Raw genomic sequence first — 111596 nt, forward strand, 5'->3', positions numbered from 1 at the left:
AAAGCACAAGAATTATAACCTTGCATCACTCTTCGAGAGAAATAAAAAACACGGGCAATACAAGATTGACCGTGAAGGTTGTATCTCGTTGATCAATAAAGAAGTGTTGCAGTATCAAAACCCTAAACTTGACAACATCTGAATACCAAGCATATCAGATGAACTGCAGAACATGTATGAGTGTCTTCTGACACATGCCAGAGGGGGACCTGACACCGTAAAAATCACTCAGTTATACACTATTACGTTACCCAACTAGTCTTTTTGAAATTGTAGTGTATGTACGTAACCCCATCGCTGTTATAGTTCGAAATCGTAGGGCTATAAGCATCACGTCACTCTTCGGTAGCTTTCAGGAGCTTGACCTAACTAGCAAAGCCGGCTCACGTAGATATAGCCCCGGAATCGTCAAGAAGACCACAAGAAACTATGCAAACCCCTTAAAGGTCAGTAATCCTACTAGACACACTGCCCGCAAGTCAGTCGATGCTTGCGCTGAGGGAAAGACTGCATCGTGTCGACCCAACCAGCTATTGCACTGGACTGCAAATGAACATACATTCAACAGTATGTGCAGGCGCAACCATCAGGACACCACAAAAGTATTCGGCGCCGAATACAGCACTCACAAGAAGATGAGTACTGTGAAGGAGGAGCAGGACTTTATACAAGTGACTGGGATTTAGGGTTTCCAGATGGGTTCTAGTTCGTGAGATGGATTCTGTTCGTTACACAGCGCCGAGGAAGACTTCGTTCTCCTCGGCTCCATTTAGATTCTGACCTGTGGTCTTTTGTGGTGGTGACCTAAGGGTTTACTACATGGGCACGACTGAAGTGAACCTCTAGGTTGGAGTGTGCACATTTGGATATGAGAAGTACATATTCAGCTGATTCTTCATCCTACTGAAAATGGTATGAATTTTCATGTTACGGTAAGTTTTGTTTCGTAGCTGACATCCACTTGTGGCGTATCTGTTGTTGTCTTGCTGATGATTTCGTAATCGCATAGTCAATGTTCACCTACATTAGGTCATCAGATGTGCAAAAGGGCGTAACGGAGTGATTGCTCGAAAAGCGAACTCTATTTGCAGATTAAAAATGGACGATATAAATTCTACCCAAAACCGAAAGTTGAGTAGGAATGCCTGACACACGACAAACAGTTTGAAAACCTTCAAAAAAACAGTACCTCCTCAATCGGGTCTTAATTCTAATCACATGAAGTGATGCTCTGCAAGTACCTCATTGACCTAAGCCCTTCCCCTTCAAACCTATGAGAAATGAAGATGGCTTAGAAAGCACATCCTAGTGCCATGGTCGACACAACATAGATTATGACTGCGATTGGAGCTAAACTAACACGCAGAGCAAAAGCTGAGGATGGGTCCAAATCCTGGTTTATAAAGTTTCCTTCGCTCGCGTTGGTCGCAAGCACCATTACAAACCATGCGTTGTCCACTGACCCGGCCCCTGCAGAAACATATTTTGTATCATTCAATTCTGCATATTGAGACTTGGTGATGTTGATTGCGGCAACCTTAGGAGCATCAGCTGCACTGATTCCAGCCGGCACGCAAGATGGACCTATAAACCCGTCTTTAACATTCACAAGCTGCAAGTTGCACTTCTTCAGTAATGCGTCGTCAAATTGTGGCTCTTGACCATCGACCGTGTCAGTGCCCGTAGAGTTGGTGCACGAAGTGCCTCGGAATTTCTCCGCCACTTGTCGTGCAACACAAGATGCACCTGCATTTGTGCCGAAGGCTGGTAAACCCTGGGACAAACGGTATTCGTTGATGTTGCTCAAAAACGCAGCATTCGCTGCTCACATACGCAATGCCAAGGTTTAGATCAGTACCGGGAGTCGTAAATGCAGATCACCCAACTAGATCTTGGTTTCACATTAGAGTTGAGATTCCCCTAATCGGGTTATACGACTTCAAGTATTAGAAGGTTGGAATCTAGTCCACATTGAACTACGTTTTCTAAAGAACGAAAGCAAAGAGTCTCCTATCAAGAGCTCGCATCCAGGTTTCCAAGACGACCAAATCATATTGAAAAAATCGCACGAACCGTAATGAATAATCGTCACAGTAAATGAAGCAGCTAATAAGCAGTGATCTTAGAGCACAAGCGCCATCTCCAGGACAAACTCGAAATTAGTGAAACGTTTCATTTCTACAGATTAATATCGACTGTTTCATTTTCTTGTTAAATTGCAGGCAACGGGCTTCAAACCAGAAGACACCTCATTGAAAATCCAACAACAGAAAACAATACAACCGCGGAGGTAGAGGCAATTCTATTGGCTTCTCATAAGCGTCTTACGAACAGGGTCTATCATTATCGTATACTTCGATTCCATCACTCCCAGCTGTTTCCTTAAGTGCAGCAACTATTTCAAAACTAAGGAAACTACACTAACACAGAGTGACCTCAAATACTGACCCAAGAACGATACATGCACAACTTAACACAAAGAAAGAAACGCTTCGATAGGCAAGATCGCAGCTCAAAACTAGCAGAGAAATACTGAGCAGATCAAAGAACTTACCATCGGCGCCAAGACCAGACTGGATGAGAAGCGCACAGCAGCAGCAGCACAAGAGCATCCGTGCCATTGCTGCCCCACCCCAAGACGCCATCGACGCTTCCCTTCAAAGAGGCTGCGCTGAGACAGACCAAGCACTAACCCAAAAGACAGGAACTCAACTCTTCATGCGAGAAATCAGCTATGGGAAGCCCCTCTTCAAAACCCACAAGACTGCAATCACAAAATAAGGCATACACTTTCGAAACTCACAAACAGCCTGCAAGGAAACGAACCAAACTCAAGCTCATCCAATGCACACGGCCAACCTTTTGCCTCGATGCAAGAAGGGCTTCACAACCATGACAGCAGCGAGAGAAGCAACAAGAGCAAAGGGAGCACTTCGGATGGGAGAGGATGGCGATGGTATACCTGCATTATGGCAGCTCTCACATTATTGCGCCTGTCAGGCAACAACAGTTGCTGTCGTAAAGGCCACAAAAGCTGTGGTTTGTCATCGATCAATGGCTAGTTTGGTGCCTGTATTATTCTCCGCAATATCGACATGCGATGATCTCTATGCTTCTGCGTCTATAGATCCCCAAATCAATACCCCACACGACGAATTCTCGCTCGTCACTCGCTGCAATTCTGCGCTTCTGGGACTTTGCTTTTGCGTCTGCCGTGACGGAGGTCGCTGAAGTGTGGTGACTACAGTGTGAATGCAGCTATTTACTAGCTAGGTTTGTCTCGGTTTTAAGCGCGCGTACCCATCCCCGTATGTGGTCCTATTCCCGCACCCCTGACGAAGTTTCTCATTAAGCTGTTAGATGAGTTTTTTATTATTTTTTATTTATTTTTATTACAGTGTAAAATGCATATACTCTTTTTGTGCTTCATCAAGCATAGATAATCAGAGTCTGTAAATTACTTGTTGATTGTTTCGTTGCAGATGATGAAATAATTTACATACCTGTAAGATGTGTTTTCCGTATGAACAATTCAGAATACTCACAAGTTTAAGGGGATGAGTACTCTTAAACATTTATTTTATATTTTGATGTACATTGAGTCTACTACTTTTTAACTTATTTTAATCATTTCATAAGTAATATAGGTTTTGATTAACATTACATGTGACATTCTGTAATGGATCATAAACCTACCGTAAATATAATTCATCAAAATGTTTTCTTATGCAGTCATGGAACTATATATAAATACATATAATAAAAATAAAATATTTTTGTCAACTCATGCTTATATATTGATTTGAGTACAAGACAAAACAAATTTTCATTTGTAAACAGACAAATAATGCTTAAGAATATTTGTGTGTATGACAATGTCTATGTGCTACTTTGTAAACCAAACATTAATCTACAGTCCTATATATGGTGTGTGTGTGTGTGTGTGTTTAATTGATGTTTATTTTTCATTTTTATATTTTTTTATTACTTTTTATGGTTTCTATAGGACTGTATATTATTTTTAAAATGACTCATTATACATACATACATACACACATAGATGAATTCATTAGTTCAAACTACATCCACACAACTCCACATCCAAGGACACAAACTCGATTCCAAGAAAATCAATCCCACTTAAATAAATAAATAAGTAAATAAATAAAAACAACAACAACAACATTTACAAACAAAAATCAAAAACAAGGAAACCCACAGGCAGATGCAACAAAACGAATGGGAACAGTAATCAAACCAGGCGATGCGTAACTAACTAAATAAGGGAAGTGAAGTGAACTAACTATCTAATCAGGGAGCTAAGCACACAAGCAAGTTAGTAGCATAGCGAAGGGGGAGCGTGGGATAAGGGGGAAGGGCATGCAAGCCCGTCCCCAAACTTGCATATATAACCCCATGATCGGGGTCGGGCCTCTGTCTCCTGTAGGGAACAGCGACGACGATGCCACAGCACAGCGCATGCGGAGCATCACATTCCGACGCTGCATCATCTCACGAGCGAGCGAGAGAGCGAGCATTGCAGCAGTAGTAAAAGTGTAATAATATACCAGCAACACAATACAATACAAGCAAGGAAGGAAGGAAGGAAGAAAGTACGGCAGGAAGAAAGTACGGCAGGAAGAGAGGGAGTGAGGGCGAGAAGAGGAGCTTGAGGGCAGAAGAAGAAGAAGGGATTCTCTTGTGAGAGAGTGAGTGAGAGAGGCAGGCACTGTAGCATGCGGCAGGGGCTGACAGGCCATGACAATAATCTAAGTAGTAGACGACGACGACGACGAGGAAGAGGAGGAGGTGGCCGAGGGGCAGAGGTTGGTTTTGGGTGGGGAATGAATTAGAGTAGCGATTTGCTCCTCTTCTTCTGCAGCGTGATCTCTCATTCCTTGATCGTCTCGTGGGTTTTGGGGTTCTGGCACTGCTGCCGTCATGAAACGTTTGTCGTTTCGGCCGCGGCCCTTGGATATCAACAAGAAGTTGTCGATTGTGACGTCGCGGCAGGAGCTTGATGGGGATGAGTTCGTGCGAGGGGCGAATTCTAGCAGTTCCCCCGCGGTCAAGGATGCCGAGGCTGCCGAAGCGGTGGGGTTTTTGGGGTTTGTGCTGTGTGTCTTGACTGTTTGTGTGGAAGTTTTGGTCGTGTTTGCTGTGGGGTTGTTGAGGTTTGATAGTTGGATTGCTGTCGCGGGGGATTGGAATCCTGGCGTTGAGTTGCTGGTCATTCTTCCCAACTCTTGTCCCTGTGGTTGGGTTTCTGACCGGTCCTTATCCCTTTCATTCGTGTTGGATGGAAGAATCAGGTCTTGACGTCTCCTGCGAAGAAAGCCGCTGTGGGTTCCGAAATTCCGACTCCGCGGTTTATGGTAGTGAATAGCTACGAAAAGGACTACACACGGACTTTCGTACAGCCTCAGTCATACATACGAGCAAGGCCTGGTAAGTGCAGCTCAAATCACCGACTTGTTCCGGTGTTTTGAATGGATGACATCCAATTGGAGTCATTTTAGGGTTTCGAGAAGTTTCAGCTCTTGCATTTTGTTTTACAACCAGTTAATTACTTGTTACATCAGAAGCTTGGATCCGGATGCTCAAGGTGCCTGGTCATTTGCTTCAGGTGCAAAACCATCTAGAACCTGTTGTTATTTGATCTGCACTTCTTGCAAACTAGCTAGATTAACTAAACACGACAATTTGCATAGCGGATCGCACAATTCGGAGACAGGCTTTAATGGTCTTAGAAACATTTATTACTGAATGATTCGTGACACTTTGCTATTTGGATGAACAATGTTCGTCTCCGCAGCCAGAAATGAGAATGCGCAATATTGTGAATATGACTTGGATGATGATGATGAGCACTGGCTTGACAATTTCAACGCGGAATGCAACGTCATATCTGATGAAAAGTAATCCCCTCATATCCTCGCTTTAATGTTGTCCTTCCCTTCGTTTTCGGGCATTTTAGCTCTTCTTAATGATCGCTTGAAGGATGAGTTCATGTTCATACCGATGAGAATAGGAAAATTACAAATAAAACCATTGGATTTGAGCGGCAATCGTGCTCCTGTATATTGCTTACCTGTAAAGTTAGCACGTGACCAAAGGAGTACGAGTGTATAAGTTCTACCTGCAGGTTATTAATCTCATATTTCTGACTTTGTTGCGCTTCTGGAACAGACACACATTAGTCGATTTTAATGTTATTATTTATTTTATTTTATTTTGTACATAATTTTACAATCTTTTCCCTAACGATTATTTGGTGGCTGTTCTCATGTAGGTTAGAAACGATGCTGTACAAGTTGGAGATCGCTGATCACCACAGAAGGCCGCAGAGGGATAAGGACAGACCAGGGTCTGTAGGACCTGTGCATGGAGTACCCGTACCTGTTGTACTCAGCAAGGAGGATGCAAATGAGGTCTTCTCACTTGCCAACTACATTTTCTATAAATTTTGTGATAATCTCTTTGAATCAAGGGCTGCTTAATTTGTTACAATCCTGTCATGATTGGACACTGACTTGTTGTAGGTGATGGCTTATGTTAACTCTTCTGGAATTAACAAACCTACATTGAGCGGGTTCAATTTCAAACTATGTGGAGTAATAGTGGTGCAGCTCGAATGCAGGTGTTAGAAGGACTATCAAACTGGCACTCTGTGATTGGAGCTGTGTTCGAACATTGGAAGAGAAAGGTTAAGATCTTTCACCTCGTACTTGACTCATTGAATTTTCTCGATGTGATTTACATCAAACCGAACCGGTGTGCAGATGCTTCATATTCATCTTGCAAAGGGACATTATTGTTTATCGTTCTCGTGGGTGTTTGATTTGTACTTAACGTTACCAATAGAAGGCTAAGTAACTTTTAGGGCTTGAATGATTTTTTCTGGATCAAATGAAAGCACACTGTCAGTACTTTGGTATGTGCAATACTTGTTTGTTTTCTACACCTATATGTTAAATGATGTTATCCAGGAAGCATGATTAGGATATCATATTTTAGCATATTTGTCACTGATATCTGACACGGTTTGTTGCTCGCTGTCTCAGCGAGAATGCTTGCAGAAGCCCATTCTTCGGCGTCTACAGGTGCACTTTCCTCCTTGTTCCGACCACATCTGCAATTCTGTAATTTCATTTTCTTTACTGGATATTCTCGCATTATGAGAGCTACTACCTAGAGAAAGTTTAACTTCTGAAAGACGGAAGGTATTAGTTATAAGTAAGATGTGTTACTATTTGGGACTTGTGATTTTTGTTTAGAGTTGTTTTTAAAGTGACTTATTCGGGCATGATAACAATCATCATTTTAATTGTTTCTTCACATGAATTTACAGGTTTCAACCTTTGAAAATTTGATTTGAATGATGATTTGATAAATATGTGGCCTGCATGCTATGTTTAGGAGTGTCAAAAACTTTTGCGCCTTACTTTCAAGATATTCAAATCAATTCTCTTTTAGGCAGATTTCACTGTAGAGAATTTTTTGGGATCCGGCTACTTCTAAGGCTGATGTGTTGTTATTAAACGTTTCGTTGGGAAGTTTTTAGTTTTGTCATTTTGAATATGGTTCCTAACTTCATTACCACATATCTTTCGTGGTTCATTTTCGGTGCACCCTTCAATCTTGGATTAATCAGTATGTACTATTGCGCATGTACTACATGACTTACCAGCTAGTTTTAACATGCCTAACTTACAATAATTAATAGTGTGTTCCATGTTTTACAGCCTGCTCCTGCAGTGAACGACCCAAGTCCATTCAACGTGTTCAGGCCCAGGGAGAAGATTCACCGGCCGCATACTCGGCGTGTAAGGACTTCATCTGGCTGTACTTGTCCCGTTGAACAACATATTTGTTTTGGATTTGCATAGTTTCCCACTCTCGAGATGTTCTGTGGTGGTCTCATTTTTAGTTCTTTTGTTGTGGTTTCTGCTAAAGCCGTGTTTTTAATCGTAGTGAGCAGTGTCAAAGTTCTGAGACTCACCACGGAATGAAAAATCAAGTTTTACAGTCCTTACTTATGATTAAATTGAGTATAGGTCAACGCAACATATGGCAGAATGATTTTGACTGTATCAAGTTACATGCCACGCAGATGCAAAGACGTGAGAATGATAAACAGTCATATGAAAAGCTCCGCCAGGTTTGTATCGCGTTCCATTCTCTGGTATTTTTTATTGAATAATTTTCACTGTAGGTTGTAGGGCAGAGGCAGGAAAATAATGGTTCAGTATGTTCGGAATGCGAATTTTTATGCAGCAGATGCGGTGCTAGTACCTGCATTCGAAAAGTGATGAAGTATCTGTGGCCTTTTAGATGTCGTGTTCTACACCTCATACTTTAGCCAACGGACAGATATGTGGTAGATTTCTGCTTGATGTCGATGGGTTGCCTGTTCTTTTTGATTTTAGTACTACTTATTATAGTGATGAGATTACTCCCAAGGTAACTTGATACAGGAACTTCTTCTAGAAGACTCACGTCTTGGTGGTATGGATATGATTGGCTGGGCCAGGTTCGTCATCATTTAGAGCAGACCAGAGAAATTTTGCGTCTGATACAGGAGGTATAGCTTCAAAAGTGATCGCATGTCTGTTGCTGAACTTGTGCTAGATTGACATCAATATTCTATGATTATGGCTACCAAGTGCTAATTTTCTCTAGGAACCTGCAATGCATTTCCCATGATATGTTGCCATAAACACCTGATGGCGTTTTTGAGCACTTCTTTGATATACCCGTGTTAGTCCCTCGTTAAATCCTAGCTAATTGTGATTCACCAATCGAATTCTCACGGGTTATTCATAGTAGACCCCGTGTTGAACTTGTAAATGTTGAGATTGTGCTAAATGTTATCAATTGAGCATTGTTTTGTAAACACGTCGATGTTTGATGTGCTTTAGTGCTGATGATCTTAACGCTACTATTCAGAGGGAGAAGAAAAAGCGAGAGCTTGTGCAGGTCGAAGCCAACATTCAAAGAATAGCGCTGCAGTTGAAGGTTGCACCGGTAGGTCATGCTTCCTCTATTTCCTGACTCAAGCTCTGAACTTGAGCACTTCCTTATGATGTCTCCTTTCGTATTGAGTATTCCATTTTCTGAGAAATCGGACGGACCATATGTGTCTACTTGAAGTATGGCTTAACGAAATGCCCCAGATTATGTAAATTCTGTGAATACAAACTTTTCAATGTTAGGTTGTTGGATTATCAATTTTGATATCTGTAACATGTTTGGGTAAATTACTGCGTGCATCACAGTTTGTACAACATGATGCGGGGAGGATGGAAGAGGACGGAAGTCCTCTGTCCAACAGGATTGGTGGTGTCGAGGATGCGCATCGCGTTTTGTTTAGAGCAGATTATCTCATTGGAAGAGGTCGGGCAATCCCGAATCATCATGGCACCGCTATCGGCGAAGAACGAGAAGTTCGCATTCCAAGACGAAGGCCAAGATTCCCCCCTGCACGTAGTCGTTGGAAAGGCGGGGTAAGTTCACATTCTCCCTGTAAGAATATCATCAACTGTGATTATCTTAATGAAGCAACATTGCAGGTTGCATTTACGAGATTCATTCAGGAAACGCGTTCAAGCAATACGTGTTCATCTCTGAACTGCTGCTCTGATTTCTGGAGTGTGCACCTCCTCCACAACATGTGTAGAGAATCACTATTTATTCTACTTCCCTTGCTTTGCAGGTAAAGGCGTTGGAACATCTGGAACCTACGCTCTTATTCACAAAGCCTTTAAGTTTCGGGAAATTAGAAAGTGCAGGGATAATGTTCACAGATGAAAACTCTAGACCAGTACCATTTCCCTTTCCCGGTAGAATTGGTCGTGGAGGCCGACTTGTGTTTGATCGGTGGAATCCTTTCAATCAACTACCAGCAGGTATTCACAACCATCACCCCATGTCGAAGCCAGTTACGACAACAATGGATAAATTTCGGCCTGTGTGGCCCTCGAGGCAGGTGTAATTTACAAGACTGAACAGAATCTTACGTTCTGCTGCAGAACATCACTTCAAAGTAGAAATGCTACGAAATGTGATTCAGCAGGCATGTTACTCTCCTGTACCTATTGCACGGCCCATTACAGGACTATTTGAAATCCTTATTTTATTCCCATCCCCATCTTTACATGCCATTTGCACAAGAGCGATACTAATTATGAAATCACAAATTACAAGGATCAATGCAGGTGCTAGTAGGGATTACATGTATAAGTTGGAGGCAAAAGTACATTTGTTATAGAATGACTCTACATTGGTAGAATTAAATGAACTGCTACTAGGTACTAAACTGAAGGTAAACGACCTTGTGAGGACCATATGCTGAAGAGCACCGCAATCGGGAAGGTTTCAACTCATAACCTTCTCACAATTGACCGATCCTCACTTCAAGATGTCATCCTATATGAGAACAAGCAATAAAATGGATGGATGGCTATGTGCTGGCGCCCAACTCTCACATTGTCCATTATATGGCCAGATTCATCTCAGAATTATGACCAGAATAGTGGTAAGAGGTTGCAGGAGAAAACTGAGGCGTTGACGATCCACTGACAATAGTTTTACAATGTGGAAGGGGTTGTCATGGAACCTCGGAAGCAGCACCGGAGGGCGGACAGAGGGCTTGGAGAATACCTGCCCGTTTTGCGCATCAGCTCCGCCCTCTCTGCTGCTTTGGAAGCCCGATCGTTATGGGCTACTTTGGCAGCGGCTCTCATTTCAGCGGCCTTTTTGGCTGCAAACGCCAGTCTGGCTTTCATCTTCTCGGTGGCATGGGCGAGTATCTTCTCAACCTTTACCTGTAAGGTTAGATTCATGTTAGAATTTCAATGTGTGTCCGAGGAGTTCAATGCAGCAGTTAGCTTATGAAGTAGGCTGTACCTCTGTACTCTTCATCTCGGCTTCAGCTTGGGCTCTTTGGAGCTCTTCCCAAACCTTAATCTTAGCCTCCTTGTACCTGCCAATTTGAGGCGATTTAGTCAACAATTCATAAGAGTTGGCTGCTTTATCAATAGACTAAGGGGCTTGAAGCATAACCGGAAGGAATGGAGAGTAACCTGGCTAAGCATTTTTCTTGTTCAGCGTCTTCCCATGTGGCAGCTTTGGCAGTCAACTGGTCTCTCTCAAGGACTTCTGGGTCTTCACGCAAACTTGCAGCGGTCTCGAGTTCTTCCTCCTCGCGAGTAGTCCAGGCATGTCCTCTGTCTAGAGTAGGTTGATCGTCACCAGTTAGTTTTCTTAGCTCCAGTTTCGCTATGTGGCCGGTCTGAAGCTCAAGCACATCAATTAACCCGGGAATGGTTCCGAGCGAAGATGCTCGCCTTCCTGCAGGGGTATTGTGCCGAGTGGGGGAGATTGTAAACCCGCTTACGGATGATGAAGAGATTGGATTCTTGTGGCCTTCGCCGGGAATTATCTGGGTGGAAATGCCCTTGCAGCTTGCTGGGTTACGATTTATGATAGACTCTGCTGCCACGGACGCTGCGCTGGGCTCTCTCATTGAAGCTGAATGTGAATGCGTCGTAGATTTGCCGTCTAGTGATACCTTTGATGCCGAATGTGAAATTTCCAGTTTAACAATAGAAGGCTCTTCGCTTGACACCGGTTTATGTGCTGAAGAAGGCATCTCCAAGTTCAACTCCGTAAGCTTGTCATTTACAGGGGCTTTGATTTGAGTGTCTCTCGAAGACGACTCTCCTCCCTGACCACCAGATTCTCTCCTCACATGTTCTTGTTTACGGTCGAGTGCGCGAGTATTTTTCGGAGATGGATCAAACCTTCTTGTAAAGTCACCGAACAGCGCTTTAGATTGCTTCTTTTGAGAAGAGGTGTGCTTCGTACCACCTTCGACTTCGCCAGCATTTGGAAATGCATTCTTAAATTGCGGATATGCGCTATCCCTTGTAGGGCCTGCAGAGTCGGGACTACCCGTTCCATGCTTTGAGCGTAAACTCTGCCCGATTGTAATTGAATGTCTTCTGCCTGCTACAATCAAAATACGACTGTCAACAACATAACATAAATCTTCACATGCGAAGGCACAAAGGAGGTACATTTCTTGATTTCATTTTCTATTTGCATTTCATTCATTATCATATCTTACTGTTAGATATGCTTGTGAAGCATGTCACCAGACCATCCTCTAAGAGACTATGCTTACTTGTCAAAAGGCTTTGCAACGACCGGTAGTGAGGCTTCGCCGGGTTCTCGCTGCGACCAGGGCTTACGATCCATTTCTCAGCGTCGTCCCATTTGGATGGAGGAGGCTTTGGAATCATACTCCCCACGATCGGACCAGACAAGAATGGGCGCTGAGTGCGGAGCCGCACTGGTACATCTGCATGTCGCCATATAGCCGCACTTAAGATCTCAAAGTTACACAACAAATAAACAAGTGTTCTTAACACTGAAAGATTTCGCAATAGTCGGTGTGCAATCCTATACCTGTGGAGGTTGCAGGGCTGACAGATTCCTCCCTTTTCTTAACTGTCGGACTTATGGAGGACCCATTATGGGTATGGTTTCTGGAACCTGCCCTCGGTTTCTCTTGGCAGCCTGGAGAGGAAGTTGCAGGACGGTTGACAGCTACACCTTGACCTACAGACCTCCTCTTAGTAGAATCTACTCTTTCTAGCATTTTCCCATTCCAAGTAAGCTCCCCGGAAAATGTGGGCCGGATTTTAAGATTTCTAGGTTGAGGTTCGGTTTCGGATTTTGTTTTGTTAGGTCTGATGGAAGACCTCGATGAATCTGACGATTCACTGAGTTGATAGGCGCGATCCTCAACTTCAGCAGCAGACTTTGATGCTACAGTGGGCGTTCGATAGGATCTTCTGCCATTTGCGTTTACATCTCGAGTTGGTCTTGTCCAGATTGCACGATCTGTTGCCCTGGAGTTTAGATCATCCCGTAGCCCAGCTGAAGAACGTGGGCTAGGGCTCTGAACAGTTCTGGGACCACTGCCGGCGCGTTCGGCTAAGACGATTAGGGCTGTTGGCAATGACGACGCCACAGTCGCTTTCACAGTCGTAGCAGAAGGGACTCTGGTTTTCGACTTGTCACCCCCTCGCTTGTTTGCAATAAGAACAGCTGAATTGGGAGTTTCCAGTGCCGACACATGTGATGTATCTTTTACCATTGACACTAGTGGTAAGGAATTCCCAGGCTGTTGCACAAACATGTGAATTTCTCAGAAAAATGAGCTGGTACATAGATGTCCGCAAATTTACTGCCACATTTATCGCAAGGCTTCGTTCTATTACTTACCTTACCAAGCTCTTGAGAAATGGGATCAGGGTCGGCTTCGTCGGAGAGGCGGAGACTTCGCCCACGCCCAGGTTGGCTCTTGATGGAGTTTGGCAGATCTGAGATAGTACGACGCTCGGCGCTACTTGAAGACGACGATCCTGGACTAATAAAGCGCATGTCGGAAATTACAGATTTTGGACTACGATCTCTGAGCTCTTGCTTGATACTAGCAGGCAGTGGTATCAGGGAGTGTCGAAACGTCGAGAACCGCGGGATGGACAATGCTATCAGCTCCGGTGGTGTGGGGACAGCCATTCTGTTCAGTCCCTTTCTGAGCTAGAACCAGATTTCAAATGTCTAACAGCTTGCGACGATGGATTCCATTGCGATAACGACCGCGCGCTTACAACTCTGGTTACGTGGGCCACTGAGAGTATCACACTCTACGCTGAACCCAAAGCCTCCGCAAGTCCAGATGTGGAAGTCACCAAGCAGCTACCACAAAACCTAAAACCGCAAGCACCTTCGCAATCTCCGTGACAGTCGCTTCCTCAAGCCTCTGAACACAATCAACTCACCATCCCTCAAGCTTGTTCTTGTCCTCTAGACACCCTCGTCTACAGTAATTACAACTATCTCCTCTGCTTCTAGGAGTAGTTGGATCGGACACGGATACTGCAGGGACATATGGGCACTGGCATTGCTAGCACGTCGCTTCACTCCAGTTCATCAAACGATCTCCACCGGGAACTCGATAATCGAAAACTCATTTAAGCACAACGAAACGCTCACATTCCGACAACCATCAGACCAGAATCCAGAAGCCGGTCCTACTTCGACACTCTCCACTGCACAGTCCACCAGTCTAAAGACTTTGAACGAGGGACTGCGACACGCTTGGCTCCTGCACACAAACCCGCACGTCTAAGCAAGGAGCTGAGACCAGCAACATGGAACCCACCTAACGGATTAAACGCATCGTGCTGGGAGAAAAACTCGCCGACGATGGGCACACCAGACGATTCGCTCCAAAGCGAGCTGGGGATGGATCGGGGGAGGCAGTGGAGGTACGATGGGCGGGGTATTTTTACACGGACATCGAGTCGGACGATCGTCGGGTATTTTTACACGGACTGCAAGAGAATCGGAGCGTGATGAGGGAGTGGATGCTTCGATGCACCTGGGCCGGGGGATGGTGGCGCTATTCTCAGCAGCTTGATCGCAGCGGTGGCTGCCTCTGCCAGGGGACCGTCTGGGCATCGTCGACGGGTCTGATCCATGGATCGATCGATCGATCGTTCACCTGCCCACCAGCCCGCCGTGCACCGTGTGGCTCGATGCAGTGATCAGTGCTAGTAGTGGGGATTAGAGCGTGTGTGGTCTGCCGAGATTGATGAGATTAGGGAGACGTTCTCGCTGACTGGTGTTAATTCCTGCTCTCCACTCTGTATTTCTGGCCCTTCCTTAACCAGATTAAACAACTTATTTCTACCTGTTCGTTTGTGTGTGTGTGCATGTATTTTTATATCTATATGTATATATGCATATATATATATATATATATATATAACAGTATATATCGATAGAAGGTCATGTTCTGAAATAGCATCTAACGTGCTCTTTGGTGGTGTTTTGAGGCAATGGTGCACCAAATTCTAGCTCCCAAGTGTTGTACTTAATAAGTGTAAAATCAATTGTTTGTAATGAAAATGTATATTGAAGTAATGCGTCCTTTTAGTTGAAGTGTGGATGATTGTATGGGTGTGCGCGTGCTTATATTTGTTTCATGGTTTTGAAATTTCATCTCATGGTCGTTTTTTTTTTTTTTTTTTTTTTTTTTTTTTAATTAGCTTAACTCAATTTGAAATGCTTTGAAGTGATGTCCACAGTAAATGATATGTCTTTGTTTTTGTGGATGATAATGAATTTGTGGTTTGAATGATAGTTGTTTGATTAAGGCAGTATGACAATTAGATGCACTGTGTCATGTGACATTGTTTGAAACTATAATGAAACACATCCTGTCATGTAAAAAATCATAAATGTGCATACTTGCAAGGGTAAAAACATCCTAAACTAGATTATTTTCATTAATTCCAGTAGACAATAGTATTAAATAAGAATCACATGAAATTAAAATTTTCTTCAAAATGAAAATAAAACAGTTGAAAATATCTAATCAAACAACATAATTTGATAAAATGATGCCCATATACAAGGTTGTTAATAAAACCTGGTGTCACATGAGAACAATTATGAATAAATAAATAAACAGGGAATGTTGAATTATAAGACTAAAAAGAATCGTAGTAGAATTAGAATATAAATAATGTATATTAGATCCAATGACATTAATATGTTAGAGTTAAATAAACAAAAAATAAAAAAATTTAAATACTTATAGATGTGTCGGAAGTAAATTATCTTAAATTTTTATAAGAAGCATTTTCAAAAGAAGAAGAAGTAAAACTAAATTCTAATAGTTAACACAAAGGACTAATTACCACTACTAATATCATGCTTTTATTTGAACATTAGAAAATAACACAATTTCCATAAAAAAACCAATGGAGCTTGTAGTGATGGATTCAAGTTTAGATCAAATAAGAGAATTTTTTAAAAAAATCTCAAATAAATAAGTAAATTTCATGTTTAAAAAATCATTTATTTTATTTATAATCTTTTATATTTTTATAATAAAAAATTATTTCACTTTATTCCTATAGCTATCTTATAATATAAAATATTCAGTATCTTTTAAATCTGTTTTCAGAATGAAATATTTATTATATTTTTTTTAAACATGTCTACATAAAATAATAAATTGTAAACTCTAATTTTTTTATATTATTTATTTATTTAATTATAATATAATTAATAAAGAAAATGTAAATCTTGTATTTATTTATTCTTTATAAATGCAAAAAAACAATTTCTTACAAAAAAAATTTAATCTATTTAAAAAAATAAATCTAATATATTTCAGTTATATTATACATAAATATTGTATTTCGTATTTAAAATTATTTATAATTAGAATATTTTATAGGGATCTAAAATTTCTTTCTTTTATTATTATATTTTACTTTCTAACTTATAGTTTTTTTTGGATTTTCATTATGTCTGAGAAAAGATAAAAATATTTATTAAAAAAACTTCAAAGTCATCTTTCTATATTTTCTTAAGATTCTAATTTCTTTGATATTAGAATAAATCTAAGAAATTATATTTTTAATAAAGATGGTAGGATGTCTAATCAATTAATACTTTTAAAGATGTCAAGTGACCAAAAAAATCTAAATATAATTTATAATCATCTAAAATTGAAGTAATACTGGACTATCTATACTTGTGTTGTCACAAAATTATGTTGTTGTTGGGCACCACTAGGTAAATATCTTCTTTTATCCTTTTAATGCATAGACAAATCTTCTCTCTCTAGGATATACTAATAATATACCATTAATATAATACTTTTGATAAATTGGACATTAATGAAGTTGAAAAGGTATATAGACAACAAAAATCAAGAATACAATAATATTAGCAACACAAAATCTAATCAAAGAAAATAATAATAATAATAATAATAAAAAGTGACTAATTAGCAAACCTGCTATGTAGATACATTTTTTATTTATTTACTTTTTTAGCTTTTAATTGCTAATATTCTTGTATTGTACATTGTTGTTATATTCATATTGTTTTTTTTGTACTTTTAAACCTGATTAGTATCCAACTTATTAAAAAACTTGTAGCAATTGTACATTGTTGGTGTAGCACAATAGAGGAGTGGGGGAGAGAAAGAGAAAAGAGGTATCTACATAATATATAAAGGAATAAGTACCTAGTAAGTTTTTAATATATATATATATATATATATTATTAAAGAGAATATAATATTTTTTACCTTTAATTTAAATTCCATAAGCTCTTTTATATTATTATTTCTATATTAAAAGTTGATTTATTAAAATTATAAAAACTAAAATTATATATATATATATATATATATATATTTTAAAAAATAAGAATAGATTAAAGAGTCAATTGTTTAAATGATCAATTCATTTAATTTAAAGTTTACACTTTAAATTATGTTAATTTTGTGTGTAATATGCATTGTATATTAAAAAAAAGTTATTGCTCTGCTTAAAAGCATTTAAGCTATTAAATTATAACATGAATAAAAAAATGATAAATACGAAATTGACCAATTACATAACTTTGCAAATTGAAGTTACTTCAAAGCTTGTTTTGGGCGGCTCCAATTTCTTTGTATTAGAGGTTCTCCAAATAAAGTATATATATTTTTAATTGAAGCAAAAAAAACTTTAGACGTCATCCTACTTGTAAAACACCAGTACTTAGTAGATATTGTTTATGGCAACAAAGAAGAGCCTTGGATGTTTGAGACTTTAAGTATTTTTATTGCCAGTGTGGTAGGTCAATTTTAGATTTAGAAAGATTGACTTAATATTCCTCTAAATAAATAAATAGATAAATATATATATATACGAAAAAATATTTTAATTAAGCTTGATTCTAAAGAATATCACATTAAAAACCCTAAAATAAAAAATATATAATCACAAGCAAAATCTCACTTACAACAAGTGGCATTGTCAAAAACATGATATTTTTCAAGAAAATAATCATTTAAATCTTTATAATAAAAATTTCAAGAACATGATGATGGCAAACCTTGTAATACCGCCACTTCACCCATCATTTAATTAATCACAAGCACTAATTGCCAGGCAGCCATTTCTTGCTGCTTTTGGGGTGTTGCAGGATTTGATGATGATGTGCTTTTGCTGTCGAGTTGACACATGGTGTTCACAGCAAGTATTTGCATTCAATTTTTTAATTTTTACATACTATACCTATATGAATATGAATATATATATATATATATATATATAGTACACATTTTCAATGGCAAATGGCTCCTGGGTTCTGTGGTTCTCCTGTGGAATTCCATGCCCATCCTCCATCAAAGGTCCTCAAAAGGCTCAACTCAGTGTGAGAGACTGCATTCATGGCTCATAAACCTCTGCTAAAAGCTTCTCTAACTTAATATTCGGGGCCTGCCCATAATTACAACATTATTAGGGCTCCACATATCAACTTGAGTTTCACACTCTTGTGCATCCACAATTTTGTGTGGACTCAAAAGCAATGGTTGTATACTGTTTCAGTATCCAGGCTTAAGGGAATATTTAATCAGTCACTAGTCTTACTAGCTCAGTATGAACTCTCCAACTTCATTGGTTTATGCATGAAACTGTTTTTTTAACATCTTAGTAGTCATTGGAATTCAAGTTTTTAGCTGAAGATTAAGGATGTTTTAAAAAATGAGAAAGATTGTACATACAATGAAATTGCTAAATCATTTCATTCCTATCAAAATCCTTTCCAGTAACTTGTGTACAAATTCACTTCATCTTGCAGAATATTCTTTTTCTTCTCCACTTTTGTGTTACCACATTTCATGGAATAAGAATCTAACACAATGATTTGTTTTTTTTTTTTTTTTTTTTTTGGGTCTTTTATTAATAATATTTCCCTTTTCATTGAGATAGTTCTAAAATATAAAATGAAGTAACAACAAGATTAATGAGCGTCTTAAATGTATTTTGGTTGAATTTACATTTTTATAAAATAAAAACTTGTGTAAGAACAAAGAAGAAGCATAATTCATGAAATCATATTCATGGTAAAAGATTCACATTAGAAAGTAGTAGAAGTTGGTACAGTAAAGACCAACTTGTACATTACAAATGATTTATTTATGCAATATAGATGCCTTCTGGTCTGTCATTGCCTAAGTTGAACATATTCTTGTTTATTTTCTGTGCACAACTCATTAGAATTTGGAATGTGTATGTTAATGGTTTACTTTGGTTTCCTCTGAATACTCTTACCTATCTACCAGTGTCATAGGATTTTGATCATTGTGTTAGTGTACTTTTGTAGTTGTTTACGATCTTATTTATGATGATTTTTCACATTGGTATTTCCTCAATTGATAGTTATTAATTTATTTTCAATATTTTACGTACTATTATTTTTACTATTATTGTTTTGTATTAACAAACTGTATTTTTTGATGATTTTTTACTGTGTCGTTGTTCATTCTGTAAGCTTTTCTTTTTAAGACCTAAGGTTTGGTTAGTTTTAATTTTCTAACTAAACATAAAAGCTAGTTTAGAATAAAATAGAATTATCTAAAGATTTATATTTCATTTTTTTTCCCACAATTTTTCAAACTAAAAAAAATCTCTTAAATCTTTTGAAATATACCACATAAATTTTATTGTAATTATAAATATAATGTCAGTCTTATAGTCATCTATGTTATTATTTAATTGGTTGGATGGGTATAGTATAAAACGTTTACAATGTTTGTAAGTTGGAGTGCATTCATATTTTTTTCAATATCCATCTCATTAACAGAAAAATATTACCATTTTTGGATATAAGAGATTTAATTCTTCATTTTATACATATTAATTAATGTTATTATAGATTAATCTTGCTTGGTAGGGTGTTTTGTAGTGGCCCAACGGGATTTCTTAAATAATATCCTAGTGAAATATATTGTTTAATAGTGTTTTATATTGTTTAATATTGTTCAGTATTCTATATTGTTTAATATAAAGTAAAAAAACTCAAAATTAAGAAGTTAAGATGACACGACTAATTATGAAGATTCTTCACACTATATATAAGTTTTTAGAATATTGGTATTTTAATTTGATGTGATTTCTTTGTACCAAAAAATTGTTTGTCATTTGGAAATTTGTTTTTAATTTAAAGAGAGTTTTCAACAAAGTAGTGATTTTTTACATATTAATAAAATTTACTATAATGTTTGTGTAACTTAGAAATATTATAGACTTACTGATTTTTGTTAATTTATGTAAAACTTAGATATTATAGTATGCAACTTTATATTTTAGATAAACTTTTTATAACTAGATTAAAATAATCTAGAATATTATATATAGAATGTAACTTAATTATTAGTTGATTTTTATTTTATTTTATTTTATTTATGTGTTTGTCTTAAACAAAAAAAATCTTATTAATAAATATGTATTATTATTTATAAGCCTTAAAATTATATCTATTTTTTTTCCTATTATAAAAAATGTATAAAATCAAGAAACATTCTTGTCTTAACTTTTTTTGGAGCTTGAATTTTGAATGTGATAACTTTTTAACAATATTAGATGCTTGTACATCCATTAAGAGTTGCTTTCTTATTCTTACTAATTTTTAGGCCAAAGTATAAGACAAGGATGACTTTAAAGAAGAAAGAGAAACAACATATATTATTTATTCTATACTAAAATCTATTTTAAAAAACATAACATCCTACTTTAAAGATTTACACTATTGTTTTATGCCTAATAATTGTTTTAAGCATTTTTTTTCTACTTTTATCTATTCTTCTATACAATGCAACAATTTATTTGCTTCTTGCTACATTCTATATTGACTCCATAGGATTATATTTTCTATTGATTTTAAAGTTGTGATAAGTTTCTATTCTTTTTTTTCTTTCTATTTAAGTAGAATTTTCATCTTCTTCATATAAAGTTTTTTTCAATCAAAATGGTCATTTTCTTCTCTACAATAGAATATGCTACTTTAATAGATAATTCCTAACCTCAAAGCAAGTTTATAAAATTCTAATATTACTTGTGATAGATTATATTTATTATTCTTAAATCATTTGGTTGAATATTTAAATTAATATTTTATTGAATTTTTGTTTTTTGTTTTGTTTTGGAATGAATATCAAATCAATTAGAGTTAATATTATATTCTTACAAGATCCATATTCTACCTATATTTTATATAGATTCAATTGTAGAGACGTTTTTTAGCTATTTCTAAAGAGTCATCTTTTAGAAAAAATAATATTTTATCAAATTTTACATTCATAATCAAAATTATTGTATACATATATTTTTTTTATTAATATTAATAATATTTTTAAAAAATATTCAAAATCTTACTTTTTGAATATTAAAAAACCATAGTAAATTTTTTTTTAAAAAAATTAAAGAATTTCTTATTTTATAATGTTTCTATCAACTTCAATGATGTTTAAATTGTGTAGCTATAAACCCTAAAATCTTTTTATGTATTCTTTTGCAAATATTTCTTTTAAACTTATCTTTTAGAGATGTATGATACTTATTAGATTTCAACTAAATTACTTTATTTAACCTTGATCATGTTAAGCCAAAAATTAAGGCAATCTTGACTTACTTTTTTGTATATATATATATATATATATATATATAATTATTTTAAACTTTTTAATAGATAATGCTCTATTATTTCAAGCAATGGCCATGTATTATGCTCTATTCCATCATTGGTATTTTTTTAATTTTTTAATTTTTAATTTTTAATTTTTTAAAATTCAATCATTCTTAAAATCTTAATCTTCTTCTAAATCATAATTTTTTATTTAGATACTACTACTTTTAGTTTTTATAGATTATAATTCAAAAAGACATAATTTGAAATGCTTGCTAAATAAAAAACTAGAGTAACAAAAATTATAATTTTTTAATAAAAATATAGTATAAATAATCAAAATTAAGCATTAGGTTTTATATTTTTATAATTTGTATAATTTAATTTATTAATATGTTAATTTTAATAAACCAATCTTTCCCCTTAATTTGCACATTTAGATGAAGCAAAAGTGTTTCATATTGTCTATAAACATTTAGCTTGTGCTACAAATAAGAAATTACATTTTCCTATTCTTTTGTACATAGCTAGGATTTTATGACCTAAAAAAGTTGCAAGTAGCCACTAACACCCACAACCTCAACTAAAGAAAAATTACCTATAAATTTATGCACATAAAATAAATATTTGTCATAATGATTTATTTAAATAAAAAATTTATCACATGTACAAATTCTTTAGATTACCTAGACCAAAATAATAACCTCAAGATAAGATATATATTATCAATAATATGATTTAGCATAAATGTAACATATTATTACAAAACATAAATGCTCAATCCTTTGATAATACTTAAATTCAAACGTATGACCTTGGATAGGTGAAGACCCTTCTTATCACAAATATATTAAAACCTTCATTACTTGCTCACCTTTTCAAAATCAAACATGCTAATTTATTGTGAAATGTTCATCCGTAGAGTGCAAGATAGCGTCACCACGGTCAACAATAGAAAGCGATGTGCTAAAATCATCATCTTAAAACATTTCGTTTTCATTTTTAACAAACTCAAGCACTAGAAAAGTGTTCAATCAGCGCTCCATGAAGGCAATGAAACACCCAGTGCCTGAACAAACGCACTAAATGTTTATAGATCCAACACAGTTTCCTTTGTCAAGAAATCGGAAGAGGGTCACTCAACTGGGAGATGAAATGCCGACAGATATGCTCATTGCAGCTTCGAGTTCCACATATCTCCAGGATAAAAGGCATAGCACACCTCGTTCGCACGCTTGGGGTTTTTTCTAGATTACTCTTCTTTTTTCCCATCTCTCAAAAAATTGACACGACAAAAACAACACGTAGTAGTTGAGGAGCGGATGGGTTGTTGGGCGCCTTCAAGGTTTACGCTTGAGAAAGAATGCAGTCATGAGCAGAAGAAGCAGAGCACATGTGAGTGTTTTTATCAACAACAGAGCACATGTGAGTGTTTTTATCAACAACACTCACATGTGTTGCTGATCCCTCATGAATGCATCTCTCCTTCCACAAAGAATGGACTTCATGTGGCAGCGTTGAGATCGCCCACTGAGCGAATTAACCACAAAAATGGGGACTTTAACGTGATGAAACCATGGAAGTCGATCGGCAATCAAGCGGCTGGGTATATGACGAATTCAAACAAAATTTGTGTTGGTTCTCAAATTCGAAGTTAACATTGGTCTTTTGATGAATTACGACGGCTATGGTGGGCGTTCCTTCTTGCCCACGCTCACATCACAAGGGAGACAAGGGTTGGGCCCCAGCAGATATTGTATATCGCGTTCGGTACCAGACCTAGGTGGCCTTGAAGCTCCCTTTCTTCGTGGCCTCGCCTCGCCTGATGCCTCACAGCTTGTCCGATTACTCAGTTTTTTGAAAGTTTTTCACAGTAGATTGTAGGAGTTTTTCTCAATCCAGGTGCGCTGGGGTTGTATTGGTCACCGATGGTGATCCTGTGATGAATTTTGGAGCACAAGTTTGATGGGAGAAGCATTGTGTGTATGCCATTTGGTCCACGTAGGGATTCTCTGCAAGTGGATGCGACGGATCTATCCTTATGAGCTCTGGTTCTGTTTCGTGTAACGTTTGGTATTGCAAATCATTCGTAGTTTACGGTTCGTTAAAGTTCGGGTGGAATTGTGGGTGTAGTTCCGAGGGCTTCTGAAGCTATCCCAGTTTGATCCCACGTTCAATTAGTAGGCAGGATCTGGTCGCCTCTTTTTCTATGCATCCGTGGTGACTTGCGCGAGTTAAATTAGTTCAGAGCTTTTTTTTTAAAGGTTTTCAAGGGTTGATTTTTCTTCTGAGTGGGTACCGTGACCGGTGTGTTGCGATAAAGGCTTTTTTCGATCACCGTGGAGTTGGAAGTGGGTGAGTTGGTTGAATTGTGCAGTGATAATATGATTAGATGTGTGTCACTGAGGGGAGATTTTGTTCGTTCAATATTGGAGATTGAATTGGTTGATGTGAAGGGGCAATGGCTTTGGAGGCGGACTTAGTCTTTTCTGATATTTAGGGTTTGTGTGCAAAAAATTGACGAGGGATTGTGTATCTCATGTTTAGTTTTAGGGCTGTAAATTCCATAGGTGCATGAGGGAGGAAAGTTATGGGATTGGAGAAGATGGGGCTGCCGCCGAAGCCCTATGAGAAAGGGAAGGATTGGACTCCGGACGCCCCCAACTGTGAAGGATGTGGCGCTACCTTTACTTTCTTCAATCGCAAAGTATGCTCGATTCACCTTGTCTTGCAATTTCTTTTGAACTTTAGTTGGATATTAAAAGATGTAGCATTGACGATTAGCAGTGGTTATGAGGATTCATGTGAAGATAGTCACATGAGCATTTTTGGTTTCTTGTCTATCTTCCAGTTTAAATTGACAGATAATGTTTGTGGCTTTGCCGAGTGGTAATACTCTGGAGACAGCTGCTTGGCTTTGTGGTATGGAGTGAAGCAATATTCATGAGAGCATTACTTAATCTGGCCAATTGTGCCAAAGTTGATCAGCAGATTCTGTAATCCAGGTGATTAATTGTACAGATTTTGACGTTGAGGTCGGGTTTGTAGCACCATTGTCGCAGATGTGGCGGTCTGTTCTGCAACAATTGTACGTTGAGTCGACAGTATTTGCGAGGCCAAGGTGACGCTCCAGCGCGTGTTTGTGAACCTTGTAAGAAAATTGAGGATGCTGTTAAACTTGAGCGACAGACGAAAAGCAAGACTCCGAGAGGTGTGTGTTGTGTCCCTGAAATTTTTCTAACCAGGTTTGCTGTTCTTCTCCAGATAGTCATGTTTGAAGTGTGATCGAGATCCAATACATTTGTATCAACAGTAAATGCTGATGTCTTTTCGTGTTTCTCACTGCAGGAGTTACCAAGGCAAGCACCAAAGATGACGGCACCGAGGCATTGCTGAAGCATATACTAGGTTCCGATGGAAAGTCACAAGGGGATGTAGATGTTGAGAGCATCTTAGCCAGAGTGGCAGACAATGATAGCGATGAACACGAGCTTGCTTCACCCACTCAGGTGCCTTGTTTTTTAGACTTTGCAGGTTGTATTTGATGGAAAAGAGGCAACCAGTCCGCGTCTGTTAATGAGGCGTTCGAGTGAAGTATATTTTTCAAATAGATCGGAGAGACTTGACTTACTCTCTCCTTTTGCAAAGCTGTGCATATGACTTTCATCGCCTTAGTCTTACCTTTTTCAATTCTTAGGAAAATGCCCCAGTTTCCCCAGCAAGATTGCATGAGCAAGCCCAAGAGGAGAAAAAGAGATACAGTGCGTTAAAGAAACAGGGAAAAGATGCAGACGCACTGAAAGCTTTCAAGAGAGCGAAGGAACTTGAACGACAGGCAGAGGCTAGAGAAAAAGAAATCAGGCATCAAAGGAGGATATCTGCTGGTTCAAGCAGTCAATTTTTAGGTCAACATAGTAAAACAAGCCCAAGCAGAGAAGACCCTGAACTGAGCTCGTTTAGCAGAAAGGAATCTGAACTTGGTGACAACCTGAAGAAGCGAAGAGCTGCATCTCAAGATCAGGTTAAGGAGAAAGTGCCAGCTTCTGAAAAAGATGACTTCCTCCATGATTTGAAGGCTTTAGGATGGAGCGACAAAGAGATACGGGAGGCTGAGAAAAAACCAGTTCCCAAAACTGAGGAGCAGCTCCTCGCAGAGTTGACTGCTGAAGTTCATCCTAAGTTAGGGCGACCAGCAACTAGTACAGCTCCAGGTTGATTTAATAACTTCTCTTTTTATTGACCTGCTTTGCGGTGCTTGCTTCGGCTTAGTCGTCCGCAAAGGTGACTGATGAAGTCTAAAACGGGTTCAACCCTTCAGTAGCATTTAGGTTTCTCAACGTCCCGAAATTTACGTTGTCTCTTGGGAAAATCTACTAGTCAAGTATTTGCCTGACTATCAACGGTATCGGGTCGTACTATGTTCATTTGTTATTTCTGCTTTCAATATGTGACGGTACTGTGTCTAAGAATTATGTTCTATCTTAGGAGCAGGCGCGACAATGTCCGCGCAAATTTTGGCTCATAGGAGGCAAGCCCTGGTTTTTAAGAGAGAAGGAAATATGATAGAGGCAAAAGAGGAGCTCAGGAAGGCAAAGCTACTGGAGAAACAAGCCGAGGAAATGGCCGTGCTATGTCAAGGAGAGGGAGATGATGAAGCCTCAGACGATGATGATTTAGTTGCCCTGATTCGCGGTCTTGAAAAGGAAGAGAAACTGAAAGGAAACGCTGGCAAAGGAGGGACCTCTCAATCTATCCCTGAGGACTTTAGCCTTTTCTCCAGTTTTGTTGATGATGATGGCGATGCGCATGTGGAGGTATGTTGCTTGCTTATGCTGTATACTTCGGCACGTCCTGTTACGGATGGGTTCTACGCAATGGACAAATAACAGTGTGGAATTGCAATGTTTGGTAACAAGTCTTGTAGTTTTGGAGGCATTTGTCACTTTCATGGTTCACAATCCCAGTTATTTTATGCAAACACTTTGTGAACCTTGGAGTCTGTAATATCCAGCAAGTTTGTGATCTGCATCTCGTTCTGAATACAGGTGGACGACGATGACTTGCATGACCCAGAAATGGTTGCTGCTTTAAGGGCCATGGGTTGGGAGGAAGAAGGAGCTGGCTTGGAACGAAAATCCAAGATCCAGCCTAAAGTTTCTAAATCCACTCAATCTATTGAACCTACTCTGAAAGAACAAATTTTAGCTCTGAAAAGAAAGGCACTTGGTTTTAAGCGAGAAGGTAAGATTGCTGAAGCACGAGCTGCACTTGGCGAAGCTAAAATGCTTGAACAACAATTAGAGAAGCAAGAAAGCTTAACGACTCCTTCCAGTACTGTACAAACTCCTCTGCAACCTCCCGCACAAGTTTCAGTACCTGCTCTTGATGTCAATGACGATAAAGTGGAGGAGAGTGAAGAAGTAGTAGAGGTTACAGAGGAAGATATGCATGACCCAGAAATGATGGCCCAACTTCGAGCGATGGGTTTCGGGGATGAGTCAACTTCTTCACATGAAACTGTTACAATAGTGACAAAGGACAATTCAGTCAAGAAAGCTGCCCTGAATCAGGAGATACTTGGTCTAAAGAGGCAGGCTCTAGCTCTGAAACGGGAAGGCCGTACTGACGAGGCTCGGGAGGTTCTACGTGAGGCCAAGATTCTAGAGCAGCAGGTCCAAGATCTCCAGGCAGGTAATCACTCCGTCGGTGTAAAATCATGTTCGACATACTTATTTTTAAATGTGGCTTTCTCAACACCTTTTTTTTGATATGTTACGACCTTTTGAATTAAGTTTGATTTATTGCAGGTCTGAATAGAGTCTTCATTGTGCTTAGATTGAAGGTCTGAAGTTTCAGTGACTGTGTATTCGTATATCGTTGAATATTTTCAAAAGCCTCGATATTCCATAGTCGATGGCTTGATCCACAAGTCATCATGTCCATGTGAAGTGGTACTAAATCAAGGATTTTGAATTTCACTGCAAAACTATAGTCTCCCAGCGTCAAGAGGAGGCGTCTGCATTAATAATGGAGAGTCGAGCAGTACGACGGGGTGTGCAGCCACCACTTGTGCTTTCTGAAGCACTTAGTTTAGACGATGAAGGTGAAGAGGAAGATGTGGAGGTAGATAATGCCGACCTTGTTGATCCTGCCATTGCTGCAGCTCTAGCTGCCATGGGTTGGCAAGATGATCCAACAGATCAACCTTTAGAATTATCCGCTATTGTTTCCAAGGATGATGAACCCAATCGACGAGCAGCTGTAGTTTCTGATCTAGTTCCTGAAAGTTTGAAACCTGTGGGTGAATCACAACCCCAGAAAGTTGAAAGCATGAAATCGGATGTTAAGGCCATTGAGCCCAAGGAAACGGAACCTACATATAATGCTTCTGCCGAAGTGTTATCTGTACCAGCAACCTCTAACCCTATGTACTCAAACAAAACGAAATCACAGTTGCAGCAAGAGTTACTGGGTCGAAAGCGACGAGCTCTTGCTTTGAAACGAGAAGGTAAATCTGATGAAGCTCGCATTGAGCTCCAGGAAGCAAAAATTATCGAGCAGAAAATTGCAGAGTTAGACAAAGGTCCAGCAGCCATTCCTCTCACTGTTGCCGAGCCAAACCCACCAGCTGCTTCCGTGCAACATTTGAAGTAAGAGTAATCTCAGTTCTATTCAACTGTATAACATCTTTTTCTCTAGCTCAGTGGTCTTCATGCACTAGAACCTTCTCACCTGTTTTGTAGTAATAGTTGTGATTCTGCTTAACGTTATACTACAACGAACCACTAGAACTAATGCAGCTGCTTCTTTCAGGCAAGTTCTAGAATCCGCACCACCTGTATATTTCGATGACCTGCCAATTGATGGCGTTGAAGTTACTGATGATGACATGCAAGATCCAGCATTGCTTGCTGCCTTAGCGAGTGTGGGATGGCAAGGAGATGCGGAGGTAAGAGTTCCTTCCAAATCAGCTCCAATCTTAAAGAAGAACTCAGCAACTGGTGAAATGGAGCCAGTTGAGGGAAATGTGAAATCCTCTGGTATTAAAGCACAAACTGGGAAAGGCGTAGAGAAGCTGGAAATGGTCCTGGAGTCTGATTGGGGAGTTCCTCGAAAGAAGACTGGTAAGGGAACGGTTTCGAAGGGGACTAGTAAAGAAAAACTTGACAGTTCACACAATGAGGGAGAGACATTTTTTGAGGGTGAATATGGTGAAATTGGCCAAACTTTGGATCTTGTCCCACCTATATTGGACCATACAGTACCAAAAGATAGTGCTGCTCCTTCACAGCAGCACAATTTCTGGTTCATGGATCTACTTACTGGAGATCGGACTAAATCAAATGCAAGCAAAGAGCAGGCAGATCGTGTCATACTGCCCCCTCTCACACAATCCATTCCTAAGCCTCCAGAAAGGGTCCTCTCTAGTTTACCTAGTGCCAAGCCCGCCGAGGTACCCGTGACTAAAGCTGCGGTAAGCCCGCAGCCAGCAACACTAAATTTACCGCAAGAAATCTTAGCTCATAAGCGGAAGGCACTAGCCTTGAAGCGGGAAGGCAAGGCAGCGGAGGCAAGGGAAGAGCTTCGAAAAGCCAAATTGCTAGAGAAGCAAATGGTTCAGCACGAATCGGAACCAACCGTGTTGAGATCAGCATTAACATCAGCAGGTGGTTGTCAATGAACAAAGTACCTCTAGTAGTGATTTGTTTACTGATCTCAGAAGTCGAGATTTTGTCAGCCAGATATTCTTAGGAAATCTAACTTTCAGTTGACGAAGGATTTTAGGTCATGATCTGATTGACCTTATAACTCTTTCGTTTCACAGGAACAGGCGATGCATCTGCACGCAACAACGCAGAAGCAGTTCCTGTGTCAACAACAGTTACTCGAGCTAAGATTGAACCCTCAATTCCAGTCAAAACAAGTTCCCCGTCGAAGGTTTCGGATCACAAGGGAGAAATGCAGAAACAAGTGCGGCAAACAAAAGATCGTATGAAGCTCCAACAGGAGTCACTTGCTCACAAGCGCAAGGCCATGGGTCTGAGGCGTGAAGGGAAAATTGATGAAGCTGATGCAGAGTATGAATTGGCCAAGAACCTAGAAAAACAGATGGAAGAGTTGGATCCAATGCACGGGAAGGACTTGGGAGATGTAGCTGGAGTGGATGATCTTTTAGACCCGCAGCTATTAGCAGCCCTCAAGAGCGTAGGGTTTAAAGAAGGTGAATTGGCAGGGGCTAGTAGACCCAAAGGACCCGTAAACCCCCTCGCAGCAGTGACTGGGCAAACACGATGTGAAGTGGGTTCAAGTTCAAGAACATCGCTAGGAGGAGCGGTCGCGGCTTCTAATGTGACCGGGGGAGCAGTCGAGGCAGAGAAGAAACAGTTAGAAGAGCAAATACGGGCGCAAAAGCTTCAAGCAGTCCAATTAAAGCGCGCAGGCAAGCAAGGAGAGGCCCTGGAAAAGCTTCGCGCGTCGAAGCTACTGGAGAAGCGGCTTCTGGCTTTGTCGTCTTAATCTCATTATGTTGGCATTATAGGACATTTCGACGTCTCGCATGTTTGGATCTTCCTCTTGCGTTCACATTTAGGGTCACGCAATTTGAGCTAAATCATGTATTGTTAATCTGCCAGCCATATTTAAAGTATGTTGACACGATGTATATTCGGCCAATGGATGGTGTCTACTCACCGAATAGCATGGCAAATTTCGGCATTTATGAGTGGCAATCTAATCCTTGAAGAAGGTGGGCTCCCCAACGCTTTCTGGTATACTCCATCAGGTGTTTCTACACCTGGAAAATAGATTAGGTGTTTCTAGTTGGTTAGTTCTAGATGCTTGTCAGCAACCACAGTTGCTCGTCTAAGTCCCACATTGTTGATGGTTATGTATGTACATTACAAAGTATGTGGTAGCTGTTGTTGTAGGGTATGGCTGTAAGTAAAAGTGTATTTACCTTGGCCTTGCACAATGTTTTGAAAATTTTCATCTTATTTGTGTGCTTCATCAGAACATGTTTCATGACGAGCTGCTCAAATGGTGTCGCTGAGCAGATCGGTGCTAGACTGGTACTCTCGTTGAATCTACTTGCTATTATCGTAACTTGTACGAAACAGTCTTTCTAAAAATTGACTACGCACATAATTCTCATCTATTCCGGTGATTCGGACCTCTGGTCTGCGACTGAGCCTGGAACTTGATAAAAAGGATGGTTTTTCCACTTGACAAATCAAGCAGGTAGTTAGCTCTTGGTATTTGCTCTTGGCTCCTAAATTTCCATGTTCGAATACCACTAGCCGTTGAAAGCGAAAGATTTGCTTTGTTGTTTAGAATTGACCAATATTCATATGTTCATGTCACCTAGGATTGAAATCCCTCGGATTTTCGAAGCAGCTTGGGACGTGATGGGCATTCCGGATTGCACACACAATTTTTCATCCCCTCGCCACTGCGTATCCTCACATCAATGGTACAAATTCGTTCTACATTTGTTGAATGCTGCACGATGGAACCCGGTGGAGTTGAAAGTGAAGAAAAATGAGCATTAGTTATCACAAGCATGATTTGTCACAGCTTCATTGTAGCACAGCTTCGTCAACTAAACAGAGATCACTTCCCCTATTCGCTGACCTTATCGCTGCTGTGGAACCATTACAAAAGCCCATTTGAGCGCAATTGTTATCAGGGTAGCCAAAGTTGGGGACAATTTGGAGGACAACATGCTCATCAAATTGACAATGGCAGGATTGCCTAAGACATGGGCCTCCTTTAGAAATATGTTCAATACTATTTTTACCGCAAATCCTAACATGTCATTTTGTGATTTTGAGAATTACTTGCAAAGGACATAACCACATGTCCAAAGAACCATTGGAAGAGTCCATAGTAGTGGCAAAAACAAAAGAAGAGGCTACACAAAAGGTAAAGCAAAGAAATCAGAAGGAGTTTCAGATAAAAATAGAGTACCAATTTTTATCCATTAGAACAAACACAATCATTAAGAAAAAAGTTCCATAATCAAACAAGCACACTTCCAAACGAAGTTTATAAATTTTGTTCTACTTTAAGAAGTTAATTAATTCATCTACAACATTAAAAAGTAGGCCATCAATTTGGTTCAAAAGTCCAACAATAAAGTTGCCAAATTTCTTAGTGCTTATAAAGAAAAACAACAATACTTTAGAAGAAATTATTCTTTTTGCCATAATATCATGAGTAGATAATAAATGGACCATAGACTAAGGAACATATTCTCATTTTTTTAACACCAAAAAAGAGCTTTCAAGTTTCAAAGCTTCAAGTTCTCCTTTTAATTTAACTAAAAATAGTGAAATCAAATTCTTTATTAAAGAAAATTGATATATGTCTCTTTTAAAGAATAAATCTATTTCCAATGTTTACTACATATCATCTATTAGAATCAAGCTTCTCTCTATTGAAAAACTCTCACATTAAGGTTATACTATTTTATTCATTTCCAACCATTGTTTAGTTTTTGATAAGGATGATCTATCCAACATTGTCTTTTTTGTTAAATATAACCTTAGAAACATGCTCTACACTATCAAAAATTAGAAGATTAAAGATTCTTTCAATCCTTATATTCTTCTTTTTAGTCTTGACAAAGTCAATTCTAAACTATAATGCATTGCAGGTTGGAGTATGCAAGCTATTGTAGAAACATGCTCTATACTATCAAACATAAAAAAAAAAACTTCTCTTTTCTTTCTAAGTATGAAGATTTTAACATGTATTTTTATTATTTTTGATTTGTCTATGTATTTTAACAATATTATTAAAATTTTGCATAAAAATATCAATATTAAAGAAGTTCTACAGAATCCACATTGGAAAGATGCTATAATGGCAAAATTAAAATTTCATCAAACAAATGGCACTTGGGAGCTTGTTGAACTTCCATCCAACAAACAAGTATTGTCTTGTAGATGAGTGCTTGTATCAAATCAGATCTATATCCTCCTTATGTCAGGCTCAAGTTGTAGTAGATTGCTAAAAGCTATAAACAAAGACTCAACATAGATTACTAAGAGACAATTATTCTTATAATAAAATAGTCTATACTATGCATTATTATCTCTATTACAACTATGTTTTGGTGGAATAGCTTTCATTTAGATATTGTCATTTATTTTCCTAAGAAAAAGCTCCAAAAGTTGGTGGAGATGCATCAATTTTATGAATTCATAACTTTAAACACCAATTATCTTATGTGTAAGTGTCATGGACATACAAATTTTTCAAATTTATGCATTTTTTTTTCTAATTCATGTCTTTGACAACAAGTTGAATTGTTTCATCTATAGACTTAAGCCAAACCATTATGCCTAATACAAAGAAATAAATTTCTATCTTCTTGTTCAAAATTAGCAAAAAAATACATCATATTATAATTTATATTAACTTTGAAACAAAAATTTATTTATTATTATGGTATTATATGTTGATAACATGCTATTCATTAAAAAAAAATTCTCTCAATTTTTAAAATAAAGGCACAACTTTGTATTCAATATGAAATAAAAAATTTAGGCATTATTAAGCAATACTTAGATATAAAGATTCTATTTTTTTTTCTAAAAACATATTTATTCATCAACACACATATATAATATAAATCTTAATTAATGCCCAAATAATTAACTGCAAGGTTCTAATGCCTCTACTTGAAGATTTCTATTTCTCTTCAAAATCTCACTCACCATATTTTGATCAAAGAATTTACTAACATAATATTAACCAATTAGTTTATTTAATAAAAATACACCTATTTTTTTATTTTTTATTTTGTAGGTTTTATAACCACTTCATACCTAACCTTTAAGAACTCCATTAATCTATTTTGAAACATGTTTTTCAATACTTGCAATATATTAGTAATTCAAGTATCTTTTACAAACATTCCTCTCTATTTAACTTCCATGATTACATCACAATTCTCTACTTACTTAGTTTATTAGTTTTATTGATGTCAATTGGCACTCATGAAAAGACTCTAGGCACAATACTCGTGGTTTCATTTTTTCACTTATAAGGGGGTCAATTTTTTGAGCAAGTAAAAAACAAACCATGGTTTTTTTTTTGTCTACTACTGAAGCTATATATCATACTGGTCATCTTATTGCAAGCATCTACTTCAATCAAAGTGAGCAAGAAAAAACTCTGCCAAGCCCTGCATCAAGACAATCTCAAATGGTTTTTATCAAAGCCATGATCAGGTTGAAAAGCAACCATAAGAAATTGATCGCTGCTTCTAAGAACAATTGAATATTCCTTGCCAGAGCTTTAGTTGCTCTCCGTCTCCATCATATCGGACCTAGCTCGTCAAAGCCAGTGTGTGAAGGAGTGGTTGAGAGGCTGCACAGCTAAACCCAGGCAGAGACCGTCACGTCCCGAGGTTGGTTTGGAGGAAGTCACTCCTGAGTGAACCAATGGAATCTGCATGAGTGTTGAAGTTTGTTCAACACTGGACTAGATTGTGGAGTTAGTTGCGGGAAAAAATGGCTTACGGAAGAAAAGCCACCCCACGAGTAGATTCCCCTAATGCAACCAACAATGGGAAGTGAAGATTTTGTGATCGTCCCAAGTGCTGCCTCTGGCGTCATAATTCAATAACAGGATGATCTCACGCTAGGCCTAGCCTTGCACATTCAATTAGTTTTTCTGATGCACCACGGTTACATCTTTAATGGAAATACGGAACTTAATCCAATGACACGCTGACAAAATTTTCTTAAGCTTTGCCCTGAGAAACCGTTAGGCAACAGAAAGAGTCCATTCGTTTAAATGTAAAAGCCTTCACAGGAGACATGTAATTTGCTATACATGAGTGCCCATCCGAGTAGAGGTGGAGCAACCACATTGAACGTCAGCCGCCCAATGAACGATCACTACAACAAGGGTCAGTGTAAGTCTGCCGTTTTGGTGGCTGTTTCCAATAAAATCCCGAGGGCTCCTCCTCATTTCCCCATTCCAAGCCAAATCGATGTAGTCATGAAAACTCATGGGTTTTTTTTACCTTTAAAATTTATAAGTTTTGAAAGTTTAGGTGGTAACTGGTGGACTTAGGGTGAGGAGAATGTCGTAGTCTGTGCCCTTCTTTAGACTTGGAGAACGTTTAAACATGCATTGATGCACTCCTATATATCAACTCTACGATTCAACATCTCCACAACACGAAAATATCCCACACTAGTTATTCATGTAAGCTACCTTCCTAGTTTTGCAGAGTCACAAGGTAGTGAAGGACACTCACATCCCATAATTGAAGACTGATGGACATCCACCCCATGTTTATCAAAGGTTCTAAAACCAAGGACACTGTAGGCTGCACCACTTTCTGCCCTATCGGTGCCCACACTCGGAGACGTTTGTGAAGCTTGACCGAACACGGAGCCGCTTGAACTTGACGATCCAGTGGCTTGTGAGATTTATGGAATCCTTGGATGGTGCCAACACTGTGCTATATTTTATCGATAAGACAAACTTTTGTCTACTGCGCTTGCTTGCATGGACTAAAATTGATGTCACTTTGCCACTTCTGTCTGCATCTTTCTCTATTCTACATTAATCTTGTTTTTTTTTTCAAAAAAATTTCTTTGATATTTCTAAAGATGGTTTCGGACAAGTTCCAGAAGAAAACATGATTACTCATACTAAAAGTTGGAATCTTACAGAGGCACTCCTGCAGTTGATGTTTTGCATCAACGTAATCCATATTTTGAATTCTGGCTTGCATGTACATCAGGTGCCAGTAAGAAATCAAAGTAGGAATGTTGATTTTTAACTACAAAAAAGTGACTTAGTATATTCAGCATCTTGAGAGCCAATGCGAACCGGAGGGAGAAGACAATGTATTTATTATAAGAATTCTCCTTAAAATGCTACTCAAAAGTTGTGTGATTGAACAGGCTGACATATGGCCAGATTGCAGACATCTCTGTACTCAGAATGGAAGAAGCAGAGGAGTTTACTAAGATTAAATTTTCAGGCAACGGGTTGCGTGAGATTACTGAAAAATAAATTAATGAATAAAAAGGATGAATTTACACTGCTAAACTTATAGAATTTTCTGATAATTTTGTCGCCTAGAAGTTGACAAGCATGTATGAGAGAACTTCAGGGGACAATCTTCGGAGAGCAATAAAAAGACTGGGATCTTTTGAATGCTTGGATGTCATCTATGCGATTGGCGCATGTCTTCTTGGTGTGATCCAACTGCGCAGCCTGTTCGTCGCACACAAATATCGCATTCTGTTGGCGACTATCAAATTTTGCTTCAGTAACCCCCTGCTGTTTGTAGCCATTACCAGGTGTGTACAGATGTTCATAAAAGTCATCCCTCGGTATGGTTTCCGCGATTCCATTACTTAGAAGATGATAGCTGTCTGTATCTTTACTGCCGTTTGTTTGGGGGTGGGGCTCATTTTGCTTCGTTTCTGTAGGGCCAGGATTGCTGTGACCATTTTCTGAATCATTTGTGAAGCTCAAGGGGAGTTTTCGCTCATCTTTGGCTTTGATTAGTTCTCGGTGATGTTGGTTGCCGAAAATTTGCACACCTAGCTTTCTCCGTTCAGAGCCGTTCCGTTTGATCTTTTGGTTGAAGAATGCAATGAGATCTTCCTTCTTCAGTTCTTTTAGGGCATTCACCTGGCACATGGTACATTGATCCTTTAAGAGCTAGAAAGCGTCTCATGATGGTCCATTTGCAATGTCAAAGTAAGTGCTGAGACCTTGGCTCTTGTCAAATTATGTAGCACTACTTAGTAGATAAATGTTAACTGGAAAAATGTGAAACTAGAAAAGGAGGTCATTGTAATCTGTGCCACTGGAATGTAGCATGAGAGGGTATGATTGGCACCTCATTTTTTTTTCTATCAAATTGCAGAGATCCACGGCTGATTTCTCTCCAATAGAAATCACTCTCTTCCCATATATTTTTGCATTTTTCCAACTTCATATCCATCAAAACTTCAGCATTATTCTACACAAGCAAAACCGCATGATCCTTGTCACATTTGATAGTTGGACAATTTATATTGGTCAGTGCAGTGAAACTCAGAAATGGCTACTGTCACAAAATTTTCATGATGCTAGGATACCCTTGGGGACAGAAGGGAGGAGAACAGTCTTAGATAACAGTTAATAAGAGTAGCTTATGTACAGAATTTGGCTGTATTTTCATCAATTTGTAAGGGTCTGTGCATCTGTTACCTTGAATTCTTCTACCGTCATCATCTGGAGTTCCTCCTCGAACATGGTAAAGAATGCTTCTATTCGTTGATCAAGTTGCGTCGGATCCTGAGTGGGAAAAAAATGCCAAAAAATTAATTGTGTAATCAGTGACGCATTAGTATATACTTTCGGACAGTAAACAAGACAGTGACAAAGAAATCTTGCAGATTGAATTTGGAACTTACACTCTCTAAGTTGTATGTTAATTCGATTATATGATGGAAAGTAAGATCATACTAAACAAAAACTTACAATGTTTAAAAAAAGAGTTAAAGTTCTTCCGGCCTCACCTTTACAGTAGATTGGATGGTGATCTGCACACCTCGAACGTTCTCGAAATGCCTATGAATCCAAGAAACCAACAACGTTATGAGAAGTTTATGCTGCATTTAATGATGAAGTCAGCTATTCATATAACGAGCAGTGTCTGTAACTCGCGAAGAGCTGGATAGGAGGCAATGCCATGAACTAAGCGAGCTTGAAAACGGCTGCTCACTTCTCATAAAGGTTTACGATGTAACCGAGTTGCTCCACTGTTCGAAGCTGGTTAAAGTATTGTTCTTGGGCAATCAAAGTGAAAAGCTTAAGCAACATATTTGACCTTGGGGAATCCCTTTCAACCTGCAAAATTTCTCTGTTCAGTTGCAAGGGATCCCAAACAGACAGAGTAACCAGGCAAGCAAAGCAATACGTTTTATAATGAAAACTTGGTACATTCAGATAAATGCCAAGTACCTGGAAGAAGATGCTTATGGCTGAATTTTCATCATCTGGGCTAAATCCAGCAGTAGGATAGAACCATTCCGTGCCAGCTTCCAAGCACATAATCCTCCTCTGAAGTGATTGCGAGAAATTAGGTGCCCTATTGTTGACCAAGGGGCTGAGTGTTTTTTCAATGTACTGCATGAGGGACGTGGCCTCGCTGCTTGTGACATTACCTGCATCCAAGATGGACATATGGTTTACATAACATTCCAATTTGCTTTTCACGATACTTTGGTATGAAACGTTGTCGCAGTATTTATGTTCGATTGATTTGGACAACATAAAAATTTACTGACAGTATCACGCAGTTTCAGGTGCTATTTGCGTAAGGTCAACATTCGGTATGCATTCCTACTACAGGTGGTAATATAAGACAGCTCCTACACATGTCAGGTTATGGTTCCTCAGGTTCAGCACATCTGAAAACAAGATTTTCGTTACACAAGCAGCAAACAAACTTTCATGAAATATGAGTAAGGAATGAACCTCCAATGAGAGCCTCAACGAAAGTTCCAGAGAGTAGTCGAGGGAAGTAAGCCGAGAACTTTTGGGCGTCAATTAATGGCAAAACTTCGAGACATTCAGATAAGTGCCATGATTCCTGAGTAAGGATATGATTGATTTCGTAATTTGCCTGTGCATGAGGTTGCATAAAACGCATGTTTGCGTAGTTTCTTACTACCTTCTCCTGTTGGCAGTGTTATGAAGAATAGCACTGGGTAAGGACCAGTATCTCAAACTTAGATACGAGAGGAAGATGAATCTGCTCACTGTATCAATGTAAATTCAAGTTAAATACTGAAGGCAAGGAAAGAGGATTTCTGGATCTTACTTTCACGAAGGCAAACCGGTCCTCTTTCATTCGAAAATTCAGCATTTTCTCCACTATCTTCTCCGTCAGAGACATCAATTTGTCATGATATCCTTCCACCACAACCTGAATAACATGCAGTGACTCGGGTGAAAACTTGTAACTGAGGACATTATGCATTCAAATAATTGGATATGCTCTCAACTGTAAGACTTAACTCGCAGTATGGCTTTGACTTACAACTATTACTAAATGATTAAAAACACATGTAATTCACTCAACGAGGTTGTCAGACAAATTTAAAGGTATCATGACGGCAAGGGTCAGGCAGCGTTCAGAACGTACCTCTAGTCCATCTTTACTGTCGGAGACACTGTAATATAGTCCAGCCATACTAGTGTAATAGGCTGCATATACAAATAAGGGACGACGTTATCAACCACAACATAATATAATGTGGAGGAACAAAATAGACACCTTACGTGACTCATTTTATTTAGCAATATGAGGTGGGTGAAACAGATGTGAACATCTGTTTCAAGAAACGACATGCGAATCAATTTCCAATGCAGGAACAAGACAGCCCAGCCAGGAATGGCTCTTTTACCATACTCAGTCATTTCGTCCGCGAAAAGCCATGTGAAGATATATGTAAGTATCTCAGCCTCCACTGACTTGTTTGATTCGGGACAATGAAAACTCAGGTACACATACGCTTTGGGCGTTTTAAAATTTGTTCCATGCTTATACCATAACTTCGATAGACTAGTCTTCCGTATCATAACTGGGTGTTTTTCCTGCAGAACGATACAAAAAATGGATATGATCCATTTGAGAACAGCAGAACTTCTGTAGAACTGTTAGGAAATACATACAAAGGTGGACAAACCCAATCAATTAGAACGAACAAGAAAACCACTCTTACCTCGCCTTCAAAGTTTTTGATGTTGAAATCAGTGGGTTTAAATATATTTGGTGACGGGAGATGTAACCTTGTATCTATAGGCGCATCCTCCCATCGCTGTGAAGTGCCACCACAAGAAGATGAAGAGTGTTTTTGTGCAGGCGGACATCAAAGAACCTCTAAACAACATTTCAGCAATGGAATCAGGTCACCAAGGCGCTTACCTGGATGCAAATGTCGTCAATGTACTCAACAGTGTACGGAGTTCCATACCAAGGTTCTACGTCCGTGGTTTCCAACTTGTGTTTTTTTGAAGAACAGAAGATCCTGCACACTACAAAGTTGATGTTGCTTAAAATGTAGGCAAGAAAAGGTTTATATACAACATAAATTTAATAGAGCAGTAGATTGCTTGCGTAGTGTACAGATGAATAGTAGGAAATAATGATAACTCTCTTTAAGATAATTTCATGGTGAATCTCCGACCTGACGTGCTGAGGCTTGAGCTGATTTGCCAGTGCAGAGATAGTGTTTCTATCGAATTCTGCAAACAAGGCATCCGTTGCTAGCCAGTCTTCTACTGGGTAAATCTGTTTCAGTAAGTAGTTGATCAATGTTAGCATTTAGAAAACTAATGTTTACAAATGCCATCCCAAACATACTTGCAAAGAGTGAACGTGAGCTATTTTACCTGCATCGAGTCAGAGAGTTCCACGACATAATCGATGGGATCGGCCTTGTCTTTGAAATTAAACCACGTTTCATTCATTGCGCGTTTCTAAAGCCAGCGCCATGACAGGAAATTAAGGGCAAACGAATAGGATGCACAAACGAGGAAAGAGATACAATTGGAATGTTGACGGATGGAGGATAATGACGAGGACTCATACCTCTTCATATATCCACTCCACAACTCCTTCCTGCTGCAAAAGTTTAACGTATTGGAACAAGAAATCCAGGACTTCTTGAACATGTTCTGCAAAACCAGTCATTACATCAAATAAGCTTCAGAGGAGTGAATTTCAAAAAGACATCCATCAAATTTCCTCCTCAGTCCCCCAAAATAGAAGTTACACATACGAACCTTGACCTGCATTGGTAAGCTCTAAGTAGATTTCGAGGAAAGCGTAATCCATGGTCCCATTTTCCTGTGCAGATATACTGTTGGCCCAGCCTGCATTGCAACAAGGTAAAACGATTTCACGACCCCTGCAACAGAAGCTTAAGCAACCTGAAACAGAAATCGAGTACAATCTGAATGAAGATTTTGAGCTTTGATGTGAATGAACCGATGTGGAATTTTCACAGACCTAATTCTTTGAGGAGTGCGATGAGAGATCCTTCGGCGTCACTCTCAAGAATGTGCTGGACGTACGGTGATGCACCCTTTTTGTAGTTACTAAAATTGGGTGTAATTGGCCAGGTGACCTCCAAAATGTTTTGATCTCTCAGGGGGACGCTTTTCACTATAATCTGTAAGAAAACAAAGAATTCTGAACAATCAATGTCTACATCCAGAATTTCTTTCCGGTGAGATCGGTTGTGAGCTATTCTTGAGCTAGCATCAAACAATCACAAGCAACAAACCTTCTTCGAGATGCTGTGATGGCACCAAATAAAATACTCAATTCTTCATGAAACGCCTCTTGGTTTTGTCCCTATGCAAACTTTTAAGAAGTGAAGGATGAATACCCACCTTCAAATGCTCTGAGGAACAAGGGCTTCCAGGAAATCTTAGGGCTTCTACGCATTTGTTTTTGATGAGAGAAAACTTTTCGCGTACAAGCTCTTCGAGCTTAGTCACTGGTTCTGTAATGCAAGCAGGATCAAATCTGGAATTCTTAGAACATGAACTCGTGGGGAGTCTCCCTTCAACAAGGCCATGGAAAAGGGATCAGTGCAGAATTTCTACCTTTACCATAAACCGCGAGACTCATAAGTCCAGCTGAGTAGTTTTCTTCGAAGAAGCTCTGCAATCCTTCTCGAATATCCATGCCTCTTGAAATCGGTCTGGTATGGAGTGTAGTCTTGTTACCTGCGAGCAAGGAAATGTTATCACCCACATTCGCGGCTTGATAATCCTCATATTATATTGTAGTTTATTTTAAGAGAATCCGGCTAGCATTTGTTTGATTCATCAACCGAAAGGAGTGAACTTCTTACCTGTTTGGAACTTGTGATAAGGATGGTCTTTGGAGCTGAAATTCTTTTGTAACTGCAGCACATCATCATCAGACTGTTATGCTACTTAATATACTTTTTTAAAAACTCAGGTTTCGCAAGCCGAAATTGCTGGTTCTAGGATTTTGTTGCATGTTTTTTGGTAGTATGAAACCGAGTCGGCGTCTGTGCCATGCACACTCACCTGACACCGCCGCCATGCATCTGATGAGAGGTTTTTACTATTCTCTGAAAGCATGAAATCAACATCCAGTTTCCAAAGCATCAGTACACCAAGAGGTCATTCTGAACTCGAACTTGTATGTGTAAAAGACACGAGAAAAGCGTGTTGAAACCATCTTTGCAATTCAGTGGGTTCACTTGATATTAAAACTGCTAAACCCAAAATCTCAACTATTCATGGAAGAACATAGACTCGATTTAGGAGCATTAAATCTTCAAGGAACGTGAGAGCCAGGGCAAGTTCCATACCAGAGTCAACAGCATGCATCTCCCTTGAGATTGCCTCTGCTGAAAACAAAGGGCATATAAAGAGCTGAGCGAATCTGCAGATTCTCCACGCCACGAAGCATTGCAACTTTTGTTAGAGCAAAATACTTCCAAGGAATTCCACTTGAACAGTATCAGAACAAACAAACAAAAAAAAGCAACTGAAAAAGATCATGCACTAGATTTTCACCTGTCCAAAGCTTCTTCGAAATGAGTCGCATTGACGTCGAAATGATAATTCGTATTTTCATCCCCAGTAAAAGCATTTGCATATCCTCCATGCTGCAGCCACCAGCAGACAATGTAAAAAAGTTGGGGGTGCACTTTCAGAAGATTTCTGACCAATTATTTAAGAGTCGTAATTAAAGAACTACTGTTCTGATCCGTCAACCTCCTGAGTTTCTTTTACTCTCGAACAAGAGCTGACTCACTCAAATTCAAGTCACCTATATTAACCAAGCGAGGGGAACTCCACAGATCTTTGACATCAAGGTGAAAAGGAAAAATGGTGCGAATGGACCATACTTCGCTGAGGAATTTCTTGTACGATCCCTCCTCGGGGTATTTCTCACTTGCATAAAACAGCATATGCTCTGCCGTCCACAGAACGTCAAAAAAATTCATCACATTGTAGGATTTTGCATCTCAAATACTCGTTACAACGGCCACTTTAGATGGCTCACTAGTAATCACATTTTCTTCCAAATCTTCCCAGTTTAAGACTGATACGTGTTTGGAACAGAGGAACAGAGGAATAGAGAAATGCAACAGCTGAGGCAGTTTAGACAAAGCATCATCCTGGAAAATTCTGTCTCCAGCGTCAACATCACAACAAATTCTTGAATCCTCGAGGACTAGCGTCGAAATAGTGAAGACGAAAATTCAGAATCAGAAGTTCAGTCACATAATTATTCAGTTTGTTTGGTTGGATTGGCATGATGCACACCTAGGAAGTGGGCCAAGCCCTGCACACCCTCTGGATCATTGAATGACCCCACATGTACGTCCATTGCTGCAGCACCCTGCAATTACCTCAAACCAAATTGGAATTCATGAATACTCACAACTCTTGCGAACTAGCTGGTCACCGTGGTTCAACGGAAAGTCTGAACGACTGGGCTTTCAAGGTGTGCAACTAGTTACAATGATCCTGGCATCAGTAAGCGCTGTTTGGACACTACGAATGTTTTGAGATGCTTTTTCACCCCCAATATTTGAGGCGAAAAGTCTAGTAGGATTAGAATGAGCTGTGTTGCACTGGAAGACTGAGTTACAACCTTGCATTTTGGATGCAATATCCTTGTTGCAAATAGACTGCCACAAAGGGAACTAACCTTATCAGTCTCTGGGTCACTCACGAGCAGAACTTGAAGCCCGTTTGAGAGAAGAACTCTTTTGTATTCTCTTTCGTCATTGCGGGGCTTCACGATTGTTGAATGGTCCCCACTCACCATTTCGGTTTTTGGTATCACAACCTCGATTTGATCAACGTTTTCAAACTCGACACAAGCGTGATAATCTGTTTGTCAAGATCGATATGTATGTGGATTTTCAAGCGCCAGAACTACAAATCCGGGTTGGCAATCCAACACAAGCTGGACATGAAATGCACAAAAAGCCCGCCGACAATATGGACCAGCCGTTACAAGGTAGGAGGAGATGCGAGTTCTTGAAATTGAGAGTATGCTTCGAATAAGGTAAATCACTTCTGTCGCGCTTCTAATGATAACATAATTTCTAATCTGAACGTGCACAAACACTCAGGCTTTAAATACAAATCTAGAGGCGCTCAATAACCAGAGAAACTTCTGCTTCAATTCAACCCACAAACATTTGCGTGCAAATTAAGTAAGCGGTAACCTACTTATTCCCCGCAAAATCTATTCTTCACAGACACGCCTCTTTGTTGACATTTCATATCTATCAAAAACAGCTCTACGATGGTGCACTGTGGCTCCGCCAGGATTTGTCCCTGGGATGATCTCACGCCGCTCCTGCAAAACGATGAGTCACGCTGCGTCTCAGATTTTCATAGTCACAGCCCCCTCACCAATTTCTTGGATCTATACCAAATTATGATAAAAAGAAATCGCGGATAGCACTGTCCGAAGCGATCTTGGAGGTAATCCACGTATCTTGCTTCCCAGCTTCCTACTGCATGAAAATTCTCTCGTCGCCTGTAATATATTTCAGAAATTGACCGACACGGTGAGTTCAAGTCAACCCACTGTAAAAGTCTAATATTGCGCGCTTGCTGGGTGGCTGAACATGTTGTAACGTTGTAAACTCATGTTGGATATGAATTTCTTATACAATACTATCTGGACTGGTGTGGACCGTAGATGGGGTCTCCTCTCATTCGACTCTGAAGAGAGGCAACACGCACATTAACACCCTGAAGAGTATTCCACGCACTTCAATTCTTCGTGCACTGTGCAGGTCTGCAGACGCTTCCTGCTGGTACGTCCAATCGGCAGATGATTAGAATGTTTTACAACGTCCGTTGTTGACAATCTTTTCAGGTCACAGCTATAACCGTTCACACAACCTGCACGTGGTCCGATGGAGCTCATTCGTGCTTACTCTGCCGTCCTAGAGAATAGAAGCATCGATCTGGGGGACTCTGAAAGGCTCTGCATGAGTGCTGAGCATAGAAACGTGATGCAAGTGCGGTCTCTCTGACTGACTCCACAGTTCGAGGCGTCCAAAACAAAAATCACATTGCAGCACTGAAAACACTCACCATCTTTTTAATGAGAAGTATTTCAATATATCCGAGCGTTTCAGATTTAAAAAACGTGATGGTGGTGTAAAAAGTTACTACTGTCATTTCCCGACACTTCTAGATATGACTCAGGCCGCAAAATCTCATCACAAGTTCCAGGGCATTTTCTATGATTTCTTCCTGCAGACAGATGAAAATTTAACCAGACTCTTAGAATGGTATGGAAGATAGCTTAGCTGACAAGATCATGTACCGCTGCATCTATGAACAGGCATTAGGCAAAAAGCTTCTAAAGCCGGTATCTCTGAAGGTTATACTCTTATATAGCCATAAACCTCAGTAATTCAAGTCAATAAATGCATGGACTGGGTTTCTTATTTGCATTTTTGTGAGCACAAGTAAACAGAGTTTGCATGCAAACAGAGGCGGTGCGTCGGTCCATATTACCTTTCTTCTTTTAACATATGTTGTGTTGTTAAAACTGGAGTCTAATTTTCTCTAGCAGAACCTTTTTTTACCACGGGTCCATAGTACCAACCAACTTGCGTCAATCACGACGTGAATAGATTTCTATTTCCAGGTTAACGTGCAAAAATTTAGGCTTACTTGCTTCGAAACACCTTCACTGCCTTGAAGGGCTTGAGTCACTCTTCTGTGCGTGTCCCCCACAAGTATGAATAAGATGGACAAACGTCGGCTCGTAGTACTGTAGTAGATCAATTAGGAGCTGTTTTGTCGTCGTTCTCTTCCTAGAAATTCTCCAACCACTATTCTGACCAGATGTAGGAGGGACAGATGCCGTGAAAATGGGGGATATACCGCCTCCAGCCATACATATTTGTGAACAAGGAGGTTGCTGAACATTTCAAGGTTTTGAACTTTCACTGTTGACTGATTCTATTCCAGATACTCAGGAGTAAAATCCAAACCCATCTTGCATCATTCTAGCTGCAATGGACTAACAACGACCAGCTTGTCGGAGAACTAACTGTTTATTTCCAACGTATTCGACAATAGGACGCCAAAGGTCAATACCCTCGTCAGGACAAGAAGCATGAGGTACATTGTAGATCACCCAAAACGTCGGTCGAGTTGTTTTTGGACTTTACAATCAGTTTTTTTGCCAACTCTCAAATAGCGTTATTCCCCACATCGGGTATGTCATGTGACGCTTGACCCCTAAGTTACAAATCCTCCCCTCAGCCGAAGCCTTGCGCCACTTATTCGCTTTGAACTGATAGTGTATTGTACTATAATCGGCTTTCAAATACTACATTTTTCTCGAAGTGCAACGTTCGAGCACCAGTGTGCATGGGCAATCGAGCATTGACAGGTACACTGGTGCTTCAGCCGTATCTCACAAAATAACCCGTCTCTGCCCACCTCGAGTCTCTGTCCTCCTTACCTGTCAATGCTCCACTGATCAGGTCGACACTCTGTGTTGGACACAGTGTGGTAAAAGGCAAACCGATTACCTCGTTGTAATGACTGCTGTGCGGTGATTGAGAAAATCCTTGCAGGAAATACTGAGATCAGGATGGATCCGCTTAGCAGGCGATGGGTACACACTTCTAGGCAGAAAGGACGGTCTGCCATCAGTCTAAGAAGGTTGCACAGAAGTACCAGTTTGTGCATTTTACAATTCGACAATAATTAATCGACAAATTTCAAGGGGGGTCTCACGAATGTTTATCTTGAAGCCGACATCAGCCCCCGAAGCCATCTCGCCATCTAAGTTTAGAGGCGATACGATTGCTCTGAAGAGACAAAAAAACATGAGTTGGGTATATCCGTGGATTCCAGTGCCGGCAAAGATGTATCAAACCGATAATACACTGAGTAGCTAGTTATTGAGCGACAAATCTCATTCACATTGGGAAACAGGGATCAAGAATTATTCCACAAATTTGTTTTATATGTTTGTTGTGAGGCACGCTTTGTTCCATGGAGCGGGAGATGACAAGATCGAAGGGTGGTTACGTTTGGCTTTGAAATCATAAACGTCACACTGTTTTCTCAACTCAACCTTCAATTACTTTGATAATGCTTGATTGACAAAAGAAATGATTCTTATTCAGGCTTACCTCTCCAATGGCCAATACTTGAAGCTTACGCCAAGACTACCACAACATCTCCAGTGTTCACCCGGTTGCTCACCTATGCAATCTGTTCCCAAAAGTGCGCCTCAGTTTCGGAACCTCATATCAAAGGGCTGATAATCTGATAGCATACAGTGATCGAGATTGTTACGAAGTTGTCATTTATGGAGAATCGCTTCTCTCGACTTGAACTTTGCTGATCGCTTCCGACGAATACTGAAAGTGCATTGAAGTAAATGCAGATTTCTTGGACATACGATCTGCGTGACCAGCATGCGTAAATGTGTGACGAGCTAAAATGCCGAGGTCTACCCATTATTGACCACGGTTACCCCAACTCATGCAATGGCGTACAAACAGTTAGTGTGTAAGTTGTTTTGATAGTGCCAGGATATCAACGTGCATACTGGCAGAGATTTATCTAATAGCTCAATTTTCGAGTTAGACCAGCTCTCTGGTTTATGTTGACGCATTGGCTGCAGAAGACTAGTAGGCCACGTACTCTCCACCCAATGTTCAGTGTGCTGATGGACTGTTACTGTTCCCAGTTGCAGAATATATTGTTTTCGTTAACAGTCTAGTGCATGCTTCGTCAAACTTCGGTCTCCGCGAAATTGTGGGCTAGTCATCGATGCTCACGCTAGTACACTCTGGAGTTCAGGTTTGCTCCTTCTGGAACTGATAACCCTGAGGAGAGGTATCACTATGATTATGGTTATCCCTTGAACCTCCAAAGCCTGGATTCACTCACTGAAAGCGAACGGAGGGGCCAAGCAAAACGAGAAATGTCACAGACATGCAAGTCTATCTTGGGTCACTGAAAGGTAGCTTGACTTTGCCCCTGCGAAACATTGCCAGATTTTGCTACTTTTTCAAGTTTTTAGCCGGCTGCATCTCCTCCAACACGTCACTTGAACCTATTCCAAGCCTAGAAATAATGATATGATCCTAAAGTTAGGCGCAATCAAAGGGAGCTCCATGGCAAAACCCTGGCCATAAAGTGATTGTACTCACACAGATTGCCAAAACCTAAGCTCTTAGGTACAGAAATGCACACTGAGCTCACGGGACTCCCATATCGCTCGCGAAGGAGTCAACGATTGCTGAGAAAGGTCGGTGCGGGTGTGACACGGGTGCAAGTTGCAGAAGGACTTCGATCCATCTCTCATTTCTTTTTGGATCTGACCTACTCGTTGCTAAAAAAAAGGGATAGGTAAACTTCCCCTTAATTTTACTCGAGTAATCCCCTGAAGACATCGCCGTCCAGCAACCCTCAATGCAAAAAGGGTCGGTCTATGTGTCGGTGGCAAGATCTTCTCGAACAGCCAGCTACTATGCAGAATTCGTCATGAACAAACAATTCGTCATGAACAAATTCCAATCAAGTATCGTCTGGCCAAGGTACACAAACTGAAAGTTGAATCCATATTTCTCATCGGATGTCACAAATTACTAAAAAAATAGGTCTGAATTAGAAGACATGAAAAAGTTACAATCTTGACTTACATGTTTATTGTTAAACTATTCTGTTGAGTTACAAAATATGTCGATTTCGGGCCGGTTTCAGAGATTCAGCATTCATGTTAATCTGTTGCGGACAAACAAGCGAAAACAGAATCTGATAGCAAACGCTTACATGTCTGTGCGCCTGGCACTTCGCTAATTCACGTCACCGACTTGACAAACTCAGATTTTTTAGTCGTCAACTTCAAGCCAAGACAATGGAGGAATAGTCAAAAGGTTCTCCACGGTCTCTGCAGCATATCTCAGACCAAAGATTTGAGTGGTTAAACATAGCAGTGGGTAATCAATAGCTGTTATTGTCGTACAATCACCGGATTGTTAGTAGAGTTCATTATCAATTTATGAAATTTGCCCTGTGACATTTTTAGTGGCCAGCGCTGCACCCATTTAAATCTTTAGAAGTGAACTTAAAAGGAGCTAAGTAATGGCAATTAAAAATGTGGCAATGAATATTCCAACAATCTTCAGCGTCTGTCTCGACTGGATGTAGATAAGCAGAGTAAACAGTACTTTGTTCCAATGGGAGCAGCAGAGCTAGCTGAACAAACTCAAATGTACACTCCACAAATTATGAGATGCGATTACCAGGCACAAATATCTTGCTTAGCTCCTCGTTGATCATTCTAGGCATCTTAAACTCAATTGGAGACCTGTATAATGTATCAGGTTGCAGTGGTCTTGGATCTTGTCGAGAATGAGGTCTATTCCCCAGGCCCCTCCCCGCGTGGAAGTAATTCGATGGCAGAATTGTTGTACACTGCATTCTGAACCATGGTTAATTCTCCTAGAGGCAGTGGAAACAATCGATGGAGGTATAGAAGCTCGTCCACATATACAAGACAATTCGGTGAAAGCAGTCTCCATACAAGGCAGACTGCGTCCTAGATTGTATGGCAGACCTCCTGAGATGAGTGAGATTTGCATCGTAACTTTCCATAGCAATTTAGCATGCAAAGATGCGGATAACGGCTTCCTGGGGCTTACCATTGGGCCATGTTTGTAATGTTTGAAGCTGGAGGACAACTGCATTTTTGAATTTCCAAAACTCACAAAGAGGATCAAACCAGGTATACAGAGGTCGCTACTTCACAAACGTCTGTTACTTTGTAACAGACATTCCCTGAAATTCGCTTCTCTATTTCCTGCGGCAGACTCTGAGGGATTAGATGAGTTTGAAGCTCGTGCCCACATTTAATTTAAAAATGTAGAAGACGAACAGCTTGTGCATGACCAAACAGGTGCATACCTACCCAATCGCCAGAGCAGATCATTTGACTTTCCCTGCTGCGGACTTCACTGCTAATATCAACCTTGGCCTCCTATCTCTACCCTAAAATCGCGATCAAGAAAACCAAACTGGCTCGTTAACACGAAATGAGGACTGCTGTTCATGTAACGACGAAGACAAATACAATAGTACTTTTTCAAATTGCAACACACTGGACTCGTAAAAATTCATTTATTCAAATGAAAATTGAGCTTATACAAATATTAAAAAGTAAGGGAAAAAGAAAGGTCGAGTAAGAGGGGCCAAGTCAACCCACCTTTTAACATACCAAACCAATTTCCAGACTCATGAATATGAAATTCAAAAACCATATAAAATCAATGTCTATAATACAAAGATAGGTACATACTAATTTCCTTGTTTGCTTGTTTTGTTTTTGTTTTTGTTTTTTGTACATACAAGGTTTATTTAATGCTTAGATTAGTAAATTTGATTATACAACACAAGAAGCAATTACAATCCTATAACAGGAGCAAATTATAAAGCATAAGTAATTATGAATGCATGAATTATCAAACTACTATGTAGAATGTTAGAATTCTGACAATTTGTTTTATTACTTGTATTTCATACCATTTGCAATTCCTCTAGAATCTATTCCAAGCATACAAAAGAATTGCACCAATGTTTGATTGTTTTTTCATTCTTTTTTTAAATTAAGATTTTATCAAATAATTTGATTAGTTCACTAGGTACTCCAAGTTTTACTATTAAATGGAAAAGCATTACACTCCATCCAAATTGTCCAAAGACAAGGGCCTCAAGGTATTAATTATATCATTCTAAAATTCTTGAATTTATTGAACTTTTCTAAAGCATAAATTGTTTGTATTGATGGAAAAGCTTTCTAATGCCTCAAACATCTAAGACTTGTGGCTAATTTATAGAAAATAGATATTACCCAATTCCATTCATGTTAGATTTAGAGGTGGTCTCGAAATCTATAAAATACTATCTTAAGAAGGCTTAGTATGCATAGTTAATATGAATTTAAGGTCTTTGTTACCTTTTGTTTTCTAAATATATGTTTCAATCCTCTTATAAAAGATCAATCAAATTAACATAGCATCCTTACTTACTTAAGGCCAAAACCAAATCTCTTTCTAATCATATTATATTGAATATTCAAATGATCTTGGCATTTAGAAGCAATCAAGTTCTATAACACTTATTATTTTTAATTAAGAATTCATGATTTATTTTGGAAAATTAAGTCATAATATTAATTCTTTTTTTAATTAGTAAGTTTTTAAATAAAAATTATAGACTAAAAAAATACTAAAAAATCATCTTATCTTCTTTAAAAAATTTGATTATTTTTATATATAAAAATTTATTTTATTACTTTGATAATATTATATGTACTTTTAAACTAAAAAAGATTCATATCAAAATATGAAGAATAAAATATTTTTAAAAATACTATCTTCTAATATAAAAACCTTATTTATGCACCTACTTAGAATATTTTAACTTTTATTATGTATGGAATACCAAATCATAAATAAGGCCAAATTATTTAGATTGCATCATTTACCTAAAAGAAATAATCTAATACAAAGACCTCAAACAATAATAGGAGAGTGTTGTTATATTAATTACCAACTATTCTTTATTATGCATGGCCAATTCCAAGCTATACTTTAGAATCCCTATTTTATTTATAATTAGGTCATAAAATCTATTTAGAATCCAAATTCCATTTAATAGTAGCTTTAAATGATGTCTTTATAAGTCAATATTTTTAAGAGAGTTTAAAAACTAATACTACTTAGATATAGCACTTAAATTATATGTTTATGTAGAAATATTTTTAATACTATATAAAAATCAACAATTCTAAGATCACATGTCTATATTAGTTTGCAACATACATTGTAATTTACTTTAGTTTGAAAAATATATTAAATATTATTTCATAAAAAAATCTTATTATTATCATTATCTTTTTATGGCTTATTGAAGTCTTATTATTCTCTTTATCTTTTCCATATTAAAAATAAAATAAAATATATATAATAAAAAAATTAATGATAATAGTTTATTTTATTAGGTTAATTTTAAATAAATACTAATAATTAAGTTTTCTCTCTAATCTCTTCATCAAAAATTGACTTATATCTTGAATTTAGATTATGGCATCAAAATAATAAAAAAAATAAAAAATAAAAAATAATAATGAAGTTTTAACATATTATTATTAATAGCCTATATATTTAATAGATAGTCATATTCACTAATATATTTACTTAGATAAGTAGAACTAAGTAGAAATAAATAGAAGTAAGTAGAAGTATATTAAATTGTTCATATCTTGTTGAAAAACTTTTTAGAGGCTTTGTAGACTTTATATATATTTAGAAGTGATTGGTAGGTTGACATCTTAGCTAATAAGTTGGCTACATGTTGTACATTTAGTTACTTATATTACAAGTTGGTCATGTGGTATACATGTCAAAAACTTGTCTTATAAATTAGACACATGTCTTACAAGTTGGACATGTGTCATATGGCCTCTAAGACATTTCCATATAGTTTTCTAGTAGATAGTATATATAGAGGTAAGAGTAAAACTTTCTTTAATCTTTTCAACAACTTTCTTGTATTCTATTTTAATTCAAGTCTTCCTAATATTTTTGAATTTGTTTATAATCATTCTAGTTTCAATTCTATATCTATCTTCTAATTTCTCTCTTTTGGTGATATAAGAATGTTTTTTTTATTCCTAGAATTTTGCTGAGATTCAGATCTTTGACAAAATAGGTACAAGAATAAAATTAAATTGTTGCCATTCTAAGGATTTGGACTAAATATTTTCTAAGCTAAAAGAAATGCTAAAATTTTATAGAAGATTAATTATTATTACCATTGAACTTTTTTCAATTTTATTATTAAAGTAGAACTATTTTAATATTAATTTAATATTTTCTTAGTCTTTTCTTTTATAGAAATAAAGTTTCTTATAAATTTTCATTTACAAATCTATTTTAAAAGATAATATTTATAATTTATTTAATAATAATAATATATAAATTAGAAAAAATTAAGTTATCTCGTTTTATTCCATATTTTAATAGAAATCTATTCATTATATTTCTATAAATAAAGATCTAGATTTCTATTACCAGAAATTATAAATTTATCATACTAAAAATTTAGATTAGAAATTTAATATTTTTATATTTTTAAAGAAGCAATAATATGCCACTTTTTATAATCATTTAAAAATTCTATTTTTTAAAAAAGAAAACTTTATTTCAAATAATTTTCTAAACTAATGGTTCATTTTTTCATCATTTTTTCATCACATTTTCTAATCAAACTACTTGCACTAGCTTCATATTATAATTTTTGATGCTTTGTTATTTTCATATATCTATTCAATTCTAATTTCAATGATATTATAACATCTTTTTATTTTTTATAAAGTATTAAATATTTTAACAGCTATTAGCTCTAATTACAATTGGTTTTTAAAGATGTAGAAAATACTAATAGAAAGTCTTGCAATCATTTTTCCTGACAATCACAATCCAAAACATAAATCTTCTTGGATTTGAATTATTTTTTCAATTTAGTAGCTTTGTGAAAAAAGTATTTGTTGAAATCCTAAATAAGTATCACTTATTGTCTTGCCATAATTTTATCCAATGAATTGAATAATTTATTCTTAAATATATTTTTTTAATTTAGTATTGATTTATTGCTAAAATTGATACTCTTATTTATATTTTCTTTTGTGGTGCAAGATTTTATAATTTTTTGTCACCATTTTTTGTAATATTCCTTAAATAATATCTATGTTGCAATTTTGTGTTCATCTTGAATTTTTATTTTTTTGTATTAAGACTACAACTAATTGCAATCCACTTATACAAACAATCTCTTTTTAATCTCTTGTAGTAAACATGAAGCTTGTAATTGTGATTTTTTTATTTTGATTTTTAATTTTCCTACTATTATCTTATAAGCTTATAAGCATTATAGAATTAACAATTATTACTTTCAGTCTCATCTCAATCCTAACTATTATTGCCATATAAAGTTGGGGCTCTTAAGCTCTGTTATTTTCTTTATCTTCATCAAGTACTTTGCCTAGCCTAATTGTTATTGATAATATAACTACCTTAAATTAATCCAAAAAAAATTAGTAATCCAAGTCAAAATATGAGATATTCTTGATTTATGTGACATAATTTAGCTTTATGCTACTTTGGAATCAAAGATGGGATTTTATGATTGAATAGGAAAAATACCATATATACTTTAATATTAAGAAAGAATTAAAATTTTACATATTACTTCCTCAAAATCAATTTTAAAATAGAAGAAATTCCTTTCAATAATTTTATTCCAAAAAATTGAACCATCTATAACAAATTCCAATTATAATGACTATATCTCAAAATTTGCTATACAAGGCAAATAATCCACAAAATATATAATTAATAAAAAAATTGTAAGAATGTTGTTTCAATTGTCATTGTATGTAAATCTATAGTAATTTTGCAAGGTTGTGTTCTTACCAAGAAACTTGTATAGCTCTTATTGTAATCAACCAACAAACACTTTTCAAACATGACCCTTATTAGTTTTTGCCAAAATACTTAGCATTATTCTTCCAAAACTTCCATGATCTTTTGTTGAAAGTTTTTCTAATGCTTGTGGGATTTACAAGTTGGTTATAAGCTATTCTTTGCAACATTTCGTGTTTCTCTACTTTTGCAACATAAAAATCCATAAAATGTTTTATATTCAAACCTAAACATTCCACAATCTCATTTTAAAAATCAAACAAATCAAAATTAGGTTGTTTAAATCTCAATCTAGGCTAGTGAAACAAATTTACAAATGCAAAAAAGTATTAGACACAATTGGAACCATGCCAAATTCTAAAACAGTTTTACCACACATGGCTGTAAAGAATTATTATCTCTATTGCTATGGTTTCAAGTCCAATGACTTGCAAATTCGTAAATCAATATATTTCAGGATAGCTAAAGCCAGTTTATTATTGTAGCGTTTGCGTTCTAATATTGCTCGTTAATTTGTATACAAATTTTGTAAAATAAATTATTCTTACTTTCATCAATGCATCACATTCTTTCCAGAGCCAATTACAAGTTATTCTTTAACATGTAGTTGATTTAATTATAGCTGCTGTTGCATTAGCTCCATTAGATTGAAGTGCGCCGGTCTCCACCTGAAGCAAAAGAATTTTTTGATTAAAAGTTGGCTTGCTTGAGCCTGCTCATGAACCTGCTACCTCAGTATACAAAAGGCTCCGACAAACAGGATTTTGAACCATTGCAGTTGAAATCAAGGCTCGTCTCCGCAGAGAATCATGCAGCCCTTTGGTCGATCACTGAAGTAAGTTCCCCGCATTCCATCGCATCACCGCTGCGTAAATTCGTTGACAATTCTTTCAGTCGAACTCGTGCTCGACGTGTGTTTTACGCGATAAGTCTGCAGCGTCGGGACAGTTGACAGAAGATGATTCCTGTCCAGACGTGCGAGTATAAATGTAGCTCATGAGTCTCATAAGAGGTGGGTTTGGCAGATCAGTATAAGTCACAACTTGACAAAAAAATGTAGCTGTACGTTCCTTAAGCGATAAGTAACTCCTGTTGCCTGCGTTGGATTGTAACTTTCGTTGAACCCAAACTGGGTCATGCCACCACGAGGTATTAAACTAAAGACCATCTCCAGAAACCTTGCAGACACCACGTGGTCTGCCAGAAACGAAGATACAAAAATGAAGTGCATAATGCAACACGGCAACTACAATATTAGCGATGATATTACTAGAAGCAAAAAAAAAAACAAAAATAAATAAAGGCTGCCAGCAGACAGCTGCTCACATAAATGATTTACAAGGTTTGTGTGCAGTTGGCAGCACTCAGGAGTAGCCGCAAGTGTCAAAAAAGGGGCATGTCTCTCCGAACTCTTTTAGACCTTGACCATCCTGTTCTGACTTTGATATGCATTGGATATTGGACAAGATTCCCAAAAGCGTAGGTCAAAAATGAAGTGCACCGAAGCAATCATAAGTAGTTCCTTCAGCTTTTCTGCAGGAAAAAAATGAATAAAACAGATAAAATCAATTAATCAATCAATTAATCAATCAGCACATAACCATGTGTTTCAAATGATGACCCAAGTATAATCAAAATTGCATAAATCCGGGACTGAAAAAGAGAAAAAGAAAAAAGAAAATCCACTTACTTGGATAGGTAAGAAAATTTTGAATTCAGGAGGAAGTTCTTCTTCCGTGTAAAGCCGATCGGAGAAGTAGATGCGTCGGACACGGCAATTGGCATGTATTTGCACCCGCAAAGTCTCCACATAATTGGTACCATACGCCCTTCTTGTGAAGTCTGCAAGGTTTAGTTGAATCTGATTCCAACCTTCGTCCAGCCTCATGGGCATAGTGCAGATGTAAGGTTTCACTCGTGTGACTGACTGCACAAACATAACGCTTCATATGAAATTGAAAGGTTTAGACATGTTGATAATGCAATTATACTAGAAGTCTGATCAAGAACTGTCGTCAACATGCATGAAGGGTGAAACTTTCTGCAGCACGTCAGTCCCTCAAGGGTATAATGCAATTGGGATAATCTTCTACATTGCAATGTATGAACTAAAAGGCACATTCTCGTGCAAAATAAAAGTCGTATTAGAAGACATACTTGCAATTCTTATACGTTCAACAAACCTGATAATTTGATACACGGAATCGGCGGCGAACGTTTTTATCATCAAGCACTTGCACTTCAAAAGAGAAGTATTTCTTCATGTTCTTGATGATCATCACCAAAATAGGCAACTTGATACCAAGCGTCAGCCGAGGATCAGCTGGGCAACTGATGTAGTTGCTACTCACATTTGAGCCCATAATCTCCAAAACACTGGACTGAAGATCCTCATCAGAAACTCTTCTGATATGTCCATTTTGAGCTGCACAAACACACACGATTCAGAGACCCCTGAAGTGCGCCGCAAATCAACGTCACGCAAGTTCTGATAATGTAGAATATTTAGGTAAGACACAACGATCTTACTTGGCTAACATTAATGAATCAGACGGAAAACTACCACAAGTAGCGGTAAAAAATAAATCAATCAATTAGCAAAAAATAATACACTGAAAAAAAGAGACTTACATTCCTTGTCCCAGATCTGCAATGGCTTGCTCCTGATCGCATGTTACAGTCAGATTATACCATGTCAGTCAAATTAATTACAACTCCAATGCTACAATCGAAATCCTAAATTAGAAGTGAAACCAATCATAGGCGTCAGTATGCACGCAAGTATGTTGCATGTGGAACAAAGACGACAGGATCCGTGGATAATTCAGTGGTATCTATGATAAAGGATTTAAACAAATAATCGAGAATAATTTTTAACTTACCCAAGACTGTAAAAAATGGACAGGAATCCTGACTGAAATGTGTTCTTGAACATATTGTGAATCAGTAGAGTCGAATTTGTTCGGGTTCTAACCGCCTTTGAAACAAAATTTGATTGTATTCAGGGCGAGCAGTCTGCTCAGCATAAAATTAAAATAATAAGCAATTGTTCACCTAATGACACTAACAATAATGATCCCTGTCTACTTAAGAATGGTAAGAGCATCAAACACAAGTGAATGCTTATAACTCACAAATTCAGCACTCTTTTTCACAAGTATAGTTTCCAACACTAGGTTACAGAGTAGTCCACAACACTTATGTCAACAGAAAGAAAGGTCTATGACATTCTAAACTTACATATACTCAGGATTATAGACTGCATGCCCAACGATTCATCTAGGACAAAAAGATTAATTCCGACCAAGGTTTATGCAACTGTGATTTGTCAAGGCATCATTTCATACACACACATCGGTTTTCCATCTCAACCCTGAAGAGCACGAACATGAGTGAGGTCATACGACCTGAGTAGGAAAGTATAATCACAGGCCTCAACGAACTAAGAAGTGAACAGCAGTGACGTTCAAAAATTGGCAATACAACAGAAATTGTGTAATCGAATTCATGTATAAGAGCGATGTGTACGTAAACACCCCGTTCGCTACTCACAAGATAAATAGCTAAATATTAAAATAAAATAAAATAAAAAACACACACACATCAACCACGTGAGAGAATGCGCCTGACTAAGCTTCAAAAGTATAAATTGGTAGTAAGATAAGACAATTGCGACATCTGCTGAACTGTTTCCATGAAACAACATTGAACTCAACTGAGCTAAAGTCAGATACTGAACTATTCAAACGGAACCTATAAACCACCATACGACAGAGGGCAAAGGTAGGAGCAAGTAACTGCCCAGCTTCAAACGTAACCGCGACAAAATGAAGATAATTGGTGACCTAAAACCTCGACAAAGGACGAGACACACAGACCAAAGCACACACGCAATGATCAATCGGAAAAAAAGGGAGAAGGAGGAGGAGAGCGTACCAAGTCCTTGAATAGCAAAACCGCGAGGACAAAGAGGGAGATGAAGAGAATTTCAAACTCCGCCACGCGAACCAGATTAATCACGGATCCGACAGCCCTAGTAAACAACGATGGCGCATCCGCAGCCTGCTGCCACCTACGCATCGAAGCTCCCGTAAAACGCCGAACCTCGGCTCGCTCCCCGGGGTCACTGCTATCTGCGGCTCCTGCGTCACTACTCCCCTCCCCCGCCCTGGACCTCAAATCATTCTGCCCTGCATCACCGCTTCTAAAGGTCCCTGGTCTCTCTCTGACATACATAGAAACGCAAATCGACAGCACCTGCGGCGATTATGGTCACAAGGAGCGCAACACGAATGGCTTCCAACCGCATTTCGAAGCTTTCCCTCCGATCCTTCCGAAATGGGGCTCGAGCCTGCGCCATGACGAAGGCCCCCTCCTGCTTCTGTGCCCCCCCCCCCCCACCGGCGCGCCTAACGCCGGCCCCGTCCATCGGTCGCGACGTCCCCAACTGCCAGATGGGAGGCGCGATTAGGAGGAGCATGGTGGGGATCCAAGAGGGAGAACCGGTGTGCAAGCCGAATCATGCAGCAGAGGGGTGAGAAGCAGCGACCAGTGGTCGGGATATGGTTCAGGGAGGGGGGGGAGTGTTGTCCACGTTGTCCACCATGCGATTCTGTCCTAGCTGGCACACATGGGTTGGTGATTAGTGCCTTGCCTGCGCTGGTAACCAGGTACACAGTGACAATGTTTCTCCCTCTTCCCTTGTTCTACAACATCGTCACCAAATATAATTTGGTTTTTTTCCATGCTATGTTGGGTATTAGGATCTACATTGCGAAACTTGTGTCACTCGATGAAATCAAATAAAACGATTGAAGTGTATTTGTATATATATTTTATGAATTTTGTATTGTGGTTTAGAACAAAGAAATCAATACCAAGTATAATGATATTACAGGTAATATTCACTTTCTATAACATAGACATGATGTTTTTACTTGTGGTTTTTTTTTTTTTTTTAGCTTAAAAGTTACAAGTGTTACAATACGTATAATTTCAACCATGTTTCCATGTTTTAAATGAAAATTGATTCTCATGTCTTATTCTTTAAATTTAAATTGTGGAAAGGAAAATAAAAAAAATGTATGTATTAATATATATATATATATATATATATATATAAAATAATTTTAAATAGACCCATTTTTTTACTAAAATGAAGAATATGATAATTATGACGAAAAAAAATTTGATTTACATTCTTGATGAAAAAAATTAAAATTAAAAAACAAAAATAACCAATATTCACCAACTCTACTTACTAAGTTTCAATTGACAACCATCTTTTGTGAAAGTTTTATACGATTTGTATTTTATTTTCAAATTTTCAGCAAAGAAGATACTCTAATACTATTTCACCAATTATTTTATTAATTGATTATTTTTATTCTTTTTAATGACTATGATCCATCTATATAATTTATAGCAAATTAAATACAAATTAAAAGAATAAGAGCTTTAAAACCACTACAACTTTAGATCATAAGCTACAGTAAAATTATATTCATATTATTTTACTATTTTATAACTTATTTGTAATTTAATTTTATATATATATATATAGGAAAATATTAAATAGACCTAAGTTGTTACAAAATTGACCTTTTCATGATAAAGAACATGGTAATCATGATGAATATGGTTGATTTTCACTAGTTTTGGATCTAGTAGTAGAGAAATGAATCTAGAGGTCATTTTCTTTCATGATGGTTAGGATGAATGGGTCAATTCAATAAAAGATTAGATCTATTTAACATTCCTTTGGAGATATGTATATATATGTATATGTGTGTGTGTGTGTGTGATTGTATGTGTGTTTTTTAGTATTTTTTGAAACATTTAAATTATTTATTTTTTAATTTTATACAATAATTTATTATTACATTGTACATAACTATGCATCAAAAACTTGCTTAAAAATATTACTTATAAATTTTAAAAAGTAACAACTAATGCTACTATATATATATATATATATATATATATAAATGCTTTTATATGCATTATTATCACAAAATGCCTAAACTAATTTTAAAATTAAAAATAAGTAGAAGTAAATAGACAAAGATTAAATAGATAATTTGTTCTTCAAAAAATATCAAAAGAACATCTTTAACATAAATTGTTTTGAAAATTGTGATATGTGAGAACAAAGCTTCTCTAAGAAACCTCTTATTTCTAGAAATCAATTTTAAAAGTATTATATAAATTAAACATTTGTCCTATAATCTTTATAGTTTTTAGAAAGCTTCCATCTTTCTTGTTGCTTTTTATATATAAAGATAAGATTAAGAGCATTCCTATGCTTTTCATTGCCTTTTATACTCCAATCTTGATTCAAGATTCAACAAACTTTTGAACTTTGCAACATTGATTCAATTTTTTTATGTTTTAAAAAAATATATAAATTATTTTATTCTTCTTTTAGTAATATTTTAAAAAATTGAATTAATTTCTTTAGTAACTTTTTATTAATTATAAATTTAATTAAATTAAAAAAATCTAATAATATAAAATTTAGTATAAGTCACATTAATTTAGTATTTTTTTAGTATAATTATTTTTAAAATAAATAAATAACCAAAAATTTATATAAAATAAATAAATTTAAATTCATTATTATCTTCTAACTTATAATTAATATCTATATATATAGAAGAAATATATATATATATATATATACATATATAGAGAGAGAGAGAGAGAGAATTGAGGTACACTAGTTGAAACTTATTATTTTTTTATACATGCAAAGCAATTTTTTATTTATTAAACATATCTTATATTGAATTAAGTATTAAAAAAATTCAATTACTATATGCACTATGTCATGTAAATAACTACTATACATCATAATAAATCAAGTAGTTCAAATCAATATCAAATATGAAATCAAAACCAAACAAGAATATATACAACAAAGATATTCTCAAGATTTAAGATACAAGTAAAATCAAAGAGTAAAATTTTTCATTTTGTATCTACTACTTTTGGGATTGCTTTGGTTGCATTTTTTATATCAAAATAAACAAAGTAGGATTTGGAATTGCTCAAATTGGAGAAAAAAAGGAAGAGATATGAAGTGAAGAAAACAAATTATTGTATCAATTTGGAGTTTGGAGCAACTAGCTGCACTTGTAAGCCCCACAGTTTTATCTATTGTTAATCTCATCCAGCAATTTTCTGTCCATTGAAATTTCATCCATTTCAAGATCATCTAGCAATTTTTCGTTTGTCACAATTTCATCCATTACCAAGGTCATTTGGCAATTTTCCATCCATTTCAATTTCATCTATTGCTAAATTTATTCAACAGTTTCTGTCTAATAAGTATAATTCTCTCAAATTGTCAAATATTTTTTAAGTTCATATTTTAGATATACCACCCAATGTCACTTCATGTGACAACTATTAGATAGAGTAACATATTGTAATAATATCACACACATCACATATTAATAAAACCTTGATATTGAACGAATTTACATACCAAATTCTACCTACTATTCTATCCGCCTCACACAGAGGTCGTCTAACGAAGTAGGTGCCCTCAGTAAGATTTATCACATTGTTCCTGGCATTGACACCTCGTGATCTCCCACAATTCTAAATCCTTCCCTCTCTCATATTCAACGATGTATTTCTGCACCTGCTCTGTCGGAATCTTCCTTCCTTCAAACTTCCACTGGGGTTTGTTGGGAACAGATGCATCTTGCAAAGTAAGCCCCTTGCAAGCCCCTGCACATAAGTGCATTAGAGAAGATTGGTGAGCTGTTCCTTGCAACAAACAGGCAAGTGCTACAGCAAGATACTATGCACCATTTCAACGTTTAGTACTAAGACTACAACCAGGGCAGTTACACTACTTATACGTTCACTCCTTATATCTAGATTGACGTACACACACACACATCTATATATATATATATATATATATATATAAAGCACGCGTACTTAACCTTCTTCTATTCCAAATACATTGTGAGAATACATTAAACACACATAAATACATCATTTGCATTCAGATACTAACTGCATGTACCTTGCATTTGATAACTTCTTATCGTATAACAAGACTAAAAGTCAATCAAATGAGCGCCGTATTTTCTTGCAGCATTCATAGTTAACAGTGGCGTGTAGAACTAAGACTGCTCTACCAAGAGTTTAAAATGAAGAACGAAAGTGGTGACTTGAACCTCTGATATGGAAATAAGATCGAAAGTGATTGTAGCCATGAGCGACAACATCGAGCTCATCCACGCTGAAGTTGAAACGTTTTTCCAAAGTCAAGAACAACGTCTGTGTGTATGTTCGTTCACAAAAAGGTTAGAACGAAACATTTCTTTCAGAAAGAAAACTGTCACGATTTAAATGCTACATTCTAATGGCTGATAAGAAAGGATAGAAGCTTACCCGTGTGCATTACATAAGGTCAGGAAAGTCAGAAAAAGCAAGTGATAATGATGAATATATACAGTTCACTTACTATGTTTATCATTTTCTTGGTTTCTCAGATAATACCACCAATCCAAGCCCTCTCAACCACCACAAATTCGAGCATTCAGACTATTAAGTTAACTAAATTGAGGAATCAGGTATTAAACTTATCGCTTTCTAGCCAGGGCATATTGTTTTGAGCCTTTGAGAAAGTACATCACCTTTTTCGAACCAAAAGCCATAATTTTATCTAGAATCTCAAAAAATGCTTTTGTGAGTTCTGGGCTGTAGACCACATCCCCAGCGAGAAGCACACTAGCACTTTTTGCATCCTCCAAGTCTTCATCACTCCAAAAGTAAGCAGTCTCATCCCTGGCAAAGAAACTCTCTTCACAATTACTATATTTCCTCTTGGAATTCTTTTAAAAGCACACGCTACTAAAATAATGCGGCTTCAAATCGTCATTAGTAAAAAAAAAAAAAAAAAAAAAAAAAAATAGGCGGAAGTCAGGTAATTGAAACAGCGTCAACCTGTTCATATCAAAATAAAAATACTAAGAAACAAATTTGTCAACGCAGAGAATAAAGTCCACCATACGACTTCTTGTTCGCCTCTATCTTCAATATCGCAGGAAGCTACGGGTGGCCAAGGCTGAAGCCAATCAAGCTTTCGGACTTGCACACTCCCTTCACCATTAGGACATAAACTGGAGTTTGCCAGTACATTGCGTGTACAATTGTCTAATATATCCGCATCCCTATCTGTACCCAAATCAGGCCATTCAGAACAACAAGTGATAGAAAGACTAAAGGTCTTGATCCCCATACTTGGAAACACGATAGAATAGCAACTATCTAGAATGTTCAGTTTGGTGCATCTGACCAGTTATGAAGATTCTCTTAGCAGTTTTGGCCATCACAATCCCTGTTATCCCTGCACGCTCAATCCCCAATTGATAGATCAATACATCTACAGTGCAGAAATGACAAGTATGAAGCACACTGAACACTGCATCTATTGAATTATAGAAGACATTGTGCACATGATAATGCTTAGCGTACAGTTTAACATCTGGCATTTATTATAGAGAGGACAGAAAGTGAGCTACCACGATAAAATGTAAGTAACAGAACTGCTCCTTAATATAAATGGAATAGTCCATGAAAAAGGTAAACACTGTCAACTTTACCTGTTCCTGCACCAAGTTCTATAGCATTTACATCATGGAATAGCTGCGAAGATCGTTGAGTGTCCAAAATAAAGTCTGCAAGTAGCAAAGCTCCCCTCCATATCTGCACGAATGGAGACACAGTAAAGAGACCATAGCTTTTATTCTTCAAAAAATTTAAAAGTGCTGGTCGCAGCTACATTCAATAGTCAAAAGGTGGCACATAGCATGCACTAGCAACAACTACTGCACCAGATCAAAATTTGGCCACCACACCTGGAGGCCCACGGTAGGAAGAGGTGTGGTCAGCTGATGATAAATGGTGATTGCTTCTTGACTCGTAATGCCTGCATGTAATGTAAGCAAAAATCTGAGGCGGTTTTTATTTATTTATTTTTGTTTCTTTATCAAACAATCACTGCACGTTGCCTTAACTTCGGAAGCCTTAAACCATGTCAGCACATGTCCTACAAAGCACACAAGCACATCTTGCAATCCGACCGACATTAGTTCTCGAACAGAATTGATGGACCGTACTCCGGATGCGACGGTGCCTTTTGGGTCGCCTTAGAAGAATCAGATCACCGTTATCATCATGTGCACCAATATTGCCGACACAACCATCACCCTCGTATTCGACATTCTTCAGTTCTCGTTCTTCGAAGCAAGTTTCTGGATCCCATCGCTTTCTGGCGCAGTTGTCACTACCTGAGCTAAAATTGGAAATCTCAGAAGAGGCATAGTAGACCTGAGCACTTCATCCTTCTTAGCAGATATACTGTTCAAATTTCCTGAAGTAATCGTAATCTCAGGTGGATTCTAAAAGTGAACTTGAAAGTACAATTACAGCAGGAAACTTCAGTAAACCAGTAAGTTTTCTTAGTGTCTACAAGAGATAAGGGCTTGGAACACAAATCATTTAAATAATCTGCGATGCAGCAGATTCGAAACTTTTACGAGAATGAAATACAAGTATGCAGTAACTTAAAGAAAACAATTGGTTACAGCATAGTAGAATTTGCAAAGATCCACATATTCACAGCCTCCACCATGCTATATGAACTGGGGATTTCGACTCTTGTCTACGTTAAGATAAAATTGAAATGAAATGCAATCAGCCAACTATCCATTAGCTAGACCTTTGGCATCATGGTATCAACTTCCACAGGTAATATGCGCAGTGGAGCGTGATCCGGTTCAATGGTTTACACAAATCTATCTGAAATGTTGTCCGTACACATACCGCTGGGAGCTGAGACGGGTTGAGCAATGCAGAAAATGGTCATACACGATGTGACCTTAGGTACGCAGCCAACATGCACGTCGCTCATGACATGAACCTTGTCCTGCCAACCCAGTTCGTCAGCCTCTACTTCTTCCTGCTTCTCCATAGCGTCTTCGTCTTTGTTTGTTTGAATACGTTCTTTGATGTTTTAAATTAATTTGCTCTTTGTTCTGGGTCTCTTTCATGCCATTGAGGCTCCTATGTGCCTCATGAAATTTAGGGTGAAAGTGCAAATTTAGGGTGCAGACGCAAAGAGGGACCCGTCACTTGAATCCTTGGTTAGGATGAACTATCGAAGCTTGGATGCTCGTCTTCTTGCCTTGGATTTCTGTAGCAATGTAGCAATAACGCAGTAGGTCAACGGAAAGGGTTGGTTAAAATGAGAATTTAGACGACTCCTGTGAGATGAGTGCATTTGGAGGACCTTAGCCCTACTCCACAGGTATGAGCAAATTCATAGGATCGATTCCATCATTCGAGAACAAGCAGCTAAAGATATCTGGATACCATCGATTAAAGTTCAAGGCTCAGAAAACTCAGCAAACAACTTTCAAATATTAGAGGAAAACAGAATCATAACATCGAGAGACACAATCACTCATCGCACTACAAAAATAATGTGAGCACACAGACACCTAAATTATCAACTGGCAAAGAATTTCAGGGGATATATTTTTCACAAATTTGAGCAGCCTAGCACGGAAACACATCTAGAGCTATGAGTGTGTACGCTTGGTACTCTCAAGCCCAGAATCCTCCTCTTCACTACTATCATCTGAATCTACATACTCATACGTGCTCATGGCATGTTTTCTGTTCAAGTTCGCTTCAAGAGGCGGCAAACCGTCATCGTCACTCTCACAACTCTCCTCACCAGATTCTCCTCCATCGCCGTCCCCTCCTACATCCTTAGCCTTTGAAACTACAGCACTCTCCCCCTTGGCATCTTTAGAAGCCACTCTCTCATCCTTAAAAGACTCAGGCCACCAGGACACTGATTTCCGAAGAGCCCGCGCTTGATCTTCAAGCAGAACCCGGGTGACAGTCCCCGTGACCTTGCTTCCGGCCTCGATCGCTTTCTCCCTGTCCGCCTCATCCACAATGACAATCGTGCCGGTCTTTACCCAAATGGTTTTCTGAAACTTTGCAGGGAGTAGACAAAGAGTGTTCTCACCCGCAGCGTTCTCCGCCTCAACGATGTTGCCGCCCCGCAATCCTACCACGCGCATCAACACATGCCCCGCCGTCGGCTCCTCAACTCCGTTCAGCAACGCGTCCCGCTTCAAATTCTTCCTGCCCGCCTTCATCTCTTCCGTCCTCGTTAGCAATCCCTAAACCCAGACTCGCCACACTTGGCATTTAGCTCCAAAACCCATCCTGCCCAACCCCACTGAATTGGCCGTCATCGACCAAGCTTCATCCACGGAGATGAACCCAACTCGCCACGACGGCGAAACTGGTCCGCTGGCCGAACGACGTTCGTTCAATCTGCGAATGCCGTCCACGCGTGACCCCCCTCTCTTAGAACCCTCGCAAGGACGACGGAAGCATTTGAATGCATCAGGCAGGGTTCTTTTCTTGGCGATTGCACGTTTTCGTGGAACAGCTTGAGCGCATTTTCGCCCTTGTACCCTACGCGGCGGAGCAGTCGCGGCAAGCGTGAGTTCCTCGGTAAGGTACAATTGTAAGTTATCTGCAAGAGTGTCTTTTCTTTTTCTTTCTGAGTGGTACTATTTTATTTTCCGGGGCTGCGTTTGAGTGGGGTTGTTAGTGTACTTGCGGAAGCGATTGCGAAGTTTGTGTGTGTTGATTTGAACGGTGTATGTTTTTTTTGGTTTTCACACGAGATTGTAGTAGTCTCGATGAAGTTGAGATCGGGTTTTGGGAGTTTTACGGTAAGTAGATTCGCTTGCGAAGTGTACGGCTCAATTGTGTAAGCTGAACAAGAAGGATTAGTGTGAAGGGAAAATGTGTCGCCTCAGCTGGGGTTGTTGCTGTTGTTGTTGTTGCCATTTGTTGTAATCGTAATCATCTCGTGCGATGTGTACTGGAATAGTGGCTGAATTAATCTCACGTTGGCAGACTTACTAGTCTCACGTTTAAGAGATAGGTTGGATAGGAGAGGATTTTGCGTAGCTTGAACACCGAGCAAATTAACACTAATGTTGTAGATGACATGGCTTTAGACTCAAAAAAAAAAAAAATTAGATGTCTAAATGTTAGTCTTCTGGTTTGGAGGATTTCGTATGTCGAGGGGGGTGTCTTGTGTGCCACCATCCATGTCTGATCTGGCTTATTCTTGTCCTGTGTCCTGTTTTCCTCTGAGCCATGATTTCAAGATAGACTATACTGTTGGTATGTCAACCTCGTAAGCATCCTTTTTCTTTTTCTGAAAGCAGCAGGGTTTATTGGAGGTTTAGAGGCACGGTCAATGCAGGGCATTTCTGGTTAATGCCTGAGTCGATTCTGGAAATGCGTTGTTTAGAGGTATGTCGATTCTGGTATCTGCAGTTTTGGTATTTCCAATTTTAGCGTACCCTTCGTCCAGATGACATTTTCTCAACGACGCGTTTGCAACAATGATTCTTCCAATTGGATATGATAGATAACGCGATTATTGTTACATTAAGTGTTGTCGCATAGGCTGTTGTCACTCGTCATTGTCCTTTGTTGTGCGTAACATACCACGCCTTAGAGAGTTGTAGTTCGCTCGACGCTATGTTAGGATTCGTGTTCAAAGACGCTCTCCGCGACTTAGACGAGAAAAACATCAAACCACAGACGCTGGAACTTGGATGGGGATCGTGTGCTGCTTCTTGTGAAATCCGTTCTTGTCATTATTCGAGAGTTTTACATCTTTTTTGGAGTATGAGGAGTTGATCAGAGTTAGATGGCTGAATTGCGACGCTTACATCTTATGCTAGGTGGCGTGTAGTTTGCAGAAGGCGAATTTGATCATTTGGTCATTTGAAGCTGCACCCATATTATTCCCATTTGACTAGATTAGCCTGCATCTCGTGTTTGTAAACATGAAAAACCTGCAAAGATAGCTCTTATAGGGTTCGATCCTTGATACGGCTACTGCAAGTACTGTGTGCGTGTTGAAGAGGGGTACATATTAGAGACTTACGTGAGCTGAAGAGATGAGTTTTGAAAGTGGAGACATCGATGAACTGGGCAACCATGTGGTGGAGGATACTAGTTCAGATCTCAATTTACCCAACATCTCAGTAGACTTGAGTGAAAATGAATTTCCTTCAAAATTAGCAAATGCGACGGAGCATCTTGAAATTGGAGAACCTGAAGAACATCGGACGGAATTTTCTCCTGACACAGCCAGTGCGGACCTCTCTAGGACTGATTCTCTGACAGATGATACTGACGCTGCGAGCTCCTCGACTTTAGCATCAGAGGCTCCGGAGCGGCTTGAAACTCCAAGAACAGAAGAACATGTGAAGAAATTTGTGGCTGAGGTTACGAAAACTATAGTCAGTCTCTGCAACGAGGATAGTAATGCTCGAAGCCCCTCTGATACAGTGACGATACCGGAGCGTCTACAATCTGACGAAGTTGTTGAAGCGAAGGGACTCACTTACGCTGAAATTGTCAGCGCAGATCCCGTCCTACCTGATTCCTCAGTATATACCCTTGACGCCGAACGGCTTAACAGTGAAGGATGCGATGAAGCTGAGGGACGTACCTACGCCGAAGTCGCTAGCGCAGAGCGCGCTGTACCTGATTCCATGACGAATATTAATGACGGGGAACGTCTCGACGCTGACGAAGGTGAGAAAAAGAAGTGCCGAACTTATGCTGAAGTCTCCAAAGAAAACCCCATTCTACGTGATTCCTTTACAGATAGTGCAGGCGCCGTCAGCCTCTCAGATGTAGCCGCATCGACAGAGTCGGATGAAACCCGATGCTCCGAAGAAGCATCCAGGGAAGGAGTTGCCGTGGAAGTTCTGGAACTTGGGGCTGGGGTTGGAGATGGTACACAGAAAGCCATGAGAGAAGGTGGTGAGTTGGAAGAACATATTCATGACAAGGGACTGGAGGGTGTCAGGGAGGAAGTTAGCAAAGAAGGAGATCACGTGGAAGAATTGGTACTTGGGTCTGGAGTTAAAGATGCCTCAAAAGGAAGTTCTTCACCTCATGAAGAAGGCATTCAAAGTGCAACGGACACGGTGCAAGGTACTTCAACAAATGCTTCTGAGAACAACAAACCTAGACCCAAATCTGTATTTCATAATATTGCTGAGAACGAGGCCAGGGAAGAACCTCATTTAGACAAAACCGCGATCAGTTCTACTCTTCAAGGAGAGGCTGAATACCTTCCGAATTTAAAGCAGCTGCCAGCAGAAACTGGAAAGAACGTTCTTCAATTGAAGGCTGAATCGAGTGCAAATGATGGTGTGTGCCTTGTCTACGTCATTGGTACCGCCCATGTCTCAAAGGTTTGTTTATGAACCATCATCTCAATTGACTTATGGTGAATCTTGTCCTTTCATTTCATAGATTATCCGTTTTGAATGTAAGAAATTATACCATCATAGATGAAGTGCGATTGATTCTTTAGGACTGTTGAAGAAGTTTTACGTTTTAAAATTGGGTACACGTTTCAGTTGAGAACCGCATTTTGAAAGAGCTTGATACATCTGGACACACTAACTCGTTTGGAGTTTTTTTTACAAAGGCATCATGTGAGGAAGTTCAAGCTCTCATCAGGCATGTTAAGCCAGATGTAAGTTCCCAACTTAACGTTTTTTTACTTCGTTACTTCTCTCACCGCTTGGTTGTACAGATGTTTTTGATAGATCAATTTGAAGGCAACCTCAAGTGCGATTGGAGTTGTGATGTAAGTAATCTTGTTATGTTAAACTCTAACCTGGAACTGCACCTCAAATAATGTTCAGGTGGTGTTCCTAGAGCTGTGTTCAAGTAGGACGAACATCCTTTTGCCCAGAAAGAACAAGGTACTTTCTTTTCCTCAGGTTTTGGAACACGTAAAGAATCAGCGCCTGTGTACAACTTTTTAATGGTTCACATTTTCTATGAGTACATGCAGTTTTGTTGGTTAGGAAGTCATTTTGCTATTTGTGAGATCTAAACTCATGGATGCAAAACGAGTAACAAGTTCCTGTGGTTCAGGTACCAACAGTCAGCGGCATGTTGGAGTCATACAAGAAGAAGGAAATGAATGTGTTTGGTCTACTGTACAGCTGGTTTCTCGCTAAGGTAAAGCCTCCCTTAAATTTCAATCATTTACAAGATGTTGATGTTACTTCAACCTGATATATATAGCTCACTTCAGCAATTCTTTGGAAGGTGGGTGAGAAGCTGGAGGTTCTTCCTGGAACGGAATTTCGTGTTGCATACGAGGAGGCTGTGAGATGTGGTGCTTCAGTTACACTTGGAGATCGTCCTGTCCAGGTGCGGGGTTGAGGTCTAGTACATGGAATTCTCTGGTCAGCTTCTTTTTTGTATAAATGTTAGATTATTCTTGAAAACTAAGATTATTTTTTCAGTTCCATAGTTGTGCGGCTTCTTAAGTAGTTCACTTTTGTTGAGGGTGCAAAATATTATTTAGGCTTAACCTTTGTGAGATTGCGCAGATCACTCTAAAAAGGACTTGGGGAAGCATGAGCCTTTGGCTCAAGACAAAATTTCTCTTCAGCGTGTTGACCGCCACTTTCAACATGCCAAGTGCAGAAGAATTTCATGCTTTGGTAACCTCCCTGAATGCTTCTTATGTATCCTACTATGAGGGATGTGGGTATACAAGGTTTTGTCCATTTCGTGGATTTGTCTTTGTCGTGAATGTTGTGCTAAGTCGTGAATCTTGTGTTGATGCTAGCTGGAGAAGATGGACGAGAGTGACGAACTGACGCTGATGGTTCAGGAGTTGAGCAAGACTTTTCCAACTCTTTTGCAGACCCTCGTTAATGAGCGAGACTTGTAAGCAATGAGTTTTTGCTACTCACTATTGTCTCCAATGCATGTGACGTTTTGATGACACAATTCGCCCATGGCATACATTCCATTACGTGTCTTGTTTCCCTCATAGACAGTTTGTGCAATGAAAGAAAATTGGCATTTGTAAGTGCAGTGGTTTCTTAAAGCAATTTCGGTCATAGTTTCATCTGTGGGTTTTTGTCAAAAGCTCTTTCGTGTCATTGAAAATGGAAGACATGAACCAGGTACATGGTGGCGAATCTTCGGAATGTTGCACAGTGCCGTTCCTCTGTTGTTGCTGTGGTTGGAAGAGGCCACCTCTCTGGCATGTCCAAGCATTGGGAAGAAGATATAAATGTAAGGAAAACCTTCACTATGACCTATGGCACTAAGTTGTTGCTATGTCTAGGGGGTCTGTTATGATGACGAGCCCATTTCTTAGCACCACGTTAAACTGCTTTGCCAGCCAATGCTAGAGTGTTGTCTAGACCATACTTTGAGTGCGGTGTAGCAAAAATTCTTGAGATATCTAACAAGGTATTTGAATTCAACAAAGTATTTATGGCATGCACACTTACGTAAACATGTGTATCAGCAATCGCTTAAGGCCCACTTGCTATGATGTCCAACACGTGCAGGTGGAAGAGCTGTTGACACTGCCGAGCAAGAAACCCGCACGTAGGCTATGGTTGTGGAGCACGGTAGCCTTAGGAGTCGGAGGAGTTGCCGTGGGCATCCATGTGCTGCGACGGAGATAGTGTAAGATTCATTTTTCATACCGTAGGAGCGTAAGAGGCGTAGAAGCAACATCAAGCTGTGCCCACTGGCGCTTACATGGCTCTGATGAAAGCTATTCCTTTGTGGGATATCATTGTCTTCTGCTGACAGACCCCCAGGGAAGTTGAATCATCAGTTCACAGTTTCACAGTTCGTTGTTATGTTGGACCCAGTAGAGCAATGGCTCCAATTTACTTTTTGTAGCCAACATATTCATTCTAAGGTACTCATTTACTCGCTCTCGCATGCCTATTTTCGAATGTCGTTCCAAGCATTTGATCCATAGTGCTGCATATATTTCAGTGTGCTTATTCCCAGTCAATAATGTTTGAAGGCTTGGGACGTGCTGTGGGTGGGATCATAACTAAGTAGGTCTTTATGTGTACTCATGTTTGTCACTAGCAGTAATGAGATATCCTCAAAGGATTCGTTGACTAGAACTGAACAATGGGTATTACAGTTACTTCGCAGCAAGGCCTTTCTGCTAATTTTTGGTTTTAGTTTGGTGTAAAAAATTCGCCGATGTACAAAGAAGTCAGAGATAAACATTGTCCGTCGCAAGCTCCAGTTCACAATATTTAACTCTTACATGTCAAACTTCACTTCGGTGCCATTTCATCAAATGTTAGCTGTATGTATTGAGTCTTATTTTTCTTTGGTGAGATCATTTTGTTTCCTTTTTGGTTGAATGATGTGGAGATTTTCTTCAAATTCCGAATAGAACCAGTATGATTTCTCAAGATAAGGAGGCAACTAAATTAAAAATCAGTGGTAGGTGCAACCTAAGATGAACATCTTCACGAAATTAGATGAATGTGGTATGAAACCTTAACTTCACGAGTATGCAGAAACTAATTTTAACACGATTTTCTACGATTAAATATACTTAGTGCATTCACATAGGTTATCCTTTGCATGTGAGTTTTGGTTACATTATAGAGTAAATTAAAACAAAATGATCATCCTTCCATATCGCTTTCTATATATTTTAATAACTAACTGTCAATAATCTTATGATAAGTAGAAGAGTACTTTTATTATAATTCTGTTTTGTGTTGTAATTATTATCTATTATTCCTACAGAATGTTACCAAAAATAAATGCTTGTATTTGTTCTGTAATAGTAGAAGAAATGATTGTAGTTTTTTTTTGTTTTAATTTACTGCTTGTTTGTTTTTCTTTTTGTAAAAAGAATGTCGCTATTGTGCACAACATTTGCATGGGTGATATTTGAATGTAATGCATAAGGGTTTTGATATAATATTGATGACGGCAACAGATATTTTATAGTTTTCAATTACAAAGCAAAAATCACATAATCTAACAAAATTTCACATATTCTACAAACAATATAACATTCACTCAGTACAAAACTTTAATGCCAATAACGATTTTGATTTCATTCTAATTTCGTATTATAATGTAACTTTTGTTATGAAGTGATAAAAATTGTAAATACACACATAATATTAACAACTTGAATAATTATTAGTACATGATTTGAGTTTTACTGATCAATTTTTAATAATGTCAAAATTTTGTGCAAGAATTATTTTGGTTTCTATGGACTTGTGAAATATTCTTTTGCTACAGCCAGGCAATTTCTTAAAACAATTTCGGTATACTACAAAGGGTGGCTAGATGTGGATATTTAACAATAATTTTGCTTCATAAATCCTTGAATTTATCAAGCTGTGCACAATAAATACAATATCTAAATTTAGAAACAAGTTTAATGCGATTTCGTATACGTATAACATTGGTTGAAGCACTTTTGGGAATAAAATAAAACAATTACCTAATCACATTACCACATCTTCATGTTTCCTCCCCAGAAAGTTCTCATTGGGTACAAAGACCAGAACATTAATTGTGAGATGAGCAGACGTTTGTAACATCTGAATTCTAGTTGTTCACAAAAACTAACACATTTCAGATAAGCGGAGGAAAAGAAGTAGAGAGCATCTGAGCAGTAAAGAATGTTTCTGTACACTCATGTCAAGAGCCACAAAATAGTACTCCATTAAGAATTGAATCAGCATGAACAGATTGAGCATGTACATCGGCACATTAAAATATACACTGCCTGTGCAGCCATTGCAAAGACACATAAAACGAAAAGAAATAATACATCCCAGTCCATTTAACAGTGGAGCAAGCCTTGCAAGCATGAGCAGAGAAAATAAATGCTTTGAAGACGTAAGACAACAGAGGTGAGAGAAGACCCAGGCATACAACTGAGACAAAAAAAAAGTGGCGAGAACAAACTTTCACATTGGAAAGTCGGCCTTATTCATAAACATAGTCCAGTGAAAAAATAAAGCCCCAGAAACAGGTTCCTGTTTCCAAGACCTACCATATCAGTCCGTGTTGCTTCCAAGTCACCGAAGCTTGCACTTAAGTCTGTCATCAGTCGTTAATCCTACAAGCTTCTAATATCCAGATGTGTGAGTAACCTCCATGAAGAATGAGAAATCTAGCAGTGCAGGTCAGGGATTCCAATGGAGGGACTTAAGATAACATCATCTTGTGCCAGTTAATCTCTCACTACATGTCAACCGTGTTCATGATTTGGCAAGTGGTGTACACACACTCCGCCGAGTTGACAGTGGAAGGATGGCAAGCCAGTACAATACCTCTCATCAGTTTCAATCCACTCCGTTGCCAACAAACCTCGAAGGACATAGAAATATATGTCCTCATTTGTTTCCAGTGATCCACACAAAAACGAAAAAAATTGCGAGCGGTACGTGGAGAAGATCCGAATGCTCCAGGAGCATGTCATTGCTGTACAAAATTGCTTTTCCAGCAAGACGTCCGCGGCAGAAGGAAGAAATGGAGTCGTCGGTACATATGTATCTACAGCGTCGTCATCGTTGGTTGGTGTCGTTTTACACGATTTTTTCTGTTTTTTAGTGTATCATCCTCAAATATAACAAAACAAATAAAATGGTGACTGCATCTCTACAATGGATTATGTAGTCTTAGCCGTCTGCTCCCTCCCTCCCTTATACTCCCTCCGCCCCTGCTTTGCTCGCTCACAAGCAAGCCAGCAAGCAATCGTGGTACTGTATACATGGAACCTCCGCAAATGAAGCCCATTCAGCCACTGTACATGTTTTCGTCGCAGCTCCGATACATCCATAGAAGCTCGAACGATGTCGCCGACATGGGCAGACAAGTAACCAAAATTGTGTTTCTACGCTGCAGCAACAGAGGATGCTGGAGCAACGGCACGCCGAGAGGGCACCACCGACCCTCGTTTCAAAGCGGAGGAGGAGCAGTTCTTGCTTCGCTCGTCCATATTCATCTGCTGAGACCGACACTCGACGCTGCAAAAAGCTTTGTCTCCTCTGCATTCCAAAAGCAACAATCGATCAGACAAGCATACCAATCATCTCCAGATCCTTGGGTTGGAACAATTAAAAAGTAATAAAACATCCAACGTCTCCACCGATGTAATATCCTGTCAACCGACTTGGTTTAACGTATTAAGAAAGACGATGTACAAGGGGGAATTGAGAGCATCGAACATACCTATACATGAATATATCTTTATCCTCGGGGAGATGTCTCTTGCAAAACGAGCACATGTCGAGAAAGTGGGTGGTGGTGGCAGCTAATCCACCTGTGTCCTCTCCCCCCATGGGACTACCCCGCGCAGGCGAAGCTCCAAGAAGGAATGTGTCCCGGCGATCAACCTTCAAAGCATCCGACTCCATCCATGCGAGAACCGGCCGCGCCACTTGATGGTTTGGTCCTTTCGTGACTTGCTTGTCTGTAGGGTGCGGGTGGTTGGCGGCCTTGTGGCTGAAACGGCAAGGGCTAATCCTCGGGGTTGGAATGGGATGGCTATGGCGTCGAGATGATACGTCTGAAATATCCCGAGGCCGCTGGGGACTGATGGCGTCGCGGACAGGAATGGCAATGTGATCAACAGTTTCATTGGGCCCGTCGATTACACTAATTTTTATATCATCCAGAACGGGAGCTGGATTGGAGATGTGAGAGTGGAGTACAATGCCCAAACCAACTCCATCGCTAGGCTTCACACACCGCGGCTGGCGCGAGAAGAGACTATTAAGTACAGAACGTGGAGAGCAGGCCTTGTCCTGGAAACACGGCGAGCAGGGGGCAGACTTCGGAGAAATGCCTCCACATTCAATGGGAGAGGCAACATGTGCAGACAGCGGCTTCGGATCAAAGCCAATGACCACGCGCGGGGCGCAAGAAGGTGGCTCCTTGATAGTGGGCTTGAGCTTTTCCTTAGGATTTTCCGGTAGAGGCGAAAACTCCTGGGAGAAGTTACCAGAACCTAACTGCGACAGACTGGGGGTGCGTGGCAATGCGCGGGGCCTCTTTCCTGTCATGCTGTGTGTCGTCTGTACAATTGCTGGCTCCGTCCTACGATTGATCTTCGGGACCCGTCTCACGAAACTCTCTTAACAGATCTATGGAGCTCAAATATCCTCACTCTCACTCAACCCAACCTATTGATTGATTGATACTCCAGCAATGTTCTCGTCCCACCGAGGCCAGCTCTTCCGTGTGCTACAAACTCACATTTCATTTATCACTTCGCGTATGCACACATAAGTACCCCCAGCTCTGCACCGAGAACCAAGCCCAAAACTCGACGACCCAGATTTCCAACTCCGCAACTCAACTCAGCCCAAACGCGATCCGATCCAAGCTCTGGAAGTAATGCATTCTATGTAACAAAAATCTAAAAAAAAACCGACAAATACGAACAGACGTACACGCTCAATCAGCTCAGATATCCACACAAAAACACACACACACACACACACACACACACACAAAAAAAAACACGGCTCCCCGTGCTCCACACCAGAACTGAGACCCCGATACGAATGAACAAAGGTGAAGAATAACTGAAGAAGGAAAGTTTTTTAGTTCTGCAACTAAGGGAAAAGGGGCAAGAAGAAAACCGATTTTATCAGACAGGAACTTGTAGAGTTATGCACAGCACGCTAAAACACTGTAGGGGGAGAAGGGGAGGACAATGGCTTGCAAACAAGGGGTCATATGGGGAAGCAGCAGGGCCACGACGAGCTCCCACTAGATGCCTTGCGATAGGGGCCGGGGCAGGGCTGGTCATGGCAGGGCTGGTCATGGCAGGGCTGGTCATGGCAGGGCTGGTCATGGCAGGGCTGGGTGGTAGATGTACTACTGGAGCAGGTAGAAAGAGAGGGAGGTGGGTCCGAGGCTCATGAGGCTGGGGCCCAGAGTCGCAACACCCGCAACAGCGGCGAAGACTTACAATCGAGGGGTCAAGAGCCAGAGAGGCCGTGATTTGTGTCGTCTTACTTTTTCACCAGGGCCACGCGTGGGGTCTTAAATCAGGGCTCAAGCTTCACATTCTCGTGTTGGGTTCCCCACTCCCTGGGTCCAAATTCCAACTCCCCTCGATGGATCGAACAATATCATCTCAGATTCCGCGTCACGTTGATGACAAATTTCCGACCAAAAATTCCGAACTTCGGGTCTACTTCTGTGGAAGGGGGTGATAAACTAAACAAAAAAAAACACTCCCTGCTTGATAAATTTTTTATGAGCTTGCTCAATTTTTTATCGCAGGATAAGAAGGCAGCTTAAGTCACCTCATAACCTTTCTTTACGTTACGCTCTTAGCTGCTGCGTCACACGCCACCAAACCTGGGCTTCATAAAAGCACCTCCCACAAACATACAACTAAATAAGAACCACCCCCGCCAGCAAATTCAGTATGTACCCCTGATCACGAAAAACCCAACAAACCAGGGTGCTCCATTTCCCATCACAAGCTCCCCGTCATGCCCAATTTTAGCCCAACCCCCTTCTCAACTCCCAGAGAAGCCATACCACGGCGAGGAATTTCGAAAGCAGCCATAAGGGTGGGAACCCACTTGGCGCTCCACCTAAAACCCTAATTATGAGTAGAATTCCGTTTTTCCTTCTTCGTCTTCATGCTTCATTGTTCCAAATTTCCCTGCAACAGAGGGTTGGCTATTTGCAGCAACAATGGATGCTTCAAAGCTGCAATCTCATGAATGCCCATCGTCCCCCTTGATTCAAAGTCAACAGTGCCATGGAGTCAAGTTGAAGACACATACAAAATCCGCCAGAATAGGGTATGGATCTAGAATAGCAACAACGAGAATCAGGAAGCATCGGGATGTATTGCCTTGCATTGCCGAGCATTTCACCATCATCACCGCAGCAGAGCAGTGATGAGCAATTCATGCCCTACCTGCTTGCATGCAGAGCTTAGAGCTTAGGGGGCTAAATCTGCCAATGCCGTGGGGGGGAGGGGGGGGGAATCTGCCGGATCTACAACGTAATTTGTGGTCGCGTGCGTCGAAATGCTCGTTTGCGGAGGCGGAGACTGTCACGGGGGCTCTCGTCGCGCGACACGTCGGTATTGCCTTGTCGACATGAAGGGCGGTGTGAATGGGGCTATATTTGAACCTATTGACAAATACAACTTGGGTATGAGACAAAGAAGTCTTCTCATTGGCCAAACATGGGGAATATGGAACATGGAGGAATGAGGAAGTGGGTGGATGGATAGCATTGCCAAAGATCGTTGCTGTGCACCATAGCACAGGTTTCTGCTAGTTTATAAATATATTTATATTTACATATAGTTTATACACATATGGACATTTGCACGCAAGGGTCTTGCTTGCATAAGAGATGTGTTTGTGTGCGTGTGTGTTTGAATATATATATATATATATATATATATACACACACACATACATACATTTGAATTTATTTACTTATTTAATTAATTAATTTGTGAATATGCGTGTGAATGCTTGACTTGATAAGTGGCAGTATTTATTTTGTGTTTGAATAAGTCTTTGGAATGTTGAAAATGCATTCTTTGGTGCATCCAGAACTCACAAAAATTTTGATTCTTTGTTTAGGAGGAGGGTTCAAATGACAACATCCTTGCTTTAAATCATCACAGAATAACACATTTAGAGCTAATATAACAGTATTTCGTATTTGCATTAAGAACATTATCACACATGTTTTAAACATCTTGGTGGTATCTTTTGTAATCAAGATTAGTACTCTTTGGATTACTTTTCTGATAAATCTTTAATTTAGTATTCAAGGCATTGTGTGTTTTATTTTTATGATGAAATTTACTCAAAAACATGTTCATGTAGTTGATCTTGATTTTCAATAGATACTCATGTCTATTTTTCTTTTTCTTTTTATTTTTTGTAATATTTCCACAAAAATGTCACTAAATCTCAAATTGAGTAATAACAACAATAACAAAAATAATAATAACATGTGTATGTACATTTGCACAATTTTGGGGAAGGCGAACAACCAACCATATCCAACCAAGCCCATTATTGATTGTCAAATCTTTTGTAAAATGTTCATTTGTTTTGAAACACAAATATTGTCATAATCAGTTCAAAGATTTGATTTGTTTTAATCCATAAAGAATCTGACTAAGAATGAAATCACACCCATGACCTATACTTGTTATAACCTTTATTTATTCATTTATTTACTTTCACTCATATTCCATGCAACATAGATTTTTTAAAATAAAAATCAAAGTCATTCAAGATTGTCTACAAAGACTTTGTTTCTTAGCAACCCTACAAGTAAAATCATTTAGATTGAAAAAGATTATGTGGTTTATGTTCATGTTGTGTTGAACAAAGCCTTACCTCCAAAAGATAATATATACATATGTATAATGAATTGTTATTCCACTGATATTTTCGTTTGATTAATGAAACAAGGTTTCCAGCATTTTGTGCCATAGTAGGTTGTATCTGTGAATATGTTTTGTATGGAAATATCTAGAATACATTCCAGAGCATGGGAGGATGAGCGAATGAACGAATGAAACTCTTTAATCCTCTGCATCAAATGTTGGCTATTTTTCAACTTTGTATTTGTTGTTTACCTTTTTTGTTGCTTGGTAATCTCTCCTGAATAAAAGGTACATATTCAATGCACTTTCATACAAAAAAATCTATATATATACACACACACACACACATAATACATATTAGTAAAGTGAATAGCCAATTTCAAACAAAAAATTGAATTGAAGGGCACTTGAACACATCATTGACCCATTCCTCTGATGAGAAAAAATAGCTTTTCATTCTCAATGTTAAAATACGGATTATTCTTTTGAAAAATGGAGACCAAGCAACCATGTATGATTCTGAAGACAATTATTTGCTTGTGTGTTTGACCAACAAATTGAACACATATTTGTTCTATTAATACTTCAATCTCAGTGATTTCAAATTTGTGGTGTGTGTTATAAGGCCTAATTCTTTGCAACTTGGTAATAATTCATATTCTTTGCAACTTTCAGGACTAGGATTGAGCATTAAGTACACTAGATTATCAAGAAATTTTATTATGTAACACAAGTTTACATAGATGCTACTTTGTATAAAGAAAATCCTGGTGAAAATTTTGCAGCATGTTAGAATTATATAAATAAGTTGATTTTATTTATTTCAACAAAAGACAATCTCAAAATAAAAAGACAATTAAAAAAGTATAATCTACCGTTCTTTAATTTAAATGTCAAACCACAATAAGCTGATTTGATAGTAGATGACACTATTCCACACACATTCATACGTGATTTTCATATGTCAATAATATAGGTTGGTTTCACTTCATGGTGAAGTAATGCACATGAATTATTAGTTTTGGTGATAAGTGTTGCATTCAAATATATTACAACATTGAAAAGTTATTGTTATTGTAGTGTGTAGTTATATGTTGCATGACTGAACCTACATTGTGAGCTATGTTGTTTTACAATGTAATTCACATTTAAAACTGTGGAGGTGTGTGTAACACATTAAATACAAATAAAAAAACTTAAACTAAGAATTACTATACAACTATGGTGAACATTTTTAAAATAAAGATACCTAGTTATTAGTGAAAATGTTTCAAGGTGATAATACAATGGAAGAGAAAGAAAAAATATATATATATATATAAAGAAAAAGGGCAACGATTTTCTATTCAACAGATTAAAATCAAGACTTTTATGTGTAAACATAATTACATGTCAAAATAAACCGAAACTAATTTAAGATTAATTTGAGAACGTGTCACAAATATATAAACTTTTGCACATGTATGATATCTTTAATTCCAAAAAGTTGGTGTCAATCATTGATATTATCATCATTAAGCTCATCAAATTTATTTAATAAATGTTTATTTTCTTCTTCTTCTTCTTTTGAAATTTAATAAAGCTAAAAAGAAATGAATTTCATGTCTTCCAACATCAATAACATCAAAACAAAAAAGTGATTTATTTGTTCATTATTTAGCACATGAGATCAGTGTACAAGACATATGGACCATTTTTATTTATTTATTTAATTATTTTCTTCTAGAGTTTTCAGCCTTAATCAACATGAGATATCACTTAGATAGTCATTTTTTACATTGTCTCAATGAAACGAAGATTACTCGTTAATTTTTTTGTGGAGGGGAGACTTTGCAATGCAGGTAAACTTTAAAAGTACCTTTTTGTGGTCCTGTATCCCACTTTCTCCCAGCAGGATGTGCTTTTTCGACGGCCGGCACTCATGCATTCAACGTTCGCCACAGACCCTTCCCTCACGGAGCTTTCTCTACACGGGCAGCCCGTACTTTCGGTCCCGAATTCCAAGCCGCCACCCAGACCATTCATTGACGGCGGGCAGCGCTCAATATAGCAGGCCGAGAATCGGGTTTTAGAAATATGCTCCCAAATTAGAACTATTGGAAGGGACGAGATTTCCTTTTAGAAATATCCGGGACCGGGTGGGGCCAGAGAACGGTCTTCCCCCCGTCACCCCGACTTTAACTTTTCCAAAACATGCTCTCGCTTTTTTCCTTTCTGACCTCTCCTTCGGGGTTTTGCTACGGTCGAATTCCATTATGACATTCAATGTTGGTGCTCCGTGATTGGGCCCAATGTAGTCGCGTCCAATCATATTGTAGCACAATGGTGGGCCCAGAGGACTTCAACGCATGCATGAATGATTCCTGTAAATGATAGTGTAACGAATGTTGTGGAACAGGTCGGTTGTTCATCGGAATAATGAATGTGGAACTGCAGATGCTCAACGACCGGTGCGGGCTGCGCCGGGCCCCGGTTGCCCAACATGCCCCGCCCCCCAACACCCAACTCGTCATTTGGCCGCGGGTGAAGGATCCGCGGGGATGCTGCAAGTTAGTCGTGTTCCGTCAAAGTAGATGAATGAACGCATTCATTCTTCTGACAGCGACGAGTCTTGGTGGCGCCTATTGGTTGCTGCTTCATTTTCTTCCCTTTAGTTTGTCGTTTGCCTTTGTAGGATTTGGATTGTTCCAGATATTTTTCCTTTTCAGTTTCCATTATTGTGTGGATACCTGCATGAGTTTGATTTTCCCTTTAATATATATATTTTTTCTGTTTTTTATACTTTTTCTTCCTTCTTCATGTACATGTATGAAAAAAATTCACGAAAATGGAGTGCAAACCACTATTAGAGCCCATGGCCATGATCAAACGTATTAGGGGCAGCTGCTAATTTGTCTTGGTATGGCAATGAATAATTCGGATGTGTGGTGGACATGAGCACATTGAGATGAGGAGTTGAAGACAACTTTTGTTGATTTGAAGGGGAATATATAGAATTCAAGGGCATAGATCCATTTTGGATCCTCCTTCACGATTAAGCATTGTGGACATGGGAGCTTTGTCATTTCTCCACAGGTAGCACAGTTAACTCTCGCGGATCTCCGAGCAGTATTTTCTCCTCGGCTTGGCAGGTCCCGCTGAACACCGAGCCTTCTTCGCTAGTGTGACGACGCTGGGTTTGGTGGTGTGAGTGCGTGAGAGAGAGTGTGTGAGGGTATTATTTTGGGAATAATGACCCCCCCCCCGGTGGGAGCGAGTCTTTTCGCGATCTGGGGGCTGTTGTTTCCCATGGAGCGTTACGTTTCGTGAGAGATGGCTGTCCCTGGCCTGCTGGCCAAGCGGCAGATAAGACAGGCTCTGGCAGGGCTCCAGCAGACTGACCCCCTCCCCCCAACAACTCCGACTCTGCGCATTACAGTGGGGGTGTGCGCACAAGTGGCGCCCTTGTCACGTACCAATTCAATCCTAATAATTGAGATTCCTGAAAGATATGTGAGGCCCCAGATTGTGGGGGGGGAGTCGTCGGAGGGTGGCCAGAATCTTTCCTCGGGAGGGGCTGGCAACCAGCTTCTCTCCCCATCTCTCGTTTTTGCTTTTTCTGTCTCCCTTCCAAGCTCATGTATCGTCGCTGCAGCTCTCGTCGCTTGCAACGGGGACCACCAATTCGAGAAAGTCTTCAATGCCAAGCACGGCAGTAAGTCAGTCCGCTCAGTACAGTAAAGCATTCAATAACCCATCCAGCTTCACCTCCCCTGCACTCAAACAGGATTCACCACGGCAGTTTTTCCGAAAATGGATACTCGGGTCAATACAATGGCCAAACGACATTGATTACAACCGGACCACACTGCTCCCCACCCAGGAAACCGCATCTCAGGAATCCATGCAAAACGAGAGTTAAAAGAAAAATTAAAAAAACATTTTTTTTTCATTCACAATGCCGAGTTGAGGAAACCATCTGCATTAAACTCGAGAGGTGGATGATCATTAGCTGTATGCGCAGCAGAGCCGTGCAGAAATTCAGCTCTCCATCACTCTCACACGCGCACACACAAGTGAGTGGAAAAAAGCAAATATTAAAAGTAAAAACTGAAAAGAAAGAGACGCTTAAGCATACAGAGCACGGCAGCACCATTGTGTGTGGCAGAGACAGGGGCAGGGACCTGAGACCTACCAGGCTACCTGCTCAATAGGTCTAGGGGTTTCACAGCCTAGACCTCACAGATTCATGATTCCGTCTACAGCTGTAGCTTCAGGTGGTAGGTTCTTGTTGCTCCGCACCATCCACACGCAGAAGCCGGCCGGGTCGGGTCGGTTTGGGACTGGTCACCCGTTCACCCGCCCCCCCGGGTTTCCATTGTGTCACTCCACCAATTCTGCCTCCCAAAGGCCCTTCTGGTTAGATCCCTGTCCACGACACTCCCCCCTATTAGTGTGTTGATTAGTACGATGCTCCGTGTAGTTAGTGAATGGAAGAAGATGCGCAGTAATTTCTAGCCCATTCCAAGCTGGCCTCTCTGCTGTCAGAGACAGAGCCTAACACCGGTTTAGGGTTTATGATATGGATGGATGAATAGCTGTGTGTTGATGGATGTTATTTGAATGAAGTTCTTGGTTAGGTTATTTGTGTGATGGGTTATTGTTGGCGCTTTTTGAGCTGGAGAAACATGTTTTTATATGTTAATGTCTAGTGTGTGTGTGTGTGTTTTATTTTATTTTTGTGTGTGCATTGGAAGAGGAGTTCATGGAGACAAAGTTGTGTCAAAAACCAACAATGAAACATGAGTAGGTTAATATGAGTTTTGACTTGTGAGGTTGCTGTTGACATTACTGTAAGATTAGAGGGATGCGACTGTGAAAAAATCCTGCTTTTTTAATGTAGGAGATGTAGTAATCCAGTGGTTAGCAGGGCATGAATCCACCAAAATTACCACATTTTTTGACAATGAGATAGAGTGATAGTAGTGGGTTGTCTATTTTTTTATTGATTTATTCCCATTTACTCTGCTGTATTCCTTTGTTGGAAATCTGTGCCATTGTTGGCATTGCAGGAATATAGGCTTTGGTCTGAAATTGAATAAATTAAATGAATGCAAACATGTACAAAATTATTTTGGTATTTCTTTTACTCATATTGCATCAAAGATTTTGGTTTAAAACTATCAATTCTATTTCTTATCTAATACATGAATTCCTGAATCAAGTTTACTTAGTCAGCATATTATCTTCTTAAAATTCAATTTAGAGAAAAATGCTTTACAGCATAATCATGTTTCTGTGCACAAGTTTGTGTATTTACACACATATGTCTGTACAGACACGTGTGTGTGTGTGTATACTCTATATACTTTATAAATATGTATGAACAATAAAATAACATATATATATATATATATATAGAGAGAGAGAGAGAGAGACATATATATATATATATATAGAGAGAGAGAGAGAGATATATATATATATATATATATATAGGTATGTGTGTGTGTGTTATACAAGCTTTTAGAAAAAGAAAAAGAAAAAAAGTCTTCATATAATTACTGATTTAAAACTATTCCTCGAGCTTTGATAGATTTTGGTAAAATTTAAAGAATTACCCCCGGAATGGCTCAGGTTGAAACTATGAATCATACGTAATAAGAATGGTCGTAATAATAATCAAATTCCTATAATTAACATGTGAGTTTTTCATTTGTAAAATTGGTGTTAATTTGATTACAAAATATGTGAGAATATGGACACCTAATGGTAAAACTCATGCACATAGATCGCCAAACATGTATACGTGTGTGTGAATGTGTGTATATGTATATATATATTATATTCAATCTGTTCAATGTCAAGGCGAGTAAGAAAAGGGGAAAAAAAAGTCAACCACCGCGGGTAAGAAAATAGAAAATACAGAACAAAATCAGTACGTGGGGTGTATAATTTGTACTGGAAAAGAATTGAATTAAAGAGACTTGTGAGCCGAAACTGGACGACTGCGCAAACAATTCAAGTGGCACATTCATCCACAAAGGCAACAGCTTTTTTATATACACAGTGTGTGTGTAAGTTGGCAACTGCTCAGCAGACGAGAAGGGCATCGGTTGTCCTTTGGGTCAGACTGAGGCCTGCTTTTGACTGCCTTTACAATCAAAGGAATTACAACCCATAAACAATATCACAATAAAGATTTAAAATATAAAAAATCTGGTCCACAAAGTATATGAAAAGCTTTGGTTGTCAATGGAAATGTCCTATAAATTGTTTCTGGTACCACCCCAAGTATTCATCACAACTCTGGAAATTAGATTCTGGAATCAAACTTGTCTTCAAAATTAAAACGTCAGATTTAATTTTCATTATTTCCTTGTTTTCTTTTTGCTGGGTTCCTTCGTTTCTTTCCGTGTTATTTGTAATTCGAGAGGGTGGCAATAATATGGTAGTCTCACTGTTGACGTTGCCACTTGGTATTCATTGATAAGGATGTTGGTTAGGTTCATAACTGAAAGACAGAATGTGGTCTGTTTATTTCATAGAATACAGCCCTGATTATGTAAAATTTTAAGAAATTTCGGGATCTGCAAAAGGAAAGGGTACCCCCCCAAGTCAAGTAAGTAAGGCTTATAATCTTGTAGACAAATGTTGAAAGTGTCATCTTAACAGTGTCATAGAAGTAAGAAATATATCTAAATCTTTATTTTACCCAAAAACATGATTTGATCTTGTATTTGATTTACCAAGAACACCACCCATGCTAAGGCCTGAAATTATTCCAATAAGAATGCATTCAATTTACACCAAAATTGGTGGAAGACATGGTGTATATTATATGGTGTAGGACATCGTTTGCAATGTTAGCCTTGGATGTCGAGTCTCTCTACAAATTTATTTATTGAGACACTTAAATAAGGTGGACATTTTAGTAACCAAATGTGGATGAATCAATAAAAGAAATGTGTGTATATATATATAGATAGCATTTGGATAGATGCACATCAATTAACAGTCACCATTGTTTTTAATATATATATATATATATATATGCATATCTTTGCATGTAATGTCACAAGCAACAAAACAAATCGTGTGATAGATGTTTTCTAATACTGAAACACATTTTCTCAATTCTAGAATGCAGAAGTTTTTGTATCATATCGACGTAGTTATTACGTAGGGGATGGGGGAAAATAGTGCTTTCGTCTTCTTTAGTGTCCCCCTTCTACTTGCTCTATTTCATTCTTCTTCTCTGGTAGTCATTCTTCCCTTCACTCAAACACACAGGCACACAGACATATAGACTCAAAGTCGGAGGGACGGATGGACTAACGAACGGAAGACAGACAGACAGACTGACAGAGGAAACCAGACACTCACACATGCACTCAGAGGAGGAGGAGGAGGAGGAGGAGGGTGGGGATGAACGAATGAATTCTGATATGGATGGATGAGAAGTGCATGGGAGAAACGAAGAGAATGGGTGAGTGGGGCCCACACTCAGCAGCAGCATTCCCATGTTGGTGGGTGAGTGGGCGAGAGTGAGAGTGAGAGTGAGGCCTGGCTCATGGTTCTCATGATTGGCGCCTCAATCCGGTTGGCCCCATGATCCCAGCACTACTGCAACTGGCTACTGCTGACTACTACTACTCCTACTACTCTGCTACTACTGCCTGCCTGGCTGACTGCTGACTACACGTCCCCACCTCGTTGCTGTTGCTGTTGCTGCTGTTATTGATCATCCGCTGGCTGCTGCTACTGTTTCTTCATCATCTTCCTCCTCCTTCGCTCCTGCAAGTGTGGTGAAGTGGGTAATGGGGGTGGTCGTAGGGTATTACTATGATTGTTGTTATTATTATTAGGATTGGGGTTGGGAGCGATGGCCCACCACCCCTCAAAGCAAGGCCCACACACATACATTGGGACCAGAGCTCCCCTCCCTCCCCCCCCCACTTTATGCCATCACTCCACATCCTTCCTTCCAAATTCATGTGTGCATATATACATATTCATACAAAAGAGTTTTGATGTTGAGCATTAGAATAATACACAAAAACAATGCAGTTGTGTATTTCTTGAATAGAAAATAGAAAATAACCTTTAATTATTAAAAACAAACAAATCATGTTGAATGTGCATGTACAGAAAGCCACATAGTTTGAAATCTCACGTTCAATTGGAAGTAGACATCACTCACTGTGAATATGATCAACCTTTTAACTAATATGGTGGGTTAAATCTCATTTGATTTTAAACCTTACCCTAACTTAGTGCATATATTCTAACACTTCACCTCCCTTCCCTTCCCTTCCCCAAGTACCATACCAACAAATACACACAATTGTGAGAGTAGTGTCCAAAGCACCCACTCTGCCTTCATTCACTCATTCATTTATTTGTTCACTCATTCATTTAATCACTCATACATACAGCAAGTCCTCCCAGCTGCTTTCTTTTTCTTTTTTTCTTTATTTCTTTGTGACCTTACTAAACCAAATTTTTCTGAGTATTCTTTCTTCCTTCTCTTTTATGACCCTCTGTTTTTCCTTCTCAGATAGCGGAATTCATGGCCCTTTTGTCCTTTCTCTTATGATTAATTATGGGTTTTATGGTCCATGTGGGTGCCCATACCCTCTTCACATGATCCCTTTTGCCCCCTTTCTCCCTTGTCCTTCTCTTTCTTCCTGCACAAGTTATGCACCCCAAGAGGAAGCTGGTACTCTCTACAAAATATCAAAACAAACATAACTAAATAAATTATAAATAACTGGAGAAAAGTCCAGGCAAATCCTGCTGCCCCAGCATTATTATAAGTCAAGGCCAACTAGCACCACCAGAGCTGCTTGCACCACCCTCTGTGAACACTACCCACATGCTGTTACTTCTTCCTTATGGAATAGTGGTTGGTTTATATATATATATATATACATACATTTAATTTTCTTCTAAGTGTGTGCATGATTATTATAAGGAACATAAAGTTTAAGAATTTTCTCTTCAATGTCTCTCACAAATACACTACCTGTAGACTCAAACTAATTCATCTGTTCAATGGCCTACAAGTTGGTTGGGCTGAAAGTTGGATCAGTGGGGTTGAAGCAATTATAATATTAATTCTTTAGTCTATATAATGAAATATCATTTCAAACATATTAACTCTAAAATAAAATCTATGTCATGACTTTGTTCAAAATTGATTGGAGAATTATGAGTTTCAATTAAATGAGTACAAGAAAAAAAACTGGATTGCAAGAATAATATAAAGATATCACTTCAGGTGACATGCAAACTTAGTAATATTGTTGCAAATTGTTAAACATTAGATAGCAGAAAGGAAATTCCAGATTAAAGCATTCCTCATCATAATGACATATTATTGCAATATGATATTGAAAGGCTCACATCTTAAATCTTTTTAAAACTAACTTAATTGTTTTGGCAAAGCTGTTGAGTGCTTAAAATTTAACACAGTTTTTTGAAATTATTTTCAGATTGATCATAATGACTCCCACTCTGCTTGTTAAAAACAAATACAGTTCAAAGCAATTTTGAAACAGTAGCAAATGTAACAGTAGACAGAGTCAATAATAACAGCAGGGAATGAAAGAATAAAAACAAATACCAAATTCAATGTATGGCTTCCTATTAAATCAAACGAGAGGGACTATACATATATTATTGGAGTAGAGTTTTGGACAATCAGCAAGATATTCACATACTTTCAGAGTGGACATGGCTCCATGTATTAAAATTTTGTTTTCACATTCCTCAGTTGTTATAACTTTTATTATTTTATTAGAAATGTTAAGAAAAAATAAACATAATCTCCCTGAGGCTCCACAATAAATCCTGTGGCAAAAGGGTCATTGGACTCCAGAACTTCGGCAATCGTGGACCCACATCAAATTTCCTTATACATAGATAGAAGCATGATACTGTAGGGGCCACTTACAATTACGGGTGGGGCCTTTTAAATCGACCATAGTCGTGGTATTAACTATTCAATTATTTTATCATTTTTAGTTGTTTTACATATGAATCTTTAAACATTTAATTAATTTATTAAATTATATTTTCCTTTAAAATAGTTTGAATCTGCAAATAGAACCTACATGAACTCACTGCTCCAAACTGTAGTAATACATGTCATGACTAGAACAACCAATTTTTTATTAAATTAATCAGAATGTCAAACAATTCCCAAAAAATATTAACGATAATAATAACGACTAATCAATCAACTGTATAGAAGAAAATTCACAATAATTTACGGCAAGATGTCTAAATTCTTGCACCGGTGTTGTATGAGTACAAAGACTTGTTTCAACAGTAGTTATATTCCAGTGTTGGATAATTTTAAATGTATTTCTAAAAGGATTCATCCAAATCAAGAAGACATGTTGGTAAATCATGACGCTATATATATATATATATATATATATGAATTAAAAATCCAATATTTTTACAAAAATTTGAACACACATGTCGTTGTATCTATGTTTTGATGAACATAGGGCAAATTTCACTACTAATATCTTGCAAGTACGTTACAAATAATTGAATAAAATATGTAGTAAACAACAAGGAACCTTCTTTTTTTTTCTTTTTTTTGCATTTTCTTAACAAAGAAGGGGGTACAATATATGCCTCCACTTTGCTATTGATTCTCCACAACAACACCATTATTTGGTGCATTCAAATATGTTGATGATTCCAAGCATTATGTAACTACCAGACAATTACAACATGGGCTGTTTATATATATGTAAGCACATATAAAAGTACAAAGTTTCATAGAGCAACTTATGGTAAAAAATCTCACTTAAAGAAAACGATGTATTCATTTTTGTTTGTTTGTTTCCTAATCTGAAAGAATAAGAACAAATGACACTGTTTTTTGCAAGCATCAAAATCATGAAACGCATCCACGTTGGACAAGAATTCATCCATTTTTGGAGGGTTCTAGAATCTTTGAGATGAACACTCGTTCATTCATGAGTTGCGGTATTAATGCCCCATGCCATGTTGGACCCCTTGTGATTTTAATGTCCTCCTTTCACCAATTAATTCACATGAATGAAATATGTTATTCAAAGTATTTACTACATAAATGTTTGAAGAGGTTTAGTTGGGTCTTGAGAACTCAAAAAACTTATTAGCACTTGTATTGTTTCACATTTTTTTTTTATTATATGTTATTTTTTGTCCAGAGAAGATAAATTGAAATAAAGGGAAGACATATGATTGTGGATGGTCCATAGACCTCAAGTTTGTCATGACTGTGGTGGATGTTTTGGATGATTGCAACTCAAGTCCATCAAGATTTTCACAGACACTTTCAGACACATTGCAATTAACTGCATTAAAATAATTGAATAAATAATTAACTAAGCCAATCAATCAATCAAATCCATGCAATAGTATGTTTAAGGTGGACAATACTTCTTTTTTGCAGTAAACAAACAATGCAAATACATTGCAGATCTTAAATTTACAAAAGAACATCAAGAGATTTTTTATATTTTTTTTTGTTTTAAAATGAAGTATACAAAGCAAACTCACAATCCAAGGGAAACTCTTGAGAGTAGAAAATGGGGTTTGAAATTTGGGTTATTGGTTCCATATGAAGCACAAAAGGATCTAAGTGTGGGGTAGTAGTAGTTAGGGCACTCCCTTGGCCCCTCCCCTCAGAGCAGCAAGGACACGCACACTCTCTTTAGAATGGTTTAGGGTTTTGTGTTGGACAATCACTTGACTGTTTATATCTGCCATTATACTGATACCCATGGACAAAACCCTAAATGGGAGCAAGCATGGAAAGCCCAGGTTGTGAAAGGGGGGGGGGATGTGTGCAGAGGGGGAAAATGGGGCAAATGAATGGGGGTTGCTTGTGAGAGAGTCTAAAGGCCACAGGGGGCTTCACATGGGCAGACCCACTGCATGCCAACACTCACACATACACATAGTGAGGGGGAATAAGGGCCCCACAAGGTAGTGGAGGAAGAATCTTTGTGATAATTATTTACTATTAATGTTGGTTATGTTGCAGGGCAGGGCAGGGCAGGGCATTCAATCATTGGGTCATGCAGCCCAGTATGGGAAGTGAACCACATGTGAAAGGAAGGGGAGGCAGACTGTGGGTGACTTTACCAAAACTCTGCTCTGGTAGCTTTCTGATAAAGGTCCTGGTAATGGAGATTGACTGTTTGCATGTGCCCTGTGAAGGGGGAACAACAACAACAACAACAACAACTCTCCCAAAATACTAGCCCCAAGTCTTTTTCTTACTTTCCCTCTGTTGTCTCTCTCCCTCTAATATTACATTTTGAAAATTTACTGGATCATTTATTTCAGGAGTCCAGGAACGAACATGAAACACATGTTATATTGTTGATGCTATATATATATATATATATATATATATTTTGGGATAAAAATTGGCATTCAATTCCAAAATTGCTGCACATGTGTAGAATCATTTTGCAAAGGACCTTTGAAATTGCACCACATGTAAGCAATCTTATCAAGATCTCTGGTAGTGGCCTCCAATTATGTGGGTTTTCCCACATAATCAAAAATGGAAAAGAGGGGGGAACCAAACATAGTCCAAACTAGGGTTTCTTGATAAGCAGTTCTTCATATATTTTGACTGTTTTCAAGCCATGCTGTGTAACCTGTAATGCTCTTTCTTTCTTTCTTTCTTTTTTTCCAACCACATCACACAAATGATTTTGAGAAGAAAAAGAGAAATCAGTTAGACAGACACATGCTCTTCAACTTTTTACAAATCCCCTCCCTAAACACCAAACAAATGGAACAAGGCGTAAAAGGAGGCAGTAAAGAAATGACAACAAGAAAAGTAACTTAAAAATAAATATGCACTAAAACAGAAAGAAGCAGACAAGAAAATAAAGGGGGAAAGGAGGAGAGGGGAGGAGGGGATGATATTTGGTGTTGAGTTGAATAAGTGTGAACCCATCTTTTTTGTGTGTGAACTTCAATTGTGGGGTCTCACAAAAGCGGTCTTCATTTGAGGAAAAAAACACAAGCCCAAGGAAAGGAAAATGGTCTCCAGAGAAAAGGTGGCAGAGATTCTGAGCCACTCTGTGAGGCTTGCAAATGTTGAGCAAAAAGTAGAAAGCATCATCTCTTTTTACAGAAAATTAGGTGATTGATTTAAGGACTTGAATGATTTGATTTGATTTATTTGATAAATTTATACACACACACATGCTATCTGGAACTCATTTGATGGGGTGTTAAGCACAGGAGAAGCAAGGGGGGCCAATTTTGTTCAGATTTCAACAGTTGTATTTGAGGGTGTTGAGGGCTTAGTGCGATAAAGTTTGCCAAATGTGGGGCTTAACTTTGTCTCAAACAAGCTGGCCATGTTTCAAATCCCCAAGCCAAGTATGCCTTAACTTGTGTGATGGCAGCACCACAGTGAAACCCTAAATATTCTGCAGCAGTATTTTTTTTTTACGCAAGCTATTTCACTGCTAGCTTAATGAAGGATTTGTTTGGTGAGTTGCTTCTGTGATTTGAAGCCACATGGGTAAATTGAAGGCATTGGTGGGGAATAGGAATGAATTATCTGTAAAAAGGCCAGGAATAATACACAAGTGGGTTTTCAAAATGGCCTTGGGGGCATTTAACTTGCCCTAATTGAAATCCACTTCTCACTCTCTAACCAGGGTCAACTGTAAGCAAACATACATACATAGAACTTATTTGTGTTAGTTATATTTAGATATTTTTTTTTGACAGCCACAAAGAGTTTGAATTAATGAATTTTGACAATGCATGGGAAATGGCTTTTTAGCATTTGGCTGCACTAATTTTCTTCTTCTACTTTGTATTATATTGCATTATTTTTCCTTTCTCTTCTTTTATTAATTTGCAGAAAATAATTCACTTTTTTTTTTGCAACTATTTAACAATGTTCTGTTACTTTTAAACTGGGATTTATTTCTAGATTTTTTTTCTTCCCCCCTCTCCCCCCCCATGTGGCCACAATGGAAAGGAATGATTCTTAGGGAAACCTCCTTGAAAGCAATGCAAAGGGGAGCAACACTGCCTTCAAAACTGGAGCTTTGACCTTGTCACTTGTGTGGCATATACTTCCATACCATCAACATGACACACACTCTGCTTTTGAATTTATTTATTATCTTGTAACCTCAATAATAAATGTCTTATCACCCTATCTTTCACCTCACCATGTTGTCGAGAATTTTTTAAAAATAAGACTGACCCCCACTTGAAACCAACTTCACAGAAATTGAATCAACAGAGAATGTGAAGTGGGTTCTTGTCACAAAGTCAACACAAAAACATGGACTATCAACAAAGTAAAAGCAAGAGTAGAATTTTGTTTTGTTTTGTTTTGTTCTTTTTTTTCTTCCCAATACTGAATACTTCTTCCACAAGCTTAGACATGGAATCTGAACAGAAACAACCTGAAAATAGTATGATAATTTTTATTACTGTCACTATTATTCAAGGTTCTTCTAATGCTTCCTACAAAGGTGAGAATTTTTTTTTTAACCCTGGGCTAATTCCTAGAGTTTTGTGGAGGGGAGAGAGGGGGGCGAGTTGTGCGGAGTTTCATGCACCTGGGGCAAAGCAAAGCTCCCCACAAATCCCACATGGCCAGATTGGTTGAGGAACAAGGAGCTTCACAAGGCCAATCCAAGTCCAAACTAAAAACCAAACAAAGGAGGGGAATAGTTATTAAGCAGAGATGGAGAAGACCTAGTTATTTGTGGAGAGTGGGAGTGAAGTAGGAAGAACCATCAGTTTTTTCACATTTTTAACCCACTGATTTTCTGGGTCTTCGCTCTCAGTAGGCCCCCCTTCCTTCCCCTGCAGAGGGAATGTTAATTCTTCTGGGAGAAACATGAGGCATATGTCATGGGATATTGCCCCCACCACTCTCCACCCCAAAAGTGTCTTTTAGAATGGGTCAATGTCAAAGGAAAGAAAAGAAAAAAGGCACCCAATTCTACACAAAAGCCAACTAAAATCTCAAGTCGAACTTCTGCTCCCCCTGAGGACAGGGAGGGGAAGTCCACCACCAGATCAACAACAACAACTGTCACTTCTGCACTGTGAGTGAGATTGTAGTAGCCCTGTTGTTGATTTGCAAAAGGGAAGGTGCAGAATGAAGCCCACACATCCTTTCTGTTGCAGTCACAGCCTCCAGTGGTGGTGGTGGCGGTATACCCAACCAACTAAGCCCAGTTGCAGGATGTGGAAAAAGTGGGAGAACGGTTTCTAACGGTTGAATGAATCTGTCACTTTGTTTGAGGGCTCCATGTTGCTTAACAATGGTTCACGTCAATGGAGGGAGACTCGTGCCCATGGAAAATGAATTTCTGGGTGTCGAGTTTCGCCCTCGTAGCCGAGACCACCATCACCATGAAGAAGAAGAAGAAGAAGAAGAAGAAGATAACATTGAAGAAAAAAGTGGTTTACTGTGAGGGAAAAAACACAAAAAAATATTTTATTTTATTTTATTTTGCTTCCTCAGATGTTGAAATCATCAGACTGTTGCCTAGTACAGCAAATGTTGTTTGGTTGATTTTGTCAAGTTAGAAGACGTTTGAAGAAGCAGAAGAAAGTGCCGATCGTGATTTTGTAAAATGTAGAGTGAGCAGCACTTAACTGTGAATAAAGTGGACGCTAAGCATTCACATTGAACACTACAATCTCTCCCTGGGGGTTGACTGGTAGGACTAGCTGACGATGGAAACACAACTACGCTCCCTGCTTTACTTGTATCTTCATTCTAAAGAGCAAATAAACTTAAGTAGAAACAAATTATGTTTCTGTGTCAAGTACACCTAATTAAACAAATAGCATAGCGGAAACGCTTTTTTCATGCAACATCATCAACGCCTCGAAGGACTTTCAGGTTTGAATTTGGATCCAACAGATCATGGAACTCAACAATGTGTCTAAGAATCTCGACATCCTCATCGAACTACTTACAATTCATACCTCATCACATTTTTATTTTCACCTTCAGATGGAGTTCTTCGGAGCTGATTTTAATGCTTTAGGAAGTCATGGAGTCACTGGTGTTTCTCACACTATTCCACAAATTTCAGTTATGTTATAAAACGAAACCTGTCAATGAAACCACGACGGTGATATGTTGTTGCTTAGATTACTCCCCACAAACTAGTGCTTGCTCCTCTTGACGCCGAACATTAGCAAGTGAAAAGGGAGGACAATCACAGGCACTGCATTAAGTTCAGACTCTCCTTGGAATTGTTTCTACTTGCAAGGGAACTGAGTAAATCTGATGTATCCATATCCACATCCACCGACTTTAACTTGCTGATTTTCACCCTTTGCATCGCTTCCAAAACGTCCAATTCCACATTGCAAAATGAAATATGTGATTCATATATCTAAAGCAAAGCGAAGAAAGAAAGAAAAAGTGTTTTACAATAACCTACTTTCGGAGTTTTTAGAAAATCTTACCAACCCATTCCATTGGATTCATAGAATGGGCAGCAACAGTCCATGCTCTATATTGCATTGTTTTTTTCCTCAAGCTGATGATAAGAGCTACTAACACTTGTTCCAATTTCGACACACAAATAAATCAACTGAAAGGATAATGAGGTATTTAGAATTAAAGTTGTGATGTGAGCATTGGATAAAATTCTTTCCCTGTAAAAGCTTCTCGTATTGAAGTCTTGCTTTGATTCTGTTTTTTATTTTTTATTTTTTTGTATATATATACGCTTTGCTCCGACAAGGGAGACGATATGCTTCAAACAGAACGCTTTCTGGTGACAATGATGTGATTCAAATTTGGAAAATTTAGCATCTCATTTGTTTATTTATAATCTTATCTTATAGTATATATAAACTTGATCACTAAATGTAGCATCATTCTATTTGATATCAAAAATGAATTGTCAAAATTGTATTGTACATACAAATACCATTCAACTTTTTTTGTTAAAGATTTTGTTTACTGTCAAATAAATTGCACCGTGGTGTTTATACATAGTTCAAACTTTTGCTAAAATTCGATTACATTGTTAGAAATTGGAACTTATAGTTATAGAAATAATACAAACTTACCAGATAATATCAAAATAAATCCAACTGAAGATACTTGAATAAAATACATTTGATGTTGAAATTTTAATTAAAAAACTTGATTAATAATATTATAAAATATTATATTTTTATTTATTTATTGTTAATTTAAAAATTTAGAGCAAAGCATGATTCTTCACATGCAAGAAATAAGAGTTTCTGAATATTTGTTACAAAAATACAAGTTTATGAACTTATCAAAAGAATTTTTGCCAAGAATTTTCAACTTTTTGTATGAACATAATTAATGTTGGTGGTTGCATAGATTCAACTTTTATTGCATCTACCAACTTTATTTGTTATTACACTTATGTTGTAACAGAATTTATCTTTTTTTCTTCATCTTAATATTTTTTTTAAAAAGTAATTATATTGATAATAAATTTGATAAATTATCAATATATAAATAAACAGTTTATATCTTCTAAAGAAATATTTCAATTTTCAGATTTTTCTTTTATGATATTAATGACATATATAGAATTTATGGAATTAATAGTGAGTGGAAGTAATTTTAAAATATTTGATTAACATTATCTTTTTTGTAAGACATTATAAAAGTTTTTAGAGGTAAATATGATCTACAACTGTTGTTAGATGTGCTATGTGGTCATACAAACTTCTCTTGAAACAATTTGGATTTGAAACGGTACTATAGAAGTGTTGCACAACTTTAATACTTGTAAAACAAGCTTTGTGGTCCTTAATAAAATTTCAAGTGACCTTTGTCTTAGTTAATATATACATGATGGTAAAACTAAGACCATCTTTAGTCTAATTGATATCTCTCTTGTATTTTAATTCTCTTTAATATTTTTATACTTAAAAATAACTAGTCAAAACATTTGATATATGTTTTTTATATGCAATATTTAAAATTTTAATATTTATATATGTGTATATTAATTATTTTTTAATAATTATTTTTGAAATTTATATCTTTAAGGCTTAGTATTTATATAGCTACAGGAATCATATTACTTTAAACAGTCTTATTAAGTTATTTGTAACGCGATCAATATTTCAACCACAAAGAAAAAAAAGAAAAAAAAGAAAAAACATGTAAAAAATGTGTGTGTGTGTGTATATATATATATATATATATATAGAAAACCAAAAATTTATGAGAGCTCTAAAACCACAAACTGATAATGATTAAAAAAAAATCCAATAAGATTGTACATAGGTCTATAAATATTGATTCTATAGGAAGAAAAGATAAGTTAGTTGTATGTACACCATTGGAGCTTAAAAAAATCAGAAATAGCTTATTTGAAAATTAGACTTACAAGTAGACATGTCCTAACAAAATCCAAGAAAAAATGCTTATATATATATATATATATATATTTCTTTTAGTAAGTATCAATTTTTGGAAGATGAAAAAAATTCAGTTTATTATTTAATCAAAAAGAAAATTAAGATGTTGCATAATTGTTATATGTTTTGTATCATTCAAAGGTAATGGAAATTTAAAATTTTCTTAAAATACAATAGGATTTTTATTTGATTTTCAAGGACTTTGTTTTAAGACAAAAAATTCAATGTACTATTTATTATTGTTGTTGGTTTTTAAAGAATAACACAATTGAGTTTAACTTATTTTATTGAGTACAAATCAGTAATATATTTTGGAAATATTTGTGAATACTTAAGTTGTAACATACATATTATTATTTTTTTATTATAAATGATGCAATTCAAAAAAGAGAGGCCATTACATGAATACAATAGTCTAGGATAACTCTTTGAAAATCTCTTCATATTAAACATTTAAGATTCTACAGTGTTTAAATAGGTTTTTCATATTTAATTGTGACTTACATGTTCTTAAAGTAGGCAACTTTGGCCAAGTATATAAGTATATTTGTACATCTTTTATACACTAAATAAAATAGTATATGGTATTGAGATTATTAAACAATAAATTTATTTAGATGAAGAAGATTTTGATTTGAAGATATAAATCTATAATAATTAAAATCATACAAAAAATATTACATATTTTACATCAATAATAACAAGAATATTTATAAACTGTAGTATTTTTTCTTTGATAGGATACTTTCAAAAGTGATGTTTTAAACTTTATACAAAAATATTCAAATATGCTTTTAATAATCTATATTAATTCTTTGGAATAATTCATATTCAGTAAAAATTTGATTTGATTTGATTTGATTTGATTTTTTTTTTTTAGTTTTAATTTCTATTACATTAATTTTGATATTTTCTTATAAATATTAGATAAGATTAATATTTTATGGTTATATATTATATTTAAAGGTAAATGCAAAGAAAACACTAGAAAATTGCACATCAAAACAATTAAGAGAGAAAATCACATTAGATTATAGTAATTTACATTGTTTAAAATATATAAGTCAAAATCAAATTGGGCATTGATTATTGTGTTCAGTAAAAAGTTATAGTGGGAAAAGAAACCTTTGGGGTATTGTTTATTATGTAAATTGCTAGTTTAAACAATGAAGTCATCTATTTTATTTTTGACACATAACATATGTTATGCGAAATTTATTACTTATATTTTAAATAGGACTTACCAATACTATATTTTTCATTGTATGTTTCGTGTGGAAGTATCGTTACTTCATAAATCAAATTTGAAAAACGGTTATAATTTTTTATTCATTTTATACATCTAAAAAGAATCACATGTAGTATATTGTATCTTTAGGACTGGAAGGGAAACGGTTGGATTCGACATTCTGCTGTAAATATTTCCAGTGTGCAAACGAAGTGGATAGTTTGCTACTCATTCCAAAAAATGCATGGCAGCCTCACAATTATTAAAAAAAAAATAGTACTTTCCATTAACCTGCAACGCCCTTAAAAAGGGAGTAAAAGTAGAGTCTTTCATGGACTGCAGTCTGTCGTTGCAACTACTATACTCTGATTGGCTTTCATAAATTTGGGGTGGGAACCTCACATTCTACTCCTCACAACTGATTCTTCCAACTTCAACTTATATCCGCAAAAGCTTCTTACAACCTACCACTAGAGCCTACCAATTCAACTAAGCGATACTGACCAACTCTCAAAGTGTCATCTAATTCGGAGTCGGACCCAGTAAATGAAAAATTGTTAGTGAAGCTTTTCAACCTGTCTTGATCAGAGGAACTTTATTCAGAATTTTCCTTCACAACCCCAACAACAGCCGGCCGAATCACACGGTCATGCAGCTTGTATCCAGTCTACACACGAGTGAGCACAACTCAGCGTCAGCACATAACCAGGTGAAATCTGACAAATCAAAATAGCAAAGCAACAAATATTAACGACAGCGACAACGGTGGACATCACCTGGGAAAGATCGATACTAGTCAAGGGTGATACTTTTCAGTGACGCACCTAATGAGGATAGAAAATTCAAGCTTTTGACCACATATGTCTACTTGCGGAGTCCCGCAGATTTAATCAAATACGTACCTTTAAGACCACAGCTACAGTGCCCGGGGTTTTATTGGCATCCTCAACTTCGAAGACCGCTTGATGTTCATTCGGATCAAAAACTATGCCTTCAGGATTGAATCGCGTTAGGCCATGCTTCTCGAACACCTGCGAGAAGCGAAAGTTGTCCCATTCAGGGTTTAAATTTGAGCACTTGCGAAATTAAGTACTGCACTTTTCACGCAAGGGCATGTGCAAGAAGACAGATAAAAGTAGTGCAACGCTGTCGAATGCAACTATGTACGACTGAGAAATCGTACAGCAAGATACGAGGTCTCTCTCTCTCTCTCTCTCTCTCTCTCTCACACACACACACACACACCTTCATAAGCTGTTTGTCAGTCATCTCTACACCTTCGAGCAATGAAACCAATAATTTCGCGTTGATCTCTGCGTCATCCGCAGATACAGATTTCCGAACAGTCTCCAAAGCACGTCCAAGGTTGTCAGCGACGTCAAGAAGACTCTGGGCAAAATCCTGCACGTTTCCAACCGTTTAATTCAGGTTCACACAAGCACGCGAATAAATACACGGGCATACAATCCCCATGCTTCCTCCAAGGATTTGACCACGTTCCAAGAAGAAAATTCATGTACCTGAATAGAATATTTTCTAGTCGACTCAGCCTCTCGTCTTGTGCGATCTATGAGATTTTCCATTTCAGCATAACTGCGTAAGAGCTTGTCCTTTGTCTGAGTCAATGCTCGGTCTTTCTCTTCAAGAAGGGCCTCCCGTTCACCTAGTAGCCCTAATAGATCTTCGTTCTCTTTTGCTAAATCTTTATCTGTTTTTACGTCCTGTTCAACACCTGAACCACAATGAGAGTTTCCATAGCACACGATTCAGTTTACGCCCAAAAAAGTAATTCTCATCAGCATGACCAAGTAAAACAATTGAAATTACAATTACACTAAAAATCAGAAATAGAGACGCGCAAGGCTCCAATATCATAATTTTACGACACTAAATTTTGTTGTGCATTGACAAAACAAGCTGTAAAATATTCCCAAAACATACATATGACACATTTTGTCAATTAATACAGAAATAGATTTTGTTGCGTAGAGGCAACACACGTTACGTCTTCCAAGCTAACAACGGATATAGATCCGCTTAAATGATCCTTGCCCAATTAACTGTAGCGATAAATGTTAGGTCTCTTCTGAAAAGCGAATACGGTCCACAATCCCAACCTGTAATTTCGATCTACTAACCTGTGCCACCTTTGTCGTCACCGATGCAAGGTTGAATTGGCTCGACTTTCTCTTCTGAGCTGGCCGCAGCCGCATCAGTCGTAGAGCCTCCTACTGCACCAGGCTTGCCACTCACTTCTGGGGAAGTAGCAGAAGAAAAACTGGCACTATATAAGCTCGGACATGATTCGAACGAAGGAGCGGCATGAGAGACCGGGGAGGCTGCAGATGCCCATCTGAACTGCGAAGAACACAGCCCGAGAAAGAAAGCCTAAATTTAATAAAAGGTACAACAAAGAACTGCTAGATCTAACAAATTCTACGGACACCGTTCCATCAATTAGAAGAATGTCAATTTAGTCCCAAATTATAAACTAGAATTCCTTCAAATTTGACACTGCAGGATCCAGAGAGAGACTCACAACCCAACTTTTAAAAATTCCAGGAAACCCTAATTCCGAATTCTTTGCCAAATTTTCAAGGACATATGCGTTACCTGTATATCAAATTGCCTCAAAAAACAAAACACACACACAAAATCATATGCAACCCATGCATTCGCTCAATACCTCTCAATACTCAGAAATATGAACGAAATTAGCCAATTACTTCTTAAACCCTCACTCTCAGGCAATACCACTTTCTATTTCAGATATTCGCACCTTTTGAAACGAGTTCATCAAATGCAAATCCGAATCTCGCAATGACTGCAGAGCAGAAGGACGACTACATTCGCGCATGGGCTTCGCGGGGGCCGTTTCACGAACAGCACCTCGGGCGACGCGCGAGGGCTCCTTTTTAAATGCTCTCAACAGAGCCCGCGCATAGTGCATGCTGCGCTGCGCGTTGCTCATGGTGCCCGGCTTTTCCTGGCCTTAACTTAACCCAATTAAAACGGGAGGCAATGTGGGTGACACAGCAATGCAGCGATGAATCGAAATGAGGCCTGGCGATCGTCACGAGCACGATCGATTGCGCGGAGACGACGACAACGACGAAGAGAGACCCATCAAAACCGTCGCCCCGATGCCCATAGCAGCAACTCCCAGCTCGCCATAAACCCTAATCGGGGATCCACGATGGATGAACGACGATGTCAATAAATGATAATAGTTTGTAATTATGAATATATCATTCGTTCTTCATTCGTTGTGCTACATCATTTCCTGGGGGTGTTCGAGAATGTCCAGCGAGCCACGGGAAAGGCCACTCTATAGAATGTGCTCAAAGTGGCGATCAGGTCTTGAGATACAGTGGTGAATTAAGTGGGTCATTGAGCATACTTTTGGCTAGATCTGGTATTGTACAAATAAAGAAGTAAATAAATGTGATGGTAGCAAGAGTCACTCTCTGAGGACTTACTGTGTTCTTGTAGGTAGTTCCTAACCACATGAGTACATTGCTATACATATGTATATATATATATATATATATCTACATGGATTTTCATGAGTATGTGAAGTGGGTAGTTTTTCAGGGATTTCTATACAAGCTACTGCATTCTCCTTCATGGTCTAAATGCCACAGTTTGATTGCATACAAATGTTTCATTTTAGTTGTAAAAAGTAAACACGCTTCTGGTAGACACTTATATATCATGTCATGTCTTTTGTTTTGCAAATGATGTGCACATTGTGAATTATGATGGATTAAGATGACTCATGACGTGTAATAGCCATGGTGATGATGTTGTGTTGGCATGGTTACTCTTTAATGGATGTAATAAAGTTATTATAGATTCCAGTTACTTCCATCAAGATATACAAATTGTTTTGATTTTAGTTAATGTACACATTTATGTAACAAAATGGAATGGAATTGACATGGCATTCAGGACGTGACATTTAAAGATGGCATTTTACTGATTGGACATTTTGTAATTATCTGCGTGACTATATACAAAACATGTCACATAAAAACTAATCTGTCCATGAAACTGTGTCATTGAGAACTATTTAGCAATTTTCGAAATTATGACCACCAATTTTCTTCACTACCATGAATTATAGTCCTCAGAATTATTTGTGGTTGCCACGTTTATCTAAAATTCCAGCTTCAGATTTTGAACTAATTAGTTTATAGTCTTCAGCATGAATTGTATTGATTCCAATTGAAACTGACAGCCAAGTACATTACTCAAAACTTACTAATTAAAATAATTATAAACTGTAATTTCATTGCTAGAAATAAATCAAGTATGTATAGAATCATAGAAAGGTTAATGCGGTTAGTCTCATCACAATAAATAACTTATCAATCTACTCGAAACTTAGAAAATACTCGAAATAAACATTTTCCAACAAAATGCTAACACAGAATTTTGAGACTAGAAAACACCTGCCTTTCTTACAAAAGCATTACATAGAGTTTACATTGAAATTCGAAAAAAAAGAAGAAAAACGACGAAGATATTTATTTAACTTCAAAACAACTGTAATATTCTTTCGTAACCATGCAAGTCTACACAATAATTATATACTGTTCAGCTTTCACACAAGAAATTACACAATGAAGGTGCTGACTCAGCAACTAGGCGTTACAAACCAACACAAGTAGAATAGTGAACGAATTCTCAACCACAAAATTGAAGAATCAGTTTTTGAAAAAAATTAGTTTTTATCTGAAACAGTGCTCAAAAGTTCTGTTCAGTCCACAGTCTAGTCGCTCCTGGCTTGAGCACTGACATGAAGGAAAGCGATGGAGAAGAGTGGCACATTCTCTCCTACTCACTGGAATTCGATATTGCAAAATGCAGACATACTTCGGCCATTCAGATCTGAATGATTGCTGAACAATACCTCGACCTTAAACCTCCATGTAAGATTCTGTCCACTCAATATGATTCCATCTCAACGTCCTACAAAACATAGTACTAAAAATAAATTTTCAATAAAAACATAGACCTGCAGGAGTCGCAAAAAGTCTCCAGAGGTTTTACGAAATACTTACAAACTTTTTTGGCACCACGCAACTCGAAAATTATGTTACAGAACCTGGGGAATCGACACCCATGAAGCCTCCGAATAGAAGAGGTTCACAAACAAGTATCCAATCGATCATCTAGCACTAGTGAGCTTGAGAAGGTCCAGATAGCTACAAAGGAAAGTTTGCAGTGAGTCGGAGATGCTCAAGCACGCGAGAAAGCCCAAATTGCTGCACAGCTGCTATCCCGTACCGAAATCCGTCCCCATAGACAGGTGATGAATCAGAAGCGATTTGGTGCAAATAGAATTCAGCAAGTCGAGTTTCAATAGCAGTTTGGCTGGAAGAAGATGACGACGATGATCTGCCACTTTTCAGTTTTTTAAGCTCGGTCGTCAACCATATGTGTGACATGACTTGGCATATACCCTCCTCAACTTCAGGGCGCATGTGTGGGAAATTCGGCACTGCAGACGGTTGGCATCACAGATTCATCACACCAGTGCTCAAAAACCGCAGTATAGGCAACTCTAGAAGAAAAGATCATAAAAGGGAGTAAATTGAAGATACTATCATAAATTGAATTGCTTCCGATTGCAAACTTACCTTGCAGACGAAGCCAGGCATGCATAAGTTCGTGAGCTAAGATAGAGCCCGTCAGTAGTCTGCAGAACCCAGACAGTAATTCATCAGTGAACAACATTGATGAGTAGACAACAGCAAAACTACAATTCACTACGCATAAAACTATGTGAATAAACAATAGCGTACAAGAGCATGAATTGGTAAGAATAACGGATTTTAGTAACCAAACCAATCAAACTAAGAAACCAGAAAATAAGACTTACCTAGGAAGTCCATACAGGACAAGGATGGCAGTGACTTCACAATGACGAGTTAGTTTCTGGTTTTCAGCCCGCATATGCCTCGTTGGAGTTCTAGATTTTCCTCCCCCATGCACCTGATGCCAATTAGATCAATTAGAATATGTCATTCGAGCCCCATAAGACGAGAAAGAACCGTGTTGAAACAAACTTGCACAATCGTTTGCAGAATTGCACTAAACTACCCATACTCAACGTAAGTCCTACGACAGAAAGCCTTGAAACACCACAAATTTGACACCTACAGTAGCATTAATAATTTCTGCACGCAAATTGCTAAGCGTTCATTGGGCTATTTAGACCTAAAATTTAACGTCCTTAACATATCGATTTCCCAAGTTGAATCATAGACGAACTCCAAAACATTGAGAAGCAGCATGCCGTGAGCTCACCGAAGTGATAGTTTGTTCCTCGGAAAGACATAAACCTCGTGTCTCCGCAGAATGAGTGTGTCCCTGCCACACAATAAAAATGGAATCATATTATTATCCAATTCTTTGTGATTCCATCCAAGCAACTGTACAAGATTCAGCACAAACCATGATGAGCATTGCGTACTCTAGTTTCAGGATAATCTGTGTTAGTCTGTTTAACAATAAAACGAATATAGCGCAGGGACTGTGATGGGACTTAACTATGATAATATGGTATCTTTGATGGGAATTTCAACTGTGAAGCAACATTCAGCCTAAAACTCAAGCATGAACAAGAAAATCAGCTTACATCTTTCTCGACATCTCGTGCTGCATTGAGGGCGCTTCGCGCAACTAAAAGCATAGGAATTTCCTGCTCGATTGGCATGCCGATGCTATCGTAATACTTCATAATCTCTCGGTACAAGGGTTGGCAGGCTGCGGTATCCACCACTATTGTGTCGAAGCATTCTAGACAGACCTTCCGGTCATCCGCCAACGTTCCTTGAGCTCCAGTTATTTGAGCCAAAGAAATGTATGTTCCTGGACCTCCAGCCTAGATCCAGCATGCAAACTAGTTAAAGAATTCCACCTACTACCATAATTTTAAAAAATCCATCGCGAAAAGCACACAAACACATACTGCAATGCTTATCCCCTCAAGAAGATTAATCTATAAAAGACACTAGCACTTCCATAAAACACACAAGTTTTTAAAAGTGCACTTATTCTGAGGCACATATTCTGTCATTATATTTTTTGTCCTTCGTTTTGCCTTTGACGCGAGCAAAGTCAATCTTGAATAAAAATGCTAATTATATTAGAAACCGACTTACCTCAATACGATCACAACTACAACAACGGGGTGTGCCATCCCTCTCATGTCTTGGACAATACTTTTGGTTCCAGAATGGGTGCGATCGATATTCTATAAGTCCGACTGAATTTGTTGGAATCTGTGCAAGAAAAAGAGCATAAGCCAGTGTAATGTAGGATTTGACAATAAGGCTGAGCTGCTGAAGAATATGCCATTCTACTTGTCTTGCACTAGACCATCATCATAAACACCGGGTCGATTTAACACTCATGATACAACATAGTACTAAAATGTATTGCAGTGCGATTGACATCTGAACAAACACAAATATTCTGCATATACTATGAGTACGAAGCCCTTACAAATTGCTCGCAAACTTCGCACTTCGGATGATAAAGCTCTTTGTAGCATTCACGATGATAAGCTTCACTCGCATTAACTGAAAACTGAGTTCAAAATGAGAGATGATCGAAGTTAGCAATATATTTTTAACATACCTTGGCATCCAACAAAGGACGCTTGCGTAACTAAGTTACAATGAGTGTGATATTTTGCTGGTAGCATCATGCTCTGCAGCTGAATGACTGCCAAACAGCAGGGGCATTGATAATTCTTAGATCTGACGCATGGAACAAAATCTACCGAAGTACTACAAGAAAGACCACAAGAAGTACCTCGCGATCTGCAATGGCTGTGCCGCATTTTTTGCAACAGAAGCAGTCTGGGTGCCAATTTCTACCCAAGCAACTCAAGAAGCGCCCATAACCAAGTGATTCACCGCACCCAGCACAAACAGTCAGGCCGCTTGACCTGCAGCACATAACCCGATTAGAAATGACTCGTAATTTTACTTTATTGCAACCAGAATGAACACTAGATAAATAATAATACAACGTCGTAACAAAAAATTAGAGAAAAAAAAGGAAAATCGTTAAGTATCCATTATACACACTGCAAAAAACATCTGTCAACTTATACGTGTGTGTTGACTCCAATGCAGAAAGTCCAAACTTTACACTGGCCAAGTTATCATGTGTACCTGGCAGGAGGAGGGGGGTATGAAGGAGTATAATCGGGAACCCTCCATGGGTCACGGTGCCCAAAATCCACACTATCTTGCAAAGCTTTTGCTAGTTGCTCGTCCTCATCCAAATTGTACACAGGCCGTGCACCTCCTTCTAATAAATAAATACATGAAACATCAGCTTCTGGGAAAACATGATTTAGTGACTTAGCAGCACCATCAACATACAGTCGATGCGGGCACGTGAGAGAAACAACCCCACGCTAGAAGCGTGAAGGCTGCACTTAAATTCGGAAAATGAACTTCTACATGGAACCTCAAAACAGAGAAAATGCTCTAGACACTATCGGTTGCTTGTCTCAATTCTACATCAAGAAAACGATTGCATTAAACAAGGACGTTGAGTCCAAATACAGTAAATTGAATCAGAAATTCACTTCAGAAGCAGATAATCAATTTCAACATTAGTTCCATTCATACTACTGTCAGCAACCCATGCTCAATATTCTTGAGAATACGTTATCTTCATGATCATAAGAAATCAATGAATTCATAAAACTGATCCAAGTGAACACGTCGCATGTGAATTGGAGCAATTCGAGACCAAATAGAATCACACACATACACACAGAAACAAAAGAAAACATGTGACGGATGATGACGCTCACTTGAACTTTGTTCTTCTTCTTCAGCCAGAGCAAGAGCAATAGCTCTATCAGTCTCTTCCAAGGACGGCTCGTGACGATCATTGGATGAGCTGTCGTGAAACGGCAGCCTCGAATCATAATGCGTGTCGTAGCCTTGCCTGTCGTAACCTTGCCTGTCGTAACCTTGCCTGTCATACCCATGCCGATCATTGGAGTAAGACGTTCCTGCACCATTTCGCATTCCATCCTGCAAGGCACAATCAGCAGAAGCCTTCAACACGAGTGTGGAAATTACTACCTTTCCACAGCATCGAAATCCTCTACACCCTCTCCAATCCCTGCTGTTTGATTCTATAAATAAAATCCGCCCCACTTCACAAATAAAATCTATCACGTAAATTATGCCTCTGCTCCAAACATTGAGTTTGCAAATCGCCCGAACCTCCGGAACAGGAAATCAGCGCAGGAGAAGTACATGGGCCAAAGAAAACAAAGCAGCTTACATCAAAAATGTTTGGGCCGTGCCAGCCTCCGGAACTCTGACGCGGGGCGTATTGAAGTCGAGGATACTCGTCTCCTTCACCGTAACGATAACTCGACCCAAAGTCGTTCCCCAGCAGTTTGTCAAACCATCCCATCTCTGCTTCTCTTCAAGTACAAAATTGAAATACAATGCAGATGCAGCCAAACCTTCCCTCCATACAACCATGGAAAATCAGGACCAAAACAGAATCCCGGAGCCACTCCTCTACAAAACACCCTTCACCAAGTGCGTGCAAGGCGCAACTTCATCAAGGGACTTCTCTTAATCAATTAAACTGACACACTCGACAAGCCATGATCGACGCAACTGATCACACTCAACAAACCACCCTCCACCCCTCCCCTTCCCTCCCCCCACACACACTCATCCCTTCTTAACTTCCCCCCATCGCCTTTTCATTTAATCTGCGTGCACGACCAGCTGCCGGCCAAGCTACACCCCAGCGCACCGCACACTATCGTCGTTACCCATGAGCTAAAACAAAGCAAGAAATGCATCCGTCAAAGGCTACATTAATCAACGAGCCAATCACCCTCTGCGTGAATTCTACGAACGTAGAAATCCGGAGAATAATTGACCCGGTACCGCAAAGTAGCTCCGCGGGTGCCGCCGCTGCCTACACCATCGCCCTCATCGCCATCTCATCGCCTTCGCATCGCCTCCTCTTCACCACCCAACATTACCCCTCCGTCCCTCCCTCCGCCATCGCCATTACCCATTCCACCCCAGTACCGATGAATAATATTTCTCACTGCGTCTCGGGATTCAAAGCCCGCCCTCACCCGCCGCAGATTGAAAAATTGAATCTTTCCTTCGTCTCGCCGCCTTTGTAAAATCTCAATCTCGGGGCTCGATCGCCCCGCCAGCGTCTAATTGTGGTTGACAACCAATCCGCCCATCGTATCCTCACACGTGTCATATTGATGGAAATGGACGGCCTTTTCACGGTGACAAGTCCAATGCGGTGGGAATCACGGTGGTGGGTTAAAATATTCTCGAATGGTCTGCCAGGTGGCGTGATCTTGTTGGTGGCGGCGATGAGCGGTCGTTTCCCTTTGGTTTCGCTGCGGAACTCTTGACTTATAATTGTTTTACCCACTGCATGGTTGAAATGAGTCGGGTCTGCGGATGGGTGGGTGGATGAATGAATTAATGAATGGACGAGACGATGGATGAGAACTTGCAGGATGAGATGCTTACTTGCATGTTTTAATTTGCTATCCCAATGTAATCTATTTGTCGATTCAACAAAATTTATTTATATTTAAATTTATTTTTTGTTGTCGTGTTATCCACCTGGTTCAAAAATAGCCGATCAGGACCCACGTTGGACCCTCCCCTCCCTCCCCACCATCTATATCACTTGTTCCTTCTTCTTTCCTTTTTTTGTTATTCTTGTTAGGCCAAACAAGTTCATCTATGGTTCCTATGGGGGAATGCTTCTTGGCCATTGACACACAGAAAGTGGGGGAGAATAGTCCATGGTGACATGGTGCCCATTGCTTGTTTTGACTTCAGAGTAGATGCTGTGTGCAATTCGTATGGAAGGAGTCTTCAACCCCCTGCCCCTACATTTATCACAACCTTGTATCTAGTGCTATCACTTTAACAAAAGAGTTCATTGCTAACTCTATTATCTTATTTTTTTTTGTTTTTTTTATCTGCCTAAGGTTATGATTTCTATTGCAAAGCTAGTTGATAGTGAAGGCTTGTTGACTTAGCTTCCATTTTGATAGCTTTACACATCAAGTCATGTGGAAGAGTTTTGGTTGTGCGGCACTCAATGTGGTGTGTGCGAGTTCAAAACCCTAATTTATTGGTGTGTAAGCCTGGAGTAATTTCTTTTTTGCATAGTTTCTTCTTTGACTTTGTGGCCAACTGATTCTGAGACCCATGCTCATGTGGTAGTACATGTGGTCTGTTAGTCTTACAATGCTTGTGTCGAGCTTGTGTCGAGCTTCTTGCGTAAATATTATAATTTTAACTTCTACTCTTAAGGAGGTTATGTAGGTTATTTTAGAATTATTAACACAAGTTTTACAAGCCAAACTCATTTTAAATAATGAGTTTAAGTTTTATTGTAAATAAAAGAATACAGATGACCAATCTGTACTTATTTTCCTTACCAAAAAAAAAGAAAAAAAAAAGAAAAAAAAAGAAAAAAAAAACCATAGATTTAATAACAGAGTGAGAATTTTAGTTTAAGTAAATTTTTAACAAACAAATCCAATAACGTGTTCTTTATTTTATTTTATTTTATTTTTTTACTTTTTTTATGAAAGTAAAATTACCTGAAACACAGGGTTACATTTATGGTTAACTTATAACTCTCAAATCCAATAAAAGCTGGAAATTATGTACATCACAGAGTTTTCATATATACATATATATATACATACATTTCAATTGAAATCGAAAAGCATTAATATTATTAAGTATTAACAAAAAATGAAAAAAAAGTTTTGATAGTAAATTGCTCCAACTCTTAAATTAATTAAATATGTTGGTACAATCTATTTAACTTTCTTGGAGATGAATATAAAATGTAATCATATTTAAGATTCTGATATGTCATTATACTATCTTTAAATGTATTTTTTGCATGTGGCAATTATAATATTCTACGATTTTTGTCTATTTACAATGTAACTCTAGGTATCTCAACAAGATCACCTACGGTGTGATTGAAATAAAACAGATATGATATTATTATTCAAAATTTAATTTTATATTACAAAAGAAGTAAAATCTAACTTAAATTAATTATTATAATAGCTTGGAAATGTGTAAAATTTATTAATATTAGTTTTGCACCATAAGACATACACTCTTGTTACTTCATTAAATTTATTTTAAAATATAAAATTAAATAAAAATATAAAATATACGTTAAAGTATTTTGATTTTGATTTTGATTTTTAAAATGATGAATTAAAATTCGTTTTTACCTGGTTTTTATTAATTCTATAAAAAAAATTATATTAAATGTTTTAGAGATGTAAATAACAAAATTGTAGTGTTTGTCTCTTGAATTTACTCAGGTGGATGCTAATATTATGATAATTTATTAGTTTCTCTCTAAATAAATTTAGTAAAATTTTAAATACATTTTAAGGCAATTAATACTACTA

General features: G+C 38.2%; 12 protein-coding genes and 2 long non-coding RNA genes across 29 annotated transcripts; 3 read left to right on the forward strand and 11 right to left on the reverse strand.

Moving 5' to 3' along the window:
- Positions 1 to 1063: 1063 nt before the first annotated feature.
- Positions 1064 to 3224, reverse strand: LOC112293186 (putative GPI-anchored protein At3g06035). 2 transcript variants are annotated; one of them, XM_024542354.3, is made up of 3 exons: positions 2963 to 3224; positions 2555 to 2688; positions 1064 to 1821 (listed from the first exon to the last, which is right to left on the reverse strand). In XM_024542354.3, the coding sequence occupies exons 2-3, from the start codon at positions 2643 to 2645 to the stop codon at positions 1292 to 1294; spliced, it is 621 nt and encodes a 206-aa protein (XP_024398122.1). In that variant the 5' UTR covers positions 2646 to 2688; positions 2963 to 3224; the 3' UTR covers positions 1064 to 1291. The 2 variants fall into 2 exon arrangements, with proteins under 2 accessions (XP_024398122.1, XP_024398121.1); XM_024542353.3 differs by lacking the exon at positions 2963 to 3224 and adding an exon at positions 2860 to 2918.
- A 1291-nt stretch (positions 3225 to 4515) lies between these two features.
- LOC112293218 (enhancer of polycomb-like protein 1) lies at positions 4516 to 14766 on the forward strand. Of its 2 annotated transcripts, XM_090256884.1 has the most exons (14): positions 4516 to 5094; positions 5313 to 5448; positions 5816 to 5918; positions 6293 to 6431; positions 6641 to 6706; positions 7065 to 7103; positions 7746 to 7826; positions 8114 to 8161; positions 8534 to 8584; positions 8950 to 9027; positions 9279 to 9506; positions 9716 to 12076; positions 12198 to 13176; positions 13323 to 14766. In XM_090256884.1, exons 1-12 carry the CDS (start codon positions 4942 to 4944, stop codon positions 9992 to 9994), a joined length of 1401 nt encoding a protein of 466 aa, XP_090113010.1. In that variant the 5' UTR covers positions 4516 to 4941; the 3' UTR covers positions 9995 to 12076; positions 12198 to 13176; positions 13323 to 14766. The 2 variants fall into 2 exon arrangements, with proteins under 2 accessions (XP_090113010.1, XP_024398175.1); XM_024542407.3 differs by having other exon boundaries at positions 12198 to 14766.
- LOC112293217 (uncharacterized) lies at positions 10200 to 13590 on the reverse strand. Of its 2 annotated transcripts, none has more exons than XM_024542406.3 (6): positions 13294 to 13590; positions 12472 to 13192; positions 12188 to 12364; positions 11085 to 12009; positions 10909 to 10984; positions 10200 to 10826 (listed from the first exon to the last, which is right to left on the reverse strand). In XM_024542406.3, exons 1-6 carry the CDS (start codon positions 13588 to 13590, stop codon positions 10590 to 10592), a joined length of 2433 nt encoding a protein of 810 aa, XP_024398174.1. In that variant the 3' UTR covers positions 10200 to 10589. The 2 variants fall into 2 exon arrangements, with proteins under 2 accessions (XP_024398174.1, XP_024398172.1); XM_024542404.3 differs by having other exon boundaries at positions 11085 to 12012.
- An 8643-nt stretch (positions 14767 to 23409) lies between the features above and the next one.
- LOC112293438 (uncharacterized) lies at positions 23410 to 30548 on the forward strand. 4 transcript variants are annotated; one of them, XM_024542828.3, is made up of 10 exons: positions 23410 to 23910; positions 24103 to 24262; positions 24604 to 24766; positions 24904 to 25064; positions 25253 to 25766; positions 26047 to 26369; positions 26601 to 27246; positions 27548 to 28205; positions 28369 to 29222; positions 29381 to 30548. In XM_024542828.3, the coding sequence occupies exons 2-10, from the start codon at positions 24146 to 24148 to the stop codon at positions 30070 to 30072; spliced, it is 4128 nt and encodes a 1375-aa protein (XP_024398596.1). In that variant the 5' UTR covers positions 23410 to 23910; positions 24103 to 24145; the 3' UTR covers positions 30073 to 30548. The 4 variants fall into 4 exon arrangements, with proteins under 4 accessions (XP_024398596.1, XP_024398595.1, XP_024398592.1 ...); XM_024542827.3 differs by having other exon boundaries at positions 23423 to 23910; positions 24126 to 24262; positions 26041 to 26369; XM_024542824.3 differs by having other exon boundaries at positions 23427 to 23910; positions 26041 to 26369.
- Positions 30549 to 35581: 5033 nt separating this feature from the next.
- Positions 35582 to 44783, reverse strand: LOC112293272 (insulin-degrading enzyme-like 1, peroxisomal). Of its 2 annotated transcripts, none has more exons than XM_073539521.2 (26): positions 43292 to 44783; positions 42904 to 42979; positions 42483 to 42550; positions 42148 to 42239; positions 41940 to 42013; positions 41653 to 41696; positions 41451 to 41502; positions 41200 to 41322; positions 40984 to 41096; positions 40598 to 40760; positions 40378 to 40461; positions 40178 to 40263; positions 39979 to 40065; positions 39774 to 39877; positions 39512 to 39614; positions 39309 to 39404; positions 38991 to 39180; positions 38729 to 38790; positions 38405 to 38509; positions 38059 to 38260; positions 37543 to 37745; positions 37304 to 37428; positions 37098 to 37149; positions 36787 to 36873; positions 36434 to 36556; positions 35582 to 36222 (listed from the first exon to the last, which is right to left on the reverse strand). In XM_073539521.2, exons 1-26 carry the CDS (start codon positions 43409 to 43411, stop codon positions 35692 to 35694), a joined length of 3165 nt encoding a protein of 1054 aa, XP_073395622.1. In that variant the 5' UTR covers positions 43412 to 44783; the 3' UTR covers positions 35582 to 35691. The 2 variants fall into 2 exon arrangements, with proteins under 2 accessions (XP_073395622.1, XP_024398268.1); XM_024542500.3 differs by having other exon boundaries at positions 40372 to 40461.
- An 876-nt stretch (positions 44784 to 45659) lies between these two features.
- Positions 45660 to 47465, reverse strand: LOC141046377 (uncharacterized). Its single transcript, XR_012219285.2, has 2 exons — positions 46767 to 47465; positions 45660 to 46439 (listed from the first exon to the last, which is right to left on the reverse strand). It is a non-coding gene; the product is annotated as an uncharacterized LOC141046377 (long non-coding RNA).
- Positions 47466 to 55422: 7957 nt separating this feature from the next.
- LOC112293117 (uncharacterized) lies at positions 55423 to 58481 on the reverse strand. The gene is made up of 6 exons (XM_024542228.2): positions 58065 to 58481; positions 57011 to 57143; positions 56760 to 56791; positions 56312 to 56553; positions 55819 to 56055; positions 55423 to 55661 (listed from the first exon to the last, which is right to left on the reverse strand). Exons 2-6 carry the CDS (start codon positions 57061 to 57063, stop codon positions 55653 to 55655), a joined length of 573 nt encoding a protein of 190 aa, XP_024397996.1. The 5' UTR covers positions 57064 to 57143; positions 58065 to 58481; the 3' UTR covers positions 55423 to 55652.
- Positions 58482 to 61555: 3074 nt separating this feature from the next.
- On the reverse strand, positions 61556 to 66333 carry LOC112293367 (uncharacterized). The gene is made up of 10 exons (XM_024542682.3): positions 66193 to 66333; positions 64977 to 65346; positions 64271 to 64441; positions 64010 to 64080; positions 63755 to 63857; positions 63448 to 63498; positions 63158 to 63326; positions 62786 to 62936; positions 62324 to 62426; positions 61556 to 61865 (listed from the first exon to the last, which is right to left on the reverse strand). Exons 2-10 carry the CDS (start codon positions 65122 to 65124, stop codon positions 61678 to 61680), a joined length of 1155 nt encoding a protein of 384 aa, XP_024398450.1. The 5' UTR covers positions 65125 to 65346; positions 66193 to 66333; the 3' UTR covers positions 61556 to 61677.
- On the reverse strand, positions 65659 to 66325 carry LOC112293368 (uncharacterized). Its single transcript, XM_024542683.3, has one exon. It carries the CDS (start codon positions 66323 to 66325, stop codon positions 65735 to 65737), a length of 591 nt encoding a protein of 196 aa, XP_024398451.1. The 3' UTR covers positions 65659 to 65734.
- Positions 66334 to 66547: 214 nt separating the features above from the next.
- LOC112293366 (uncharacterized) lies at positions 66548 to 71989 on the forward strand. Of its 8 annotated transcripts, none has more exons than XM_090256890.1 (11): positions 66572 to 66694; positions 67418 to 67505; positions 67943 to 69472; positions 69712 to 69759; positions 69932 to 69991; positions 70167 to 70253; positions 70344 to 70448; positions 70631 to 70744; positions 70873 to 70973; positions 71216 to 71327; positions 71609 to 71989. In XM_090256890.1, exons 3-11 carry the CDS (start codon positions 68162 to 68164, stop codon positions 71726 to 71728), a joined length of 2058 nt encoding a protein of 685 aa, XP_090113016.1. In that variant the 5' UTR covers positions 66572 to 66694; positions 67418 to 67505; positions 67943 to 68161; the 3' UTR covers positions 71729 to 71989. The 8 variants fall into 8 exon arrangements, with proteins under 8 accessions (XP_024398449.1, XP_090113012.1, XP_090113011.1 ...); XM_090256891.1 differs by having other exon boundaries at positions 66586 to 66689; positions 67954 to 69472; XM_024542681.3 differs by lacking the exon at positions 67418 to 67505 and having other exon boundaries at positions 66548 to 66689; positions 67954 to 69472.
- A 2012-nt stretch (positions 71990 to 74001) lies between these two features.
- LOC112293577 (uncharacterized) lies at positions 74002 to 76757 on the reverse strand. The gene is made up of 2 exons (XM_024543174.3): positions 75285 to 76757; positions 74002 to 75100 (listed from the first exon to the last, which is right to left on the reverse strand). The coding sequence occupies exons 1-2, from the start codon at positions 76115 to 76117 to the stop codon at positions 74947 to 74949; spliced, it is 987 nt and encodes a 328-aa protein (XP_024398942.1). The 5' UTR covers positions 76118 to 76757; the 3' UTR covers positions 74002 to 74946.
- A 19424-nt stretch (positions 76758 to 96181) lies between these two features.
- LOC141046334 (uncharacterized) lies at positions 96182 to 98435 on the reverse strand. The gene is made up of 2 exons (XR_012219211.2): positions 96532 to 98435; positions 96182 to 96230 (listed from the first exon to the last, which is right to left on the reverse strand). It is a non-coding gene; the product is annotated as an uncharacterized LOC141046334 (long non-coding RNA).
- A 921-nt stretch (positions 98436 to 99356) lies between these two features.
- LOC112293152 (grpE protein homolog 2, mitochondrial) lies at positions 99357 to 102208 on the reverse strand. Its single transcript, XM_024542301.3, has 6 exons — positions 101877 to 102208; positions 101236 to 101455; positions 100618 to 100829; positions 100343 to 100498; positions 100000 to 100128; positions 99357 to 99764 (listed from the first exon to the last, which is right to left on the reverse strand). The coding sequence occupies exons 1-6, from the start codon at positions 102066 to 102068 to the stop codon at positions 99693 to 99695; spliced, it is 981 nt and encodes a 326-aa protein (XP_024398069.1). The 5' UTR covers positions 102069 to 102208; the 3' UTR covers positions 99357 to 99692.
- A 1602-nt stretch (positions 102209 to 103810) lies between these two features.
- On the reverse strand, positions 103811 to 109136 carry LOC112293775 (LIM domain-containing protein HDR3). Of its 2 annotated transcripts, none has more exons than XM_024543597.3 (11): positions 108425 to 109136; positions 107943 to 108168; positions 107290 to 107425; positions 106925 to 107060; positions 106613 to 106696; positions 106270 to 106389; positions 105744 to 105989; positions 105413 to 105475; positions 104985 to 105097; positions 104743 to 104801; positions 103811 to 104603 (listed from the first exon to the last, which is right to left on the reverse strand). In XM_024543597.3, exons 1-11 carry the CDS (start codon positions 108557 to 108559, stop codon positions 104308 to 104310), a joined length of 1614 nt encoding a protein of 537 aa, XP_024399365.1. In that variant the 5' UTR covers positions 108560 to 109136; the 3' UTR covers positions 103811 to 104307. The 2 variants fall into 2 exon arrangements, with proteins under 2 accessions (XP_024399365.1, XP_024399364.1); XM_024543596.3 differs by having other exon boundaries at positions 107290 to 107428; positions 108425 to 108933.
- Positions 109137 to 111596: the final 2460 nt, after the last annotated feature.

Source organism: Physcomitrium patens, chromosome 16, assembly GCF_059467195.1.
Source record: "Physcomitrium patens ecotype Gransden chromosome 16, ASM5946719v1, whole genome shotgun sequence".
Taxonomy (NCBI): domain Eukaryota; kingdom Viridiplantae; phylum Streptophyta; class Bryopsida; order Funariales; family Funariaceae; genus Physcomitrium; species Physcomitrium patens.

What these genes read in the sequence shown, in the direction of transcription:
- LOC112293577 (XM_024543174.3), bottom strand. Translation starts at nt 76,117, where the DNA reads ATGACAGGAAAGAGGCCCCGCGCATTGCCACGCACCCCCAGTCTGTCG. An exon ending in AAAGATATATTCATGTATAG is followed by an intron (nt 75,101 to 75,284) that starts GTATGTTCGATG and finishes TTTGGAATGCAG; the next exon opens with AGGAGACAAAGCTTTTTGCA.
- LOC112293438 (XM_024542827.3), top strand. Translation starts at nt 24,146, where the DNA reads ATGGGATTGGAGAAGATGGGGCTGCCGCCGAAGCCCTATGAGAAAGGG. An exon ending in TTACTTTCTTCAATCGCAAA is followed by an intron (nt 24,263 to 24,603) that starts GTATGCTCGATT and finishes TCGGGTTTGTAG; the next exon opens with CACCATTGTCGCAGATGTGG. An exon ending in GAAAAGCAAGACTCCGAGAG is followed by an intron (nt 24,767 to 24,903) that starts GTGTGTGTTGTG and finishes TTCTCACTGCAG; the next exon opens with GAGTTACCAAGGCAAGCACC.
- LOC112293775 (XM_024543596.3), bottom strand. Translation starts at nt 108,559, where the DNA reads ATGGGATGGTTTGACAAACTGCTGGGGAACGACTTTGGGTCGAGTTAT. An exon ending in ACGGCCCAAACATTTTTGAT is followed by an intron (nt 108,169 to 108,424) that starts GTAAGCTGCTTT and finishes TGTGCCTTGCAG; the next exon opens with GATGGAATGCGAAATGGTGC. An exon ending in GTCCTGTATGGACTTCCTAG is followed by an intron (nt 104,802 to 104,984) that starts GTAAGTCTTATT and finishes TGGGTTCTGCAG; the next exon opens with ACTACTGACGGGCTCTATCT.
- LOC112293367 (XM_024542682.3), bottom strand. Translation starts at nt 65,124, where the DNA reads ATGGAGAAGCAGGAAGAAGTAGAGGCTGACGAACTGGGTTGGCAGGAC. An exon ending in AAGGCACCGTCGCATCCGGA is followed by an intron (nt 64,081 to 64,270) that starts GTACGGTCCATC and finishes CATTACATGCAG; the next exon opens with GCATTACGAGTCAAGAAGCA. An exon ending in TAAGAGAATCTTCATAACTG is followed by an intron (nt 63,327 to 63,447) that starts GTCAGATGCACC and finishes ATTTGGGTACAG; the next exon opens with ATAGGGATGCGGATATATTA.
- LOC112293217 (XM_024542404.3), bottom strand. Translation starts at nt 13,590, where the DNA reads ATGGCTGTCCCCACACCACCGGAGCTGATAGCATTGTCCATCCCGCGG. An exon ending in TTTCTCAAGAGCTTGGTAAG is followed by an intron (nt 13,193 to 13,293) that starts GTAAGTAATAGA and finishes TTTGTGCAACAG; the next exon opens with CCTGGGAATTCCTTACCACT. An exon ending in CAAGAAAAATGCTTAGCCAG is followed by an intron (nt 10,985 to 11,084) that starts GTTACTCTCCAT and finishes TCAAATTGGCAG; the next exon opens with GTACAAGGAGGCTAAGATTA.
- LOC112293152 (XM_024542301.3), bottom strand. Translation starts at nt 102,068, where the DNA reads ATGAGCAACGCGCAGCGCAGCATGCACTATGCGCGGGCTCTGTTGAGA. An exon ending in TGATGAACTCGTTTCAAAAG is followed by an intron (nt 101,456 to 101,876) that starts GTGCGAATATCT and finishes TGTTCTTCGCAG; the next exon opens with TTCAGATGGGCATCTGCAGC. An exon ending in CTGACAAACAGCTTATGAAG is followed by an intron (nt 100,129 to 100,342) that starts GTGTGTGTGTGT and finishes CGCTTCTCGCAG; the next exon opens with GTGTTCGAGAAGCATGGCCT.
- LOC112293368 (XM_024542683.3), bottom strand. Translation starts at nt 66,325, where the DNA reads ATGAAGGCGGGCAGGAAGAATTTGAAGCGGGACGCGTTGCTGAACGGA.
- LOC112293366 (XM_024542681.3), top strand. Translation starts at nt 68,162, where the DNA reads ATGAGTTTTGAAAGTGGAGACATCGATGAACTGGGCAACCATGTGGTG. An exon ending in ACAGCTGGTTTCTCGCTAAG is followed by an intron (nt 70,254 to 70,343) that starts GTAAAGCCTCCC and finishes ATTCTTTGGAAG; the next exon opens with GTGGGTGAGAAGCTGGAGGT. An exon ending in ATTGGGAAGAAGATATAAAT is followed by an intron (nt 71,328 to 71,608) that starts GTAAGGAAAACC and finishes CAACACGTGCAG; the next exon opens with GTGGAAGAGCTGTTGACACT.
- LOC112293117 (XM_024542228.2), bottom strand. Translation starts at nt 57,063, where the DNA reads ATGTTCAAGAACACATTTCAGTCAGGATTCCTGTCCATTTTTTACAGT. An exon ending in GCAGATCTGGGACAAGGAAT is followed by an intron (nt 56,554 to 56,759) that starts GTAAGTCTCTTT and finishes GTGTTTGTGCAG; the next exon opens with CTCAAAATGGACATATCAGA. An exon ending in TCCGTGTATCAAATTATCAG is followed by an intron (nt 56,056 to 56,311) that starts GTTTGTTGAACG and finishes ATGTTTGTGCAG; the next exon opens with TCAGTCACACGAGTGAAACC.
- LOC112293186 (XM_024542354.3), bottom strand. Translation starts at nt 2,645, where the DNA reads ATGGCGTCTTGGGGTGGGGCAGCAATGGCACGGATGCTCTTGTGCTGC. An exon ending in GTCTGGTCTTGGCGCCGATG is followed by an intron (nt 1,822 to 2,554) that starts GTAAGTTCTTTG and finishes GTATGTGAGCAG; the next exon opens with CGAATGCTGCGTTTTTGAGC.
- LOC112293218 (XM_024542407.3), top strand. Translation starts at nt 4,942, where the DNA reads ATGAAACGTTTGTCGTTTCGGCCGCGGCCCTTGGATATCAACAAGAAG. An exon ending in ATACATACGAGCAAGGCCTG is followed by an intron (nt 5,449 to 5,815) that starts GTAAGTGCAGCT and finishes TCGTCTCCGCAG; the next exon opens with CCAGAAATGAGAATGCGCAA. An exon ending in TCGAACATTGGAAGAGAAAG is followed by an intron (nt 6,707 to 7,064) that starts GTTAAGATCTTT and finishes TCGCTGTCTCAG; the next exon opens with CGAGAATGCTTGCAGAAGCC.
- LOC112293272 (XM_024542500.3), bottom strand. Translation starts at nt 43,411, where the DNA reads ATGGTGAGTGGGGACCATTCAACAATCGTGAAGCCCCGCAATGACGAA. An exon ending in TTGACGACATTTGCATCCAG is followed by an intron (nt 39,405 to 39,511) that starts GTAAGCGCCTTG and finishes GGCACTTCACAG; the next exon opens with CGATGGGAGGATGCGCCTAT. An exon ending in TTGATAGAAAAAAAAATGAG is followed by an intron (nt 36,223 to 36,433) that starts GTGCCAATCATA and finishes ACCATGTGCCAG; the next exon opens with GTGAATGCCCTAAAAGAACT.